The following is a 123511-nucleotide window of genomic DNA, read 5'->3' as shown; positions in this document are numbered from 1 at the left end:
CCTCACCGGGACAGCCCTGCGGGGAGCGGGTCGGGCTCCCCTTGCGAGGAGGAAGGGGGAAGCGAGTGCGCCCTGCACAGAACCAGAGGACCCTACGGTTGGCGGAGACCTGCGGGATTGGTCCTTCGGGGCGGGAGCCCACGTGTAGCCCCCAGAGAGGAGGGGCCGTGGAGGCCGGGGGCCAGCACCTCCCGCAGTCTGCAGCCCGAGGGGGAGGGGAGGAGAGGGGCGGGCGCCGTGCCCGGAGAGGCTGTGGCTGTGCAGTGAGAAGCGGCTTTGACCCCAGAGACGTCCCCCACCAGAATGACTCCCCGACCAAGAGTCTCCCCTGCAAGGGAGAGGACCCCTGATCCACAAAGTTCTGTGGGCATCTCCTGCCTCGGGGGATGGGAGGGCAGGCCGGTAGTGAGAGGGTCCAGTCTCCAGAGCCTCACCACCTGGGGGGAAGTAAGTGAGCAAGCAGAGGGGCACAGAGGATGGTGGGGGCCTCCGGGGCAGCTGTCCCACTTGCAGGGCAGAGAGTGCGTTGGCTTCGGAGAGAGCCGCCTTGGGGAGAGGTGATGCGGGTAGTGATGGACCCTCCAGAGCCTGCTCAGGGCTGCACCCTGTCCTATGCCAGAAGCCACATCTCTGCCTTCTCTCAGAGCCTGTCGGTTGTCCCAAAGCGGTCAGGTAAACGGAAACCCAGCATCCCCACAAGAAGCGTTGTCCCCAGGAGGATGGCAACAGCCCCACTTCAGGGGAAGGACTGCAGAGAAACTTGCCTTCAGCCTTGAGGTCCCAGTGCCCTGTCGTTAATAAAGGCCCTTCTGCCTGGGGCCAGGCCGTGTGCCAGCCCTCGTGCAGGGCAGGCCGCAATGGTGATGGCCAGGCTCCAGGCTGTCGGGTGCTGGGGTCCACAGACTGCTAAGACTGCCCCTCCCGGTTCTCACACCTTGTGTAGTCCCCTCCCCCTGACTGTGGGCTGTCCCTGGTGGCCTGCTTCTAAGTTCTTGCTGATGAGAGGTAAGCAGAAATGATGTGTGTTAGTTCTAAAAGTCTCCTTATAACGGAAGAGAGACACTGTCTTCTTCCTGCTGCCTGGAATGGGGATGTAGAGGTTGGCACTCGAGCAGTCATTTTGGGTCATGAGGATGTAAGCCACATCCTAGGATAATGGAGCTGGAAGGAGCCAGGGCCCAGATGACTGGGGGGAGATGCCATTCCAGCCTGGCCTGTCTGCCTCTGAACTTCTCACAGATGAAAATCTGTGAGAGAGAAATATAATTCTATGTTGTTTAAGCCACTGTTACTTTGGATTATTCTGTTTGTATGCTCCTAAATCAAGTTCTGACCAGTCCAAAGAGGTTATGAATCCTTGAGAATTTATATGACCACAATAGGTCATGGCTGCTTCAGCCATGGCAGGAAGAAAGTCATGGGCCTGGAATAATCCTGATGAGAAGTCTTATAAGAAAGCCTTATAGAAAAGGGACTGTCAAGAAGGCAGATTTTTAAATTCAGAGAAAAGCTTAGCATAATCCAAAACAGAGTAAAGATTTACACAGCTGGGTGGGCAGTTTGGCCTGGTTTCTCCAAAGCCGTAGAAATGGGCACAGTCCCTGAACAGCAAAGACACTTCCAGTAACTTACCCTAGGAAGACAATCATGTGTGTGTGAGGGTGGTCATTCATCACAGCAACATGTAGGACAAAAAATGGGAACAACATAAATGCTGGACGGAAGGAAAGAGATGGCTAAATGAATAATGACATATCCACATGACAGAAAACTGTGCAGTCATTAAAATCCTATTTTGAAGAGCAGTCACGACACGGGAACGGTGGGCAGTGCATTAGAGATGACACTGTGTATACCATGATCCCCCTCTTTTATTTTAAAGAAAGAAAACCACACATATACATAGAAAAGAGACCTGTCACCAGGTCTATAACAGGGACTGTCTCTGGGCAGGGCAATTACAGGGAATTTATATCTTAATCTGTGTGCTTATCTGTCATTTTCAAGTCTTCAGCAATGAACATGTACTATTCAGGGGGAAAAATATTGTAGAAAAGGTTTGGGTGGGGAGCTAAAAATGAAGGCCTAGCAATAGACTTGTGAGTGGTCCTGCTCAGGACGAGAGGGAGATATTTAAAGCAGCCTGATGCCCCCCCACAAACGGGGTACACTCCAGCTAGGGGGCTGGCACTGCCCTGAATCCAAAACCAGGTGGGAGTCCACAGCAGGTGAGGCCCGGGCAGGGGAAAGAAGGGAACGTGAAGCAGAGCCAGGGAACAAGATGAGTGGACAGGCAGCTCCTGAGGGGGATTTGGTGGTCCCCTGCCGGTCATCCCTGAGGGTTCCTCCCAATTTAGAGGGTATTATTGCCACGTATTGTAGTTCTACATAAATACACATATTGCAAAAGATAGTAATTGTTGTTTTGAACAAAGTTTAAATTGACTCCCATATTTACCATTTTTATTACTCTTCATTCTTTCCTACATCTCTGATTTTCCACCTAGGATCATTTTCTTCTGCCTGGAAAACACCCTTTAGAATTTCTTTTTATTGGATCTTCTGTTGCTGAAATCTCTCAGTTTCAGTTTATCTAAAAATGTCTTGGGTGGCACAAGCGGCTAAGTGCGCGCGCTCCACTGCAGCGGCCCAGGGTTCGCCAGTTTGGATCCTGGGCACGCACCGACGCACTGCTTGTCAAGCTGTGCTGTGGCAGTGTCCCATATAAAGTAGAGGAAGATGGGCACGGATGTTAGCCCAGGGCCGGTCTTCTTCAGCAAAACAAGGAGGATTGGCAGGTGTTAGCTCAGGGCCAATCTTCCTTACAAAATAAAATAAAAATGTCTTTATTTTGCCTTCATTCTTACTGGATTTTCAGTTGGGTGTAGAATTCTAGGTTGGCAGATGCTTGCTGTCAGCAGAGTAAAGATCTGGACATCACTGTCCTCCGCTTTTCATTCCTGCGGTTGAGAAGTCACTTGTTGATTTAATGGTTGCTCCTTTGTTTGAAGGCAATGTGTCTTTTTTTTCCTCTGGCTGCTTTTAAGATTTTCCCTTTGTCTTTGGCTGACTGGAGTTCCACTGTGCCATGTCTGGGTGTGTAGAGAGAGACCAATCAGCTTTTCAGAGGATGACCTTGGGGATCCTGTTCAGTGATCTAGCAGCAGGCTGCCCAGCAGGAAGGGCTCAAAGGGCTGGCAGACAGCAGTCCTGGAAGTTCTGGACCACGTTTCCCTGGTGACAGACGTCTGCCATCAGGATGTTCTTTTCACAAGCAGAGCCATTCCACACAGCCTCAAATCTACCATTGCTGCACATTGGCCAGGTGCTACCTGTCCCCTTCCAGTCCCGCTGTAAATGCACAGAGTGACAGGGAGCAAGGTCCCTCTCCTGGGTACTGCCTGTGGTGTGACCAGCTGGGCCTGGAGCTAACACAACTCTCCATGGGGTGATGGGAGCTTGGGAGACAAGTGCTGCTTCTGATGACCCTCTGCCTCTAAGCTTCTCGTTAACTCCAGTTCATGCCTGTACCGTGAGTGGTTCAGGGTTTCCTGGCTTGGTTTAACAGTAGGATTTCTTTTCATTTAATCTGCTTGGAATTAATTGGGTTTTGAATTTGTGGATTGATGGCTTTCATGTTTTGGAAACCTCTCAGTCATTATCTCACAACAGTGCTGCTGTCCCACTCACCCTCTCTCTTCCTAGTGTTCCAGATAAACCTAGATTAGATATTCTCACCATATCCTATCTTCTATTTTCCTTTTTTTTTGCCTCTCAGTGCTTTATTCTGGATTGTTTCATCTGACTTATTTTACTAGTTCTCTTTTTGGCTGATTCAACTGTTGTTAAACTCTTGTTTAACCATTAAGCCCTGAAATTTTGTAGTTTTCACTACAAGAATTTATACTTAACTCTTTCTAAAGTATGCTGTGTCATTTTTTATATTTTGTAGTTCCCTGCCAAAATTATCAGGCTTTACAAGTTTTCTCCCTGAACATAATAAACATAGTTGTTTAAGAGTCCGTTTTTCATATATTTCCATTATCTAGAGTCTCTGAGGATATGTTTCTCATGTCTGAAGTTTCTGCCAATTCTCATTCATATTGCCTCATCTCATGTGCCTGGTTATCTTCAACTGTATACTGGACATTGTATTTGAAAATTATTATAGAAGTAATTTGAAGCTTAAGGTATTATCTTCCTCCAGGGGAGACGTTTGTTTGCAATGCTAGGCTCCTTGGGACACTAAAAGTCCTAGGTCATCTTAATCCAAGTTCCAGTTTTGGAGTGTTCTGGGCCACCCACAAGAGCTGATTTACTTCCAGGTCACCTTTATTCTTGGGTGGGCTGGACCCCAAAGTGGAGAGGAAAGTGCCTTGGACCCCAATCTTGGTTGGCATGCCCTGGATTTGATTTTTGTTCCTCTAGCCTCAAGAGGTGTAGCTCAGCCTCTCAAGTGTCTTAGGACCCCCAAAGCTCCCCTAAAGCAGGAGCAGCCCTAGAGTTTGGCTCATCTCTCTGAGTTCCCACCCTCTCCTGGCTTTCAGCCCTGAAAGTTGCTTCTTCTCTTGATATTTATATTTGTCTAGCTTTATTAGTTATTTTCCTCGGGAAGGTAGATGTGTATTCTCTAGTCCATCCTTACTGTGTGTCTAAATTCCTCCTATAAATATTAAATAGGATGTTACTGAGAATGGTCCTCCTTCTCATATTCCTGATTTTAATGCCTCCAGGGTACACCCTCATCAGGTAAGATGCTGCCTTCTGGCCTGATAAATATATTTTATCATGCTAAAGAAGTATTTATTGATTTATTTTATTGAGTGTTTAAAAAAATGGGTGTTGAGGGGCCGGCCCGGTGGCGCAAGCGGTTAAGTGCGCGTGCTCCGCTGCGGCGGCCCGGGGTTCGCTGGTTCGGATCCCGGGCGCGCACCGACGCACTGCTTGGTAAGCCATGCTGTGGCGGCGTCCCATATAAAGTGGAGGAAGATGGGCACCGATGTTAGCCCAGGGCCGTATTCCTCAGCAAAAAAAAAAAAAAAGAGGAGGATTGGCGGATGTTAGCTCAGGGCTGATCTCCTCACAAAAAAAAAAGAAAAAAAAAAATGGGTGTTGAATTTGGTCAAATGCCCTTATAGCATCTATGAAAATGATCTTTTATTTTTCCTTTGGACCTGTTAACATGATTTATGTTACTGGATTTCCTAATATTGAACCATCCATACATTATTGAAACAAATGCTCTAGATTATGATGAAATATTTTTAATGTGTTGGATTCTGTTTGGTAATATTTTATTAAGAGTTTTTGTATTAATATTCATAAAATAAATTAACACAGAGTTTTTATATAAGGTCTTTATATGATTTTGGTATCAATTTATACTTGCTTTATAAAAAGAGTTGGGAAGTTTTCTTCTTTTTCTAAACTCTGGAACATTTAAATCACATTAGAATTATCTGCTCTTGAAAAGTTTGCTAACATTCCCTGTCGAATCATCTGGTCCTGCTGCTTTCTGAAGGGTACCTCTTTGACAACTTTCTTTCTTCTCTTGAAATTAGTCTGTTTAGATTTTCTATTTTACCTGTGGCCAGTTTTGGTAAATTATGTTTTTCTAGAAATGCATTTCATGTAAGTTTTATGTTTATCTTTATAAAGTTGTGCAAAGTATTCTTTATCTTTAATTGCCTTTTTATGTGATTTTTCCGCTTGTAATTTCTTTTGTGTATTTGTATTTTCTCCCTTTATTTTTCTTGATTAGGGTAGATATTGATTTATTTATTGATTTTGTGTATGTGTGTGAGGAAGATTGGCCCTGAACTAACACGTGCTGCCAATCTTCCTCTTTTTGCTTGAGGAAGATTGGCCCTGAACTAACATCTGCGCCCATCTTCCTCTATTTTGTATGTGGGACACCACCACAGCATGGCTTGATGAGCGGTGTGTAGGTCCATGCCCAGGATCTGAAGCCAGGATCTGAACCTGTGAACCCTGGGCCACCGAAGCAGAGTGTGCAAACTTAACCACTGGGCCACCAGGCCAGCCCCTATTGATTTTTTTTTAGGAACAAACTTCTTTATTATTTGTGTTATAGTTTTTCTATTTTATAGCCATTAATTTCTGCTTTCGTCCTTATTAATTTCTTCCTTCTTTTCTTTAATGTTTTATTTCTATCCTTTTCAGTTAGAGGCTCAATTAATTTATTTTCAGGTACTTATTTTTGTTGATATAATTAAAAGCTATAAGTTTTCTCTGTGAACACTATTTTAGTTGTATCCCATACATCCAGATATATAGGTGGTGCTGTTATCATTTTCTAGAAGTTCTGCAATTCTGGTTTATATATCCTCTTTGACCCAAGAGAATTTTAGTTGAGGCTATTAAATTTCCAGGTGCCAGGGCCTTTTTGTTTTCTGATTTTGTTATTGATTCATAGGTTTATTGCATTTGTAATCACATACTCTCGACTATATATCTTTTTAAATTTTTTATTAGAATTTTCTTTGTGACCTAATGTAGTCACTTTTCATGAATGTTCCATGGGCATTTGAAAAGGTGGTGCATTCTCTATTATCAATATAGAATATATTATATGGGGCCAGCCTGGTGGCATAGTGTTTAAGTTCGCATGCTCCGCTTTGGCAGCCCAGGGTTCACAGGCTCGGATCCTGGGCACGGACCTACATGCTGCTCATCAAGCCATGCTCTGGCAGTGTCCCACACACAAAATAGGGGAAGATTGGCATAGATGTTAGCTCAGGGCCAATCTCCCTCACCAAAAAAAAAAAAAAAAAGAATATATTATCTATTTATTTACCTATCTATCTGTCCACACACACATTTATAAGATGCACCTTACCATGCTCTTTAGGTCTGATCTATCTGGGACTGGGAGGTAGATTAAACCTCTCAGCTCTGCTTTATGAAAGGTATGGCTTGTTACTTGGTGAATAGTTATTTCTGACCATTTTATCTTGTTTGAGAATTGTCCGTTTAACATTACAAATTGCCCTTTCTGTTTGGCTTAATGCTTTTTGGCACAGATTCTATCTTGTCTAATATTAGGATTGTGACTGCTGCTTTATTTTTGTTTGCATTTCCCTGGTATACATTCACACTGGTTAAATTTTAACCTTTTTCACTTAATTTGTTTTAGGTGTGTCTCTCGGATACAGCACAGAGTTGGGTTTTGCCTTGTGACTCTGTCAATTTAAAAAGCAAATTCACCAGTTATTTTACCCTCAAAACAATTTACTCAGGAATAGCCAAAAGAATTGCAATTCAGGGTGGTTTGCCATAAGCAAATCTGGAAGACAAAGGAGGGGACCTACTTTCATAAAGCAGAAGGGGGAGCAGGGAGGGGCTGTTCTAAAGGAAAGTCCATTGGAGAAAACACGGTTCAGCGTGGCAACAGCTTCTCATTGGCTGAGCTGGGGCGTTTCTCATTGGCTGAGCTGGGGCGTTTCTCATTGGCTGAGCTGGGGCGTTTCTCATTGGCTGAGCTGGGGCATTTCTCATTGGCTGAGCTGGGGCGTTTCTCATTGGCTGAGCTGTGACATTTCTCATTGGCTGAGCTGTGGCGTTTCTCATTGGCTGAGCTGCAGCATTTCTCATTGGCTGGGCTGTTTGCATGGGGAGAGAAATCTTCCCTCAGTTGTAAAGTAGTTGCACTTCCTGTCTGAGGTGCAAGTGTGCATCTCTTCCTGTTTGAGGTAATTGATGTGTGATGGGCGCTGAGAGCTCCCCCTGCAGGCCTTCCTGACTCCAGTTTACTTAAGGTTTCTTTTATTAATTTCCACAACCCAATCTGAAAATCTTTCCCTTTAATAAGTGAGTTAAGACAATTTACATAATTGTATGATATGTTTAGTCTTAGTTGTGTCAAATTATTTTACATTATGACTACACATACATACCTCCCCGCACTATAGCTCGTTTTCTTTCCGTAATGCAATTTGACAATGTCTCTCGAGGAAAGGGGGAGAAATGCATCCAGTTAGTTGGAGCTGGAGTTGGAGTTGGTACCTAATGGAGCAGCTGTACTCAGGGAGGACCAGCTGAATGGCCAGCGTTGGCCGCTGGGGGCTCCGTGGGGGTGTCCTGGGGCTCTGTCTTTGCTCCTATCCTCAACATCTTTCAAGGCAACATTCGTACAACACAGAAGGCACAAGAATCACATTTTTAAATGACAGAACCCCCACCCCACACACGTCCTCACACGCCCCACAACACAGAACCACTGTGCTCCTGAGCCTCCTCTCCTAGAGGTACCCCGGGCCTCTACTAGAACACTCGTGCACAAGGCTGGGACCTTGTCTCTTTTCTCACAAGTAGGAGCACAGTAAAAGTCCAATGAGGGAATCAGTTTAAAGCTCTGTGGTAACTGTTCTCAGTCGAATCCCCAGGAATGGTTAGCTCTTTCTCTGTACAATTTTATAACTTTCAAATCTAATTGTCCCATGGTTTCAGAGTTTCTTTTTCTTAACAGCCTTCCTGAGATACAATTGATATACAATAAGCTGCACATATTTAATGTATACAGTTTCATGAGTTTGGACATATGCAAAAACACGTGAAACATCACTGCAGTTGAGGTAATAGATCCATCACCTCTAAAAGCTTCCTTGGGCCTCTCCGGTTTTTGGTTGTTGTTGTTGTTAACATGGTTTCAGTTCTATTGCTAGTGGCCTCGTTACTTTTTAGAAGGAAGTAAAGTTTACATTATAAACAAATGCTAGATGTGGATGGAGAATAAAGTATTTATCAATATAATAAAATAAAGCACTTTTCCTTTTGGTCATCTTCTATCCTTTAGTTCTCACTTTAAATACTGGTTAGCAGTTTAGTTAAATTCCACAACCATTTGCGGTTACTTACTATGTTGCAGGTGCTAGGAATATATTAAAAATCAGATGAACCCCCATCCCTATGGAGCTCACAGCCCAGTGGATGAGGCAGAGCTACAATTAATTGTTGCTTGTACCACCAAATTATAGCACAAACCTGCCCACTTCTTCCGTCTCAAGGAAGGAAGTGTCCAGCCTGCCTGAGCCACTGTTTGCTCCTACTTGGCTCCCGACTTCCACTCCTGCTGCCTCCAATCCATTCTCCATGCAGCACACTGGGTGCACTTTTATTTCTCTCCCACACATACAAAAAGTTAAAAGAATAGTACAGTGACCACCCAGCGTACCTTCGTCTAGATTCAACAATTGTTAACACGTTGTCATTTTGCTTTCTCTCCATATGGATACCCTCCCCCAGTCATTTGAAAGTAAGTTGAGGAAACTGTCAGACTCTACCCCTCAGCACTTCAGCAGATGTCTCCAAAACTTAAGAGTCACATTAGCACTTTCACATAACTATCTAATATCACCTAAAATCCAGTCCTGCCTGAGTCAAATTCCCAAATGGCCCCAAACATATCTTTTAAGTTTTTTTAAACAAGGATCCAATCAAGCTTCACTCATTGCACTTGGTTGTTATATCTTCTTACGGATATTTCCCCTATGTCATTGCTGTTAGTGTTTTTTATATGATTTTGACTTTCTAAAGAGTCCAGGCCAGTTGTTGTAGAACCCCTTCTGTTGTGGATTTGATTGCCTTCTCATGGTGTAGTTTAACATGTTCCTATGTCCCTCGTGTTTTCTGTAACCTGGAAGGTAGGCGTGCAGCTGCACTACCCGAGACTTTAGCCACTAGCCACGTGGGGCTATTGAGCACATGAAATGTAATGAGTCTGAATTGAGTTGTGCTGTGTGAAACACACACCAGATTTTGGATACTTAGTGCAAAATAAAGAAAATATTAAAATTACATAAAAATGTAAAATATCTCATTAATAATGTTTATACTGATTACATGTAGAAATAATATATTGGGTTAAATAAAAAATTATTAAAAGCAGTTTCTTTTTACTTTTTAAAAATTACATATGTGACTCACATATTTTATTGGACAGCTCTGGTCTAGAGGTCCGACTAGATTCCATCAAACTCTTTGGGAAGAAAGCTTCGCAGGCAGGGCTTGACCAAGGTCAGGTTTCCCTCATCAGCGGGGCTAAATTTGGTCACTTAGTTAAGGTGGTGACTGGCGGATCTCTCCAATGTAAAAGTACATTTTTCTCTTTGTAAATAGTAAATCATTTGGGGTAGTTCTCTGGACCTGTGAGAATTTCCCGTTCCCCTAAAGCCTTCCACCAGTGAGTCTGGCATCCCTTGATGATCCTGGCCTGAATCAGCTTTCACACTGGGAGTTGCAAAATGGTGACTATTATAACTCCCTCGTTCTTCTGCCCTAACTGCCTGGCACTCTTCTCTGAGGAAGAGCTTTCCTTTCCATATGCATCCATTTCCTCTCTTCCTTTTCTTCTTTGATTCTTACTGTAGATGCATTTTAAAAATTATATATGTCATAATCAATTTCACCATTATTCTTTTATTGGTGCTCAAATTGTCCCTGCTATAAGCTCCCACCCTGGGAGGGGTCCTTCATCCGGCCTGGGGAAGAGGGTCAGGAAAACATCTTGAAAGAGATGCCTGGCCAGCATTCACTGCAGTATTAATGAATGAGGTCTAACTGGGGTGTACATTCCTCCCAGTAGGAGAGCTATGTTCTTTCCTAAGCAAAAACTCTAAAGCCCAGTTGTTTCCTTAATAGAAGATCAAGACTGGAAAAGCTCCTTCCTAGTTAAAACGATGACCTGTAGTGCTGCTTGGCCCTCAAAGTAACGGACATGACACACAACAAGCAGAAGCACAGACCCCCCCGCACAATGCAGGCTCTACCCTGGGCTCATATGCCAAATGAGAAGGGAAAGAAAGGTGATGGAAACTGTGAGAATTTGTTCTAATGATAAAGCAGAGTGTTCGAAGAATTTCACTTACACTCAGCTTGGAACAGCTAAGAGGAACAACACAGCGAAACAGAAGAGAATGGGGCCAGACACTGCCAGAGCAGAGGGCCTCTGAGATGGGCTGAATTCAAAGTCAGGGCATCACAGAAGGGAAGTTTGGGACTTCAGAGAATGAGCCAAAGGGAAGACTTTCTCATTCCACCTTCCTCACTTGAGATGATAAAGCACAGACCCAGAAGGAGAGATGTTTGACCACAGATGACATTTAAGTATATGCTGTGCCCAGAATCTACAAAGTCTTGGTTCTAATGATCCAGGGTGAGGCTTGTACTACAGGGAAATCTGAGTTAGCAGCTTATAAGAATAGTAGACTCAGGGGCCAGCCTGGTGGCATAGCAGTTAAGTTCGTGTGCTCCACTTCAGCGGGCTGGGGTTTGTGGATTCAGATCCCAGAGGCGGACTGATGCACCACTTATCAAGCCATGCTGTGGCGGCGTCCCATATAAAGTGGAGGAAGATGGGCATGGACGTTAGCCCAGGGCCAATCTTCCTCTGCAAAAAGAGGAGGATTGGCAACAGATGTTAGCTCAGGGCTGATCTTCCTCACAAAAAAAGAGTAGACTCATGATTCAGTAAGAACCCAAGAAAGGGTGAGTAAAGATTAAGGGAGTACTAAACAGGAGTGACACGGACACATGGAAACAAGGACTTCCAAAAATGGCCAACTATAATAAATTCTTAACACTTTTCTGAAGAGTAATTTGGCAATATCCATCAAAAGATTTAAGTATGTGACCCATCTGACTTAGCATATACTTACGGAGCCTCACTCTAAGGACATTATTAGATAAGCATTCAAAGTTGGAGGTACAAAGAGGTTAATTAAAGTGATAATAATATAAAAAAGATGCAACAACATAAATGTTCAACAATAGGGAATTGATAGAAACATTAATATTTTTAAACATTGGAATACCAAAAAGCCATTAAAAATGACATGTTCAGGAGGATGTGGAGAAATTGGAAACCTTGTGCACTGCTGGTAGGAATGTAAAATGGTGCAGCTGCTGTGGAAAACAGTATGGCAGTTCCTCAAAAAATTAAAAACAGAATTACCATTTTTTTTGGTAATTAATTTTTTTGGTTGTTAGTGCCATCAACTGGATTTGAACTCCAAGTGACTGTGCACAGCACAGCAGAACCCTGCCCAGTCTTTTTGCACCATCCTCTCGCCTTCCAGCACTATATCAGACAATGCTCTGCTGCTATTCATAGGGTTTGCATAGACAATTTTTTCGGAGGTCTGTGGCCAGGTCCTTCTTCCTAGTCTGTCTTAGTCTGGAAGCCCTGCTGAAACCTGCCCACCAGGGGTGACCCTGCTGGTGCTTGAAATACCGGTCACATAGCTTTCAGCATCACAGCAACGTGCAGCTGCCACAGCGTGACAACAGACAGGTGGTGTGGTTCCCTGACTGGGACATGAACCCAGGCCGTGGCAGTGAGAGCGCCAAATCTTAACCACTAGACCACAGGGCTGGCTTATATCACCACATGACCCAGCAATTCCACTTCTGGGGATAGACGCAAAAGAGCTGAAAGCAGGGCCTCAACGAGATATTGTGCACCCGTGTCCACAGTGGCATCACTCACAATAGCTAAAGTGTGCAAGCAACCCAAGTGTCCATCAACGGATGAACGGATAAGCAAAATGTGGTCATCCATACAGTAGAATATTATTCAGTCTTAAAAGGGAAGGAAATTCTGCAATATGCTACACCATGGATGAACACTGAGGATATTATGCTAAGTGATATAAGCCAGTCACAAAAGGAAAAATACTGTATGAATCCACTTATATGAGGTCCCTAGAGCAGTCAAATCCATAGAGACAGACAGTAGAATGGTGCTTGCCAGGGGCTGGAGGGAGGGGGAATGCAGAGTTATTGTTTAATAGGACAAGGTTTCAGTTTTACAAGATGAAAAGAGTTATGGGGATGGATGGCAGTGATGGCTGCACAACAGTGTGAATGTATTTAATACCACTGAACTGTACATGTAAAAATGGTTAACATGGCAAATTGTATGTTTATTTTACCACAGAAAAAGAAAGAAAAAGACATACCTAGTTTCTAGTGAAACTGTTCACCAAAAGAAAAACCTAGTTTTTGGTGAAACTTTTAACAGGGAACTGTTATTTTTGGTGAGAGGGGAAAACTGTTAAAAATTTTCAGAAGGGCAATTTGTTCATATAGGCCTATAATACATATTCTTTAAAAATGTTCATACATCTTTATTTTTGTTTTTTTTTGTTTTTTTATTGTTTTTTTCTTTTTGTTTTTGGTGAGGAAGATTAGCCCTGAGCTAACATCCGTTGCTAACATCCATGCCCATCTTCCTCTACTTGTATATGTGGGACACCTGCCACAGCATGGCTTGATTAGTGGTGCATAGGTCCATGCCCAGAATCCAAACCTGTGGACCCCGGGCCACTGAAGCAGAGCATGCAAACTTAACCACTACACCACCAGGCCGGCCCGTTTGTTTATCGTTAAATATTTTTCTTTTTTTTTTTTTTCTGAGGAAGATTCACCCTGAGCTAACATCTGTGCCAATCTTCCTCTGTTTTGTATGTGGGATGCCACCACAGCATGGCCGCCAATGACTGGTGTAAGTCCGCGCCTGGGAACTGAACCCTTGCTGCTGAAGTGGAGTGGGCCGAACTTAACCACTAGGCTGTACATCTTTTTTAGTGCATAACTGTGCTTTATTTGGGGAAAAAAGCAAATAATTTTTACAAAGTGATGTTTATTTTTATCTTAAACGTGGTCAACACAGAAAGTCAAATGCAGTGCTTATAAGAAAACCTCATTCCTCTGCCTCATTTCTGCCCATCCCAGTGGAACTGCTTTCTAGACATAACCACTTTTAACCATTTTAGCTTTTCTTGTAGTATTTTTGTCAATTTTTCATTCACTTTTACCAAGGGATCCCCTGCTAAGAATCCACCCTAGAAATATTATCAGGTATGTGCACAAAGATGTAGGTACAGGGATGTCCATTGGTATTTTTAAAAACAAGAAAACCAGAAGCACTATTTGTTTGGATTGTTTGAATAAATGATGGCCTAAATGTGCAACAAAAGATTAAGCAGCCAGATATATTTAAATGACGTGGCAAGAAACAAATAACTATAAGTTATATAAATATGTAATAAAATGTTGATAGGGATTATCTTTGGACAGTGGCTGATATATTTTTTGTGTGTGTGAGAGGAAGATCAGCCCTGAGCTAACATCCATGCTAATCCTCCTCTTTTTGCTGAGGAAGACCGGCTCTGAGCTAACATCTATTGCCAATCCTCCTCCATTTTTTTCCCCCAAAGCCCCAGTAGATAGTTGTATGTCATAGTTGCACATCCTTCTAGTTGCTGTATGTGGGACGTGGCTTCAGCATGGCTGGAGAAGCGGTGCGTCGGTGCGTGCCCGGGATCTGAACACAGGCTGCCAGTAGCGGAGCGTGCACTTAACCGCTAAGCCACGGGGCTGGCCCGGACAGTGGCTGATATTAAAGATGAATTTTTCATTGTATATTCTTCTTAATTTCAAAATTCTCTTTAATAAATATATGCTTGCTTATAATCAGAAAGAAAAAAATATGTTCAATATGTTAATTTACCAAATAGTCTGTAAAAGTCCTCACTGAGATATGTCGTCTCAGTCAAGGCTCTCTCACTTGCGCATGGAGACACTCAACTCAGATAGCTTAAGAAAAAGAAAAAATAATAAAAAGGAAAAACAGGACTTTATTGGTTGCTATAGCTGTGCCCCAGAGGCGTGGATGACCCCTCAGGCTCTGGCCCTCTCTGCAGCCCCTGGTGTCTGCATTCCCAGCCTCCACACCCTGTGACTGGCTGAGGGAAATCCAGTCCTCAGCCCAGCCCTGCCCTTGCCTGCCCCACCAGATAATCTACAGCAGAAGGCAGGAGGGTCCCCCAGAAAGGATGCGGGGCAAACATACGCATCCCAGCCCGTGTCTACACTGATAGAGAACATCTGGAGGACTTGGAATGTAAACAGGTGGTGCCAATAAAGGTGATTTTTATTTTCTTTATGTTTTCCTGTATTTTTTACAATAAGCACATTTTTCCACAATTAGTAACACATTTACTGAGCAGGTACCATGTACCAAACACTCTGCTCTTAAATCTTTTATGGAGACCGCACTTTCCTCTCAGGTTCCCCACGAGGCAGGCACTCCTGCCACCCTGATTCTAGAGATGATTCTAGAGATGAGGATGAGGCAGAGGAGATGGGCCGGGGTCTCACTGTGGCCACCGACCTCAGAAAGCCCCAATCAGAAGAAACACAAAGCTATTTTCATCCCCCCTAAAATAAGGGCCCCAGACCCCAAGATAACATCCTCATCCCCTTACACCAGTACAAAGAAGTCTCCAGAAGGACGTCTGTTGACTCACTGGACATCAACCTAGGAGGTTGTAGGGGAGGAAGACACTCCTCTTCTACCCTCTCTAGGTCCTTCTGGCCGGGCTATGAGTTAAATTGACATGAGACAGAATAACAGGAGGAAATCAAAGGAAGCTTTATAACATGTATGCATAGGAGAGACCCAGGAAAACTGAGCAACTCAACCAGAATGTCCAAACCCACCACCTTAAATAGCATCTTTAGCTAAAGACAAAGGAGGATGTTGGGGGTAGTGGTTTGGGACTTCAAAGGGGAGGAAGGCAATTCACAAGGAGATGGAAAAAGAAATATTTGGTAAACAGAACTTTGATAAGAATGGGCTTAGCAAGGACCCTTACAGTCTACCAATATCCAGAGTTATCTATGGTGGTGGCCTGTCCTGGGGACAGGCCTTTTATCTTAAATTCGTTTAGGTAGTTAGGAGGGAGGTCAAAGTTTGAGAGTCTTGTGTTCTTAAAAATACTCAAGGCAGAGGAGTGACATCAGTATCATAGCAGAGTGAGCTCTCCCCTTAAACTCTTGCCCCTAAGATACAACAATAAGGACATCCATATACCAACAGAGGACGTTCACACCACACAAAAGAAGTCTGAGAGACCCACACAGCCATACGTCTGAAGGTGGAGGTGCTGCACCCCCTGGAAGAAGTGGAAGGAGTTAAGGAGCACTCTTCATCCCCAATGGCAGCGATTCTGGGTCCACATGGCTCTCACAGGGGAGAGGGAGGGGTGGCCCTCAGTGGGAAAACTTTCACTCTCCAAGTTCCCTCACAGCCTGTGGGAAACTCCCACACAGAGGTGAATGAGCTGCTGTGGGGGTGCCTTCATCAAGCTAGCACCCCAGGAGAGCAGATAGCGAGGGAAGAGAAAGAAGCCCCCAGGATCAGGCAGGCAAAAGAAAGCACCCCTCCCCTTGCCATGCACTCCAGCACAGCCAGTTGGCCAGAATGCCCATGGATCACAGCGGGCTCAGAATACACAGCTCTTGACCCCCACACAGTGACGGGAGGTGAAAGCTGTGACCAGATATTATCACTATGAGGAGAAATAAATCCACACCATCAAACAGTATGCAAAAATATATTAAATCTCCAGATCAGGAGAAAAATGACAAGCACCCAGAAATCAATCCTGAAAGCACAGACATTTATAAATGACAGAGAATTTAAAATAGCTATCATAAAAAAGCTCAATGAGTTATAAGAAAATACACATAGACAATTTAATGAAATCAGGAAATTCTTCACAAAAGAGATTGAAACTATAAAGAAAAACCAATCAGAAATATTGGAGATGAAAAATACAATGGAAGAGATAAAGCAAAATCTGGAATCTTTAAAGAACAGAGTTGACAATATGGAGGAAAGAATTAGGATCCTAGAGGATAGGAATGCAGAAATGCTCCAGATGGAGGAGGAGAGAGAACTAAGACTAAAAAGAAATGAAGAAATTCTCCGAGAAATATCCTACTTAGTTAGGAAATGTGACATAAGGATTATAGGTATTCCAGAGGGAGAAGGGTGGGGGGGGGGCGAAGGAGCAGAGAGCTTGTTCAAAGAAATAATAGCTGAGAACTTCCCAAACCTGGGGAAGGAGCTGGAATTACAAGTGAAAGAAGTCAAAAGATTTCCTAACTATATCAACATAAAAAAGACCCTCTCCAAGACATATAGTAGTAAAGCTGGCAAAAGTCAATGACAAAGAAAAAATATCAAGGGCAGCAAGACAAAAAAAAAAAATGTACAAAATACTCTTATCAGGCTCTCAGTGGATTTCTTAGCAGCAACCCTACAGTCTAGGAGAGAGTGGAATGATATATTCAGAATTCTGAAAGACAAAAACTTTCAGCCAAGAATACTCTATCCAGTGATAATACCCTTCAGAAATGATGGAGAAATAAAAACTTTCCCAGATAAACAAAAGCTAAAGGGAGTTCATTGCCACAAGACCCCCACTATAAGAAATGCTCAAGAAGGCCCTCATACCTGAAAAAAAAAAAAAGAGTGAGAGAAAGGGGATACAAAGCCTTGAGCAAGGAGAAAAATATGTAGACAAAATCACAAAAATTGCAGCTTTCTATCAGAAAAGGTTAGCAAACACTTAATTATAACTTCAAAGATAAAGGGAAGGAAAACACCAAAAATAAATATAACCTTGCCATTTAAACACAAACTCACAACACAAGATGAAATCAGTTGTGACAATAATAACTTAGAAGGAGAAGAGGAAAGGGATGGAATTGATTTAGTCTAAGGAAATAAGAGGCTATCAGAAAATGGACTATCTCACCTAGGAGATTTTTTTATACAAACCTCATGATAACCACTAAACAAGTAATCAGAACAGAAACACATATGATAAATAAAGAGAAAAGTAAGAAAACCATCATAAAGAACTACCAAACTGAATTGGTAGTTTGAAATACATGGGATGAGAAACAAAGGAAATGTAGAAGAACCGGAAAATGTGTGATAAAATAGCAGCAATAAGCCCTCATATATCAATAATCACTCTAAATGTAAATGGATTGAATTCTCCAATCAAAAGACACAGAGTGGGGAGATGGATTAAAAAACAAGACCCAACGATATGCTGCCTCCAGGAAACACATCTCAGCTCTAAAGACAAACACAGGCTCAGAGTGAAGGGATGGAAGAAAATACTCCAAGCTAATGGCAAACAAAAGAAAGCAGGTGTTGCCATACTTATATCAGACAAAGTAGACTTTAAGATAAAACAGGTAATGAGAGAGAAAGTGGGGCAATATATAATGATAAAAAGAACACTCCACCAAGAAGACATATCACTTATAAATATATATGCACCCAACACAGGAGCACCAAAGTACCTAAAGCAACTATTAACAAACTTAAAAGGAGATATTAACAACAACACAATAATGGTAGGGGACCTTAACACCCACTTACATCAATAGCTAGATCATCCAGACAGAAAGTCAACAAGGAAATAGTGGAATTAAACAAAAAACTAGACCAGATGAACTTAATAGATATATATAGAACACTCCATCAAAAAACAGCAGAATACACATTCTTCTCAAGTGCGCATGGAACATTCTCAAGGATAGACCATATGTTGGGAAACAAGACAAGCCTCTATAAACTTAAGAAGATTGAAACCATAACAAGCATCTTTTCTGACCATAATGCTATGAAACTAGAGATGAACTACAAGAAAAGAACTGGGAAAGTGACAAAGATGTGGAGACTAAACAACATGCTACTGACTAACCAACGGATCACTGAAGAAACTAAAGGAGAAATCAAAAAATATCTGGAGACAAATTAGAATGAAAAGACACCATACCAACTCATATGGGATGCAGCAAAAATAGTCTTGAGAGAGAAATTCATAGCAATACAGGCTCAACTTAACAAACAAGAAAAATCCCAAATAAGCAATCATAAACTACACATAACAGAATTAGAAAAAGAAGAACAAACAAAGCCGAAAGTCAGCAGAAGGAGGGAAATAAAAATTAGAGCAGAAATAAATGAAATTGAAACCAAAAAAACAGTAGAAAGGATCAATGAAACAAAGAGCTGGTTCTTTGAGAAGATAAACAAAATTGACAAACCCTTAGCTAGAACACTAAGAAAAAAAGAGAGAAGGTAAAATTAGAAATGAAAGAAGAGAAATTACAACAGATCCCACAGAAATACAATGGATTAGAAGAGAATACTGTGAAAAACTATATGCCAACAAATTGGACAACCTAGAGGAAATGGATAAATTCTTGAACTCATACAACCTCCCAAAACTGAATCAAGCACAAATAGAGAATCTGAATAGACCAATCACAAGTAAACAGATTGAAACAGTAATCAAAAAAACTTCCCCCAAAATAAAAGTGCAGGTCCAGGTGGCTTCTCTGGAGAATTCTACCAAACATTCAAATTAGATTTAATACCTATCCTTCTCAAACTATTCCAGAAAATAAAGGAAGATGGAACACTTCCTAACACATTCTGAGGCCAACATCACCCTGATACCAAAGCCAGACAATGACAAAACAAAGAAGGAAAATTACAGGCCAATATCGCTGATGAACATGGATGCAAAAATCCTCAACAAAATATTGGCAAACCAAATACAGCAATACATTAAAAAGATCATATACCACGATCAAGTGGGATTTAGACCAGGGACACAGGGATGGTTCAACATCTGCAGATCAATCAATGTGATACACCACATTAACAAAATGAGGAATAAAAACCACACGATCATCTCAACAGATGCAGAGAAAGCATCTGACAAGATCCAACATCGATTTATGATAAAAACTCTCAACAAAATGGGTATAGAAGGAAAGTACCTCAACATGATAAAGGCCATATATGACAAACACACAGCCAACATCATACTCAAAGGGGAAAAACAGAAAGCCATCCCTCTCAGAACAGGAACAAGACAAGAGTGCCCACTCTCACCACTCTTATTCAACGTAGTACTGCAGGTTTTGGCTACAGCAATTGGGTAAGAAAAAGGAATAAAAGGAATCCAAATAGGCAAGGAAGAAGTGAAACTCTCGCTGTTTGCAGATGACATGATTTTATATATAGAAAACCCTAAAGAATCCATCAGAAAACTAATAGAAATAATCAACAACTACAGCAAAGTTGCAGGGTACAAAATCAACTAACAAAAATCAGTTGCATTTCTATACTCTAATAGCAAACTAACAGAAAGAGAACTCAAGAAGACAATCCCAGGGCCGGCCCTGTGGCTTAGCGGTTAAGTGCACACGCTCCGCTGCTGGCAGCCCGGGTTCGGATCCCGGGCACGCACCGACGCACCGCTTCTCCGGCCATGCTGAGGCTGCGTCCCACATACAGTAACTAGAAGGATGTGCAGCTATGACATACAACTATCCACTGGGGCTTTGGGGGAAAAATAAATAAATAAATAAAATTATATTAAAAAAAAAAAAAGAAGACAATCCCATTTACAATCGCAACAAAAAGAATAACACATCCAGGAATAAATTTAACCAAGGAGGTGAAAGCCCTATACCATGAAAACTATAAGACATTATTGAAAGAAATCAATGATGACAAAGAAATGGAAAAATATTCCATGCATATTGATTGGAAAAATAAACATAGTTAAAATGTCCATACAACCTAAAGCAATCTAAAGATTCAATGCACTCCCAATCAGAATCCCAATGACATTCTTCACGGAAATAGAACAAATACCAAAATTCATATGCGGCAACAAAAGAGGCCAAACAGGTAACGCAATCCTGAGAAAAAAGAACAAAGCCAGAGGCATCACAATCCCTGACTCCAAAATACACTACAAAGCTATAATAATCGAAACTGCATGGTACCAGTACAAAAACAGATACACAGATCAATGGAACAGAATTGAAAGCCCAGAAATAAAACCACACATCTACAGACAGCTAATCTTTGACAAAGGAGCTAAGAACATACAATGGAAAAAGGAAAGTCTCTTCAATAAAAGGTGCTGGGAAAACTGGACAGCCACATGCAAAAGAATGAAAGTAGAACGTTATCTTTTGCCATACAGAAAAATTAACTCAAAATGGATTAAAGACTTGAAGGTAAGATCTGAAACTATAAAACTCCTAGAAGAAAATATAGGCAGAACACTCTTTGACATCGGTCTTAGAGGGATCTTTTCAAATTCCATGTCCACTCAGACACGGGAAACAAAAGAAAAAATAAACAAGTGGGACTTCATCAGACTAAATAGCTTCTGCAAGGTAAAGAAAACCAGGATCAAAATGAAAAGCCAACCCACCAGCTGGGAGAAAATATTTGCAGATCATATATCTGACAAGCGGTTAATCTCCATTATATATAAAGAACTCACACATCTAAACAACAAAAAAACAAACAACCCGATCAAAAAATGGGCAGAGGATATGAACAGACATTTTTCCAAGGAATATATACGGATGGCCAATAGGCACATGAAAAGATGTTCAACATCACTAATCATTTGGAAAATGCAAATCAAAACTACACTAAGATATCACCTTACACCCATGAGAATGGCTATAATCACCAAGACAAAAAATAACAAATGTTGGAGAGGTTGTGGAGAAAAGGGAACCCTCATTCACTGCTGGTGGGAATGCAAACTGGTGCAGCCTCTATGGAAAACAGTATGGAGATTCCTCAAAAAATTAAAAATAGAAATACCCTATGATCCAGCTATCCCACTACTGGGTATTTATCCAAAGAACCTGAAATCAACAATCCAAAGCAGCTTATGCACCCCTATGTTCATTGCAGCATTATTCAATACAGCCGAGAAGTGGAAGCAACCCAAGTGTCTATCGACTGATGATTGGATAAAGAAGATGTGGGATATATACACAATGGAATACTACTCAGCCATAAAAAAAGACAAAATTGTCCCATTTGCAACAACATGGATGGACCTGGAGGGTATAATGCTAAGTGAAATAAGCCAGACAAAGACAAACACAGTTTGAGTTCACTCATATGTGGAAGATAACCTAACACACGTACAGAGAGTACAGTTTGGTGGTTACCAGGGGGAAGAGGGTTGGGGGGTGGGCACAAGGTGACGGGGTGCATTTAAATGGTGACTGACAAACAATAATGCACAACAGAAATTTCAAAATGTTCTAAACTATTATGACATCAATAAAAAAATACTCAAGGGCCAGCCCCGTGGCGCAGTGGTTAAGTGTACGCACTCCGCTGCTGGTGGTCCGGGATCAGATCCTGGGCACGCACCGATGCACTGCTTGTCAGGCCATGCTGTGGTGGCGTCCCATATAAAGTGGAGGAAGATGGGCATGGATGTTAGCCTGGGGCCCATCTTCCTCAGCAAAAAGAGGAGGATTGGCATGGATGTTAGCTCGGAGCTGATCTTCCTCACAAAAAAAAATAAAAATACTCAAGGCAAAGAGACACATTTTGGGGTGGCTAATTCTGATCCCTCACAAGGTATTTTCCTCTAGAACACTGGCCTTGAGGCTACTGTGCTCAGAATGCAGTGACCACATATGGAAAACCAATTTCATAAATACCCTGTGGCAAACTGCACCTCAGGAAGCACCTTTCGGGTGCAATGACTGCGAGGGCACAGCTGTCTGCATGGGGACACATTTCCCACAGGAGAGCAACACTGAGTCCGGGCACCCATGGGGAGTTCTCAGCACCGCCCTGGCACATTCTCCTCCACAGCGTGTGACGGTGTCATGGCATCCAGACCACGGCATCCTTACTGTTTGGTTAAAGTCACTGAGGTCTGGCCCCTGGCTTCTCATACACCAGGTAGCAAGAAGACCCCAGCAAGCTAAAGGACACCGGCCGTGGAGGCATCTGCCAGTGGTGGTTCCTGCCTCTTCCCTCAACCAGCCTTCACCTTGTCAAATGCTGCTGTGGTCCGAGAAGCCCCTGCTGGAGGCCACGTCTGCATGGGGACACAGAAGAAAGCCCAAATCTGCCCCTTGGCCCCACTCTCCAGTCACCCAGCTTTAGGCCATCACCAACTGAGAGGTGACCTCCAGCATGTCCAGCTCTGGGAGACTCTGGGCTCGCTGTTCCTTCCTTCTCACATTTCCTTCTCACGGTCTCCTCCCTGGAGAAATCTTGATGCCCTTCCACAAGCAGAACACATGGTGCCCCTCCTTGGTCTTTACTACTCATCCACACACTTCCTGCGGTAGCCCCTCACTCGGGAGTGCAAGTGTCCCTCCCCAGGTAACAAAACCCACGTGTCCACCCCAGGTTAGGGGCTCCACCTTCCTCTTTTGGTAGCAATAGCTGAAGGAGAGTGAACTCTGGAACTCAGGCATTCCTTAATCTTTGTCGGGAGCTCCTAAACCCCTAAGGGCCAGCTAGGACCTTGAAGGGCGGGCTCCTCATCCACAACCTGAACCCAGGTCTTCTCGGATCCAGCCTTTAACCTTTGACTCAAGTCACCTGATACCAATTCAAACAATGTGAGGCTCGCACACAGTCCCTGAGAATCCCAGGCCGCTGTGATAGAAATCCTTCCAACACACTTCAGAGTTGGGGTGAGTAGCCCATGACAGCCAAGCCCTGACCTCAACGTCCTGAACACCATCTTTCAGAGGGTAGATTGGAGTGCCCAGGTAAAAACTTAGCCACAAAGCCACACACACAGGAAGAGCGCACCTCAGGAAGGTAGAATTCTTGGTAAGTGAGGCATGGTAGACATCCACGTGAATGTAAGCGGGCAAAGACTTTCTAACCCCACGGCTCTGGAGAGAAAGGAGGCCCGACCTGCCTCCCTCCTCGAAGAGCACTGGAGGACACTCCCGGTTGAGGAACAGGAGCCTTGGCTCCGGACACTGCTGGGCTGATGCCCACGCCCACTCTCCTCCTCTCTCCATGGGCACCCGTGGAGCTCAAGTCCCTGCGGCAAGGTGTCCACCCCTGGGGGTTTCTGGGCGTCACAGTGGTCCTTTTTCTTCAATCCAGCTTTAGTGAAAAGACAATTCAGGTACTAACGTAGAAAAATCTGCAGACTCAAAAGGCACGTTTTAAGATGTGTCACACTATTTATTGCAATTCACAGATAGGATGAAACTCTGAGCACGTGCTTCTGGGCACCGGGGTCCAGCTTCGCGCGGTGAGCGGTCACAGTCTCGTGGGCAGCTCTTCCTTCTCGCCCTTAATGCAGCCCTGCGACAGACAGCAGAATGGTCAGGTCGGTCACTTTTCTAATGCACGCTGCCTTAACTTTCCTGAAGTGCATACGACAGTTTAAAAACTTTGGGAGTGCTAACTTTAAGGCAGGCAAAACTCTTAAATATTTTCTCTTATTTACTTCACAATGTGGAGGATGCTCAATTCACACACATGGAAAATGTCTCAGATTCGCTCTGCTCCTCACACTTGGTTGCACACTCAATTAACTTACACAGTCCAGAGCAGAGTGCTTCAAGGGAGTGAGGCCCCCTGGCTCCTTCTCTAAGCAGTGCTGTGGCGAGGAACGGCTTCATCCTGCACAGTTATGTTCCAACAGCTGTAGGTTTCCCTGAACAGCTCCACCTCCTAGGTTGGAACTGAGTGAGGAGCGTTTCCAAGCAGGACTGACTGCACACTGAGAGACAGGCTGTCCGGGAGAGCAACCGGGCAATTCACGCCTAACCCCCAGTTCTCAGAGAAACGTGGTCATGGTAAGTGCACTCTGAGAGTCGTTTACCACCTAAGGCTTGTTTTTTATACTGAAAAAAATGGATTAGAATGTTAGTGGACAACCTCTGAATAAAGTCCTTGAGAACGGACAGGGTACAAAGCAGGATAATCCACTAGTCCAAGGAGAAAAACTTCACTTGGAAAAAAAGAATTTTCTAAATTTAATGCTACTACAAAAAAGTCTCTTCAAGCCACTCTTCCATTTTCAAAAGAGAATCAGCTTTCCCTGTGCAAGTGGGCCAATGAGATAACAGCTGTAAGAATCAGAACATGTAAGGTACAAATTTAAATAATATGTATTGTTTTATGGTTGTTTTACAAGTCACTGCATTCTGATCCTAGCTTAGAATGCTTTGTCATTGACAGAGGAATCTGTTATTGAGTGTTGGTAAGCCATTTCTTCTTTTGGGATCAGAACAAGAGTCTTCACACCAACAGCAAACACCATTGTGAGGATTCTTCCGGCTGGGCTCAAATAGCACCACATGGCTGGCTCTTAAACTATGGGAAATGTCTTATGTAACAGGCATTGAAAAAAGAAAAGAAAGTTTTTACCTTGGTGAAATACTTAACACATCACATTGAAAAAGAACAAAAGAACAAACCGTCTTATCACCCTCACCCCGCTTCTGAAGAGTCTGTAGAAGAAGCCTCTCTTTGGTCTGGGAACTGTCTGACGTGCTTTCTCTTCTACATCTAATGCCATCTTTTCCTCATTCGCACTTTCGTTGATGTCCTTGAAGCATTCCGATTCAATCATCTGCATCCACAGAGGAGCAGGATGGAGTGTGGGAGATGACACCACGAGGTCAGTTGGCCGCCTCCCACCTGGCACCCGTGCTCAGCACTCCAGGGCCACTCCAGTTCCCGCCCTCGATTCCTGCTTCCCCTGCTTCCTGACCTCTTCTTGGGGGAGGTAACAGGGCCACCTCTTTTGAGCATGCCCCTAAAGCAGTTAACTACCATGGGAACCACGGTGCCAGCCAGCTCTGCTTCGGGCACGGGACTCAGGGCTGGCAAGACCCCATGGGATTCCACCTCCTGTCGAGGGACAAGGGGCAGCGGCCATGCAAAATATCACCTCCAACCACAGTCTCAAACACACACACACACACACGCAAATGTGTGTGTATGTAAAAATAGCTAAAAAGATATTTTAAAGAGGAAATTGTTTATTATGCACACATATACACATAATTTTTTCTTTTGTCATTGTTATGACTAGTATAAACCTGCTATGCTGAAAAGGGCAGTACCTCATTCTGCCAGGGGATGGAGACACACCCCGTAACAAACTGACTGTAGAAGGTGTCATCTGTGGTGTCCAGGTAGACTCCTCTCACCGTGGAGAACTGCTCAATATCCAGGACGTCCTTGCAATAAACTGCATGTGGCTGTGCACCAACAACAAAAAGGCATCGACCATCAGATGACTGCAATCTTTCTTAGTTTCCTTAATTACTACGAATACAATGCACGTGAAGTCGATGCACCAACACCCTACTATTCCTGTTTCTTTGCCGAGTTCCTCATTGGCGGTATTTTCTAATCCTTCCTCCAGGGAACTTGCAGAGTCACAGACCCTGTGGACACCAGCCCACAAAGGCTCCCACCCTCCTCTCCTGCAGTGGAAGATGGATTACAGATAGGGGCCGGGGATCAGGAAGGGAGACGATGGGTGCTCTTGTTGGAATACTGTGGAGAAGGATGGAGACCATCAGCCGGGGACTCTCGCCCCTGCCTCCAGCCCTCGGCTTCCTTCACGCACAGCACCCTGCGTAAAGTCTAAGTAAAAAACGACAGGTCCCGCTTCTCACTATCCCTGTCAGAGGTCATCTAGTGGTCTTCAGCCGATCAGGGAGTCACAGGCAGCAGGTGCCTGACCCCTCCCGCTCCACTCTGTGGATTGGCAGACCCCCTTCGCTGGGACAGGAGCCCAGGCCTGCAGCCCCTACCCTGGCACTGCTGTCCTCAGGTACAAGGAGTCAGGCAAGCAGGCAGAGCATGTCCAGGCCCAGGCTGCTGCCTCCCCCAGTGCGGCTGCCTGCGATTCTGGGAATAAGGAACAAAAGGCACAGGAGTCTGCAGCTCCGGGCCAGGCCCTGCTAATGCAAGAGGCACCCTGCAGTTCTGAGAAATGTTCTACCTGCGTGCCTGAACTTGCACACGACAATGAGTGTGATAATCAAAGAAGTCATGTTCCGTTGGTCACTGGTCAGAACTTCTCTGAAAGTGGTTGTCATTCTTTCAGTCAGTTACCGCAAGGTGGGGAAATGCAAGCCACATGGCAGGCCCCGCCCTCAGGAGACAGTCCAGGCACGGCTGGTGAGGACTGAGCCCAGGCTGAAGGTCCGGAACCCCATACTGCCTGCCCAACTCAAACAAAACTGCCTGACACATTACGCTCAGACTCTACTGTGCACTGGCCCCCACGGGTTCCTCTGCTTCAATTCAGTGCAACACCCAGAACAGCCCCAGAGCCTCTGCCTGGCAGGCTCTGCCCCACACTTCTCAGTACCGTGCTTGGTGTCATCTCCCCCTCCTCAGAGAAGACTGTCTTCAGCCTGCCTTCCCTGCTCCAGACCCCAAGCAGCCCCAGGGCCTGGTGGAAAGAAGACTCTTGAGGCCAGATGGCTCATGTGAAGTGCCTGTGGCGCACTATCACCGTCCAGTGTTTTTCCGCATCTTGTAATTTGTTTTACTGCCTATCGCTGCAGGATGGAGCGAGCTCCACAGCAGCAGAGACCTTGCTCTCTCCCTCTCCCCGTGGCCCTAATACCTAGAGCTGTGTCTGGCAGGTGGTAGGCATTCAATAAACATGTAATGTGTGAACTAATCCAGAGGAAGAAGTTACTACTATAACATATATGAATATAAAATAAACATAAGTCCTGAATTATACAACTAAAAATATTTTAATTGTACATCCTACTCCCATCTTATCCCACAGAACTATCTTCACATTTCTATAGCACGCCTGTAGTGGACTGTTAAGGACAGAGTCCAGGATGTTGTTGTCATTCATTTATGCTTTCATCAACAGGTAGTCCCACCAAGCACTGACACGTGCCGGGCCCTGTGCTAAGCACTTGGAGACATGACTTCATTTGGGGCCCACAACACGCTCATGAGGAGGCTCAAGGGACCGCTCCAGGACCCTCAGTGTGGAGCCAGGACCTCGTGAGACGCGGAGTGGGGAAGCGTATCCCAGACTAAAGAAGCAAGTGTGTCAGCACCGACAGCAGAAAGGGGACCCTGGTAGCACGGAGGGCCCTGTAGGGCACACCAGGGAGGTCGTGAGCTGGTCCTGAGGTTTCTGAGCAGGGCAGTGACACAGGCTCGGCTCTACCAGCAATGACGGCCCACGCCAGACACCAGGCCTTGGGAGCCTGAGGGCTGCTGGGAAGGCCCGTGAGGACAGGTCTGGGGAGTGGTCTGGGGGGCTAAGTGGGGAGTGGGGGAGGGAGGAAGAACCAGATCAAGAGGCACCACCAGGCTGAAGCCACACCCAGGCTGTACCACCAGGTGGTTCTGTAACTGCTTGAAAACCACTGTGTTCCATGGACCCACTCTCTTGGACCCCCTCTTGCTCTCTTGGCAGTGTACTCACATCAGGACAGAAAGGGGGGTCTAACATGTTTGCTTCCAGTCTCTTGAAGTTAATGTCCTTGAATACAGGGTGTCCTTTTACTCCAGCTGCTCCGTCACCCTTGCAGCCCAGGCGTTGCTTGGGGTTCTTGGTGAGTAACTGTGTAAGAGGCAGACATGGAGTCAATTTAAGCTCCCATGATAAAAAAGAAAACGCAGAAAATCCCCATAATAATAACCAAAGAATTAGGCAGAGAGCACCTCCATCTAAACAAAAAAGGTCACTCAAATTTCAAAGTATCAAATAAACCTCATTAATTCTGATTTTACTAATCTAGACTATGTGATGCTTCAAAAAGCAGTTGAAACTCAAGTTTTGCCTTTGAGATACCATTTCAATGCTAAGTTATATTTATAATTAGAAACCATTTAATGTATTCATTAAATAGATCACCAAGGACCTCAGACGAGGCAAAAATTTAGCAAGCCTAGTTCTAGAAATTGTATACCCTTAAAATTAATAGAAAGTGTCTCTTTCAGAAGTATTCCTTGGGCCGGCCCCGTGGCTTAGTGGTTAAGTACGCGCGCTCCGCTGCTGGCGGCCTGGGTTTGGATCCCGGGCACGCACCGACGCACCGCTTCTCCGGCCATGCTGGGGCCGCGTCCCACATACAGCAACTAGAAGGATGTGCAACTATGACATACAACTATCTGCTGGGGCTTTGGGGGAAAAATAAAGAAATAAATAGAATAAAATAAAAAGTATTCCTTTTTATTTGACATTTATTTGACATATATTTATAATTGTCACAAATTCAAATAGGCCTTCCTCCACAATTATTATCAATCAAAAAGGTTTGGCTGTGCTCAAAACACAGGAAAGATCTGGACCTCTAAAATACAGCCTAGGGGGCCGGCCCCGTGGCTTAGCGGCTAAGTGCACGCGCTCTGCTACTGGCGGCCCAGGTTCGGATCCGGGCACGCACCAACGTACAACTTCTCCGGCCATGCTGAGGCCGTGTCCCACATACAGTAACTAGAAGGATGTGCAACTATGACATACAACTATCTACTGGGGCTTTGGGGAAAAAAAAAAGGAGGAGGATTGGCAATAGATGTTAGCTCAGAGCCAGTCTTCCTCAGCAAAAAGAGGAGGATTAGCATGGATGTTAGCTAAGGGCTGATCTTCCTCACAAAAAATAAATAAATAAATAAAATAATAATAAAATACAGCCTAGACCAGGGGCTGGGAGGCTGCAGCCACGGGCCACATCTCATCAGCTGCCTGATTTTGTACGTAAGGTTTCATGGGAACACAGCCGGGCTCGTTAGTTCAGTCACGTCTGTGGCTGCTCTTGCACTACAATGGCAGAGCTGAAGAGCTGTGACAGAGACCTGCAAACCCTGAGAAATATTTACATCCGGCCCTTCACAGAAGAGTTTGCTGACCCCTGGCCTAGACTCACAGCCAGCACCCGTGGCTTTTGTGAATATAAATCAAAGTCCCAGGCAAAGACCAGAGCACACTCTGGTTCCAGCTTATCTGCGGCGCCCCCGCACACACACCTATAGCCTCACCAGCTGAGCTCCAGCAGCAGCGCACACTCACTTCTGCCTCCTCAGACTTGCCGTGCTGTGCCTGCCCTGGGACCTGCACACACACTGTCATGAAACTCTTAGCCTGGCTGACTCCTACTAAACCACAGGTTCCAGCTGCCTGCCTCAGAGAATCCTCGACCTGTCCCTTAGGATACCCGTCACCACTGACATGAATACATCACTTGGGTAACTGCTTAGTGCCAGTCTGTCCTGCGGGACTCGAAGCTTCTAAAGGCAGGGTCTGTGGGAAGTCCTGCTGTATCCCCAGCACGTACCCAGGGCAGGGGCTCGATAAGATCTGCTCGATGGAGTTATTCTTTGCATGCTTTGTTAATTAAAAACATATCTGAAAATTAAGTGTAATGCCAAATACAATTCTGAAATCTCAGGGACTCCATGACTCCATCATCAAGCCTGTGCCAGCACACACCGTCCAATGGCCTTACCAGGCAGCAGAGGGCAGAGGAAAGCCTTGGACCCATAGTCAGAAAGCCTGGGCTCCAATTCGCCCACTGCCATGGACTATGGGACGTCATGAAAATCAAACTTAATTTTTCAACCATGAAGGCTATGAGAACATCTTAGAAATCCACTGTGAGGACTGGATGACATAGTTATGTCAAAGAGCTCTGAAAATTACAAAAAGGTATCCAAATGTCAAGTGTCACTATGACCTCCCATTTGGATTTCTGTAAAAAGCCAACTTTGTCTCTTCCCTTCCTTTCTTCTTTCCGTCCTACACAAGCCCAACACTCTGACCTTAAACCCTGCTCAGGCCACTTACGCAGCACATGAGCACAGAGCGCTGGGAGCAGGTGCCAGGCAGAGGAACAGGCAGAGAGGGTGCAGAGCCTTGCACAAGCCTGTAGCGCCCCCCTTTAAGTGCACTGGGTGCTGGGGCCCAGCCCACTGTCCTGTTCCTGCAGATCCTCACTCTCCCCTCTGCTCTGCTGTTTAAATCAACCTGCATCTTGAGATGCCCTCTCCTCCAATCCCTGTTTGTTAGAATTTAACCCACTCTTCAAGATCTCATTGTTCCTCCTCTTAGCGATTACTGAGGATTTCTGTGTTACTAAACACTTCACACGCGTCTTCCATTGTATCCTCCCAGCACCATCCATACCCTATAGACAAGAAACCTGAGGCCTGGAAAGGAAGCTTGTTGTGGGAGGCCGAGACTCGACCCTGGGCCCTGCCTCAAAGCCTGTTCTCTGAGTCACAACACTGACCCTCACTCAGACACCATCATCTTCCCCGAGCACCTCCAACAGAACGGCATTTCCTCACCCTGAGAGCCCTTAACCCCTTGTTTCTATCTTGTTTATGGCACTCATCAAATTCTGCTTTTTTATTACAGTTATTTTTGTTTGTTTTAGGCCTGCCATTAGGCCTTACATTAAACTGTGAGCTCCTTAGGGGTAGGCTCTATTTCTAATTTATATTTTCACATTCCTGCAGCCCAGTCAATGTCTCGTATGTAGCAAGGGCTCAGTCAATATTTATCAACTGAACATAAACAGTAACTCGAGCAGAATGGTATAAAATATGCAGCAGCTGACTAAACACTGTCAGCTCCAAGCAGAATGAGCTGGCTGGAAGAAAGGCCAGCCTGAGCCCACTGCTCAGTGACAGGCCACTAAGACACATCACTTCTTATAAAGACACAAGGAAAGGGAAACCGAAACAACTCTTCTCCAGCCACATCAACTCCCGTGGTTATTGATATCCTTGAGTATGAGGCATAACTGCTGGTGGTTCCAACACGCTCTTGGGGACCCAGGCTCCGCCTCTCTGTGGCTTCCTCTCCAACGACCTGATCCTCCGTCCCCGCCCCTGCCACTCTCTCCCTGGGTCACATCCTAGACTCTTCATGACCAGAAAGCCCTCAGTCTGCTGCATTTCAAGCAGCTGCCTCTCTGTGTGGCCCCCGTCTTTCTAGCTCTGGCAAGGAGGAGCCCTGACTCCAACAAGCTGTGGCTCACTCCTCCCTGTAATCTACTGAATCTGCGCTCTCCTCATTCTCCTCTGTAACCCACTGAGATTCCAGGGCCCATCATTCAACCACTCCTCTGCATGCATATCCCAGCCCCACTGCCTTTCTCCAGCTCCTTCACACCTACTTAAGCAAACCACAGCACCAGCCAAGTCCAACACCCCAACTGTTCCAAGCCTGCACCGTCCCGCCGAGTGTGGCAGGAGCACAACACACAATCAGGGCCACCATCTCCCTTTAAATCCACATGGGCCCTTGATGCTGCCGAGGAATCACCCCCAACTCCCTTCAGTCTCATCTCCTCCCTCACACCTCCAATGGCTCCCTCCTACCCTCGTGCAGCTGATGACCCGAGAGGACAGAAGCCACAAAAGAACATTCACAAGCCCCACCCGCCCCACACCTCCTGCTCACATGCTCCACTGGGTGCCAGGTCCTGTCCTCCCACCCACCACCAGGGCTTTGCCCCAGCCCTTCTCCCCTTCCTTGCAGTGGTGTGGACCTTCCCCACACATCCACCACATCACAAATCCTACAGGGTGCTACCTTCCCATGCAGCTGGACTCTGACCATTTCTCACTCGGCTCTGCCACCACCCAGGTCTGAGCCCCACCAACTTTCACCTGAATAGCTGCAAAGCCCCGGCTGGCCTCCCTCCAACCTGTCTAGTCTCTTCCCAGCACCTGGCGATCGCGAGTCCAAGCACGTGACCCCCTCAGAACTCTGTGATGGCTTCCCAAGGTCGGTGGCACGTCTCCTTGCTTCCTGCCCCATTCCATCCCTCCCTTGCCCCCCACTCCCGACCCCTCCATGCTTCCCTGTCCTGCAGAGTCCACACATCTTCCTCATTTGTTTTGTTTCCTGTTGATTCCCACCACCCTGCAGTAGAATGAGAGCACTGGAGGGCGGAATTCTTGTCTGTTTTACTCAGGATCCCCAATGCCTAGGACAGTGCTTGTCCCATAGAAGATGCTCAACAAATCCTCGCTGAATGAAAAAAATGTGCTTGGAAAATCACAAGTACTGGCTTAAGATAAGTAAGAGACAGAGAGAGCTTCTCTCATTCACTTAGTGTCTGGGCAGCATGGAGGAGGGAAACCGGCCCAGCCCCAAGGGCACATAGAGACCAAGCTGACGGTGCCTCAGGGGCCTTGTCTCCCTGCTGTGACACTCAGCCTTGTGGAGCCCTTACCACATCAAGGAAGGTGGCAGGCACCAGGCCTGCCGTCAAGTCAGGGTGTCTATTATGACTAGAGTCCCTGGCAGCTAGTTAAAGGGAAGAGAAAAACCTCACCGTTTCAAATACCCTGAAGGTTCTGCTATCTGTTTAGTTTCATTTGAAATTGGTGAGTGAAACAAAGCTCAGCTGTGTTCTGAAAGGATAGTACCTTGGCATGCTCTTCCCTTCAGCAGCATCTTTTGAGAAAGCAAACAATGAACTCCACTCTGCTTCACTCTGATTGATCAGAAACCCAATTATGTCATTTCCCAGATGATGTCTGGAACTTTTCCCTACTGTCCTGTCTGACTGGAGAGGAAGCCTGACTGGCATTCGCATCAGGAAGCCACCTCTGGGTGCCTCTCCTGAGCCCGAGTGCTGTCGGCAGCAGCACTGCAGACCCACAGGAGGACTGCTGGGTCTTCCCAGCTGCCAGGGAAAACGACTAGAGCGAGCCAGACGTGTAATTCCCAGCCTCCCCGGAGCCCGACCCACCATCCTGCAGATGGATTTGGCGTCCTCTGAAAACTTCTCCGAATACTCCTCAGTGTCCTTCTTCACTCTTCGTTCCACCTCCTCCCGTCTGACTTTCTCTTTGAATTTTCTGAATGGAGAATGTCCCTGAATCATTTCATATATCAGACAGCCAAGTCCCCACCAATCAGGACTAAATGTATAGTTTTCATTATTGATAACTTCAGGAGCTACATAACAAATACAGGAAATTTAAATTAAATTAAATTTGGGGTTTAAAACTTCTTATAACTAATTCCAAATAACACATTATAAATTTAATATTTGTTACAACATGGATGAACCTTGAAAACATGTTAAGCCAAAGAAGCCAGACACAAAAGGTGAAATAGTGCATGATTCTATTTACAGGAAATAGGCAGAATAGACAAGTCCATGGAGACAGAAGGTAGGGCTAGGGTGGGAGGTGAGGGACGGGGAGTGACTGTTGATGGGTACTGGGTTTCTTTTTTGAGGTGATGAAATTAGACAGTGGTGACAGTTGCACAACTGCAAATAGACTGAAATCCACTGAACTCTACACTTCAGACTTTGGTGGACTTTATGGTACAAGAATTGTATTTCAATAAAGCTGTTAATAGAAACAGTTTGTACTATTCACAGAGCATGAAATGAATCGTCACAGAGTAACGTCTGGCTGGCTCTAACACGGGAAAACGGTGCCCTAGGGAAGACCCCGCCTCCTGAGGAGGAGGCTCCCTCCAAACATGCAGAGCCACACAGATGGGCGCCCCAAGGGCATTGGCCATCTATTCCCAACATAGTCAAGACCCCCAGCAGCAGGTGACAGCAGAAACAGAGGGACACGGGGTGTCACTGCAGAACTCTGCAGAGGCCCTCAGGTGCCTGCATGTCAGAGGCCAGCCCTGGGTCTAGCTGGCACTGTTGGGCTGGGAGCTGTGAGGTTATTCCTCGGGAGCTGACCCAAGGCCAGGGCCTCCTGTTCACAGAGGCTTCAGAATAACCAAGGAACAACGATTTCCCGAGGGGTCTGCGGGGCATGTGCACAGAGGGTGGCAGCATCAGAGTGAGGAGACCTGCTGTCCTGTCCCGACTGCCTGCACTCAGCTGCGTGACCTCCACGGGCCTCACACCCATCTAGAAGAGGAGGGTGGACGGCAGGACTCCTCTGCAGTTCCAACACTGGCTGGGCACAGATTTCAAACGCCCCAGGCTACCTACCAGTGGGTTAGAACTGACCTCCAGGTGCATTCGCATTTTCATTTCTCTCTGTTGGGAGGAAACAAGGAGCGCTGCAGTGGTCTTTCACATACCCATGTAGCCGACTGTTCCAACTCTGCCGCGGATCGTCTCCCCTTCTGGGATCTCGACGGCTAAACCAAGATCTGAAATGCGGATGTGCCCTGTGTGTGTTCAAATACATTACACAAATCATAGGGGGCGTGCTGTCACTTTGACAACAATAAAAAATGGAAAAAAAATCTAAAAACCCATGGATGGAAATTATAGCATTTCATACTCGAAAACATTTAAATCTAAAATTACATTTAACTTTTCCACATTTAGTAAAATACTATACAATTCATTCAGTTCCATTAACAGCAAGAAATTAGATTTACACCTGGCTATTGGTAAGGAAGCTCTTTAACCATATACAACCACTTGATAAAACAGAAGCATTGCATTTATTTTATTTCAATGTAACTACCAGATACATAAAAAAAACTATAATGAATACTACATCAACTACGAAACAGCAAATAAACACTATCAGAATACCAGTAGGCTTATATATAGGGACAATAGACAAATAATATGATGTTTTTCTCTGAAGAACAAATGGTAATGGAGGCAAGGAAATAAAAAACAAAATTAAGGAACTTCACTTAAACACTACGTTATGTGGGGCCGGCCCCGTGGCTTAGCGGTTAAGTGCGTGCCCTCCGCTACTGGCGGCCCGGGTTCAGATCCTGGGCGCGCACCGACGCACCGCTTCTCCGGCCATGCTGAGGCCGTGTCCCACATACAGCAACTAGAAGGATGTGCAACTATGACATACAACTATCTACTGGGGCTTTGGGGAAAAAAAGGAGGAGGATTGGCAATAGATGTTAGGGTCTTCCTCAGCAAAAAGAGGAGGATTGGCATGGATGTTAGCTCAGGTCTGATCTGCCTCACAAAAAAAAAAAAAAAACCTACGTTATGTGTTAATGCCGTTATATAGGAAGACTTAAATAGTTATTAAATTCCTTATTAAAATAACAAATTATGGAAAACATTCTTTTGAGACTCTAAAAAGATAAACCAGCCCGGGAGACAGACACCTTGCTCAGCTTATTCACCACTGTGTCCCCAGCTTCTAATACAGTACCCGCATACAGCAGGTGCTCAATAAGTATTTATCAAAGAAATGAATGAATCAACAGTAAATATTTCCTGAAGATGAAAAATAGGCAACATGTCCTTCAAGGCACTGAAATCATTTTAAAACAGTCTGCATTATGCTTCAGACAGAAAAATGGACCTCTGACTTAGCCTGCACCGCATTAAGAATCACATTATGCCCTTGTCACACGTCCACCCTTGGGGAGGCAGGAGGGCAGAGGGGTTAGAGCAGATTCTGGGGCCACGTGGCCTTGTGTTGAGTCCCAGGTCTGCCATTTATTAGTGTGGCTCAGTTTCCATTCAAACAAAAAGATTCTCTCAATAATGCAGCTTTTATGTATTTTATGTTTAAGTAGAGTACTGGCATGTTGTGAAATTTTAAGTATCTCTGTCTTTTTTTTCTTTTAAAAAGTGATGTTTTAAACTGAGAAATGAAAAGTAAAACCACTGACAAACTGACAAAAACTCAAAGTTTGAGAGCACAGTCGGTTGTCAGGGCTATGGGGAAGCAGGGACACTCACTGTGCTGGTGGGGATACAAACTAGCACAGCGCCCCCAAGAGGAATCTGGCAACACCTGGCAAAACTTGAGCTTAGCGCTCCCACTTCTAGGAATCATCCCAAGGATCCACTAGAAAAACAAGAAATGACGTGCACAGGGCTATGCATTGCAGCACTAACTGAAACAGCAAAAGACGGGGATAGCCTGTGATCTATCAGGGGGGACTGAGCAAACCAAGCCAGTTCATCTGTAGGCAGCCAGACAAAGGAATAAGGAAGATCTCCATTTTGTATTGTAGAGTGATCTCTGTTATAGATTAAAAAAGCAAAGTAGAAGGGCTGGCCCGGTGGAGTAGTGGTTAAGTTCCCACACTCCACTGTAGCAGCCCGGGGTTCGCGAGTTCAGATCCAGGGCGTGGACCTACACACCGCTCATCAAGCCATGCTGTGGCGGCGTCCCATATACAAAAGTGGAGGAAGATGGGCACAGATGTTAGCTCAGTGACTATCTTCCTCACCAAAAAAAAAAGCAAAGTGGAGAAAAATACTGTAATTATGTTAACGTCAATAGGAACTAATATTTTCAGCATGAGGAGAAAAAAACACAAACGTGAAATGAAGAAGTTAAATGAGAATTGGAAATATCAATATGAATCCATGATGAATATTTTCTTCAAACAAACAGTTTTTTCTCTGTACACTGAAAAGGCCAAGGATGAACGACCAATGCAACAGTAATGAGCATCGTGGTACCCAGACTGTGGTCTCACGATGCTGCTTTCCACAGAGAGGACCAGGTCCCTTTGGAGAAATGGTTGATCTCAAGTCTCGGTCAGCACGTGTGCACGATAATCCTGGAACATCTGATTCTAGCATAAAACAAGGCAGTTCTTAAAGACGAATGGACATCCCCTGGCCAAAGATGGGACAATCCAAACAGCAAAAGGAATAATGACTCCAATAGATTAAAATATACCAAAGTGTTAAAATCCACAAGTTCATAATGATACCAAAACAGAAAAAAACAAAAACCTCATTGGTCATCTTGGAGAACTAACACGATATTCTGAAAAGTGGAAATAAAGGGAAGTATTCAAGTATTTTACCTGCTTTTCCTGAACAAACAGGTAAATAAATGTTGATGAAGCAAAGTTCTTTTTGCACAAATAAGTGCAAAAGAAATGACAGAATTAGAATATCATCATTTTATAATCCCGGTGAAATGATGGATCTCAATATTGATCATTAAGTCATCAAGTGAAAGGCTGGCAGGAACTGAATAATGGATGGATCAGGCTGACAACATTTGCAACCACTGATCAATCTGAACACCATAACAAGAGACACTCAGCCATCATATGCCGCCTGATGTAATATAACAGGAAGTACACATGAAGTATGCGCACCAACAATCAAACCTGGACCTATTCCAGCCTCCAGATCTAACCACCGGCTTACAGGAAAAACAGGGGAGAGCCAAAATCTACAGCATGGGAAATTCTATAGGACAAATGTCTGTGTACTCGTCTGCCAGGCTGCCACAACAAAGTGCCACAGGCTGCGGGGCTTAAACAACAGTAATTTACTCTCTCATGGTCCTGGAGGCTGGAGGTCCAAGATCAAGGTGTCGGAAGGGTTGGCCTATCCTTCTGGCATGTAGAAGATCACCCTCTCCCTGTGTCTTCACATCCGTCTTTGTTCTAATCTCCTCTTATAAGGACACCAGTCATATTGGATTAGGGCCCACTCCAATGACCTCATTTAACCTTAGTTACATCTTTAAGGACCTTATCTCCAAATACATCACATTATGAGGTACTGGGAGTTAGGGCTTCACATCAATTTCGGAGGGGCAGAACTTGGCCCATAACACCTGGTTTCACAAACAAATGACAAAAAGAAGCAGGGAGGAAGAACCTATGAAGCTAAAAAAGACTCAACAAGATATCAACCAAATGTAATGTGGACTTCATTGAATATTCCAATATGCAACTATAAAAATGTTTATTAAATAATTAAGGAAGATTTAAAGCCAATGGGATATAGGTGATTTTAAGGAATTATTAAATACTTCAGGATGTAATAATAGCATTGTGTTTATGTTAAAAAATAATATCTTTATTTTATAGACAGAAGAATATGATGTACAGGATTTGCTTTAAAATCACTGTCAATTATAAAATGCTACTGGTTTTTACAAAAACTATTTATCTCATTTTTAAGGAATATATCTATTCCATAAAACTGAGGCCTCTTCTTTAGAAAATACAAGCATGATACCGTTTTCTTTGTTATCTCAACCCCCAGCTGCATTTCAGAAACCAAGTCCTCCTTAATTTATAAGTTTGCAAAGAAGAGTGCTGCCATATTTAGGACAAAGAGTAAATGCACCTCACAACCTAGAACAGATGATTCTCAGGTTTTTTTTTTTTACCTAATTCCACCACAAATGTCAAGTTCTGCTTTAAGAAAACAGAAAACCTAACAAGTTGTCAAGAAGGGAAATGGAGAAGTATTTACACAGACAATCATGTTACTCTGATGTACTGGTGGAAATTAGTTCTTAGGAATTTTAGTTGCATGATAGTAAAAATCCTAGAATCAATTGTGTTGTTTAAGTCATAGAAACTAAAGTAGAGCTACGATTACATTTTTAAAAACTAAGAGTAGGAAAACTAGAAGAAAAGAAAGTTAAAAGTCCCCCGAAATCAAGCAAAGCAAAACAAAGTTTTGTCATTCCTTTCTATTCTTCACTGGAATGTGACCAACTCCATGGGGTATAAGCACAACTAACACAGTAATTACCACAGAAATGATGCTGGGCTCCTGCTTCTGGGTGAGATGGAGAAGGTCGCCGTGCGCCCACGCTACTACTGACCACAACGAGGAGAGCAAATCACAAAAGTCACAAATTACAGGCACCAGCGCACCACGGCAGTGACTAGACTCGATGGACTAAATCTTTCGAGCGGAGAACCACACTAAGGTGAACTGATGAAGGGCAGCAGGTGTTTTCCTCAGAAGCAATTGCAAACCCTGGGGAAACCAGAGGCTGCTGACCTGGAGTGGGGGACTCTCATGGAGACCCTCCAGGTGCTGCCACCTGGACTCTAACCGAGGCTGGGAGCAGCTGGAGGCTGAGTCAAGATTTGGACCCCTGGAGACGGCTGCTGGGGCAGAGACACCAGCACGGACTCTGGCATTCAGGTGCACTGGAGAGGCAAACTTGGAGATCAAGGGCCTCAAGAACGGAACCAGCTTCCTCCTCCAAACATCAGGACACAGAGTCTAGCAATCTATGTAAAGGATAGCACATTATGCCCACGTTGGATTTATTTCAGGAATGGAAGGTTAGTTTAATGTTCGAAAATTAACTGGTGAATTAACTATATTAACAGAAAAAAAGAGTATCATATAATCATCTTGATAAAAAAAGCACTGACAAAATTCAACAGCATTCATTATTTTTTAAAAAAGGAAAATTCTTAAATCTGATAAAGAATTTCTACCAAGATACTACAGCAAATTTCATACTTACTGGTGATATATTGAAAGGCTGCCCCTGAGATCCAAAACAAGAAAAGAATGCCCACTATTACCACTTCTAGTCAACATTGTACTGAAAGTCCCACCTAGTGTCACAAGGCAAGAAAAAGAAACAAAAGGCTTCAGAATTGGGAAGGCAGACATGAAACAGTCATCTGCAGGTGGCAGGATGGTCTGTGTAGAAAATCCAAAAGAATCTACAAACTTTTAGAATTAAGTGAATTTAAGAAGGTCACTAGATGTAAAGTCAATTGCAATTGTAACCAAAAGCACAATCCATGAAAAAAAAGTTGATAAGATGGACTTCATTAAAATTAAAAACATCAAGGGCCGGCCCTGTGGCATAGTGGTTAAGTGCGCGTGCTCCGTTGCTGGCGGCCCGGGGTTCGGATCCCGGGCGCACACCGATGCACCACTTGTCAGGCCATGCCGTGGCAGCGTCCCCATATAAAGTGGAGGAAGATGGGCACGGATGTTAGCTCAGAGCCGGTCTTCCTCAGCAAAAAGAGGAGGATTGGCATGGATGTTAGCTCAGGGCTGATCTTCCTCACAAAAAAATAAAAAAATAAAAACATCTGCTCTGTGAAAGATACTACTAAGAGAATGAAAGACAAGCCATGGACTGGGAGAAAATCTTTGTAAAACATCTATCTGATAAAAGACTGATATCAAAAATATACAAAGAACTCTTAAAACTCAACAATAAGAAATGACAACCCAATTAAAAAATGGTCCAAAGACCTGAACAGATACCTCACAATGAAGATATACAGATGACAAGTAAGCCTATGAAGAGATGCTCCACATCATATGTCATTAGCGAACTGCAAATTAAAACAACAGTGAGATACCACTCCACACCTACATTCTAAAATGGGTAAGATTCAAAACACTGACAACAGCAAATGCTGACGAGAATGTGGAGCAGCAGGAACTCTCACCGTTGCTGGTGGGAACGCAAAGTGGTACAACCACATTGGAAGACAGTTTGGTGGTTTCTTACAAAACTAACCATACTCTTACCATATGATCCAGCAATCCAGCTGCTTGGTATATACTCAAAGGAGTTGAAAACTTATGTTTATACAAAAACCTGCACATGAATGTTTATATAGCAGCTTTATTCATAATTGCTAAAACTTAAAAGCAACCAAGATGTTCTTTAGAAGGCGAATGGATAAACAAACTGTAGATCATCCAGACAATGGAATATTACTCAATGCTAAAAAGAAATGGGCTATCAAGCCATGAAAAGACATGGAGGAAACTTAAATGCATATTACTAAGTGAAAGAAGCCAATCTGAAAAGACTATACACTGTATGATTCCAATTAGATGACATTCTGGAAAAGGCAAAACTATGAAGACAGTAAAAAGATCAATGGTTGCCAGGGCTTGGGGGGGAGGGAAGGAAGGACAAATAAGTGGTGCACAGGGGACTCTGAGGGCAGTGAAACTATTCTGTATGATACATATATCATTAGTATACATTTGTCAAGACCCACAGAATGCACAACACAAAGAGTGAGTCCTAAGGTAAACTATGGACTCTAGTTAATAATAATGTACCAATGTTGGTTCATCAATCGTAACAATGTATCAGACACTATTACAAAATATAAATAATAGAAGAAATTGTATTTCTAAATATCAGCAATAGGCAAATAGAAAGTGAAGTTTTTTTTTTTTTAAAGATTTTTAGTTATTTATTTTTTCCCCCCAAAGCCCCAGTAGATAGTTGTATGTCATAGCTGCACATCCTTCTAGTTGCTGTATGTGGGACGCAGCCTCAGCATGGCCGGAGAAGCGGTGCGTTGGTGCGCACCCGGGATCCGAACCTGGGCAGCCAGTAGCGGAGCGCACACACTTAACCGCTAAGCCACGGGGCCGGCCCGAAAGTGAAGTTTTAAAAACAATACCATTAAAAAACATCAAATAACAAAAATGTGTTACCTTTTGTAAAAAAGACCATTACAATGAAAACTACCAAGTGACATTGAGAGAAATTAAAGGAGACCCAAATATATAGAACTATAACTATGTTCATAAATCGAACTATTCTGGCTAAGAGCCAGAAGCTATGGACACGCCTTTGGGCAAGATACTTACAGATCTTGGTATTACTCTAGATAAAATGAGAATTCATCGCCTTCCTCCCAAGGTGGCTGTTTCATGCATCAATTAGATAACAAGCAGGAAAGCTTGGCAGAGTCTGTATAAAAGGGGTCTTTGCATTAAAAGTACCCCACATTTGCCTTCAGGAGGCTTTGTCTTAAATACGGCCCTCTTCTCCTTTATATGAGTCATCTTAGCCTGGTCTCATGCTCTCCACTAGACTGTAAGACTTCTCAGACAGCCAAAAAAATCTCCTGAAAAAAGTTCCCTCCCAATATTGCTTATGTGGTTACTTGTTAATACATCAGCTATAGTAGGTGTGGCAACAGGTCTTACATTCTCTGGTGCAGTCGGCACCCAGAGAACCGAAGTCTGAGTGGGCACCAGTGCTGCTGACAAAGATCCAGCCCCAAAGGGCCATCTTTACAGGGTGCCCAGCTGCCAGTCAAAGAGAGCTCATGCAGCTATCTGAGCTCCTGCTCTGTGAAGAGGCTAGCACCAAGAGCAGCATGGTATGGTTTAGGAAGGCATGAAAATACATATCTAAGGAATACAACAAGATGTGGGTCAACAGCAAGAAATAGGAGAGAGAAAAATGTTCTTATGAGTTTACTTTAATACGCTTCTTTTTTTTTTTTAATACGATGACTTTTTTTTTTATAATTTTATTTATTTATTTTTTTCCCCCAAAGCCCCAGTAGATACTTGTATGTCATAGCTGCACATCCTGCCAGTCGCTGTATGTGGGACGCGGCCTCAGCATGGCCGGAGAAGCGGTGTGTCGGTGCGCCCGGGATCCGAACCTAGGCCATCAGCAGCGGAGCGCACGCACCTAACCGCTAAGCCACAGGGCCGGCCCTTAATACGCTTCTAAACCTCAACTATTAACTGAAAATTATGACCATCTGCTTCTTGCCTAAATAGAGGGGAATGACAATGTTATCTGTACTATATTTTTTAATGAACGCGTACCAAAGAGTTTCTCTTTTTGTTGTTGTTTCTATCCTGCATTAACTGGCTAAGTTCACATTAATTTTCTGTATCCAAGTCCCTCTTAACAAAATCTATGCTTCACAACCCAAGTGTCCCTCGACTGATGATTGGATAAAGACGACGTGGTATATATATACAATGGAACACTACTCAGCCATAAAAAAGACAAAATCGTCCCATTTGCAACAACAAGGATGGACCTGGAGGTTATTATGTTAAGCGAAATAAGCCAGAAAGAGAAAGACAAACAGGGCATGATTTCACTCGTATGTGGAAGATAAACCAACACGCAGACAGATAGAAGTGTTTTTTGGTTACCAGGGGCTAGGGCGGTGGGCGGTGGGCACAAAGGGTGGAGGGATGCACTTATATGGTGACTGACAAACAATAATGTACAAGAAAAATTTCACAATAAATAAAAAATCTATGCTTCAGACGTGAAAGGCTCAGTCACTTACCACGATCATCGAGGAGAATATTCTCAGGCTTTAAGTCTCTACAAAGGAAGAAACAATAAAAAAAGCTCAATTATTCAGAAGTTGACACTGTGATTCACCAGCACCCAGCAGAAATAACCACAGATGTGACGTCTCTATGCTATGAGCAATAGCACAGACAGCAGATGGCAAAGCCACCCTTTGTGGATCAAGTTACAAGCCATTCATGTTGTCTCAAGGCTTCAGCCATCACACAGAAGGACAAGGATCCTACAAAGGACTCACTTCAACAGACAACGTGCACTACGACGACAGTGTGAAATCAACTGCTTCGCGTGGGTATACAGATTAAATGAAGACATTTCAGTGATGAAACGTGCAGCCCAGTAGCAAGGAATTAGTCCTTAATAAACTTGGTTCAATTTCTCTTATTATTAATATACTTTTAAAAATGTCAGGGGCCGGCCCCACGGCTTAGCGGTTAAGTGCGCACGCTCCGCTGCTGGCGGCCCGGGTTCGGATCCCGGGCGTGCACCGACGCACCGCTTCTCCGGCCATGCTGAGGCCGCGTCCCACATACAGCAACTAGAAGGATGTCCAGCTATGACATACAACTATCTATGGGGACTTTGGGGGGATAAATAAATAAATAAATAAAATTATAAAAAATAAAAAAAATAAAAATGTCAGCAACTGAAAATTTCCCATACTAGAATAACTCAATTTTGGGGGTGAGACAGACATGGATCCAAATCCTGGCTCTGCCGCTTTTCAGCGGTGTGACCGTAACCTCTCTAAGCCTTAGTGTCCTCGTCTGTAAAACAGAGTGACAACAACACCCGCCCCGCTTCCTGCCTGGGCAGGTTTGGGTGAGCTCAGGCCTCACGCAAGGCAGCGTGTAGAAAACGTTAGTGACTGTCATTCGTAGTTCATTGTGAACGTAGAGGGGTACCACAAACTTCGAATAAATGTAAATCACTACAGACGAAAACATTTCAATGTAACATCTCAAACTACTTATTTGTTTTTTTCCCTTAGAGAGAAAAACAATTATTTTTCAAAGGATTTATATTTAACTTTGATTTCAAGTGTGGTCCTATCACAACAATCCATCTCCCCTGAGCATCGCCCCTTAATCTGTGGTCACATCACTAGAACCTACAGAAGGAACTGAAGCCAGATAACCACTGAAACAAACGATGTGGAAGTGACAACGAATGGAAGGAGGATGGTCTCAGGAAAGGTCTGTAAAGAGACAGCTCTCGCAGAACCAAGAACAAGCTAAAGCGAGCACTCCTCAGCACACCACAGGCTGCAGTTAGTGTAAAACCACACTCCCAGGAAGAGATGAGAGATGATCCTGCTCGGTAGCTCAGAGAGAGGTGAACGCATGCATGGGTAGCTGTGTAGAAATGTTTTCTGGAAAGATGCCCATGCCACTGTGTTAAAGGTCTCCTCGGAGAGAGGGACTGGGGGTGGAGGGCTTGGAATGGGTGCCTTCTGTATTTGCATTTTCTGGCCATTTGCACAGGCTCCTGCATTACCTAGATGGGATGATGGGCATTTTTGTGTTTTCCTTTATTCTTTTCTGTATTAAAAAGAATTCTAATAAACGTTATTAAAAACAAAGCAACCTGGGGCTGGCCCAGTGGCATAGCAGTTAAGTTCAGCGCGCTCCACTTAGGCAGCCCAGGTTCGGATCCTGGGAGTGGACTTACACCACTTGCGGATGGCCATGCTATGGAGGCGACCCACATACAAAATACAGGAAGATTGGGACAGTTGTTAGCTCAGTGACAATCTTCCTCAAGCAAAAAGAGGAAGATTGGCAACAGGTACTAGCTCAGGGCTGATCTTCCTCAAAAAAAGAAAAAACAAAACAAAACAAAAGCAACCCTCCTTGACATGGAACTTCCATAGCCTCCTCAATTACGCAGTCTTACACTGAACATCAACAGAACACCTGCCCAACCATCTTTAAATTCGTCTCATGAGACTTCCTAAAGCCTTGCTGCTTGAAGTGTGGGCCAGTATTGCTACAGGGCTGGACAGAATGCAGATCTTGGGCCCAGCCCGAGACCTATGGACTCAGAGCCTACATTTTCACCTGGTCCTCGGGATTCACTACTCTTTAAAGTGTGAGAAGCCCTGCTCTAAACCACTCCCTCCAGCTCTACACTCAGCTGTCACCATCCACAGCCGATCACTGTGCTCTGAAAGGAAGCGCGTTGGATATATTCCACAAGATAATGACAGTAGCACAGTGATAACGTCACTGACGTCTACCGATGCTCACCCTAGGCCGAGACTTGTGCTTAGGCACTTCACGTACACCGTCTCCTGTAACTGTCACAAAACCTCTGTGGAGCAGCTATAGACAAAGTGCTGCTCTTGAGCTGTAGCAAAATGAAGTGGGTCACACAGAAGCTAAATGAGCAGATGGGACAAAGGCCAAAGCCACCCTTGCTTACACCCCACCCCACATCCGCTCACTGGATATGTAGGAGTAAACGAGCATCACAGCTCTAGGCTACAAAGTGCTGTCATCTCTTGGAGCTTCCATCAAAAACTCTCTCTCCAGGCTGTTAATCAACCAGCAGTTCTCTTCACCCCATCTCCAAATCTGGGGCTGCCTCATCACCAGGCAGGTCACTCAGCCCCCAGGGCTTGGTTTCCTCAACTGTGAAGTGAAGGGGTTTCCTAGGTGATCTTTTCAGCTCCTTTTGGGTTGAAAAGGGATGATCTAATCTTAATCTTAAACCAGGAAGACAAACAAAGTTCAGCACACACACGAGGGTCTGACCAAAGCTGAGGATAGAAGGAAGTAGGGGTGTCTTCTGGCTTTTTGGTAACCCCTGCCCGAGCGAACCTACTGACCTGGGTGTAACCTGGATGTGATCTGTTGTGTTCTCAGGCCAGTTAAGTCATCTTGTACCTCCACGTTCTGGTTTGCCAGAAGCTCATTGCCGGGCTTCATGCCCCTCCTCTTCTTGATAAAAAAGTACTTTCCCATCCGGATCCCATTTCCTGACCTGCTCTAGGTCGTGAATTATCCTGAGACGGCAAAACTGAAGATGACTTCTGGAGACTAAGGCTTGAACCACTGCCTGCTCCTCCCGTGTCCCAGCGAGCCTGCTCTCTCCTGCTGCCCCTGTTTTCCATTATCAGCCTCTCCTGAGGAGTGAGACTGTGCACAGACAGAGAAGACAGCGGGGACAGCCTGCTGGGCACATTTCTGGAGTAAGGTGAAGAGAACAGCATGGACTGGCACAGCCATAGTTGAAGGTTCCAGAACTCTGGCTTAACTGGAACTTCAGTATGGCCTAAATATTTAGACCGTGGTCTTGAAAAATAGCTCTGCTCCAACCAAAGGGCATTAGCAGCAATGTTCTTGATGTGCGGGTGTGATAAGAAAACAGCCATTCTGAGTTGCTGCCTAGGCATTTTACAAAATGATGACCTGCTCGCACGGGGAGTGTGGATGTTCAGAGAAGGACCTGAGCTTAGGACGCCCGCCCCAGGTTCCCTTTTACCAGTTACAGTTGAGCCCACAAAAAGTTACCAACCTCCGCCTCAACCACCTTGTAAGTAATAGGTGCTTGCTATCCTGCTTTCTGTCTCCCGCTGGCTCCTCACCTGGGATGGAGGACTGCTCTTCCCCCCGTCATTGTCCCCCGACCCCATGTTCTGGGATCTGTAAGTAATAAATCTTGTGACTCTGCTTCCTCTGTGTGCGTGTACTGAAACTGCACCTTCAACCAAAATGACCTCATGGGTGTCACTTCCCCAAAGTGGGAGCTCATCTACCTGCCGACCCCGTGTGGATGGCTTGTGCACCTCATTCATCAGGTCATAATCTGCATGTTCTTCATTCAATCCACCAGCTCCAGGCCCCCCCTCACAGGGGGAGGGGCAGGGCAAGGGAACAAAGGCAAAACCACTTTGGCTCACTCCCAAGTGTTCCCTTAGACATTTTCCAAGAAAATATGGCTCACCAGCCTCAGGGCAAGACTCTAAGGTCCCAGTCAGTCAGTGGCCCCATCCAGAAAGGCTGACCTGCCTAAGAGAATTGCCAGGAAACGGGCTTGTTAGCTACCATTATTTTTCGAGAACTAGCTACTAAGAGGCAGAAATTTCCAATCTGGAAGAATGTGGGTCATATACAGATTAATAGTTCTTATAAACAGTAAACTTGCCATTCTTACTTTAAATAAATTAACTTCCATGTTTCAAAAAGGGTAGAAAACAAAAGAGATTATCTTTCAAAGCACTATCGTAAACAGTAATTATTATCTCCATTTATGTGTTCACTTGCACACGGCCCTTCTAGTCTCTAGGTTATAAACTTCCTGAGAACAAGAACCACAAAATCTGATTTGTTCCCCAGAGTGTGATTCTAGCATGCAGCTCAGGGGCGTATATATATCTGGGACTCAATACATATTTCTGGAGTGAATGAATGGACCTTTTAGCTACCGATAAATCTAATATGATAACAATAATCTATACTACCTAATGGCCTGTATGACCCAATTCACTACCGAAAAATTATAGGTACAAACCGCTTCCCTCTCACCATTACTCTCCTACATACCAACCCCTTCTCCTTTTTACAGTGGGGAGGATGTCATCTGCCTTTCAATCCACAATTCATCCCCTAGAAAAAGATCCAATGCACAGCTAAACATTCATTTCCCCTAGGAAATTTCTAATGATATTTTCTCTTAATTATTTCCAACTATAGCATTCCAGATGGGTGGAAATTTCATGATTCACATCACGTCAATAAAGAGTCAGGTTTCTTCGGAAATGGAACAACCCAACAAAACTGCCAAGAAAAGGTTCAGGTTTCCCTTTTTGTTATGGAAAAGAGCGAGGCATGAAGACAGAACACAAGACCTTGAGACCTTGTTCGGATCCATCACTCACTAGGAAGGTGACGAGAGACAATCTCTCTCATCTGTAAATGGATGTGATACTTACCTCACAAGACTGCTGGAAAGATGAAATTGATGACGGCCCTGATACCAGTTCCTCTACGTTAACCCAGCATACATGGAGTTAAAACCAAAAGCACCCATCCCCTTTCCCTGCTTCTTCAGTTACATTCATATGTAAATAGCGGTTTCTCGAAGCTTTCTGTCCCTGAGCTTCACGTAGGCATGAAACTAGTGTTGAGATTACAGCACTGACCTCCCCCTGCACAAGGCACATACAAGCTACAAATCGTTAAAACCTAGGGGGCCTCACACCCAACTCTTGGCTAACTATGGGTCCTTGAAGTTTATTGCAGGAAAACAGACATCCAGAGAATGTTTTATCTGAACAGCAGAAGACTATAGAGAAAAGAAATAAAATACTCCAGCAAAATCATATCTGGAATAAAAGTCCCTCTAGGATGCTATGGCTTTTTACTAACTTCTTAATCTTTTCTCCAAATAAATAACAGATGCAAAAAGGCAGAGCCTAGGGCCTCGCAGGTAACAGAAAGCCAACACACACTCGCTCCTCCCTTCCCACTCTCTTTGCCAACGCTCTGGTTTAGTCGACTCCTCTGCTCCCTTTCACTCGCATGCAAACACAATGCACGTCTCCTCTGGAAGAATCACTCCTTCTTCCCCCACTGTTCGGATCTTAGCCATCTTTCCAAGCTGCAATCTAAGTTCCACCTCCTCCAGGAAGCCTTCCCTGACAAGGCCTGGGCCTACTTTTAAGCACTAATCCTAGAAAGAATTCTAGGAGTCCGTTATGTTTAACTGCTCACGAAACACAGGCACCTCTTTGGCAGACTCCTGAACCATGTTGCAGCATCTGCCTCGATGCTTTTACGGGAGGCCCGCACTTGAGGGTCATGCCCTCTTCACTCTCCTGGCACTCTCGAGGCAGCTCTCCGGGCGGAAGGCAAGGCAGCCCCCAGGCTTTCAATTCTGACTGGTAACATGCTGCTCCTGAAGGACTGCTTAAAGCCCAACCTGAATGCCTCCTCTTTTCTGACCTTTAGACTGTGAAACAGTAAAGCGTTTTTATTTGTACTGTCTCTGCGGAAAAAAAGATCATTTTTCTGGCATTTGATCTGATAAAAGTTGTCAAGTGGCAATCTCTGAAAACAAAAAAGAGGACACAAAACCTTTCCTTTGAGGAATGTAAGCAGTGCTTTAACAAGTCCTTAGATTAAAGGGGGAGGGGCTGCACCATTAGAGGCTGAAAACCGTCAGTCATTCATTCAACAAACACTTAGTGGGCACCTCTTGATGGTAGGTGTTGTGGACACAGCAGTGGACGAGACACTCTTGGTCCAGTTCTCACTGCGTGCAGGACAACCCATGCCTCTCACCTGCTGGGCCTGAAGGCAAGTGGGAGCCTGAAGTGGAAGAATGAGGGAAATGAGAATCTTCTAACCAGTAATCCAGTAGCACATCCTAACACCAGAAGCAAGTAGAGAGGGTTGCCTGTCCTTAACTGCGCTACACTGCAACTTCCTCAAGGAGTCAAATAGGAATCAGCGCTCCCACAGGCTGTCCCATGCTTCAGCGCCACCAGTCTCTCCCTATAAGTACGGTGACAAGGCAGTCTCCATTCAGACAACCACCTCTGTCTCTAAAGGAACTGCTCCCAGGGCAGCAGTCCACCCCTTGCTCAACAACTCCAGGTGGGGCCATGTCAGCCCACGGACGACTGGGTGGGGAGGATGAGGACAAGGGATGTGGACCTCGTGGAATTCAGGGAAAAGAGCACGGCTAGAAACGCCTGGTAGGGAACGGTTCGCATAGAGCCGGTAGATGGCGGCACAGAGGTGAACAAATAAGCGGCCCAGGGAGCAGTGGAGACGAGCACCAGAGCCCAGGAAAGCCTGCATCGACAGGACGCTGTCCCTAAACCAAAGACACTGCTCACAGCAAACTCATCCCAACTATCAAATTAAATTAGCTTTCCTTTACTGAATTCTAAGATGCAAAAAAATTAATTTTATTATTTAAGACATTTGATTATTATGCTATTTTGTTGGGACACAGTCCATAGTCCTCAGCAGAACTGTCAAAATGTCTAAGAATTTTAGAAACGGGCTCTTCTCATGCTTATGTGTGTAGCACTACCTATATTTGATCAACTTAACAAATAAAAACTACTTACTATAGACTAAAGAGAACTAAAATGAAAACCAAGTGTCTTAACATGAGTACAGCCATGTTTGGCCGCTCCATTGACCTACAGCCACCAACACAAAAAGAAATATAAAAGCTGCTTTCTGCGTGGTGGGAACTGGCCCTTCTCCCACGGAGATAGTTGCAATGTGTAAAAATTTCACGGCCCTTCGGGCGCCACAGCCTGGGGCAGACTGGCCATCTGTGCTGGGCTGGGACGATAAGCAGGGTAAACAATGCACGTACACAACTACTGGGCTGGGACGATAGCTCAGTGCACATACGCCACTGATAACCATTTGTGCATGGGAACACTAGATGCTTGCTCTGAAAAAGCTCTGTAACTGCTTACTCTGGAAATTACTGATGGTATAAAAACTGCTGGAAACTGAGCCCGAGTGAGAGTTCCACCTGTGGAAGGGACGCCTTGCCCAGGACGTGTGATTCCCGCCCAGCCGCGTCGATTGACAGGACTCTCCCGGGAGTGGGGCGTGGATGTTGTGAGTAATTGATTTATTGTGAAGTAATTGATCTTATGTGTTCTCTTTTCCGTCAACCTGGTGTTTCTCTTTCCGGTTATTTGTGTCATTTCCCTTCAGTCGATCTGGTGTTTCCCTTTCCGATTAATCTGATGTTTTTCCCTCTTATTATATGACCTATTCAAATCTGCTGCTATCTCAGCCGATGTGGACGTTGCTATCTCAGCCAATGTGGATGTTTTCCCTTTCCAGTTGAGCTGGTGTTTTTTCCCTCTTATTATTTGACCTATTCGGATCTGTTTGCGGACTATCGCCTTTACTATCCTCTATATAATAAAATATACCTTCAGTCCATTTGTTTGGAGTGGAAGGTTTCTTTTACGTCTCCGATTGAATCCCCAACCTCTCATAACATAATTGGCGCTGTGAGCAGGATTCGATTAAGGAGATGCCTTTCCTATTCAAACGAAAGGTAACTGAAGCCAAGGTGGAGGAGAACCCAGGATGGGAGGACCCTCCCTTTTGCACTCTGGCTGGGGAGTGGGCTCGTAGGTCAGGGCTATGTGAAGCTTGGGATGCTCGTCTGCGGCAATTTGAACCGTTGGATGTGACCAAAGCTTTGCAGACGGTGGAAAGGAAAAAGAAAGATGGTGTTTCTTTTTTGGCACAACGAGGTTGGTGTTTGTTGACTGTTTATCATCGGGCTATAGAAGATAGGGATAAGATACAGAGAGAGAAGGTACTCTTGGAGAAAGAAGTTTCAGATTTGCAGTCTCGATTGGCTATGATTCAATGTCAATATCATACACTGGGAGATGAGGCTCGCAACCACCAAGCTATAGCAGAAAAGGCTGCTGTAAGAGTGGCCAAATATAAATATAGAAAGAGGAGAGGAAAGGTAAATGAACGAAAAGTTCATATGGCCATAGCATCGGCCGGCCCTAAATGGGACCCTGACACATGGGATGGTGATATCTGGGATGATGATTCTGAAGAAACTGATTATGAGCAAGAGAAAAAACCACCCAAATGCACAGAGGCACGTCCTCTTCACCGTCGGCGGATGGAAATGGATGGTGATCATCCTGTAAGGAAGGATGTGATTGAGGATTTTACCCAATAAGAAATTTCTGATATCTTAGCCCGGGCTACACAAAAGCCTGGAGAAGCCATTATAACCTGGCTTGTTTGCCTATATGATATGGGCGCTACAGGAATTAATCTGGATGCAGGAGATGCTTTTAAATTTGTAATTTTGTCCCATGATCCAGTAATACGGGGAGCTTTCAGAGATTGGAGCGTGAATGCTCACCCCCCAAATGATCGTGGACAAGACACTGATGGTACAACTTTATTGGCTCTTGCAGTAAAAGGAGCTCAAGATAAATACCCCACGGATGATATGTGGCTGGACACTAATAGACCGTGGTATACTTTAAAAGATTGTGTCCAAAAGATGAGAGAAGAAACCATGAAACGGGCTCTGTTTTTGGGGTGTGGTGAAGCTTTAAATGAAATGACTTTAAGTGTCCAGGTGCAAAACAAGTTGATAAAAACTGCACCTCCGGCATATAAACAAATAATTACAACCCTTCTCATGAATGAAACTGAAAACCCTATATCAATACTTGCAGACACGATTATGCAGCTGGGAGACTTAGGAGACTGGCAGGCAACTGAAAACTCTCCAGGAAGGGAAAAAAGAGAAACATTCTCTAAGAAGGATAAAATTACTCGAGGTGATATGTTTTTGGCAGGAGTACCCAAAGATCAGATTGATGGAGTTGACACTAAAGAATTATGGAAACTATACAAAGAAAAAGGGCTGAATGTAAAACAAGTAAATAAAAGGGACAGGATAGAGAATGCTTCCAATCCAGTGCCTACTGCACCTAGTGCACTGCCTCCTCCCTCGGATCCTCTTCTTGCTGACTTACGTGATTGAAGGGAAGGCCAAACCTCTGTATCGATTAATGCCACTATAAAAAAAGATATTAGACCACATGTACAAATTAAAATATTTTGGAAGAATGGATCTACAACTAGTGTGCAGGCACTTGTAGATACAGGGGCAGAGGTCACCCTTATTGACGGGAATCCAACTAAGTTTCAAGGTACATCAATTCTGATAACTGGATTGGGAGGAAAAGAAATCCAGGCAGTCACCACTAATCTTTCTATCCAAATTGAGCAACTACCCCGGCACACATATCTAGTCATGATTGTGCCCATACCAGAATATATAATTGGGATTGATATTCTAAAAGGATTGACATTAAATTTGACTGATGGACGATACCAATTTGCTGTCAGAGCTTTGTCTTTTCATATTAATGCTGTAATTGTGGGATGTCTGCATCATGAAGTAGAAATTCCACCTGCCACGCAAGTGGTCAATCAAAGACAATATTGCATCCCTGGAGGACAGCAAGAAATATCTGAGACCATAGAAGATTATTTGGCTGTAAAAGTCCTTCGCAGAGTAACGACAGCCTGGAATAACCCTATCTGGCCTGTTAAAAAAGGTGATGGGACATGGAGAATGACTGCAGATTACAGAGAGCTAAACAAAATGACTCCGGCTATTCAAGCTGCCGTCCCTGATTTGATTACTCTTATAGAAAAAGTGCAATGTTATCCAGGCACTTGGTATCCAGGCACTGTTATAGACTTGGCTAATGCTTTCTTCACTATACCTATACCTAAAAGTGTCCAAAAACAGTTTGCTTTCACGTGGCTGGGACAACAATATACCTTTACTAGACTTCCTCAGGGATATGTGAATAGTCCCACTATCTGCCATCAACAGGTTGCTGAAACCTTGGCAAATGTACCTGCTCCCAATGATGTCCAAATACTACATTATATAGATGATATTATGATCCAAGAAAATTTAAAAAAAAGGGTACAACAACAGTTAGAAAAAGTAATAGACACACTTGAGGAGGATGGATGGAAAACTAATCCAGATAAAATTCAGGGCCCAAGTTCAAGTGTTAAATTTTTGGAAATACTTTGGAATAATGAAAAACAAGAAATTTTACCCAAAGCTAGACAAAAAATATTGGATTTTGTAGCACCTTGTAGCAAAAAGAAAGCAAAAAAATTTATTAGATTATTTAGATTTTGGAGGGCACATATTCCACATTTAAGTCGGCTCCTTACACCTTTATACAAAGTTACCAGGAAAAAATATGAATTTAAATGGAGAATAAAACAAAAAGAAGCTTTTGAAGCAGCCAAGCATGCTATTCAGACTGCTTTAGATCTATGGCCAATTAAACCGGGACCCATTGAATTACAGGTAGATATCATTGATCAATATGCCAGCTGGAGTTTATGACAAAAACAAGGTGTCCGATGTTATCCTCTGGGATTTTGGAGTCGCAAGCTTCCTTGTTCCAGTAAAAGATATAGTCCTTTTGAAAAATAGTTGTTAGCCTGCTATTGGGCTCTAATAGACTCAAAAAGCCTTACCCTGGGACATGAGGTAATTATGCGACCCCAAATATCCATTATGCAATGGATTCATAGCACGCCTGTTACTCATAAAATTGGACATACACAAGAATTTAACATCATCAAATGGAAATGGTATATCCAGGATTGGGCCAAACCTGGCCCAAAGGGGTTATCTCTATTACATAAACAAGTATCTCAATATAGCAGTCACCTAAGACTGATATAACAGAATCTCCTGTTAAATAGGGTGTCTCATATGATCAGTTGACTGAAAAACAGCAAAAACATACCTGGTTTACAGATGGTTCTGCCAAAATGATATCGGGCTCACGGAAATGGAAAGCAGTTGCCTATAACCCATCCACCCAACAAACAATTGTCACCACCGGAGATAACATGGGTAGCCAATATGCTAAACTCTATGCGGTGTATCAGGCACTTCAACAAAAACAGGGGCAACAATGTCATATATATACTGATTCATGGACAGTGGCACAAGGTCTGGCAACGTGGATGCCACAATAAAAAAAACATGACTAAAAAATTAATGATAAAAAAATATAAAAAAAAAGTTATGGAAAGACATGGTTATGGTATCAAAACACAATTGTTACTGTATTTCATGTTGATGCTCACAGTTCTTTAATTTCTGCAAAACAAAAGCATAATTCTCATGCTGATCAGCTGGTGCAGATTCGTGCAACGTACAATCCAGGTTTAGCACGATGGGTCCACGAGAAGAGTGGACACTTGGGAAAACAAGCTTCATACAGGTGGGCACAACAAAGGGGAATCCTCGTCACCCATGATGATATTGCCACTGCAGTACAACAGTATCAGTTATGCCAACAGTTAAACAAACGGGGAGTTCCACACCCCAACCAAGGTCATATCCAAAAGGGATTATTTCCCGCCCATACCTGGCAAATAGATTTTATTGGACCCTTGCCAAATTCTTGTGGATATACTTATGCCTGCACTGCTGTTGATACATATTCTGGTTATTTATTGGCTATGCCAGCTAAAGTAGCCACTCAACAAAATGCCATAAAATTATTAGATACAATTAAGTTATATTATGAAACACCAAGGCAGATTCAGAGTGACAACGGTTCCCACTTTACAGGTAAGTTGATTTAAACTTATACAAAAAAAATCATATAAAATGGATTTATCATATACCTTATTACCCCCAAGCTGCAGGCCTCATAGAACGAATGAATGGATTGCTTAAACAACAATTGAGAAAACTCGGTCATGGCTCATTAAGGGGTGGCACAACCATCTAAGTACTGCTCTAAATATGTTAAATAACAGGCCACTAGGCCCTAATGAGACTCCTTTGTCAAGACTATTACCAGCAAAGATTACAGAAGTGGCAGCCGCCACCCATGAGTTTATGACCTTAATGTATTGGCCATTGAGTCAATCTGCTAAACCACCTTTTCGTGCAAAGGCCGAAGCGGTTGGATCGGATTTATCTACTGTTCATTCTATTCAATTGCCCCCTAAGAAGCAGTCTATAGTCCCTACTGGGATAGGGGTACAATTTCCCAAAAATACTTTTGGTTTGTTAAAAGGATGCTCTGGACTAGCAGCAAAGGATATTGATGTACTAGGAGGGGTCATTGATCCAGATTACCAAAAAAAAATAAAATTTATATTATATAATGGTAGTGACACAGTACTAACTAGAGAGTCTGAGAAACGAGTGGGACAATTATTGGTGCTTCCCCTCCTGACTCCAAGTGTGTCACAAGGACAACCTCCAAGTAAATTAACTAAAAGAAAAATACAAAGATTTGGGTCTACAAATGGATAAAAACCTGGAGCAAAAGTGTGGGTGACACACCCACCCAATGCGGCTCCCCGTGCCACAGAAGTAGTGGCCCAAGGGCCCACTGCAACACTCATAGTCATGTATCCAGGAAATGAACAATTATATCATGTTCCTAAAAATTCTGTTTCTTTACGTGAATAGATATTCCTGTTGTGTTCACTATGCTATGCTACACTTCCATGTCTGCTACAGACCTCCATACCAACTAATATCTCCGTAGGACAACCTTTGACCCTGCACTGCTGGACCAACTGCTCTACACTAGTGGGACCTATAACCTGAACTACGAATGGCCGAGAAATTTGGTCTCAGAAACATCAAGCAACTTCTCGGTATAAGCCTATATCTGATCAATCACACAAAACTAGTTATAATTTCTCTATTGCCCTGCCTTCTGCTACCCTCCGTGATAGCGGCTGGTATTGTATCAAACGGAAAAAGGGGAATCCAGATTCCCCGTTTCTTAAAGAAACTTGATTTGTTAGCATCCTTCCTAATGCCACTACTCCTCTTAAAAACACTAATCTGTGGTTACATTTAGCTCATACAGTTCTAAATGAAACTGCTTTTTGTCTTAAAAACAGTAATAATCCTTCCGGACTTCTGCAAGCTAATTTGTTAGGCCTAGGTGTTACTTTATCTAATGTGTCACATGTTAAAGTCACTGTTTCTTCCTCTTTAATATCTATGCTATATCAGGAGTGACTTCTACCACGTGTTATTGTATTAATTATACATATATTCCATTCTATTGTAATAAGACTATCCCTGTTAATATTCCTACTCCCTCACGACTACCTGTTGGATATTTCTGGTTATGTGATAATACTGCATACTCACACATTCCAACTGACACATCTGTTGCATGTGGTATTGGCCCCATAGTTCCTCTTATAGCTGCCTTCCCTACCAAAAATTCCCAAGTAAGATGAACACTTGCTACAGATTGTGACCCTCATGTTAACCTTCTTCCCATCTCTACTGTGGCAACGCTTGCCGCCCTCCTACTACCTGATCCTGGCTTGATTGTAGACAACCATCGTCAAATTAAACACCTTTCCTGCTTATTGACACATGTAATTAATGATACTGTTAGAGCCTTCTTAGCTGTATCTCGGGAATTACTAGAACTGTGTAGAGAGACTCTTATACAACGAGCCGCTTTAGACTATTTGTTTCTTCTTCATCAAACACCTTGTACTAAAATACCGGGTATGTGCTGTTTCAACGTATCAGATCAAACTAATGTTATCTTTGATGCTGTACATGATTTGCAAGCTCAAGTTAATAATATTTCATATTCTAAGGGGTTGTTTGATTGGTTACCTTGGGATTTGGGTCCTTTATTGTGAGATATTCTTATAATTATTGTAGTCATTAAATTTTGGGTTCTTGGATGTGCCTTGTATACTTACGTACTAAGTTCATTGTCTGTACATATGGTGTCTTATGGTTAATGGAGCCGGCCACAGCCAAAATGTCTTGACATGAGTACAGCCATGTTTGGCCGCTCCATTGACCTACAGCCACCAACACAAAAAAAAAATATAAAAGCTGCTTTCTGTGTGGTGGAAACTGGCCCTTCTCCCACGGAGATAGTTACAATGTATAAAAATTTCAAGGCCCTTCGGGCACCACAGCCTGGGGCTGACTGGCCATCTGTGCTGGGCTGGGACGATAAGCAGGGTAGACAATGCACGTACACAACTACTGGGCTGGGACGATAGCTCAGTGCACGTACGCCACTGATAACCATTTGTGCATGGGAACACTAGATGCTTGCTCTGAAAAAGCTCTGTAACTGCTTACTCTGGAAATTACTGATGGTATAAAAACTGCTGGAAACTGAGCCCGAGTGCGAGTTCCACCTGTGGAAGGGACGCCTTGCCCAGGACGTGTGATCCTTGCCCAGCTGCGTCGATTGACAGGACTCTCCCGGGAGTGGGGCGTGGATGTTGTGAGTAATTGATTTATTGTAAAGTAATTAATCTATGCTCTCTTTTCAGTCAACCTGGTGTTTCTCTTTCCGGTTAATTTGTGTCATTTCCATTCAGTAGATCTGGTGTTTCCCTTTCCGATCGATCTGATGTTTTTCCCTCTTATTATATGACCTATTCGAATCTGCTGCTATCTCAGCCAATGTGGATGTATTCCCTTTCCAGTCGAGCTGGTGTTTTTTCCCTCTTATTATTTGACCTATTCGGATCTGTTTGCGGATTATCGCCTTTACTATCCTCTATATAATAAAATATACCTTCAGTCCATTTGTTTGGAGTGAAAATTTTCTTTTACATCTCCAATCAAATCTCCAAACCTCTCGTAACACCAAGGTCCACCTCTGATCAGGCACATTTCTAATAGCGTGAGTGACCAGCCCCTAGGAATCGCCAGCAAGGGGCTCCCCAGCTGCCCTTGTGCCCAACTCCTATGTGGCCAGTGGGAGCCATGCAGGAGCCCAAGCTCAGGAGGAACAGGCTTTGCAACCCCAGGGTTCATGCCTTCTTACCTGTACACAATTCTTTCCCTCTGTAAGTCCTCCAAGCCACAGCACAGCTCTGCAGCATAGAACACAGCTCTCTGCTCTTCAAAGCCAGGGTTGCCCAGGTTGTAAATGTGAAACTTCAAGTCCCCTCCATTCATAATGGTTAGCACCAAGCACAAGGCATCTTTGGTTTCGTAAGTATAGGATAAACTAACCTGAAGACAACAGCATCATAAAAAACAAAACACAAAAGCCTGCTCATTCACTGGCCATTTACTTAATTTGCTAACAATATTCAAATAATTCATGTCAGATTTATCATTAGAACACCCAAATACTGTTTGCTTCAGGGAAATACATACCATGCGTCCAGTGCTTCTCAGACCTCTACCTATCGGAGAGCTTACAGCAGCTCCGTACTGAAAGGAGAGAACTTTCTATGTCTACGTGGGTAGGTGGCAAAACTTCACAAAGACACTTGGGATCAAGATCTCTCAAAGCTTTGCTCTAACCATTGAGCACCGATATCCATAGTTCCAGAACACCTACATTTAGCATACAAGTTAAACGCACCCCCCAGCAGTGCAAGAGAGGTCTTGCTGCTGCACATCCTTCCAACAGTTTATGTTGTCAATCAATGCTGGTGGGGTCTTATTGTGGTTTTAATTTGCATTTCTCTGTATATGCAAATATAGGGGACATTTCTCATACTTTTTCATATATTTATTATCCATTTGGAACCTCTTTTGTGAAATGCCTGTTCAAGTTTTTTGCCCACTTTTCTATTGGTTTATATGTCAGTTTACACACACACATACACACACACATACACCCTGCTGGGATTTTGATTAGGACAGCATTTAATTAATTTAATCTATGCATCAATTTGGGGAGCACCGACATCTTCACAGCATTGAGTCTTTGAATCTATGGACATGGCATCCCTCCATTTATTTGGTCTTCTTTAATTTCTTGTAATAGCATTTTATAGTTCTCAGTGTAGAACATGTAGCACATTTTCATGCAACTTTTGTCCAGATTTTGATGTTTCTTGATGCTACTATAAATGGTATAAACTAAAAATTTTCATTTTCTAATTGTTTGTGGCTGGTATCATATCTAATAACTTGGCTAAATTCTCAACCAGTTATCTAGAACGTCTTGGACTGTCTATCCACACAATCATGTTGTGGGTCAGGGCGGGCAGTGGGGATGAGGAAGAGGAGATGAACAAGACATAGGTACAGGTCAGGACCCACTGAAAGACCATAAGCAGGGAGGCAAAAACAGAATCAAGGATGAAGGAAAATATTTCTAGATTCCTTGGGAGAAGCAAAGGAAATAGAAATCAAGATATTTAAATAGAATAAACCATAACTACTATGTATGTCCCTTTCATAAAGCTAGATTGTGGATTTCTATGTTTCAAGGTAGTTACACAAATATGTTTAAAGCAACTCCAAGATGAGCCTATTTTATTAAAGACCTTCCTGGAATGCACGTAAGACTGACACATCATCCACATAAACTATGAAACTTAGATGACAGTTGTGAAGGCCACTGTTTTGGAACGTCTGTCTCCCAGCACAAAGCAGCTGACCTCATACTGAGAAATCAGTGACTTGGAGGAGGTAACTCTAACACTCCAAATAATTTCATAAGTCATCTTTCACCTTCTCCCTTAACAAGACCTTCATACTGCAGTAGATGCTACAGGAAACATGGAATCAGGTGGAGAGAAACTGGGTCTGGAGATGAAAACCACACTACTTAGTATGCAGCCTAGGGCCTGGAATGGGTCCTGAACTCATCCCAGACTCCCAGACATCAATCCTTACCTGAAACAGTGAAGGTGGGATTTGAGGTTTATATCATAATTGGGATATGCTAATTTAGGGCCGAGGAGTAAATTTGCTGGGTGTCAGAAAGAGGACAAAGAGGAAAACACACTGAGGCCCGCGTGAGGAGACAGGCTGGAGAAGGGTCTTCAAGCACATCAGTCAGAGGCCCCCGCCAGCCAGAGCCCTCGACTGGAGGCTGATGGCAAACTGAACAATAAGCTCTGGCTGCCCCCAGAGAGGACAGGGCACCCAGCCAGGGAACCCCACACGCGTAGGGGCGAAGAGAAACTGACAGATAGGGCATCGCGGACAGCAACAGATTTGTAACAAACCACAAGTCTGAAGCAGGATTACCATGTTTTACGTTGAAGTTGAAGAGGAAAGAAGATGGCTGTTACTAAAACAAAACTGTTCCCAGCACCCATCTCTGCTAACAGTACAAGACAGTAAATAACCCCCACACCAAACTGCGAAACACACCAACTCCCAAACTCCCCCGGCTGGAAGCAAGGTGAGCTCAGCAGCAGGTCTGCTGAGAAAGCACCGCGAGCAGGCGACCCAACGAGGACTGAAAGAAGACACTTACTACAAACCTACTGTGCACTTTTTCTAGGAGTCTTTTTTCATTTAGAGCCATAGCTTCACCTTTCCTCCTCTTTATTCTTTTTTTTTCTAGCTTTTTACATGCATACATTTTTCCTGTAGCTCGCACTTGACAGGCACAAACCTAGTTTAAAAAAAGAAAAAAAAGTTTACGCATACGTGACATTTCTTAGGCTACAAAAAGAAAACTGTTTTCTCTGGGCCGGTCCCGTGGCTTAGCGGTTGAGTGTGCGCGCTCCGCTGCCGGCGGCCCGGGGTTCGGATCCCGGGCGCGCACCGACGCACTGCTTCTCTGGCCATGCTGAGGCCGCGTCCCACATACAGCAACTAGAAAGATGTGCAGCTATGACATACAGCTGTCTACTGGGGCTTTGGGGGGAAAATAAATAAATAAATAAAATCTTTAAAAAAAAAAAAAAAGAAAAGAAAACTGTTTTCTCCATGACAATTCCTCTGGTAAAAACCAGCACAGACTCTTGACGGGCCAAGACCATTTCAGTCACGGACACGTCAGAGCTTGAGTCAGCGCTTCTCTCTCCCCTCAGCTGCTTTGTCCAGGAGGGGAGTGGAGAAAATCAAGTGAATACAGCATTGTGCTTTTTACCTAAGACAGCAGTGGACAAATGGAACGTGTTCATACGCGCTTATGTTGCCTCTGTTTAATTTAAATGTCTTTTTACTTTTGTACAAGATCAAAAGTTTTTGAAACTAAATAGATTCTTGATTTTTTTTTAAAAGTTCAAGAGTATAAGGAAATATATTTCATAGAACTCATAGACCTTTATTGTACTTAGTCAGTTCTTTTTTCTCTCTCTCTCTCTTTTTTTTTTTTTTTTGCTGAGGAAGATTAGCCCTGAGCTAACATCTGTGCCAATCTTCCTCCACGTATATGTGGGTCACTGCCTCAGCACAGCTGATGAGTGATTTGGGTCCACGCCCTGGATCTGAACCACTGAACCCCAGCGGCCGAAGCAGAGCACACGGAACTTAACACTTAACTTAACGCACTGCCATGGGGCCAGCCCCTACTCAGTCAGTTCTTAAAGGAATATTTATATATTACTTAACTTTACACTATGAAAATTTTCAAACATACAAAAGTGGAAAGAATAGTATAATGAGCCCCCAGCTACCAGTCCCCCAGCTTCTGGGCTATCATACACACACACACACACACACACACACACACACACACACATACACATTCCACAGACACCCTACACACACCTACTCCACACCACAGACACAGACACACACCACACACACACACATCCCATACACACCTACTCTGTAACCACAGACACACATACCACATACACACATGCACACACCATACATACACAGAGGATTACTTTAAAAGCGAATATAAGACATGATATAATTTTATCAATAAAATAATTTTGATGGTAAAATATAAAGTTCATTGTGGGAACTACTGAAAGTATTAATAAGGACAATGATAAAACTTATCTGATAACTATCATTAATATTTTGCTGCATAGACTTGTAAGTCTCCTTTGTACCTATATATGCAAGAATATACTCCTTGTTCCCCCCCCAACCCTTGGCTTTTAGGGAAATATTGGGCTTATATTATAGAATAGATAATATTTTATAACCTCCTTTTTTTCATCTTACAGTGTGAGTATTTTCTCATCATTAAACGTTCTCCCAATATATGACTACTCCACAATTTATTTAATCATTTTGCTACTATTCAGTCTTGGCCCATAAATCTTTGCATATCTCTTTCATTAACTTAAGATACATTCTTTTAGGTGGAACTGCCAAGTCAAAGGAAGGGGAAGGAAAAGAGGCAAGGGCGTCAGGCATGGCATTCTCAGCTGGATACAAACACTCCTTCGCTCCTCACGACCACCCAGTGAAGCAGGGTTATCATCCCCCTCCCAAGGATGAGATCAAGATGGTGAACCCAAGATCACACAGCTGGAAGGGAGGGAATAGGAACTTGACCTCAGTTCTGCCCCACTCCTAAGTTTATGCTCCTTCCAGTACACTGCCTCCTTCCACATGCTGCCTCTAGAACCACACAAGCAGAGATGCCTGCCCAACTCCCTTTCTGCTGCACTTGCCTCGGGACCCTACAACTCTATTTTGGAGGACTTAAAGCATAAATGAAAGCATTATTGTTGACAAAATAAGACCAAAATACTTTCCCTTTCAAATCTACTAGAAGAGGTGTTAGCATTTGGAAAAAGTAAAAGCACTATTGGAATTTGGATTTAAAGGGCACCGAGGCTGTCTGCATTAGGGTCACAGGACTCCTTCTGATAGGCATTCAGAATAGAAATGGATTATTCGCTCCCCTCTGGGTCTTGATATAGTGTATAGCACATCCAGAACAAGTCTGTGAAAAACCACAACGGTTTATTCATCCATACAACCATTTGTCTAGAAACATAAGTAAATGGGTTTAAAAGTAATCTACAGGGGGCCGGCGCCTTGGCCTAGTGGTTAAGTGCATGCACTCTGCTACTGGCGGCCCGGGTTCAGATCCCGGGCGCGCACCGACGCACCTCTTGTCTGGCCATGCTGAGGCAGCGTCCCACATACAGCAACTAGCAGGATGTGGAACTACGACATACAACTAACTACTGGGGCTTTGGGGACAAAAAGGGGAAAAAAATAAAGGAGGAAGATTGGCCATAGATGTTAGCTCAGGGCTGATCTTCCTCACAAAAAAATAAATAAATAAATAAAATTAAAAGAAAAGAAAAGTAATCTACAAGGGCCGGCCCAGTGGCGCAAGAGGTTAAGTGCACGTGCTCAGCTGCGGCGGCCCAGGGTTTGCCGATTCGGATCCCGGGCGCGCACCGACGCATCACTTGGCAGGCCATGCTGTGGCGGTGTCCCATATAAAGTGGAGGAAGATGGGCATGGATGTTAGCCCAGGGCCAGTCTTCCTCAGCAAAAAAAAAAGAGGAGGATTGGCAGATGTTAGCACAGGGCTGATCTCCTCACAAAAAATAAAAATAAAAATAAAAGTAATCTACAGTCCATCACCAAAAAGACAAAGAGATAACAAATGCTGGTGTGGGTGCGGAGAAGAGGGAACCCTTGTGCACTCCTGATAGGACTATAAACTGGTGTAGCCACTATGGAAAACAGTATGAAGGATGCTCAAAGAATTAAAAATAGAACTGCCATATGATCCAGCAATTCCACTTCTGGGAATATATCCAAAGGAAACGAGAACATTAATTCAAAAAGATATCTGCACCCCCATGTTCATAGCAGCATTATTTGCAATAGCCAAGACACAGAAACAACCTAAGTGTCCATCAATGGATGAATGGGTAAAATAGCCAAGACACAGAAACAACCTAAGTGTCCATCAATGGATGAATGGGTAAAGAAGATGTGGTGTATATACAATGGAATGTTATTCAGCCATGAGAGAGAAGCAAATCTTGCCATTTGTGACAACATGGATGGACCTTGAGGGCATTATGCTAAGTGAAATACGTCAGACCGAGAAAGACAAATACTATATGATCTCATTTGTATTTGAAATCCAAAAAAACCCAAAAAAACACACCACATCCATAGAAAAAGAGATCTGACTTGTGGTTACCAGAGGCAGAGGGTGGCAGGAGGGAGAAACGGGTGGAAGGGGACAAAAGGCACAAACTTCCAGTTACAAGATAAATAGGTGCTAGAGATGTAATGTACAACATGATGACTACAGCTAACACTGCTGTGTGATATACAGGAGAGTTAAGAGAGTAAATCCTAGGAGTTCTCATCACAAGGAGAAATGTTTTTCCTTTCTTTTCTTTTTGTTATATGTATATGAGAACAAGATGTTAGCTGAACCTATTACAGTAATCATTTAAAAATATATGTAAATCAAGCCATCATACTGTATGCCTTACTTATAGAGTGATGTATGTCAATTATTTCTCAATAAAACTGGAAAAAAGTAATCTATAAAATCATAAGTATACCAGGTCTTTTACAACAGTTAAAATTTGCTAATGTTCCTACTGATTCCATTTTTAAAACTTATATGTGGCTGTAACTAGAACTTCATTCTTTTGTCAACACAAGACCCATGTGCTTGAAACTTCTTTGCCTCTGTTTTTTGACAAAATCTGAGTTTCGTACTGGAGATCACAAAAGGCAGAGAGCAAATAACTTTCCTGCTCTAGGAGGTGTTCAAACAGAGGATGGATTTCTTACAGAAATATCTATTATGAAGCAGTTACAACAAGAATTTGGTTGGATTATGCAAAGATTCTAAAAGGTCTCCAGAATTGTATCAGAGGTGCGACACTGCTAATTCTCCTGAAGTAACGGTTATGTGGACCATTTCTCACCATGTCAAACTCAGATGCATAACAGATCTCACTTGTAGTGTGCCACCTCTCGGGTCACCTTTCTAACTCACAGTAAGGGAATTCTGGTGGCCTTGGCCTTGGCTTTCACTGGAGTTTGAGAGCATGCATGATTTAAATCACGTGCAGTGTAACCCACTTCCGACTAAGCACACAGTTTCAGTTCCCCTATGGCTCTCTGGGCTCTGGGGACTTACAAATGCTTGAATGAGATATGATCACTCCAGATAATCAATGAGGCAATTAACATCTCTTTAATCACCTAAAGAGAACTGCATTTGATTCTCTGTCCACCTACCACAGTGGTCTCTATCTAGGACAGCCATCATATTTAAAGACCATCTCTTATGAATTTGTGGGTAGTTTCCTTAGGATTTTCCCAAATTTACACATTTTCTAACACCTTTGATGTAGGTGTGAGGTACATATATGTCCAAACAGAGTTGAGTTAAATAAACATATTTAATAATACACTCTGTACTACACGAACTTTTAGGCTAGTCCTAAATTATGGAAAGAGAGTAACAGAAATTCTACAATATAAAAACAGAATACTCCTTTCAATCAGGACAAACTGACTGAGCTTGAACATAGAACATGGGAAAACAACTTCTTTAAGAAATATGAAGTGAAAGGTAAAATCACAACACAGTGATTTTTTTTTTCTGGATCTCTGAATTTTTTTAAAAGCTTGTAGCAAAGTACCTTTGGCTCAAAGTTCAATCTTAACTCTCATGGTTGGCTAAAATTATTCACAAAATACACAGTAAGGAAATAAATGTATTGGTAAAGTTAATACATTACCTGAAAATCATGTCTTTCAATCACCTTGCTGTCTATTTTTCTAGAAGTACTGCTCATAACTGGGTCACATATTACTTACCTCTCCAAATCCGCCTTTTCCTAGAACTCTGTAATATCTAAACGTGTTCTTTGTTACAGGTCGCCTAATTAATTAAGAAAAAAAGAGTTTCAGGTCTCATATTACATTGTTATTTTAAAACAGAAGAGCTACCTAGCTCTTGTCCTCGCCTTATTTATGGTACCACTTTGCTGAAGGGGCGTGCCCAGGGCAAAGGTGGCTGTGTGCTCAGGAACTGTGGCTCCCTCTAGTGGGACAGCTCTCAACTGCACGTAGAGAAACAAGCACTTGTTAACATTGAAGATTTATTGAAAACACTGAAGACAGATGCAGAACCGTCCAATTACCCTTACTAACTAAAGACAGGTCTGTAACTAGCCCACATGATGAAATATTTATGTATTCTTAGGAATACCTCTTTGGGCCTGTCAGAAAGCTGTTGAGGAAAATGACATATCCACAGCATGCTGTCCTTGATAAAAGAACCCCAAAGGAGACATTAGTACCCAACGACTCAAAAGAAACATGTGAACTAGAACTGGAAATTTAATTAACCAATAATAATTGTAATAATAATAATAACAACAACAATAACAATAACAACAACAACACTAGTGGCAGCTAACACTTTTTGGGTACTTGATTTCGTACACCAAGCACTGTGCTAAGCATTTTGCACACATTTCTCAGGTGACCCTAGCAGTCTACTAGGGCTGATTCTATAATCACCTCTATTTTAAATAACAAGGATCTGAAGCTCAGAGAGGCTAAGTCACTAGCCTGAGGCCACACAGCTAGCATGAGGCTAAGCAGGGCTGAGGCCCCAAAGACTCAACCACCGCACTGGATCGTATTTCTGTGAATCTAGGATGCTTTATTTTCTAACTACAGCACCAACAGTGCTAACAGACATTTTAGAAAGAGAGAACAGAGTCAACTGAATCAGAAGAAACTGTATAATACATATTAATAATTTCTGTACAAAAATACCATATACGACTCTAGATTTCCAATAGTATTTTGACAGATGAAAAAGTATACATCAATCAGTGTGCATTATGAGAAGTTACTACTTGTTTTCATTGAATTTTAAATTAGAACATACCTTTCCAGCCATTTCCACTGTAAAAATCGAGAAAAATATGAGCTTTCTTGATATTCTTCAAATGGTTCTCCACTTAAATAGTTATGGACAATTCTAGAAAAAGATTTTATGCAATTATACAATTTTGTTACAGTATAATATGAAAACAACGGTGTTTTAGTGCATGAATGAGCAGTGGATATGGGAAAGTCTATCATTATACACAATTCAAATTGAATTTTGCAATTACAGAATTCTACACTAGTTTCTAATGCTATCAGTGAAAACATAAAGGCAAGAATTCAAAAGGTATGAAATTGATTTACCCTCCCAAAGTCAGAGGTTCTTTTTATGTACATGGACTTCACAGAAATAATTACTTGATAAAAATAATTTACCAGTAGAAAGACAATAGTTTAAGATGTATTCAAGGTGTGCATGTTTATGCATAAGCTTCACGAGGGAATGTAAACATTTTGTAAATAACATTAGATTAAATGTCTAAATGATCATAGTCATATGGTAGAGAATGTTAATATGCGACACAACATTTCTTTAACTTGAAAATAAAGCACCCAATAAATCATTTTATGCTACACATTTCTTGAAGAAATTTTATGCAATTAGCCATGCCTCTCAGGTTTTATTTATAATTTTATTATAGAAGTAATAAAATTCTTACTTGGGGAGTAGATGAGGGACAGAACATGGCCTGTCGTTTAAAATAGCTCATTAGTCAATAAATAACTACTGAGTAGACTACAAGCACCACGCTGGACGCTGGGGGAAAATGTCAACTTAGGCCTATCTTGACGAACCTGACAGCTCAGTCAAGGAGCTGGGTCAGACAGAGCACAAGTGGGAGGAGTGTGCCAGCGTTGCCGCACCTAGGCCTGGTGCCTGCAGGACACCCACCCTGGGAAAGGAGACAGGACAGAGACTTTCTGAAGAAAGCGACATCTGAGCTGAAGTAGAAGTCACGCAGATGAAGAACAAAGGAAAGGGTCTCCCCAGCACGGCAAGAGTCCAAATGGGAAGCAGCATAGTTTGCATGAGGAACTGCTAGTAGGTAGGTAACTGAAGAGGCATTGGGAGTCATCCCAGGACTTTCACTGATGTTTAGAATTCTGAGCATGTCACTTGATTTGTTTCACTTTATTCTGTAAAAAGAGGTTATTCAGATCTTCTTGGATTGACTAATGTTATAGCACAGTGATTCCCAAAATGTGTTCTGAGGGTCCCTATGTGTTCCCAGATCCTTTCAGGGGGTGATGAATAATGAAACTATATTTATAATAATATTAAGACATTATGTGCCTTTTGAAAACCTCATTCTCACAGAGAGGTTTTCCAGAGGCCACAAAACATTTGACAACATCTTGCTCTGATGGAGAGTGGAATGTGTGTGTCTTCTGATTTTTTAAAAACATAACCCATGTAAACATAAGCCCTTTGGGTCCTCAATAATTTTTAAGAGCCTAACAGGGTCCTGAGATAAAGGTTTGAAATTGCTGCTACACAGGGCCGGCCCCCTGGCTTAGCAGTTAAGTGCGCGCGCTCCGCTGCTGGCGGCCCGGGGTTCGGATCCTGGGCACGCACCGACGCACCGCTTCTCCAGCCACGCTGAGGCTGCGTCCCACATACAGCAACTAGAAGGATGTGCAGCTGTGACACACAACTATCTACTGGGGCTTTGGGGGAAAAAAAATAAATAAATAAAATTATAAAAAAAAAAAAAAAAGAAATTGCTGCTACACAGAGCCTTAGAACTGAACACTGTTCCAGAAGCGACCTAGACTGACTCCTTGTTTCCTAGTGGAGTGAGAGGAGAGCCTGCTCCCTGACCCAAAAGGCACCTTTCCCTCGTGAGCATGCGGTCAGCTGAGCTCCACACTTTTCTGAACCAGTTTAAGAATTCTTTTTTTTTTTTTATAATTTTATTTATTAATTTTTCCCCCAAAGCCCCAGTAGATAGTTGTATGTCATAGCTGCACATCCTTCTAGTTGCTGTATGTGGTACGCGGCCTCAGCATGGCCAGACAAGCGGTGCGTTGGTGCGCGCCCGGGATCCGAACCTGGGTCGCCAGCAGCGGAGCGCACGCACTTAACCACTAAACCACGGGGCCGGCCCAAGAATTCTGATACTGTCAGCTTAGTTAAATCACTTATATAAAGATATTTAAGTATTTCCATGAAAAGAACACCACAAATACCAACTTGTTTAATATATTTGTATATTTCACACTCTGTATAAATTGATAAGGTTAAGACTATAACCAACTTGCCAGTGCTTCTCAATTTCACTTCCCAATATTCCTCACTTCAAAAACAACAGACTCTGTTCCACTGCTCTAGTCTGGGAAACAAACCTACTGCACACATTTTTTTAAATTATGACATTTAAAACTGTGCATCAGTTCCACACCGGTGTTTTTACATTCATCTTGGCGATCCCCACTAACCATCACGTTGTGCTGATTCTCACTATAGCTTCATACGGAAACAACAGGGAGCACCAATTACGTTCATTATGGAAAAGGGAATCAGTTATGTTCATTCTGCAGCCTCAGGATTCTGGGACCCAAAATGGTTGTAATGATACAGAAACGAGACAGAGTAATAGAAAACACTAAAGCTCCTAGTTTCTACACTAGGAGTCTTACGTTAAAGTCTCCGATTAGCCAGTGCCTGGCACAGCTGAGGGCAAACGACAGACACTTAATGAATATGCAGGGAGTGAACAGTCGTTGGCCAAATGCAGTAATCGAAACACACAGACACCTGAGCACCAACACTCATTTAAAGATTAGCGACTTTTAAGTCCATATCTTATTTATGAACAGAGAAGGAGGCAGAATTTTTAATCAGTCTAATACTGTCATGTACATAGCCCACGTTTTTCAACAACAGAAGAGAATTTGAAAAGTCTGCTTAATCAGAGGGTTAAAAATGCAAACAAATTTAGTGAACAGACATATCAATGAAGAATCCTAAGGCTGAAATGGGGAAACATACAGTAACTGTAGAAAAATAAAAGACATTCTTAGAGATAAAAAGAGAAACTATTTTAAAAATTGCAATTATTAGTGAAGGTAAATGACATCAACTGCAAAACACCTGAATTCCAAACCACAGGGTAAACTAAACCCTGGGAACAAGCAGCAGCACAGAGCAATCAACAAGTAAAGACCCTCGTTACTCATGAACCAGATAGTCCTGCTAACCAGTGTGATGTTTTCCGACATAGCCTCATGAGCATGCTGAGATCTGTCTTCTTCACTCACAATGCATACTTTCTCCTCAATTTAAGGATGAAGACTTCGGTATTCCCTGGCATATTTGTTTTTGGTTTTTGAAAAAGATATTAATGAGATGTGTGCTATAGACCGAATGTTTGTGTCTCCCCAAAAATCACATGTTGAAATCTAATCCCCACAGTGTAGGTGTTTGGAGGTGGGGTCTTTGGGAGGTGATTAGGTCACGAGGGTGGAGGCCCCAAGGGATTAGTGCCCTTATAAGAAGAGACCAGAGAACTCCCTCACTGTCTTTCCACCAAGTAAGGGCATAGAGAGAAGGTGGCCATCTGTAACCCAGAAGAGGGCCCTCACCAGAACCCAACTGTGCAGGCACCCTGATCTCGGGCTCCTAGCCTCCAGAACTAAGAGAAATAAATGTCTGCTGTTTATAAGCCACCCAGTGTGTGGGAGACTTTGCTATAGCTGCTTGAATGCATTAAGAAACTGTGCTTCTGGGAGTGTCACTGAAAAGGTCAATGAGAGACTGCCTGGCCTTGCCCAAGGTGAAGCTCGTCCTAGAGTACCTGGTCTGCTGTCTGTAAGTCTGTCACACAGAGGACTGTCTCCAGCCTGAGGCTGTCCCCTTCTCTGTCTCTGTGACGTCATTTGGCCAGGCTGTGAGTGAAGCCGTCAATCCTGCTTTTGTCTCTTATGTCTCTCCTACAGGCTGGACCAGACCGTCAGTCCAGGACATCCTCACTGAGGTTCTGTCCTGTCCCTCATCATTCTCAGGAAACACCGACAGTGCAGTGCTGCTGCATGCTGCATAAGGAAGAACTGGCTGGCTGGAGGCACAGCCGTGCAGAAACTACTAGCACCTCCCGTGAGGGGAAGGGTTGGGTCAGGCCTGGCTGCCGGCATACAGTCTCACAGAAAGGGAGACACGCACTCCTGCTCCACCGAGTTGCTAATCTGTACACCAGTGAACAACATGTTTACCTCAGAAGAAAGTTTATTCTTTTCGAATGCTAAATTACAAAGGAATGCTTTAGGCTGCACAAAGTGACTGACTAGAATAACCATTTTTCTTCAAGTTGCAAATACCCACCATGGTAGGTGAGAGAATGACTGAGTAAGGCCCCAGTGTCTGACAGACCCAAACCCACACTGTGGACATGGTCATCACACACAGTCAGGAGAAGCTAACCACTTGGATCTAACAGGATTTAGTGCTCTGATTTGTATCTACGAGTTAACATAAAAATCAGAGACAGGAAAAATACCGTATCTAAAGTGATAACTTAGGAATTAATTTTCAGATTTTCCTAGTAAAAAAAACTGCATGCAAACCAGGTTTTACTGTCCTTCTTGGGGAATGCATCCATGTGAGGGTGCTGGCTGCTCTGTCATCAAGCAACATGCCTCCCATATGCAAGATGCAGAAGGAGGGTCACCCAGAGAAAAGGTCTCGAGCCCTGGAACGCAGCAGAGAGGTCAAGGGCATGGACCCCACTCACTGGCTGAGGGATCTAGGCAAGTTACCAAACCTCTCTGGTCTCAGTTTCCACATGTGTAAAATAAGGATAATAATCACGCCTATCTCATAGGGTTACTATGAGGAGTAAATGCATTAATACTTCCAAAGCACTTATTATTGTTGTTATTATCACTATTACAAGTGTCTTAGTGTACATGCACAAGAAAGAGTTTGGGACATGTATGCACCCAGAAGAGGAAAGTGAAGAACAAAAACATAGACTGAAAGATTGGCCCCTCCCACTTTCTTAAATGTCTCAGATGAAGGGAAGAAGAATTTTAATTCTTACTATACTGTCCCAGAACTATAGAAATCAGAGAGCCAAGACCAGGCCTGTCCTGTTTGCCATACCAGAGAAGCAATCAAATACGGTCAACATCTTTTTGCAAAGGAAGTTCACAGCACAGACACTAGTATTCATTTGTGTGAATATCCAACAAGAATAAGTAAAAGATGACTTAAAATTACAAATCTTAGAGAAGACCTAGTCTAATTCATTGTCAGAGGAGGAGGCCGAAGGACAGAGAAGAGAGTTCTAGTCCAATGGCATATGCCTGGCTAGTAGAAAGATGAGATGAAAACCATTTATCTGTGGGGTGTTGAGCTGGTCATCTGAATTTCTCACTAAAGGGAATGAGCATCTAAACCACTGAGATCCTTAGAGTGCAGAACACCTACACCTCAAGAGGAAGCCAGGGGTGGATAAAGAGTCTTTTTAAAAAAAATGCAGCCACGTTATTCAAGTACACCTAGCCCTGCCACACTCCAGCTGCACAGGCCTGGGTGAGCTGTTCCCTGCCACACGAAATCCTGTCTGCGTGTTTGCTGACACATCCCAAGTGCCTAGGACAGTGCTTTACACATAATAGGCCCTCAATAAATTATTTGTTGACTGCATGAACGAATTCAACTCTCTGTGGTCTAGTGTCACACTTAAAACATCAAAATCAGACCACCTGTTTTAAAACCTCCTCAGGCATGAAAAAAACATAGGAAAGAGCTTTAAAAGTAATAGCACACGAAAATACAATTCCTGCTCTTGTTTCCTGACAGGGCCCTCTCTTCCAGTCTCTACGGCAGCTACTGCAAATGTTTCCGTTCTCCTGAAACCTCCCACTCCCAACCTCCGGTCTGCTCCCAGCACACAGCCTCTCTTCAGGACTGGGATGTGGCCTCTTTATCTTGCATCACTCTTTAATTCATACAGTGTGGCATCTGTCCCCTCCTTCTACCAACACAGTTCTAGCTAAGGGCCCCAAGGATGGAGGAAGGAGACAGAAGCCAGACTTAGGAGACAGAGTGATGTGGATATGAAGAGTGGAGGTGGGTCTGCAGGCCGTCTTCACTCATCTCCCCCGTCTCTTCAATTCCCACTCTGCCCTCACTCCCTGGGCCTGGCCTCCACTCCCACAGCCTCAGTCACGTCTACACCTAGGCTATGACCCCCAAATCTAGTCTATCGTGCCTCTCAGGTGAACACTCCAGATTCAGCTGGATACCCCTCAGCTCTGCTTGATGACCAAAATGCACCTCACAGTCAACATGTACCCAGATAGACTGTAGAGCCTCCCCTTGCCCACCAGACTCCTAAATTCCTCTAAAATCCATTCATCTATCTCCATTATCACCATCACGACCCTAGTCCAGGCTGCCATCATCAGGCTGAACAACTGCCACAGCCTCCAAGCTGGTCTCCTGGATCCAATCTTTCCTCCCTCAAACCATCCTCTAAATTGTGGCCAGAGCAATCTTTTAGAAACACAATGAATATGTCACTCTAATTGTTAGAGCAAAAGACAAACTACCTGGCTCCTTGGGTCTCAGATTCCTCTTCTGTGAAATGAGTGCTGACCTCCAGAAGGTCATTGTGAGGACTCATAAGTTAATTCATGGAAAGTGACGGAAACCGCACCTGATACGTATAACGATCAAGGAGTGGGAGCTGTGATCACCATGCTGCTGTCACCTCTCCCTGGCCCTCCTCAGACGAAGCAGCAGTAATCCTCAACCCCACCAGGCTCTCTCTCCCTGTAGGTCTTTGCACTCGCTCTACCTTCTGCCTGAGCTCTCTTCTCCCTCTTCCTCATCAGGTCAACTCTTGTTCAGCCTTTAGGCCTCAGCCTGCATGTAACAGTCTTTGTAAGACTCTTCTCATCTCCCCAGACTAGGTGAAGTAGTATTGAGTCCCCACAGTTCCCTGAATGTCCCCTCCCTGTCAAATTACTTGTGGTAGGCTGAATAGTGATGCAAAGACATCTAGGTCCTAATCCCTAGAACCTGTGAATGTTACCCTACGGGTAACAACAGGGGCTTTGCAGATGTGACTGAATTAAGATGGGAAGATTATCCTGGATTATCCAGGCAGGCCCTAAATGTGATCACAATCGTCCTTATAAAAGGGAGACTGAGGGTGATTTGGACACATACAGAATAAGAAAAGACTACGTAAAGACAGAAGCAGAGAGAGATCTGAAGATGTTACACTGCTGGTTTTGAAGATGGAGGAAGGGACCATGAGCCAAGGAATGCGGCTCTAGAAGTGGGAAAAGGCAAAGAAATGGATTTTCCCCTAGAGCCTCAAAGGGAGTGTGGCCCTGCTGACACCTTGATTTCTGTCCAGTGAGATTACTTCCAGACTTCTGACCTCTAGAACTATAAGAGAATATATGTGTGCAGTTTTAGGCCACTAAGTCTGTGCAATTTGTTACAGCAGATGTAGGAAACTAATACAGATTTCTGTCATTCCACTTGGTTACAAGCTCCCTAAGGGTAATGGACCAAGTCATTCTTGCTTATCTCTTTATTCCCAGAATGTAGATCACTGACAGGCACATAGCAGATGCTTAATAAATGTTTTCCAAAAGACTAACTAATACACAAAGGCTCTGGGATGTATATTTTCTTAAGGCGTGTAAGAAAGTAAACTCAAGTCAGCAGGGTTTATTTTGTTTTGTTCTCTGCTACAACCTCAACCCAAGAAGGAAACTATTATGGGTTGAAATGCATCCCCCAAAAAGATATGTTGAAGTCCTAACCCTGGTACCTGTTATTGTGACCTTACTTGGAAATAGGCTCATTGTAGCTACAATTAGTTAAGATGCAGTCATACTGGAGTGGGGTGGGCCCTAATTCAATATGACTGGTGTCCTTATACGAAGAGAAAACACAGAGACAGAGACATACAGAGAAAAAGGCCATGCGATGACAGAGGCAGATTGAAATGCTGCAGCTGTAAGCCAAGGAACGCCAGGGATTACTGGCAACCCCTAGAAGCTAGAAGAGGCAAGAAAGGATCCTCTCCTAGTTTTCAGAGACATGACCTGCTGACACTTCGACTTCAGACTTCCAGCTTCCAGAACTGTAAGACAATAAATTTCCGTGGTTTTAAGCCAATTAGTTTGTGGTACTTTATTCTGGCAGCCCTAGGAAACAACACAGGAGCTGACGTAGAGTCGGCAGTCAACAAATTTCTGTGGAATGAATGAAGAAGCGATACCCGAATGTCTGCACAAATATCCAAAAGACTACACGTCTCAGGCCAGATCACCTCAGAAACCACTCTTTCTTTTTGTGTACATGAAGAAGCTGAATTTAGCCAAAGTGCTCTGACTTAGAATTTTCCTGCCCATATCGCAAAGATCTGGAGAAAAGAAATTTTCCGCAAGTGCCTAGGTCTAAAAAAACATTTTATGGAATGTTTATGGGAATCTTTTCATTCTAGACACAAGCATTTTAGAAGACTAAGCAGAAAGGGCCGGGAGCCAGCAAAGCGATGCTAGCGGACTGGCTCTCCACAGTGTGACCCGTGTCAGTGTGTCATTCATGTATGTGTAATTATTACTCTTCATTTACCTCTTTCTAATGAAACTGACCATGTTAATTGGGAAAGCACCCTGATAAGAACTTGTCTCCTGCAGAGAAACCTCCTATAAGCCCCCGTCTCAGGTTTAGCCATAGGTAATCTGTGCAGGGTTGGGCACAAACCACTTACCTAGTGCACTCCTCAAAGACTTCTTTGGAAGGATTCTCCCTCAGTCTCAATCTACATTCTTTCACAACACGTGGAGGTATTTCTGGTAAAGGGGCTTCTGACTTCTTAATACAGTGCAAACCAAATGCATAACAATTAGTGATTTCATAATTTACCAATCGTAAACAGAACCTAATGCATATTATAAAACAATTACAACATAAAGTGTATGAAATAACAAGTCAAAGTGCTGCCTTCACCCTCCACCCCAGTCTCAGTTTCCAGAGTTCAGTGTGTCCTCTAGCTCTTCAGACCTTTTCCTGTGCACATTAAAACAGAGTGGAAAGCAGAGTCTCCAAAAGATACCTGTACACCCACGTTCACAGAAGCATTATTCACAATATCCAGAAGGTGGGGGCAACCCAGTGTCCATCAGTGGATGAATGGATTACCAAAATGTGGTCCATCCACACGACAGAATACTATTCAGCCTTAAGAAAGAAGGAAATTCTGGCACTGGATACAACATGGATGAACCTTGAGAATATTATGCTGACTGAGATAAACCTGTCACAAAAGGACAAATACTGTATGATTCCACTTATATGAAGTCCCTAGAGTAGTCAAATTTATAGAGACACAAAGTAGAATGGTGGCTGCCAGTTGCTGGGGGAGGAGGAAGTGAGGAGTTGTTGTTTAATGGGGACAGAGTTTCAGTTTTGTCAGATAAAAAAAGTTTAGGATATGGATGGTAGAGATGATTGCACATCAGTGTGAATATACTACTGAACTGGGTACTTAGAAATAGTTAAGATGGTAAATTTTATGTTTTTTTTTTACCATAATTAGAAATGTAAACATACACACAAGGAAACCCTCAGAAATACACCCCCTTTTTCCTCACACAAATGGGATAAAAATGTATGTATAGTTTTATAAGTATGTGCTGACACCTATAGAGCCACCATATTTTCTTTAATGACTGCATGGTTTTCCAGAGTATGGGTTTATCTGCCTCTCTTAAACATTCTAGTTGCCAGTTTTCTCCACTGTGAACACCACTGCCATGAACATATTCATACAATTGTGTTTTTATAGGATAGGTTCCTAGAAGTAGAATTACTTGCTTAAAGGATACACCTTTTAAACGCTGATTTTTATCGCAAAACTGCCCTCCAAAAAGGCTCTACCACTTTCCGTTCTCACTCATGTGTCCCTACATGCCAGTTTCCCATTCTCCTAACCCTCATACAAAGGATTCTGGAAAAAGAAAACACATAACACAAGTACTATCCAGATTTATTGAAAAAAATACCCAGATCTTGTTCAACTGTACATTTAACTTGTCATTAGAAATGAGAAATGCATTCTAGACTGATTTCTTTCTTTTGTGTGTGTGTGTGTGTGAGGAAGATCAGCCCTGAGCTACCATCTGCCAATCCTCCTCTTCCTTTGCTGAGGAAGAATGGCCCTGGGCTAACATCCGTGCCCATCTTCCTCTACTTTATATGGGACGCCGCCACAGCATGGCTTGACAAGCAGTGCGTCGGTGTGCACCCGGGATCCAAACCAGCAAACCCCAGGCTGCTGCAGCAGAGCGCGCACACTTAACCACTTGCCCCACCCGGCTGGCCTCCTCTAGACTGATTTCTGACTGTGGTATAGCTGAGTTACCACAGCAAAAGTGTGTTGTCTATAGACCAAAGCAGCTATTTCTTCAAAGAAGTTGAACTACTGATAGAAATATACAATGAGAAAACTCACATTTTTCAAAAAAAATCAATAATATTGTTATAATTAATAATAATTAATAGCTATCATTTAAATTATCTAATACAAATGAGGAATTTTCATATATATATATTATGTCATTTAGCCTCACAAGAACCCCGATAGATGAGGCTTAAGAAGCTACAGAGTGTTCTGGTGCACCCACAGCAAAAAGGGGGAGAACCAAGATTGAACCATGCTCTCAGGACTCCCAAGCCCAGCTTCTTTCCATGTGGCAAGGCCATGATAAGGATAAGATGGGTCTATTCATTTTATTATTTCAGGAAAGAAGTTTGTTCATTCACTTACTCAACAAGTACCCATTGTTACAGGCATAGGAGACGACAGAAAACAAGATAAAGTTTTCACGGAAGACAAAGCCATTAAATTCCAAAAGTTTCTCAAAGATACATATTTTTAAGAAACAGCTCTCAATATTTCCCACATTCTTACTTCCCCTCCAAAGGTCTCAATTTTCTGAAGCTAAATAGCAGGTTAATTCTATTACGATTATTTAATGATAACTCCAAATAGAGATTTTCAGTATCTTAGAAAATTTTTATATTAATAGAAATTTATTCCCACAGAAAAGAAGAGCAATGCTTCTAATCCTCCATGAGCAGAGAAGTAAGGTAGGCTAAGGGAAGCCAAATTGAGGCTCAGTACTACTGGCCTGATGTTAAACATGACGTAAGTGGAAAGAAGACTTCTTCTGGGGCTTTAAATTAAGAACAAGACTTATTTTCAGAATAGGTAGTTACCAGGGCAAATTTACCAAATGACTTAGTGCCTTGCTTTTTACCATTTTGGACATTGAAAACTCTGATAGGAAGGAGGGTGGGGAGGGAGAGATGGGTGGATTTTGCAGAAATATGATTATTTTTCTGTGTTAAAAATATACATATTTTACTATTTTTTAAAAATTGGGAGGTCTTTTTATTGTTGAATTGTAAGAGTTCTTTATATATTCTGGATACCATACCCTAACCAGATACTGGATTTCCAGATATTTTCTCCCATTCTATAGGTTGTCTTTTCACTTTCTTTATAGTGCTCTTTGAAGCACAAACTTTCTAATTCTGATGAAGTCCAATTTACCTATTTTTTCTTTTGTTGCTGTCCTTTCACCGTCACATCTAAGAAACCACTGTCTAAACCAAGGTCACAAAGATTTACACTTAAGAGTTTTACACCTAAGATTTATACCTTAGAGATTTCCTCTAAGAGTTTTGTAGTTTTAGCTCTTACATTTAGGTGTTTGATCCATTTGAAGTTAATTTTTGTATATGGTGTGAGGTAGGGGTCCAACTTCATTCTTTTGCATGTGGATATCCAGTTGTCCCAGCATCATTTATTGAAAAAACTATTATTTTCCCCACTGAATTGTCCTGGCACTCTTTTGAAAGTCAACTGATTGTAAATGTATGAATTTATTTCTGGAATCTCAATTCTATTCCATTGATCTGCACGTCTGTCCTTACACCAGTACCTTATGTCTTGATTACTGTGGCTTTGTACTAAGTTTTGAAATTGAGAAGTATAAGTCCTCCAACTTTCTTCTTCTTTTTCAAGATTGTTATGACTATTCTGGGTCCTTTGAGTATGCATATGAATTCTAAGATCAACTTGTTAATTTCTACAAAGAAGAGAGCTAGGATTTTGATATGTATTATACTGAGTCAATAAATAAATTTGGGGAGTACTGGCATCTTACCAATATTAAGTCTCCTAATCCATGAATATGGGACATCTTTCCATTTATTTAAGTTCTTCTTTAATTTCTTTCAATGATGTTTTGAAGTTTTCAGTGTATAAATCTTGCACTTCTTTTGTTATATTCACTCCTAACTATTTTATTCTTTTTGATGCTATTGTTAATGGAATTGCTTTCTTAATTTCATTTTTGGATTTTAATTGCTAGTGTATAGAAATGCAATTGAATTTTGTATAGCGATCTAGTATCCCACAACCTCGCTGAACTCATTTATTAGTTCTAGTAGTTTTTTTTTTCCCCCTAATGTGTGTGTAGATACCTTAGGATTTTTTATATACAAGTGCTGTGGTCTGAATGTGTCCCCCCCAAATTCATATGTTGAAATCCTAACCCCCAAAGTGACGATATTAGGAGGTAGGGCCTTTGGAAGGTGCTTAGAACATGAGGATAGAGCCCTCATGACTGGGATTAGTGCCCTTATAGAAGAGGCTCCAGAGAGAGCCCTAGCCTCTTCCACTATGTGAGGATACAGTGAGAAGGCACAGGCTTTGAACCAGGAAGAGGGCCAGAAGGCGACCATGTTGGCACCTTGATCTTGGACTTCCCAGACTCCAGAACTGTAAGCAATAAATTTCTGTTTATAAGCTACCTAGTCTGTGGTATTTTGTTATGGCATCCTGAATAGACTATGACAACAAGATCGTGTCATCTGCAAACAGAGTTTTACCTCTTCCTTTTCAATCTGGCTACCTTTTGTTTATTTTTAGTAACTAGTTGCCCTGCTAGAACTTACAGTACAACGTCAAATAAAGTGATGAGAGCAAACATCTTTGTCTTGTTCCTAACCTTAGGGGGAAAGCATCCGACCTTTCACATTTAAGTAAGATGTTAGTTGTGTTTCATATATGTCCTGTATCAGGTTGAGTAAGTTCCATATCATTCCTAACTTGTTGAGTGCTTTTATTACGAAGGAGTCTGGATTTTCTCAAAAGCTTCTTCTGCCTCTAGTATGATGATTACGGGGGGGGGGGTTTTGTCCTTTATTAATATGATGTATTATATCAGTTGATTATTGGGTATTGAACAAACTTCACATTCCTGGGATAAATCCCACTTGGCTTTGGTCATAATTTTTTTTTAATTATAAATCAAACTTGGCTGAATTTTAAAATTTGGGGATCCTGAAAAGAAAACCAGAAAACTAAGAAAAACTAAGAATGACTGAGTGAAAGGATAAAGAAATGCAAGGATGAACACACACAGTCTTCCCTTACTTTTAGGTGCTTTCGGTATTCTAGATTGTTGAAATCTGAGTAGAGGAGTTCCCTTTTTGGTGTGCAAAAGAGAGATTTTTGTTGTTGTTGTTTTTAAAGAAAAGACAAGAAAAAGAAAAACTACAATGATGATGTGACCTATTGTTATTTTTTTTAAGTAAAGCATAAGGCTAGTTTCCCCAGTTGATGGTAGGGAAAAAAAGAGCTTTCAAGTTACAGCATCTTCAGGCAACCCATAAACATCTTTCACTATTACTGGGCCACAGATGGATGTCCCTTCTGCCCCTTCCTTCCTCTTCTACATTTGCCATATCCACTATGATTAATTTTTAAATTATGTCATTCTTCTTGACAATCTCCCTTGCTATGTGAGTATTTCTTCAGGAAAGAAGAAGAACGAAAAAAGAGTTCATAAAAAAGATAAAAGAACTAGATAAATGAAACTTCTCTTCTACTCCTCCCAATTAATGTCTTGGTGGTATCTACAAATATGTAGATACTGTAACAGCTGCATTTGAAAAGAACGATCCATAAGCCAAGGTACTGAGGCTGAAGGCTGCGGTAGACACAAGCTTTGGAGTCAAAAGCTGTTTGGGTCTGAATCACATCTCTGCCACCCACTGGCTGTGAGCACATCTTTGTGCCTGCAGGACAGTCCACTGGCCTTTCCCTCTGGCACCCTATTTTTGCACCACTGAGTTTCCCCTACTTAATGGCCCTATCATCTTCAGTTAGCTAGGCTCAAAATCTGCATATTTTAGACTCATTCTCACCACACTATTCTTCATCTCCAGTCTACATATGTTTGATTCCCAGCTCCAGTATTTACTAGCCATGTAACCTTCAGTAAGTCACTTAACCACTCTGATTTTCAGTCTTATCATATGAAAATAAACATAACAACTTACCTACCTCATAGGTTTGTTGTGAGTATTAAATAACTTATTACATGCACAAGGCTTAGAGCAGTATTCACTAAATGTGAGCTCTCACTGTGGTCACTGTTCCTTCAACCCTACAACACACGGACCTGCCTGGAGTTTATGACTTCTAATGGCCTACAAAAAGGAAGTCACATGAAGGCAAGCAGGTTACAGCTCTAATTTCAGGGAATTACTAAACTGCAAGAACCTAGTGATTTCAAAAAGCATAAAAACTAATACCCGTTAAAGCTGTGAAGAGAAAAATGGTATTTTCAGTCCAAGAGAAGCAAATAAAACTCTCTAACTCTATATACTGTTTGAGGAAACATAGACACTTTTAAATTATTTGAATCAATTTTCTAAGAGATTTAATTGTTAATTTCCTCACTAAATCAAAAGAAAATGCAGAAGAGGAACATTTATAAGAAATTAAAGATTTTAACACACTTGTTATATCTTATCCAACTAAGCAAAAATGGCTATGCACTCTAATTATTTAAGAAAGTTATTTACAAATCTTTATACCTAGTAAAGAAAACACACCTTATTACTGAAGAATGTTTCTAAGACTAACAGTCCACAATCTCTTCGGTTCTCATCAGCAGCCACTTCATACTCTGTCTGATTGTAGGGACGAGAGAAAAGGAAAATGTTAGTTAAGCTTCTTCACTGACTTCATAATGTTTCAAATTCTCTGACTTATGGAACTGACTTTGTACCCTAAGCACCAGAGAACAGCTTTACTGATCAAGCATCTGCAGTTCTTCTTTGGGAAACTAATGGCTCATAGGGGCAAAAACAGTCAGTTCTGGAGCCGGCCCCGTGGCTTAGTGGTTAAGTGCGCGCGCTCCGCTACTGGCGGCCAGGGTTCGGATCCCGGGCGCGCACCGATGCATCGCTTGTCCAGCCATGCTGAGGCCACGTCCCACATACAGCAACTAGAAGTATGTGCAACTATGACATACAACTATCTACTGGGGCTTTGGGGAGAAAAAGGGGGAAAAAAGGAGGAGGATTGGCAATAGATGTTAGCTCAGGGCCAGTCTACCTCAGCAAAAAAAGAAAAAGGGGAGGATTGGCAGGGATGTTAGCTCAAGGCTGATCTTCCTCACACACAAAAAAAAACTGTCAGTTCTGTTAAGGGGTTAATTAGTAGAGCAACATATTCCATAATGTTCTCTATGTCATATTATATTTTCAGCCATTAAATATGGCCAAATAAAATGGAACAAAATAAACAGCTTGGGCTGTTCTAGGCAACAGTATTTTAGAAATGGCCAAGAGGCACTTGGAAACCTGAATGCAGAGCTCCCAGAGAAGTCAGAGTTGGTGATACCAAAATAGGAGTCATCCACACAAGTGTCAGGTGAGAGGATATAAGAGTGGACAGTATCACACAGGCCAGAAAACAGAGAAAGGATCAAAAGCAGAACCTGACCAATAGCTAAACATCTATAAAGGACAAGAAAGAAAAAAGAAATGGAAAAGAAAGATAAGAGAAAAAGAAAACCAGAGGCAAGATCACAAAAGCCTAGAGAAGAGAATTTCAAGGGGCTACTCAACAATGTCAGTAAACCCGGAGACTCAAGCACGAGGAGGCCTCCAGGAAGCCACTAGATTCTGCAAGCAGGGGGCCTTAGAAGAGCAGTCAAGCTAAAACCAAATGGAGTTGAAGAGAGAAATGGGGAAATGAAGCCCAAAGGAAGCTGATCTACTGAACACATTAAAAAGTACTCAAAGATCAAGTCCCTGTGAGTAGGAACCCAACCTCATACTTCATTTTGCATTTTTCACAGGCCCAGCACAGGGGCCATGACCATCAGCCTGATGACCTGGTCAGAGCCAGCTTCATGTTCTGTGTTCAAGGGCACTGTACTCACCATGACTAGTAACTACCACACTACTTACTTAAAGAAACTTTAAACTTAAGTTCTAGGAGTTCTGGAAACTATATGGCATGCAATTAATGGAAAAGAAAGCATTGTGAGTCTGTGATGGTCTTATGACGTGCCAACTTGGCAAGCAACAATCTCCAGTTACTCAAACACTGATCTACTTGTTGCTGTGATGGTATTTGTGGATGTGACTAAAGTCTATATCAGTTGACTTTAAATAAGGGACATTACCCTTCATAATACGGGTGGACCTGATTCAATCAGTTGAAAGACTTTAAAAGCAGAGCCAAGGCTTCCTCAAAGAAATTCTCCCTGAGGACAGCAGCTTTACCCCATTTCTGGAGAGTTCCATCCTGTCCATCCTGATTGTCTACCCTACAGATTTCAGACTTTCCTAGCCAGACCTCACAATCATGTGAGCCAATTCCTTGCAGTAAGTCTCTAAATATATATCTCCTACTGGTTTTATTCTCTCATTGAATCCTGACTGATACAGACGTCATTAATTCATTCAACAAACACTAAGCAGGGAACAGAGCAAACAACCATGCCAGGTGCCACGAGGAGGAAACAGATAAGATGCAGTCTCTCCACTCAAGAAGCTCGAAGAACCTGTATTGCCTCCCACAAGTATAGTCAGAGCAGTAAGAGCTGCCTCATCAGACCTTATTAACCCACACAGCCACCACCAAACACAAAACCTGTCACTGCACTCAATTGGCTGTCACCTAATAACTAACAGGTATCATGACAATATCGGAAGATTCAAACCTAAAAGAGTTTTGACAATGTAGTTTAGCCATTTCAAAATAAAGAAGAATTGCAGGTCCCTAAATTCTTAAAATATAGCAGCTTGGCAAATATAACTCAATACATTAAAGCATACCTACACTATACCCCATGGAACTGAGCAGGCACGCCCCATTGCATCAGAGTCTATCTTTTAAAAAAAGAATTGCCTCCTTTCAAAGCCTTGTCTTCTTCTAGTAAAGCTACCAGGAAGGAAAGGGCTGGGGGAGGTCCAGGGAGTAGGAAGCGAACAACAAAACAGGTGAGAGCCTCAAATGTTTTTCTGAAAAAATACATTATAAATACATACTTTTAAAAAGCTACGTCAGAGGAAAAAAGTGAAAAAAAACTCAATGATATAAGATAGTACTTTGCATATAATAAGTAGTCAATACATATTTGCTGATAGAACCAGGAGAGGCTAAAGCAGAGAGAAGAAGTGTCAAATCTTGGTACAAATAACTAAAAGCAAAAGAGCTTTTCTGTAAAATCTACCAATTTTCTACTATTAAGTTGCTTCTGAATTTCATAGTTTTGAAACTTCTAGGCTTGCCAGTGGTCTCTAAAGATTTAGAAACACAAAATTTTTTTACCCATAAGGAAATCACAATAAATATCAAACAGGATACATGAGTATGTTGGAAAACTTATAAATCATAGTAAATTCCATTCAATGTGATCATCCTTCTTACACTAACTTTATTCCTTCTATATGCTTCTGGGTTACAGCATTTTAAGTATATATTATGTGCTAGATGAAGGCAGGAAGGATACTTTCTAGGCGGCTGAACAGGTGTATTGTCTTAATTAGCTGTTCAACCTTCTTACAAATTCAAGCAGCATGTTTCAAAGTTATTCAGTAAGTACATGTGATTCTTCAACACTTGAGATGTCATTCTACATGAACTACCACCTTATACTACAGGGATTTCCGTACCAAGAAGATAACATGACACAAAGACAACTAGTTTATCCACCCTTACATCATCACCGAGGTCCAACTAAGAGAGATCTCATTTTAGTTTTAAATTTTAAAAAGCACAAGATTGGGTGGTTCAACCCTGAGATAAATCGCTTACCACTGCATCCAGGAATTCAATGCACCTCTTTAGATCACGTTTTGTATCACAGAATTGCCTGAAGAGAAGTCTTCCTATTGGCTGCCTGTCACAAAGACTACCATAATCCTTTTCTGGGTGAAGAAAGGGGATAAGAAACACACATATAATGGTTACAACTCAGAAAGTGCTTTTCCGAACCTTCCTGTTTTCACTTGATACAACAAAAGTCAAAAATGGTATTTGTAGTATTATTTTTTAAACCTCTTTTGTTTGCTAATTTAGACTGGGTCATCATGAATATTTAAAATACTCAGGCAGAGCCAAAGGTGGCTGGAAGAACTGATAAATACAGGTGGGTGCAGCCTGCCTGGAAATGTCCCTGCTCCCCTCCGAAAGGAAATCCTCAGGGCAGCAGCATTCCCTGGGAACTGAGTAGTCAGGATCACAGCAGAGGAGAAGGGGCAGGAAGAGAGCGAGTCTGTCCTCCCACTGCCCCACTCACCCCATGTGTTTGGTACAAATTACATGTATGTGAAATACACCACAGGAATAAACTAAATTAGATTTTCAAAAACTCTTTTTCATTTTGCTACATTTCTATACTTTCACAAGTTACAAATATTATATATGCTTAATGATTTTTTAACTGCTTTTTTTTTCTTTTCAGTGAAATAATATGTTGTATACCTTAACTTACCTTATCCCAAACCCTGATATTGTTTTGAGAACAAGGCACTAATATTTGGTCAAAGTGTCAAAAGGGATATAAAACAAAAATCTTATGTTCAAAATAGGTTAATTCAACTTCAGCAAGAAAATCAGTTGCTCCTTTAGCAGTGGCTCTGAACTTGAAATGAACTTTATGTTCAGGTACTCCTGAAGTGCTCTAAAGCTGAAGAATAAATGAAATTCATGAAAAGTAAGCAAGCCATAATAAATTCCTCAATTAAAAGGTTTATTAATGCCAAGTGATTCTAGGAATGTCAACAGTCCTGTTTTGGATCACTGAGTCTGCACATGGAAAGTAGAGGCGAGGACAGAAACATCTGGACTGCCAGTACACAACTGCTCGTACAACAAACACCAGCAACAGTTTTGCAAATATTCTACTACCCACTTTGTCCAATTTTGCTAGCACGTTTTATTTTAGGGATACTCATTAACTACATTTAAAAAATAAAAGACACAAAGCCGTCAAAAACTGATGTCTTTAAGAAGTTGAGAGTTTTTAATACTTTTCTCCCAAATTCAAAAGTTCAGAAATGTTTCCAGTTTCCAGCTGACAATAACAGATGGAGCATACAGGTCTGTCTCCCTTCTCTCCCAGATTCCCACTGAAATGACCAAAAGTTAAAACAAAAACAAAAGCACAACAAAAAGAATAAAACCCTAACATGGAAAAAGAATACAGGGCACCCTTAGGAGTCAGAAATTTGAAGATTACCTGGAACAGAGAAAGGTGATGGGGTTGGTTGTTAAAGGAACCATCAGCTGAAACCCCAGAGATATGCTGGGCCTCCTAAAGAAGCCCCTCCCACATATCTAGATCATGGGAGAATACAAGTGCAGAGTATGAAGGAAGAGACCAGCTCTGTGGTGACAAATGAATTTCAGCAACTCATTCAAATTCTGTCAAGTCCCTCCTTAGTGGTGAGGATACAACAATAGGACGTGAGCCCCATTCTCAGGGAACTCCCCTGAGGGGACAATGTGGAAGGAGGTAGCTAAGTGCAGCTGATGAGATAAACAGGTAGAAGGCAGTGCCATTCATGGAGACGAGAACCCATGAGCAGAGCCGGTGAGAGGAGTGGGGAGCAGGACAGTCCGGGCTAGGGCTTGAACTGTGGGCAACAAGGTCTGTATTGTGTAGGCAGCACTGGGGAAATCGATGTCCTCCGCTGATGGAGGAACAGAGAAGGGGCAGGCGGGGCCCCCATGAGCAGAGGAAGGGGCTGCCAAGCAGATGGCCAGAGTTAAATGTGTGCGGTGGGAGGCCCCTTTGGGACATACAGGGTTTACAAAGTGCTCTAGAGCTCAGGAGATCTGGGGAGGATGGCAGCACAAGTAAGGAGGAAGCCAGTGCAGTGGGTTAGGAGTGAACAGCCTGTCCAGGAAGCAAACATTACACTCTAAGTTAATCTGGCTTATCTGGTAAAGCCAAACATCTGAGCTTTGGAGGGGGAGGGAGGGGTATGTATTTCAGTTTGTTTTGCATTTTACATTTCTACCATTGATAAATAAATGGCAAGCAATAGGACATATTGGAGCACATGAGGAAGCCATTTGGGGTAAAACTAATTCGGCCTGAGTTTGCTTTTCCAACAGGGCCTGTTGCTTTTAAACATGCATTGTGGGGGCCAGCCCGGTGGCACAAGCAGTTAAGGGCGTGCGCTCTGCTGTGGCCGGTTCGGATCCCGGGCGCGCACTGATGCACCGCTTGTTAAGCCATGCTGTGGCGGTGTACCATATAAAGTAGAGGAGGATGGGCATGGGTGTTAGCTCAGGGCTAGTCTTCCTCACAAAAAAAAAATAATTAAAAAAATAAATAAACATGCATCGTGTATCTGCTTTGCTATGTCCCAAAGAGAAGAGTAAATGCCCTTAAGATAAGGATGCAAATTCCCCCACATTGGCATTTCCTTAAGGATAAGCATTTCTCCCTAGGCTAGGATTTGATTGCTACACTCATCCTGTAACCACCCAGCTGGAGACAACAGACCTGACACCAGCCACGTCCATCGAGACAGCAGACCTGCTCCCTGCTGTGTCCATCAATAGCTATTCTGGCAGGGCAATCTGGCAGGGCGATCTTGTGGCTATTGTAAAAGGGACATTACAATCCTATGTGATACATGCTCTTTGACGGTATAGAACCGCTCCGTACACCCCACTTCTTTGGTGCCCTTCCTTCCTTAGGGAATGAAGGCCCCAGGCTATGGTCCTCAAAAGTTGGCTCATAATAAACTCACCCCAATTTTTTTTTTTTTTGTGAGGAAGATCAGCCTTGAGCTAACATCCATGCTAATCCTCCTCTTTTTGCTGAGGAAGACCAGCTCTGAGCTAACATCTATTGCCAATCCTCCTCCTTTTTTTTTCCCCAAAGCCCCAGTGGATAGTTGTATGTCATAGTTGCACATCCTTCTAGTTGCTATATGTGGGACGTGGCCTCAGCATGGCCAGAGAAGCGGTGTGTCAGTGCGCGCCTGGGGTTCCGAACCCGGGTCGCCAGTAGCGGAGCACGCGCACTTAACCAAGCCACAGGGCCGGCCCCAAACTCACCCCAATTTTGATTTATAGATTGATTATGGGTTATTTACGTCAACACCATCCTCAGACACTTAAAAATACTTGCCTATTAGAGATAGAATCCATTCATGCTTTCCAAATTTATTTCTTGATTACCCTTAATTTCATCCAGAGCTCTAACTGATGGATCTGAGTCCTTACTTGTAAAGTCCTTACTTGTACAGGTTCTACAAGTCTTAACTTAGGTACAGCAGGAAGAATGTAAGATTATTTGTATTTTTTTAAGTTTATGTCCCAAGGCTCAGATATTATATAAATTTCTATCATAACTATAAAATCTTTGAGTAAATAATCACATGATGCAGGCCACATTTTCTGAAAGATCTTTAAAAACATAAAGACAGGGTAAGAGCTCTTTGGGTTTTTCTGGAAGGAAGCAGGGCAAAATCGAAGAGTATGAGGAGGTCTGAGATGTGGCCAGGTTATGTGCCGTGAGCCTCACACTCCTCTGGAAGATGAGCACACTGCACTCCGCCTCAGAGGGTTAGGTAAATGAAGAACTGAAGGGTCTCAGAGCACCATCTGGCAGAGCAGGTCGGTGATCAAGGTGAGTTTCAGATGTGTGGACAGGACAGTCCTGAAACATGACATGGAGCTACCAGGAATGTTCAGACTCAACAGCATTTATGTGGGCACCTCACAGGAGAATCTCTAATTTTACCCAGTCCACATGTTTTATATTGGCTCAGGGACAATAGCAAAAATGATGCATGGTTCCAAAAAGCCTTAATTCTAAAGTCTCCCACTTACATTTGGGTGGTAGGAACATAGGTGATTATTACTTTATTCAGTAAAGTTCTTTTTCTATTTCAAAATATTTCATCATGCACACAATCTCCTCCATCCAAAAAAAAAATCTGGCATATATAAACACAAATACTTTAAATTTGTTCTTTCTACCTTATCTGGCTCACAATTCTATTAATGATTTCACTTTTCCATGCATTATATTTCACATGTTACTAAAACTAAATACCATAAACCACAGAAATGTGTCACAAAATATGACATCTCAGAAGCAGCAGACAGCCTCTTCTGTCTCCTCATCAGAGGCCCTAGTCCTGAAGGAACCAAAAGATGCAGTCTCTTTTCTTTCGACCTCAGGGGCTACTCTGCAAACCATTCTCTGTTCCAGCCATGAACAACCGCCATGGCCCACAGGGAAGACAGGTTCACAGGGAGGGGACAAGCCCTGCTGCAGTGGACAGGGAGAACCAGAACCGAAGGCTTCTGGGTCCCAGCCCGCAAGTCAAAGAGTCAAAGGCCAGTCCCCAGAAGTGCTTTCCTGATCAGCAGTGTTGGAAAGGGAACCAGCTAACCGAGAGACTGTTTTTTTTAAGTGTACCAAACTCTGAGACAAGGATGAGTCACTTATCAGAAGCTATCTCTTAACAGTGATGCACCACGTAACAATGTTCGGTCTGCATAACATTAGTACCATAGAGCCTAGGTGTGTAGTGGGCTATACAATGATGAAATCGCCTAGAGACGCATTTCTCAGAACATATCCCTGTTGTTAAGCGACGCATGGCTGTGTTTTCAAAGTAATCTTCCTACAGAAAGAACACTAACTCAAAGTTTTATAGCTTGCTGATTCTCTATCATCCACAAACTCAGAACAACCAAAGGATGAAAATTTAAAAAACCCAAAATATGCTTACTATCACACTAAATACAATATATTGTAAACTAATACAGAAAATAAATGAAGAGCTCCATACAAAGTAAAGAGGATCTGAGTGGAAACATTGTTTTATTCAGTGAGAAAGTTCGGCCTATACATCTTTACTGAAACAACTCCTTCCAAGGTCATCAATTCATTCATTCATTCACTCACTCACTCACTTAACAAAACTGTGGCCAAGTACTGTTCTAGGGATGGACACAAACAAAGATTCTGAACTTATAGCCAAATCCAGTGGCTGCTCAACCTCTCTGATGTTGCTGACCATGCCCACCTGCCTGGAACCATCCTAGTCCCCAGTTCTCTTGACTCCTCCACTCTCCAGACTCAAGAGACCTGTCTGGCTGCTCCTTCTTGCTCTTCACTGAGCCATAACAGGAAGTGAGGTCCTCCAACGGCCAAGGGCCCTTCCCCTCTTCACTCTTTCTTTCGTCCCTAGGGAGATGTTATCCACTTCCAGTCTCGTGACTTCTAAATGCCATCTATACACAGATATCCCCCAGATTCCTATCCACAGCCCAGACTTCTCTGGGCTCTAAACATGAATGTACAGCTTCCATCCAAACAGGTTCCTACTGCTATGAGCCCTATCTCAGTGAATGGACAAGACCTGGAAGTCTTGTTAACACATTCCCCCTTCCTCACTCCCACATCGAGTTCTACTTCCTGAATATCTCCCGTAGTCATTCAATTCCATCACCACTATCCCAAACCAAGCTACAGTCATCTCTTGCCTGGACAACGGTAACAGTCTCCCACATGACCTTCCTGTCCCCACTCGTGACCCTCTCAATCTCATTCTTCACGCTGAAGCCTGGGAGACCCTTTGAAATGCAAATCTGATTACATTATTCCTCTGCTAAAAATCTGACCATGTCAACTTTCATAACTCTACTGAGACAAAAACCTTTACCAGGCCTACAAACCCCTGCCTCTCTGCTTTCATCTGATCCACTCTCTTCCTTCATCTTCGCTCCAGGAAAACTGGCCTTCATTAAGCCCCTGGAAACTGCCATGCTCCATCCCACTTTGGGGCCCTTGTACTTACCCAGCAGTCTGTACCTTTTTCTCCAAAGCCCTTACTACAATTTGTAATTATGTTTATTTCTGCAATTATTTATTTTATAACTATCTCTGCCAAGAAAATACAAGCTCCATGAGGGCAGAGATCATGTCTGTTTCTTAACCACTGTATTTCTAGTATCATACCCAGTCTTGGTATAAGCATGTAAATAAATGGTGACGTTTAAAAGTAAATTAATGGTGTTGTATACCTTAAACTTATACAATGTTATATCTCAAAATAAATAAATAAAAAGCATGAACTGGGAAAAAAAGTTAACTAATGGCACAGTCAATGTAATTTACTTCATTCTATGTACTAAAAAACTACCCCAAAGAATCAGAAGTATACTTAATTTATACGCAAATATAACAAAAATATAATTCTATGACCCTATGAATATATTTGATAGCATAAATAGTCCCAAAGAAAAGTTTACAATATCTTAAATATAATGCAAATATCAAATGATGGAATCAACTTCCATACTAATCACTTGGTGCTATATTCAGAAAAAATTACTATTTACACTATGGATCAAATATCAATTGGTCCAAAGAAACATGGCAAGTAAGCACATAAAAAGATGTTCAATATCATTAGTCACTGGGAAATACAAATCAAAACACAGTGAGATACCACTTCACACCCACTAGGATGACTATAATTAAAAAAAAAAAAGAAGAAAGAAAGAAAAAAAGTCTTGGCAAGGCTGTGAAAAAACTGGAATCCTCATACATTGCTGGTGACAATGTAAAATGGTGTATCCACTTTGGGAAACATTCTGACAGTTCCTCAAAAAGTTAAATAAAGAATTAGCATATTATCCAGCAATTCCAATTCTGGGTATATACACAAAAATTTGAAAGCAGGGACTCAAACAAATATTTATACACCAATGTTCCTAGCAGCATTATTCACAATAGCCAAAAGGTGGAAACAACCCAAATGTCCCTCAACAGATGAATGGATAAACAAAATGTAGGATATACATATAATATCCAAATTAATGCCACTGAACTTTACACTTAAAAATCGTAATTTTGGGGGCCAGCCCGGTGGTGTAGCGGTTAAGTGTGCACGCTCTGCTTCGGCAGCCCAGGGTTCGCCGGTTCAATCCTGGGCGTGGACCTATTTACCACTCATCAAGCCATGCTGAGGCGGTGTCCCACACAGAAGAGCTGCAACTCTACAGCTATGATACACAACTATGTACTGGGGCTTTGGGGAGGAAAAAAAGAAAAAGAGGAAGATTGGCAACAGATGTTAGTGCAGGGCCAATCTTCCTCAAAAAAAAAAATCGTAATTTTTGTTATGTATATTTTACCACAATAAAAAAAAAACTTGCACATGAATGTTCACAGCAGCATTATTCATAAAGTGTGATATATCCATACAGTGGAATATTATTTGCCAACAAAAAGGAATTAAGTACTGATTCATGCTACAGCATGGATAAATCTTGAAAACACTGTGTTAAGTGAAAGAAGCCAGTCACAGAAGAACACATAGTGTATGATTCCCATTTATATGAAATGTCCAGAACAGGCAAATCTACAGAGACAGAATGTAGATTAGTGGTTACCTACGGCTGGAGGTTGGGGAAGGGAATGAGGAGTGACTGCCAATTGGTATGGGGTTTCTTTTTGGGGTGACGAAAATGTAAAATTGATTGTGGTGATGGCTGCACAACTCCGTGAATGTAAATTAAATTGAATTGTACACTTTAAATAGGTGAATTGTGTGGCATGTTAATTATATCTCAATAAAGCTGCTATATTAAAAACATAATGTGGTTAAAACAACTGGATATGTCTTTGGGGGGAAAAATGCTACCTCCCACTTTATACTATCTGAAGTTTGTTTGTTTGTTTGTTTGTTTGTTTGTTTATTTTGCTGAGGAAGATTTGCCCTGAGCTAACATGTGCTGCCAATCTTCCTCTATTTTGTATGTGGGTTGTTGCCACAGCATGGCTGACGAGCAGAGTAGGTCCGCACCCGGGATCCAAACCTGCAAACCCGAAGCAAAGTGCGTGGAACTTAATCACTACACCACAGGGCCAGCCCTGAAATTAATTTTGATAGTTCAAAGATTTAAGCCTTCTTAAAAAGGATCTATAATAGTACTAAAGAAAAGATGGATTGATTCTGTAAAATAATATTTCAGTAAAGGTGTCTTCCCTAAGTATAACAAAGTTCAGAAGCTAAGAAGAAAATGATTGATATATTTGTCTATATAAAAATTGAAACCTCTGTGTGGAAAAAAATATTTTAAGCCAAAAGGCAAAAAGCAGAAATATAAAATATACTCACATTGAATATAAAAGGATAACTTCTTTCACATATAATATAAAGAGCTTTTACAAATGAATTAAAAAAAATTGAAAAAACCCAACGAAAATGCTCTTCATCCATAACTAAAAGGAGACCATTTTTCAAATTACAGTTTAGTAAAGATTAAAAATATTGATAACAACCAGTGTTAGCAAGGTTATAGGAAAAGAGAATTTGTCATATACTGTTGGCAGGAAGGTAAATTGATACAACCTTTTTGAAAGGTAATTTGACAACATTAAAATTTTGAACACACATATCTTTTGAACTGAAAATCATATCTTTAAAATAATACAATTATGATTGCCCTATAGACATGGTTCGACATCTGACCTCCTGTGCTCACCTCAGGACTTGTAGCTAGCTCTCATTCTTTATAGCTGCAGAGTATTCCATTACACTGAGCTATCATATTTTTATTTGACTAATCCTTTCCTGAAGTTATCAATAATTCTTGTCCATATGCATAGAGAACTGTCTGGAAGGAGACTGAGAAATGGTTAACAGTGTTCACTTCCAGAGAGGATGATTGGCTGGGTCATGGGTGGAGGAAATTTTACTATATTACTCTTCTGTTCTATATAGAACAATGAGTATATATTACTTCCTAAAAAATGTTTTTAATGGAAAAGTCAATAGCCATATACTTTATAACTACAGATTAGAAAAGCTACAGAGTTTTTTTCCTGGGAAGAATCATGAAGATATAAGGAGAATCTATTATATAATTTTTGAAACAAATAAGGAAGTCAAGAAAGAATAACATCTAACCAATGGTACAATGCCAGACGTGACCTCCAGGCACCGTTTACTCACCAATGGAATGTCTAAGCTCGCTGCACTGGCTGACAGGGGGCAGCTTCAGCATCTCCCTCCATTTTTTACTACGACCACTTTTTTTGCCATATCCTCCTAAACTTGAAAAAAAAAAGGCATTTATTTAATGGTCAGAAATCTCTAAATTATAACAACTACTTCCACTAATGTATTCTATTTGAGTAGTTTGGGTACCTATGATGAATGAAAATACAAACTTATAATAATTTTTCTTGTCTGAAAGGCAGCTTGATGAAGAGAAAACTCCCAAGTGATGCAATCTGTCACTGGCTCTGTCATTTAGAAACCATGTGACCCTGACTTTCTGTAAGTAGCTCTCCTGAGCCTAAGTTTCCAAACTTGTAAACAAGACCTAATATAACCTATCACACAGGGCTGCTTACAAATATCTGTTCAGTAAGTATTTATTGAGCACCTATTATGCACCAAACACCTTCAAAGTGCAGGAAGCACAATGGTAAAAGAGACAAAGTCCCTCCCCTCCATTCTAGTGAGGGAAAGAGATTAAAAATCAGTTAGTGATAAGTGATAAGAAAAAAACTAGCCAATAATAATGTGATAAACGGTATGAAACAGAATCCAGCAAGGCAAAGCTGGAGGGTGCTATTTAGGCCAAGGTGGGATCAGAGAAGGCCTCTCTGCAGGGTCTCGCTTAGGCAGAACCTGAAGGATGTGAGGGAGCCAGCGTGAGACAAAATGGTGGAAAAAGCTATTACATAATATTTTAGAAAGATCTTTTTAAATAAGCGCCTTTTTTAAAAAAATTTAACTCAGAGAAATTAAAACCTTCAGTTTTAAGCATTCCAAGGAGCCAAAATTTTACTGAATTTTATCCAAGAAAAAACATCACAGTTTTGGCTGATGACTAAAAGACTCCAGGACTATTGGGAAGAATAGGGAAATCAGGAGTAAGGTCATGTCCCACTGGGAAATAATGAACTCTGTCTTAAATATGGTGAGTTTGGAAAATTGTGGGAGGAAGACATCTGGAAGATGGACAGACTGTCACGGGCTCAGGAGAGAAGGCTTGGCTAGAGGTATGGATTTGACAGTAGTCTGCCAAACAGATAATGATTGAAGATCCAAGGGCTTCTTCCTTAGCTTTCTTTTTGCTCCTCTACTCCCCCCATTTCAGCTGAGATTAGGAGCTCTAGACTTATATCCCACTGCCCAGATGTCCCAGAGCACCTCAAGGTCAACATGTTTAATAAGACTCATCACCTTCCCCCTCAAGTCTAGTCCTTTCTCCATACTAGGAATCCTGCCAACAAATTACCATCTGCCAGGCAAATGAAGCAGGAAACTGGGGCATTATCTAATTCTATCTCCTAAGTGCCTCATTCATTTATTCAGAAGGCATTTGCTGCTGAAGTCCCGTGTGCTTGGCACCGTCCAGACACCAGGAACACAGTGGAGAGTCAAGGTGGCCGGCCCTGCCTTCAGAGGCATTCCCATCCCTCCTCTCCTTGCCTGCTCTACTGTCCTCTTTCACTCCAGGGTCATCACTCTCTTCAATCTCTCTTCTAATTGGCTTTCCCTTCCAGACCCTTCTCCACACCACCTCCCAGGGTCACCTTCCTAAAATGCAAATACAAGCTCACTTCTCCGCTGCTTACAGCTCTTGAAGGTCTCCCGGAGTCTAAGGATGAGGTGAGAATAAAGTGCAGCTCTGCCTAACATCGTCCTACAGGTACACCATGCTCAAGCCACACTATTTACAAAAGTCCAACAGAAGGAAGGGCAGGTTCCAGGAATCACAATTGCCTGGACTGTCGCTCTGGCATTGTTAATACAGGTAAATCTCTACTCAGCTCAAGGAAAACCACTTCCACGAGGCCTGCCCTGCCTTTCGTACGGAGATGCGGCACTCTTTCGTCTTCACGCCCTCTGCATCTTGAAAACATCTTTATTAAATCTCAATGGGGGCAGGTTCTAGGCTCACGGTCTTATTCCCATTGTATCTCTAGCACACAAACAAATGATTGAGGGGATGGATAAATGCACCTCCAGGTGCCCAGTGCACCAAGAGCACACAGCAGACACTAAAGGAATGTTCACTAACTTTGAGTAGACCTGAAAAAACTGGAGATGCTGACTATAGGGAATGGGTCAGAGACAGAGATGAAATTATTAAGGGCCAGGAGGAGGAGAGGATTTATTGAGCACATAGTATGTGCCAGGCACCATCCTAGGAGCTCCACATGTGTTGACTCATTTAATCATCCCTACCTGGTGATGTACATACTACTACTGCTCCCTTTCCTCAGATAAGGGACTGAAACAAAGAGGTTAAACAACTGTTCAATGCCACACAACTAGTGAGAGTAGAACCAAGATAGAAACTCAAGTCTGCCTTGAAGCAATAAGGTATAAACAAAGTGTTTTTAAAAAGTGCAAAAACATTTAAAATAAATATTTGTCATAAACACATTTAGAAATTAAAGAATGTTGTGAAATAAAAATAATAGTAAACTAAACTCCCAAAATGTCAGAAATAGTTATCGTGATAGCTAAAAAAACAAGTAGCCCTCATTAGCATTTACGACAAGCCAGTCTACTCTCACTAAATCCTTCCATCAACCCTACAAGGTGAGTGCTATTGCTCTGCTCTTGTCACAATATCAGTTTTACAGGTGAGGAAACTAAGACACATGTATGTGTCATAATTTTCCCAAAGCGTTATAGCCAGTAAACAGAAAAGCTGGAATCTGAACCCAAATAATCACACTGGACAAATAGGGACATCACCTTTGTCACAACAGCTCAGTTTTTCTATCAATAATCAGGACCACCAAGATAAATGTATAATATGAGAAGGAACTGGACTGAGTGACTCTCTGGTCTACAAATTCTGCTGGATGTTAAAGGGCTTGTGACTTAGTTTTCTACTATGAATGCCACAATTATTTTTATAACATATTTTGTGATATTATACATCATCCCCAGTCCTAGACCCACCAGAAGCAACCACAATCATGAATTTAGTGTGTATTATTCCAATCTATTTATAAATATTTGTGTTGTGTAGCCATGAACAATACGTTATTGTTTTAGAACGATATTCTTAATCTGGGATCCAGGGGCAGATATCAAGGTGTCCCTGAATTTGGATGGCAAAAGAAAATCACCTTTATTTTCACTAACTTCTAAGTAAAATTCATCATTTCCTTCAGCCATAAATGTAGGCAAGAGTGCAATATTATTAGCAGTACCTGTGACTTTATCACCTGGAGAATTCAAATTTTCATGTCCCATCGAAGATGTTGGAGATAACTCAAAATATCATTTACGCTCACACTACCTTGAAATCACAAACAGGTGCCATACAGACGCAGCACAGCAGCCAGACCGTGTACAAGTGCTCGTTTGATGCGGCCAACCAGCTCCCAGCCAATCTGTGCCTGGTAGTTAATTGTTCCGACCCTGAACAGCCAGGTCCTGCACTCTCACGTGGGTGATCTGGCTATTTTATTCTCTACGAATCCCCACAACTGTGTTGATGGACACATGGAAGCAGGTGTGTCAAAGGCCACCCCACAGTTTACAATTCCCATCAAACTGAGCAACGAGAGCCTTCACTCTGATAGATCTTTAAAAGATAACGTAACTTTGAATTGTCTGTATTTTAAATGTGTTTTCTTGTTATAATGCCCTAGTAACAAAGCACTTATAAGACAAATCCATTAAAATTTTTTTATAATTATTTCAATATAATTGGCTTCCTTTATAGTAATATGTATTTTATTTTATTTAGATTAAGAAACCCTATTCTAAAGGTTGTTGAATTAACAGGAATGGTGTGTTACTGTATACATCACTCCACAATTTGATTTTTATCACACAGCTCAGTCCATTTTGACAGACTGTGCACTCTCCCAGTCAGGTTCCCTGCTGCTCCTCCCCTTCCCCCAGCCTCATGACCTTTTGCCCTCCTTGATCCATGATCCAGAAAGCTCTTCCTCAGCAAAGTCAGATCTCTCACTTCCTCAGGTCTTTATTTCTGGTCACCCACTCTAAACTTTCATGTCTCCCCACTCTGTGTCCAACCCTTAGTATCTGCCTTCTCTGCTTTATTATTTCTTCTTGGCCCTTATCACTATCTACCATGCAATCTATTTTACATATCTTGTGGACGGCCTGTCTCCCCACTTAAACTCCTGGAAGAGAGGGGTTTTATCTGTGTTATTCATAGCTGTATCCCTGATAACTAGATGAGTGCCTGTCATAAAATAGGCATTCAATCAATATTTGTTGAATGAGTGAATGAATGAATTTGTTTTAATTGTTTTTGTTACGTGCCATCAAGTCAGCTCTGATTCCTGGCGACCCTGTGAACGAGTGACCTCCACAGTGTCCCGTCCCCTGTGAACGGGGCATGTCCACAGCGTCCCGTCCCCGGCAAACGAGTGATGTCCACAGCGTCCCGTCCCCTGTGAATGAGTGATATGCCCAGTGTCCTGTCCTCAACAGCCCTTCTCAGCTCCTGTAGACTCCTGCCTATGGCTTCCTTTATGGAGTCACTCCATCTCATATTTGGTCTTCCTCTTTTCCTGCTGCCTTCTACTTTTCCCAGCATTACTGTCTTTTCCAAAGAATCCTGCCTTCTCATGATGTGCCCAAAGTAGGACAGCTTCAGTTTTATTATTTTTGCCTCCAGCAATAATCCTGGCTTAATTTGCTCTAGGACCCACTTATTTGTCTTGCTGGCAGTCCAGTTGGAGCTCTCCTCCAACACTGTATTTCAAATGAATCAATTCTTTTCCTGTTAGCCTTCTTCACTGTCCAGCTTTCGCATCCACACAAAGTAACTGGTAATACGATGGAGAAGATAATCTTTGCCTTAGTCTCTAATGACGCTTTCTTACACTTAATCTTTCTTAATTCTTTCATTGCTGCCCTTCTGAATCTCAGTCTTCTCTTGATTTCTCGGCTGTCGTCTCCATTTAAGTTGATGACTGAACCAACGTAAACAAAATATTTAACAATTTCAAAGTCTTCATTGTCTACATTAAAGTTGTGTAGTTCTTCTGTTGTCATGATTTTTCTCTTTTTGATGTTCAAATGCAGTCCTGCTTTGGCACTTTCTTCTTTCACTTTCGTCAGAAGTGGTTTCAAGTCATTGCTGCTTTCTGCCAGCAAGATGGTGCCAGGTGCATATCTTAGACTGCTGATATTTCTTCCACCAGTTTTCACTCCTCCTTAATCTGAGTCTAGCACAGCTTTTTGTATGATATGTTCTGCATACAAATTAAACACATGAGGAGATAAAATGCACCCTTGTCTGACACCTTTGCCTATAGAAAAGCATTCTGTCTCTCCATACTCTGTCCTAACAGTGGCTTCTTGTCCACAATACAGGTTACACATTAGGACGATCAAGTGCTGAGGCACGCCCATTTCTTTCAGAGCAGCCCGTAGCTTTTCAGGATCCATGCAAAGGCTTTACTGTAGCCTGTAAAACACAGACTAACCTTCTTCTGAAATTCTTTGGAGCACTCCAGCAGCCACCAAATAATCACAATTACATCTTGTGTGCCTCTCCCTTTTCGAGATCCAGCTTGGACATCAGGCATTTCTTGCCCCACACAAGGTACAAGCCTTTGCTGCAGCACCTTGAGCTTCACTTTGCTGGCCTGGGAAATTAGAGCAGTGGCCCTGTAGCTACCACACTCCTTGGCATCTCCTTTCTTGGGAGATGCGGATGTATAGTGAATGTTTCCAGTCTGTATGCCATTGTTTTGTTTTCCAGATTTGCTGGCATATTCTTGTTAGGATTTTGACAAATTCGGTCTCTGTGGCTTGAAGTAATTTTATCAATATCCCATCTACTCCTGGTGACTTACTTCTTCCCAGTACTTTCAGGGCAGCTCTCACTCCACTTTCTAGAATTATAGATTCTTCCTCATAGGAATCTCCTTCAAAGGAATCTGTCATCCTTTGATATCCTCTGTATAGGTCTTCACCTTCCCTTTATTTTCTCCTGATCAGATAGTGTGCTTCCCTGTTGGTCATTTGGCATTCCTAATCTAGATTTAAATTTCCCTTTGATTTCTCAAATCTTCTGCAAGAGACCTCTCATTCCTTCTTTCTTGTTGTTCAATTCTTTTTTTTGAGGAAGAGTTGCCCTGAGCTAACATCTGTTGCCAACCTTCCTCTTTTTTGCTGAAGATTGGCCCTGGGCTAACATCCGTTCCCATCTTCCTCTACTTTGTATGGGATGCTGCCACAACATGGCTTGACAAGCGGTGTGTCAGTCTGAGCCCGGGATCTGAAACTGCAAACCCTGGGCTGCTGAAGAAGAGCGCGTGAACTTAACTGCTACGCCACCGGGCTGGCCCCTCTTTTTTGCAAGGGCCATTACAGTAGTTCTCTTTATCTCTACGTGGTAGCCGTGTTCAGGATTCTAAGCCTATTTTTGTCACCTTTTACTTTTGCTTCTCACCTGTCCTGAACAATTTTTAGTGTTTCTTACGTATTCCATCTTGATTTTTCTTTTCTTTTACTTCAGTCATTGTCTTTTTGCATCTTCCTTAATATCATTGCTGGTTTCAGTCCATACTTCTTCTGGTGGTCAGTCAATTAAGTTCAACAACGCAAATCTGATTTTATATGGACTTTTAATTAATTGGGAATGTTGTTTATGTTATATTTTGGCACTAAGATTCTTTCAGTGCTCTTCTTCTGCTTTACCCTGATATTTGATGTTGTGTTAATTACTCTTTAGCAATTTACTGTATAAATATTCTATTTATCCATTTCCTATTGATGGACATTTAATCTTTCTAGTTTCCACCATTACAAAGAATGTTATAGCAAACATTCTGATAAATGTCTCCTTTACCACGATTTCTGCAGGGTACAGGCCCAGAAGTGGAGTTCTTGAGTCTTGGGTATGTGATTTTTCAACGTTAATAGATACTATTTAATTGTTCTCCAAAGTGGTTGTAATTTACTATGATTACTTAAAACATACCATACATACTGGGTGTAATTCCCTTGACAGGAGCAACTCAGAATTACTTTTCACATGTAACATAAGTCTGTAGAGTCAAAATGAGACATATTCTCTTCCGTCAGAATATGGCTTGAAGAAGAGCTCCATGGAGAGCAGAGGCTGTGACTTAGCCAAGCAGGCTTAGTTCACTTTCTTCCTAAAGTCAGCTACAACTACGGGGCCAACCACAGGGTTCCGGGTAGTCTTTAATCTTCCCAACTTCTTATCATATCCAGAGAGTTGCAGATACAAACATGATGGCGAGAATCAGGCCATTAGGACGTTAGGGTTCATGTTCAGCAGAAGGCCTCTCAAAGGCATGCCGTGGTCACTGAATTCACATCTGCAGCCCATCCCACTGCAGGTTCAATCAGGGATGTTAAGAGTCAGAAGAAGAGGAAGGAGCAGTACAGAGCTATGTGTGGCAGAGACCATTCTTGTCTGCCACAATCTACACTTCACTTCTTCCAGAGTAGCTGAGTATGGCTGGCCCGCCACACTGCATTCACAGTCTCCCCCGCAGGTATGGCTGTGTGACTAGGTCCTTGCCAAGTGAATGTGTGTAGAAGGGACACATGAGCCTCCCAGGCCTGGTGGAAAAATCTTCCTACAGGCATGACTCCCTGTGCTCTTTCCCCATAAGCAGGCTAGAAAAACGATAATAAGCACGGCAGCCCTGGAAGCCACCTGCTGAAGCTGGCAGAGCTGCCATCAGCCTCAGTTCCACATGGCTGAACCAAAAGCACTGCTGCCAAACTGTACCATCTGCCTGGACTTTAGAGAAAAGAACTTCTACTTGGTTGGAGATTACACTTGGGGTCTACATGTTACATCAGTTTAGCCTACCCTAAAGTAACAGGCTATGCTTTGATGATGAACAGGATAGCTCTAGCATGGGACGTGGAGTCTTATAAGATAAAAATGAATATGGCTTGATTTATCAGGAAATAAGGTTTTGACCAACACATTCCCCACCAACTTACCTACAGTAGCAATATCACTTTTCAACTCAAAAGACAGTTAAGAACTAGGAAGAAAAAGAACCTCTGCAAAGCACAAAGTGAGTGGTAAAGTCAACACACTAAAACTCATTCACTTTAAATATTTCTCTCTACTCTCTTCTTGCTTGCATGGCTTCTGAGAAGTCAGATGTAATTCCTATCTTTGCTCCTCTAGAGATAAGTTGTTTTTTTCCTCTGGCTTCTTTTACAATTTTTTCTTCATCTTTGATTTCCTGAACTTTGAATATGATATGCCTAATTTTTTTTTTTTTTTTGTATTTATCCTGTTTGGTGTTTTCTGAGCTTCACAGATCTGTGGTTTGGCATCTGACATTAATTTGGGGAAAGTCTCAGTCATTATTGCTTCAAATATTTCTTCTGCTCCTTTCTTTCTTCTCCTTCTGGTATTGCAATTGCACTTATACCTCGCTTTATTGAACTTCACTTTATTGCACTTCTCAGATATTGCATTTTTTACAAGACCCTCCACCAGCAAAAAGATTACAACTTGCTGAAGGCTCAGATGATGGTTAGCTTATTTTTTTCAGCTTTAAAAGTTTTATTAATTCACTTAAAAAATAAATCCATTACATGTTAGCATAAATACCCATAACAATATAACCAGGTTTTCCAAAACAAAAGCCATTTTAGCAAGGAGAGTGGCATTGTTTTACTTTTTTATTTTTCCAGAAACCTATAAACCAGTTTGCTTTTTATTGTTTTTCATTAAAATTTTTTGCTTTTTAATTTTGTTGAGGTCAAAATAGTTTATAACACTGTGAAATTTCAGTTGTGCATTATTATTTGTCAGTACCATATAAATGTGCCCCTTGACCCCTTATGACCACCCCCAACTCCCTTGCCATCTCGTAAACACTAATCTGTTCTCTTTGTCCATTTGTTAATTTTCTACATATGAGGGAAATCATATGCTATTTGTCTTTCTCTCTCTGGCTTATTTCACTTAACATAAAACCCTCAAGGTCCACCCATGTTGTTGTGAATGGGACAGTTTTTTTTTTAATTTTTATTTATTTATTTATTTCCCCCCCCCAAAGCCCCAGTAGATAGTTGTATGTCATAGCTGCACATCCTTCCAGTTGCTGTACGTGGGACGTGGCCTCAGCATGGCCGGAGAAGCGGCGCGTCAGTGCGCGCCTGGGATCCGAACCCGGGCCGCCAGCAGCGGAGCATGCGCACTTAACTGCTAAGCCAATTTTTTCATTTTTATGGCTGAATAGTATTCCTTTGTATATATATATACCACATCTTCTTTATCCATTCATCAGTTGATGGGCACTTGGGTTGCTTCCACATCTTGGCTATGGTGAATAATGCTGCAATGAACATAGGGATGCATAAGTCTCTTTCAATTGTTGATTTCAATTTCCATCGATAAATACCCAGTAGTGGGATAGCTGGGTCATATGGTAGTTCTATTTTTAATTTTTTGAGGAATCTCCATCCTGTTTTCCATAGTGGTTGCACCAGTTTGCATTCCACCAGCACAGTGTATGAGGGTTCCCTTTTCTCCACATCCTCTCCAACATTTGTTATTTTTTGTCTTGGCAATTATAGCCATTCTAACAGGTGTGAGGTGATATCTCAGTGTAGTTTTGATTTGCATTTCCCTGATGATTAGTGATATTGAACATCTTTTCATGTGCCTATTGCCCATCTGCGTATCTTCCTTGGAAAAATGTCTGTTCATATCCTCTGCCCATTTTTTGATCAGGTAGTTTTTTGTTGTTGTTGAGTGGTGTGAATTCTTTATATAGTGTGGAGATTAACCCTTTGTTGGATATATGATTTGCAAATATTTTCTCCCAGTTGGTGGATTGTCTTTTATTTTTGTTCCTCATTTCCTTTGCTGTGCAGAAGCTCTTTAGTCTGATGAAGTCCCACTTGTCTATTTTTTCTTTTGTTTCCCTTGTCTGAGTACACATGGTATTCGAAAAGATAATTCTAAGACCGATGTCCAAGAGGGTGCTGCCTATATTTTCTTCTAGGAGTTTTATGATTTCACGTCTTACCTTCACGTCTTTAAACCATTTTGAGTTAATTTTTGTGTATGGTGAAAGAAAATACTCTACTTTCATTCTTTTGCATGTGGCTGTGCAGTTTTCCCAACACTATTTATTTATTTATTTATTTATTTATTTATTTATTTTTGGTGAGGAAGATTGGTCCTGAGCTAACATCCGTTGCCAATCCTCCTCTTTTTGCTGAGGAAGATTAGCCCTGAGATAACATCAGTGCCCCTCTTCCTCTATTTTGTATATGGGATGAAACAACAGCATGGCTTGATGAGCGGTACATACGTCTGCACCCGGGATCCAAACCCACAAACCTCAGGCTGCCAAAGTAGAGCGTGCGAATTCAACCGCTATGCCACTGGGCCATCCCCCCAACACAATTTATTGAAGTGACTTTCCTTTCTCCATTTTATGTTCTTAGCTCCTTTGTCAAAGATTAGCTGTCCATAAATGTGTGGTTTTATTTCTGGGCTTTGAATTCTGTTCCATTGATCTGTGTGTCTGGCTTTGTACCAGTACCATGCTGTTTTCATTACTATAGCTTTGTAGTATATTTTGAAGTCAGGGATTATGATGCCTCCAGCTGTGTTCTTTTTTCTCAGGATTCTGTTAGCTATTCGGGGTCTTTTGTTGCCCCATATGAATTTTAGGATTCTATTTCTGTGAAGAATGTCATTGGGATTCTGATTGGGATTGCACTGAATCTGTAGATTGCTTTAGGTTGTATGGACATTTTAACTATGTTTATTCTTCCAATCCATGTGCATGGAATATCTTTCCATTTCTTTATGTCATTGTCAATTTATTTCAATAATGTCTTATAGTTTTCATTGTGTAGGTCTTTCACCTCTTTGGTTAAATTTCTTCCTAGATATTTTATTCTTTTTGTTGTAGTTGTAAGTGGGATTGTATTCTTGACTCCTCTTTCTGTTAGTTTGTTATTAGAGTAAGAAATGCCACTGATTTTTCTAAGTTGATTTTGTACCCTGCAAATCTGCTGTAGTTGTTGATGATTTCTAATAGTTTCCAGATGGATTCTTTAGGGTTTTCTATATTTAACATCATGTTGTCTGCAAAGAGGAGGAGCTTCACTTCTTCATTGCCAATTTGGATACCGTTTATTTCTTTTTCTTGCCTAATTGCTCTGGCCAAAACCTCCAGTACTATGTTGAATAATAGTGGCGAGAGTGGGCACTCTTGTCTTTTTCCTGTTCTCAGAGGGATGGCTTTCAGTTTTTCCCCTTTGAGTGTGATGTTGGCTGTGGGTTTGTCATATATGGCCTTTGCTATGTTGAGGTACTTTCCTTCTATACCCATTTTATTGAGAGTTTTTATCATAAATCGATGTTGGATCTTGTCAAATGCTTTCTATGCATCTATTGAGATGATCGTGTGGTTTTTATTCCTCATTTTGTTAATTTGGTGTATCACACTGATTGCTCTGTGGATGTTGAATCACCTGTGTCCCTGGTCTAAATCCCACTTGATCGTGGTGTATGATCTTTTTAATGTATTGTCATATTCAGTTTGCCAATATTTTGTTGAGGATTTTTGCATCTATGTTCATCAGTGATGTTGTCCTGTAATTTTCCTTCTTTGTTTTGTCATTGTCTGGCTTTGGGATCAGGGTGATGTTGGCCTCGTAAAATGTGTTAGGAAGTGTTCCATCTTCTTCAATTTTTTGAAATAGTTTGAGAAGGGTAGGTATTAAATCTTTGAATGTTTGGTAGAATTCTCCAGAGAAGCCATCTGGTCCTGGACTTTTATTCTGGAGGAGGTATTTGATTATTGTTTCAGTCTCTTTACTTGTGATTGATCTATTCAGATTCTCTATTTCTTCTTGATTCAGTTTTGGGAGGTTGTATGAGTCTAAGAATTTATCCATTTCTTCTAGATTGTCCAATTTGTTGGCATATAGTTTTTCATAGTATTCTCTTACAATCCTTTGTATTTCTGTGGTATCCATTGTAATTTCTCCTCTTTCATTTCTAATTTTATTTATTTGAAATTTCTCTCTTTTTGTCCTAGTGAGTCTGGCTAAGTGTTTGTCAATTTTGTTTATCTTCTCAAAGAACCAGCTTTTTGTTTCATTGATCCTTTCTACTGTTTTTTTGGTTTCAATTTCATTTATTTGTGCTCTAATTTTTATTATTTCCCTCCTTCTGCTGACTTTGGGCTTTATTTGTTCTTCTTTTTCTAGCTCTGTTGGTGTAGTTCAAGATGGCTTGAGATTTTTCTTGTTTGTTAAGTTGGGCCTGTATTGCTATGAATTTCCCTCTTAGGACCAATTTTGCTGCATCCCACATGAGTTGGTATGGTGTCTTTTCATATTTATTTGTCTCCAGCTATTTTTTTATTTCTCCTTTAATTTCTTCAATGATCCATTGGCTGTTCAATAGCATGCTGTTTAGTCTCCACCTATTTATGACTTTCTCAACTTTTTTCTTGTAGTTGATTTCTAGTTTCATAGCATTATGGTTGGAAAAGATGATTGATATGGTTTCAATCTTCTTAAATTTATTGAGGCTTGCCTTGTTTCCCCACATATGGTCTATCCTTGAGAATGTTCCATGTGCACTTCAGAAGAATGTGTAATCTGTTGTGTTTGGATGGAGTATTCTATATATATCTATTAAAGTCCATCTGGTCTAGTTTTTCATTTAATTCCACTATTTCCTTACTGAACTTCTGTCTGGATGATCTATCCATTGATGTAAGTGGTGTGCCAAGGTCCCCTACTATTATTGTATTGTTGTTAATATCTCCTTTTACATCTGTTAATAGTTGCTTTATGTACTTCGGTGCTGCTGCATTGGGTGCACACACATTTATAAGTGTTACGTCTTCTTGGTGGAGTGTCACTTTTATCATTATATACTGCCCCTCTGTCTCTTATTGCCTGTTTTATCATGAAATCTACTTTGTCTGATATAAGTATGGCAGTACCTGCTTTCTTTTGTTTGCCATTAGCTTGGAGTATTTTCTTCCATCCCTTCACTCTGAGCCTGTGTTTGTCTTTAGAGCTGTGTTTCCTGGAGGCAGCATATTGTTGGGTATTGTTTTTTAATCCATCTAGCCACTTGTCTTTTGATTGGAGAATTCAATCCATTTACAGTTAGAGTGATTATTGATATATAAGGGCTTAATGCTGCCATTTTATCACTTGTTTTCCCATTATTCTGTATTTCCCGTTTCTCATCCCATGTATTTCGGACTGCCAATTCAGTTTGATAGTTCTCTATGATGGTTTTCTCATTGTTTATCATGTGTCTCTGTTCTGATTGTTTGTTTAGTGGTTACCACGAGGTTTGTACAAAAAATCTTATAGATAAGATAGTCCATTTTTTGATAGCCTCTTAGTTCCTTAGTCTAAGGTGGTTTCATCCCTTTCCTCTTCCCCTTCTAAGTTATTGTTGTCACGACTTATTCCATTTTGTGTTGTGAGTTTGTGGTTAAAATAAGAGATTATAGTTATTTTTGATGTTTTCTTTCCCTTTGTCTTTAATGTTAAAATTGTTTGCTAGCCTGTTCTGATAGAGAGTTGCAATTTTCTGATTTTGTCTGCCTATTTATCTCCTTGCTCAAGGCTTTGTAAACTCCTTTTCTTTTTCAGGTATGAGGGCCTTCTTGGTCATTTCTTGGGGGTGGGGGGTCTTGTGGCCATGAACTCCCTCAGCTTTTGTCTATCTGGGAAAGTTTTTATTTCTCCATCATATCTGAAGGATATTTTTCCTGGCTAGAGTATTCTTGACTGAAAGTTTTTGTCTTTCAGAATTTTGAATATGTCATTCCACTCTCTCCTAACCTGTAAGCTTTCTGGTGAGAAATTCGATGAAACCCTGATAGGAGTTCCTTTGTATGTTATTTTCTTCTGACTTGCTGCCGTTAATATTTTTTCTTTGCCATTGACACTTTGCCAGTTTTACTAATATGTGCCTTGGAGAAGTCTTTTTACATTGATGTAATTAGGAGTTCTATTAGCTTCTTTTACTGACAATTCCAGCTCCTTCCCCAGGTTTGGGAAGTTCTCAGCTATTATTTCTTTGAACACACTTTCTGCTCCTTTCTCACTCTTTACTCCCTCTGGAATAACTATAATCCTTATGTTGCATTTCCTAATTTAGTCGGATACTTCTTGGAGAATTTCTTCATTTCTTTTTAGTGTTAGTTCTGTCTCCTCCTCCATCTGAAGCATTTCTATATTTCTGTCCTCCAAGTTGCTAATTCTGTCCTCCATAATATCAGCTGTTATTCAAGGACTCCAGACTTTTCTTTATCTCATTCATTGTGTGTTTCATCTCTAACGTTTCTGATTGGTTTTTCTTTACGGTTTCAGTTTCTTTTGTGAAGAATCCTCTCTGTTCATTAATTTTGTTTTTTATTTCGTTCAACTGCCTTTCTGAATTCTCTTGTAACTCACTGAGTTTTTTTATGATAGCTATTTTGAATTCTCTGTCATTTAGACTTAAATTTCTGTGGCTTCAGGATTGATTTCTGGGTGCCAGTCATTTTCCTTGTGGTCTGGAGTATTAATATATTTCTTCATAGTACTTGATGGGGTGGATTTATGCCTTCGCAAAGTGGTAGTTTCTGGTCGCAGATTCCACCTGCCGCCACTGGGGAAGAGGGGGCAGGAGCTGTGTATTCTGACCCTGCCGCAATCCCTGGCATCTGTGCCTGTCCTTTGGAATCTATGTTGACAGGGCCTGTCATTGCCCACCCACCGCTGCTGCTTTACAAACATATGCACATGTGCTCTGGTGAAGGTCCCTTGCTCTGACCAACTGGCTGAGCTGGTGTGCCGGGTGGGGTAGGGGCGCTTTCACTCACGTGCACAATCCTGGGGGCATTCCTGCTCCGCCCTCCCTATCTGCTCTCCTGGGGTACTGGCCTGATGAAGACACTCTTGCAATTGCTTGGCCTCCTCTGTGTGAGGCTTTCCCACAGCTGGGAGGCAACTCGGAGAGCAAAGGCGTTCCTGCAGAGAGCTGCCCCCTTCCCCTTCTCCTTGCAGAGCCACTCGCAGACCTGTGCCCTAGATTGCTGCTGGGGAGGGAGAGGAGATCCCCTTACCTCCTTCCACTTCCTGATGGGGGTCCAGCATCTCCACCTTCAGACATATGGCTGTGTGGGTCTCTCAGATGTCTATTGTGTTGTGTGAATGTCCTCTGTTGGCTTATGAATGTTCTTTTTACTGTATCTTAGGGGGCAGAGTCTAAGGGAAGGCTCACTCCACCATGATGCTGACGTCACTCTCCTCTGGTTAGCAATTTTGGCAATAAAATATTTTTAATTAAGGTATGTACATTGTTTTGTTAGACATAATGCTATTGTACAATTAACAGACTACAGTATAGTGCAAACATAACTTTTACATGCACTGGTAAACAAAAACAATTCATGTTACTCGCTCCATTGTGATATTCGCTTTATTGTTGTGGCCCAGAACCAAAGCTGCAATATCTCCAAGGTACACCTGGACCTGTACATTATACCTGTTATAGTTGTCCCACAGTTCTTGAATATTCTATTCTGATTTTTTTCAGTCTTTTTTCTCTTTACTTGTCAATTTTACAAGTTTATTGTCATATTCTCAAACTCAGAGTCTTTCCTCAGCCCTGTCCAGTCTAATAATGAGCCTATCAAAGGCATTCTTCATCTCTGTTAGTCTTTCTCTACCTCTAGCATTTCTCTTGATTTCTTCTTGGAACTTCCATCACTCTGCTTACCTTATCCATCTGTTTTTGCACATTGTCTACTTTTTCATTAAAGCCCTTAAAATATTTTTTTTTTTGAGGAAGATTGGCCCCGTGCTAACATCTGTTGCCAATCTTCCTCTTTTTCTTTTTTCTCCCCAAAGCCCCAGTACATAGTTGTATATCATAGTTGTAGAGTTGTAGCTCTTCTATGTGGGACACCATCTCAGCATGGCTTGATGAGCAGTGAGCAGGTCCACGCCCAGGATCCAAACTGGTGAACTCTGGCCCACGAAGCGGAACATGCAAACTTAACTGCTGCACCACCAGGCCGGCCCAAGCCCTTAAAATATTAATCACAGTTTTTTAGAATTCCTGGTCTGATAATTCCAACATTCCTTCTTTTACTCTGAATGGTCTGGGAAGCCACAAAGACGGTTTCAAGGATAGGGTTGACACATCCGACCTAAACTTTAACAGGATCACACTGGTTGGTGTGTTAAGAACAGACTGCAGGGTCAGAAAGGTAGAAGCTGAGACCAAGTAGCAGCCAACTGCAGTCTTCCATGTGAGAGACGTTGATGGCTTGAGTCATGCTGACAGCAGTGGAGGTGGTGAGAGATCAGATTATGTTATATTTTGAAGGGAGATCTGAAAATATTTGTCCAAGGATTGGAAGTAGGGTATAAGAAATTAAAAGGCAATACAAGATTTTTGGCATGAGCATTAACTGAGATGCAGAAGAAAAAAACAGGGCAGGTGTTAAGAGTTTAGTTTTGACTCTTTTTGGTGCTGATGAGGTTTCCAAGCAGTGATGTAAAGTAGGCAGGTGGAGAATGAGCTGCAGTTCAACAGAGAGGTCCAGTCTACAGATCTAAATTTGAAAGACAGTAGCTTGTTTCAATCTATGTTACTAGAAGAGAATACAAGGGAGTAAGTGTAGACAGAGAAAGTGAGATTCCATAGACTCAGCCTTGGGAGCATGTCAATATGAAGAGGTCTAGATAACAAGAGGGGAACAGTCAAGCAGTCTGAGAAGGACAAGCAGTGAAAAAGTAGAGAACCAGGGAGGATGGTGGTCTAGAACGACATATTCACTCGTATATCGAGGGCAACCCACAGGTACAGTAAGTAGAGGACTAAGAACTGACCCTGGTGACTTTGACAAGGGTGGGTTTGGTGTAGTGGTAGAGGTGAGAGCTCAGCACCCAGCACATAATTCACTCAAAACTTCCTTGTTTAAAGAGTAAATGACAAACACTCAGTAGTGCTCATACCATGCACCTCTAAACATGGCTTCACCCATGTATCACTAAACACAGTAGCGCACATGCATGCACGCACACACACACACACCACGTACCACCCGGGTAAGCTATCACTACAAAAGACCCCTTCTCCCCAGACAAGGTTGCCCGGCTTGGTCTAAGGAAGAGTGTCCCAAGGTGAAGGAGAGAGAGAAGAATGGGGTCCTCTCTGCAGGTGTCTTAGTCAGCTCGGGCTGCTATAACAAAATACCATACACTGGGGGTTTAAACAAACACTTAGTTCTAGAGTCCTGGAGGCTGGGCAATCCAAGATCAACGTGTCAGCAGATCTGGTGACTGGTGAGTGCCCTCTTCCTGGTTTGTAGATGGCTGTCTTCTCATTACGTCTTCACATGGCCTTTCCTTGGAGCATGCACTTGGAGAGAGAGAGCATTTATGTCTTTCCCTCTTTTCATAAGGGCATTGATTCCATCATAAGGGCCTCACCCTTATGACCTAACCTAACCATAATTACCTCCCAAAGACCCTACCTCAAAATACTGTCACATTGGGGATGAGAGCTTCAACAGATGAATTTGGGGGGACACAAACATTCAGTCCACAGCAGCAGGCTTGGGGCACACATGCTGGTGAACTCGAGCAGCCACTCTGCCCCTCATTCAGCTGTCCTTGGTTCCAAAAGCCTCCACTGACACATCACAGCAAAGTCTAGCTCCAATTTTCCAAGCCCTTTCTCCCAGGCCCAGTCAGACTCGAGGTGGGCTGGGTAGCTCTGTGTATACCATGTCAAGACAGGCAGGCCAGAAGGTAAAGAAACAAGGTGAGAAAAGAGAACTCACATTTAGTCATGGGACTGCAGCCAATATCAACGGTGACTGCCATGGCCCAGGCTATTTACTAAAGTCTGAGTGGGGCAAAAATGAGAGGCACAATTCACTAGGGCAGCATACTGTGTCCCAAAAATCAGACAGTGAGGTGGGGCCAGAGCATTTGAAGGCCCAAAGGTTTGAAGGTTCCCCTCTATGGGCTGCCTTCATCTGTTTTAAAGGTACGTGTTATGGGTTGAATTTTTACCTTTCCAAAAAAGATATGTTAGAATCCTAACCCCCAGTTAACCCCTAATCCTCAGAATGTGATCTTATTTGGAGAGAGGGTCTTCATAGAGGTGATCACATTAAAATGAGGTCACTCAGGCGGGCCCTAACCCAACATCACTGGTGTCCTTATAAAAAGGGGACATTTGGACACATAGACATGCCTACAGGAAGAATGTCATAGAAGATGAAGACAGAGACCAAGGTGATGAATCTACAAGTCAAGGAATACCAGAGATTTCCAGCAAACCACCGGGAGCTGGGAGAGAGGCTGGAACAGATTCTCCCTCACAGCCTCAAAAGGAACCAACCCCACCAACATCTTGATCTTGGACTTGTGGCCTCCAGAACTGGGAGAGAATAAGCTTCTGTTGTTTAAGCCCCTAGTCTGTGGTCCTTTGATACCGCCCTCGCAGACTAATACAGTACCATTTCCTCCCTTTCTCCTTCCTGCTCTTCCTTCCACGTTTCTCTTCCTTGCATTTTGGGCTACCTCTGCTTCCAATCCAGACATACCCAGAGCACCCATCTCCTCACCCTTATTCATTCATTAATTTCGCAAATATTACTGAGGACTACTATAGACCACAACATTATGCAAATAACCTCAGAGAGGCATATAAAGGGCTCAAGGAGGTGCTGACAGTCCTACAGCAAATGAAGCGGGCCAAGCTGGGCAACAAGTGCTGAAACAAGTTTGAAGCACCATACAAATTATTCTGTTTTGAGGTCAAATGTATCAAAGCATAACCTGTAATGAGAGTATTAATTTGCATTTTGCAAGTAATTTGCATAGCAATTAATTATATATCTATTGGAAATTGAATACTTTCACCAAATTAGTCTTTATAGCCATGACATAAATTGTAATAAATGACTTTGCAAATATATGTACAAAACACCTCATGTTTTTGCTGAAGAATAACTTAAGAAAGACCTAATTCAAGTGTTTTTCTATGTCTCAGAATAGAGCCAAAATTATGGTCACTGTCACCACTTTTCTTCAAGCTAACTATTACCTGATTTGGTATTATACAAAATGTGGCACAGGAATATTACTTTAGAGTACTGGTTGTACAGATAATTGTCATCCTACAAATTAGTATAATGTCACTAAACCCCATATTTGGTTCACTGAGCAAGAAAAAAAAAACGATTAGAGCCATCATAATCTAGACACACAAAGTAGAAAATGTAAGAAAACCAAACCAAACTGGTTGCTAATAACCTGGCTGGATTATAACAACTCAAATTAGCAGGAACACAACTACAGTAACACAAGTTAGACACCATTATGTGAGAACGGGCTAACCCTTTGTCGGCAGAAAAATAATTTTGCTGTTACACAAATTACTCCAAATGTCTAACCCGTAAGAAGAAATACAGTAAAAAGAAATACTTCATAACTCTTTCCAGAAAACTTGATCTTACATGCTATTTAAAACTCTAAGTAATATTTAAGTGCAAAAGAGTTCCTGGACCCAAGTCCAACGAGTGCGTGGAGGCCTCCCCACACCAACAAGCAGTCCTCAGATGCCAGCAGCATGTCTTGAGAACTTACCTCAATTCTGACACTATCTACCTGGAGACAGAATCAGATCCCACAGGTAAACGGCTCAGTCCCACAACCACCCTCCATTTTAGACACCAATCACAAGTCCAGGTTGTACTGTACTTCTGACCAACTGGCTATAAATCAGAGGTTACCGTCCTCGGATTCGATTAGTTTGCTAGAATGACTCACAGAAATCAAGAAAACCAGTTTACTCACTAGATTATCAATTTATTACAAAGGATATTAAAGGATACAACTCAACAGCCAGATGAAGAGATACACAGGGCAAGGTCTAGAACAAAGTTGCTTCTGTCCTCCTGGAGCCTGTGGCCTGGTGTGTGGAAGCATTCTGGCTCCCCAGTATGAAAGCTCTCGAAAAAGGGCAAAAGAGTTGTCCTTTTCAGTTTTTATGGAGGCTTCATCATGGAGTCATGATTGACTAAGTCATTGGCCACTGGCAATTGATTCAGCCTCAACCCCTGCCCTCCCCTAAATCAGGAAATGGGACTCAAAAGTTCCAATCCTTTGATCACATGGCTGGTTCTCCTGGCAAACAGCCCTCACCCACGGGTGAGGTCCAAAAATTCACCTCATTAACATAAACAAGACACTTTTATCACTCTCAACACTTAGGAAATTCCAAGGGTTTTGGGAGCTGTGAGCCAGGAACTCTGGATGAAGACGAAATATATCTGAGAAATATATATTTCAGTCACCCGAATGACCAAATATATATTTCTTATAAATCACAATATCACACTAAGTCTACTCTCTACATTCATTCAATTGTTTTTTATAAAAAATGTTACATTTAAAATACTGTGAAAGGTGACATGAGTGGAGCCATATTAAAATAGAGCCAGAACAGCCATTTCAAAGGAACTGCCTTGCACGTCTTGTTTTCTATATCTTCCAAACCGGACCAAACCTCCAACATTCCAAGAACTCAGTAAGGACAAGAATATCCTGTTTGTAAGGACTGATGAAACTGGGCTTTGCTGATGACCAGATCACTAACCAGTCTATGAAGCACAAGCCTAGCCCGGCCTCATCCAGCACCAATGAATTCTTCTTTAATACAACTTACCTCATCTCCTCCCTTTTTCCCATAAAAACCCTGAACCTCTCTCCTTAATTTGGACACTATTTGTGTTTCTACTTGAATCTGTGCTCCCAGAATTGCAATTCTTTGATTCCAAATAAACTCTTTGCCTCTTACTGGTTTCTGTTTCTGTAGGTTGACAATATTAACCAATGGAACTATTACGATTATAATTTATCTTCCTTTCTGTATTTATGTTACTATAATATTCAAATTAATGAATGGATAACGCAAAATGAAGAAATTGAATGCTCTTTGTACACAACCTCAACTACCTAACATTTCTATGAGGTAAGCAACCATTAAAAATAATTTTACAAACCAGAGAAATGAAGTCTTGAAGGATCCAGTGTCCTTCAGGTGACAGAGTGAATGCCCTGGAAAACAGCACATCTTGGAGACTGGCTAAGACAGTTGGACAACTCTTTGCCCCTCCCCAAAGGTATCATGGTTCATCTCTAATCTTTTAAATCCAAGTTTAGCAAAGAAAAGATTCCTTTGAACTAATTTAATTTTGAAAATGCTTCTGCACTGATGATAAGATATAAACGAAGCACAAGCCTACCTGCTTCAAATCATTTTGTTTCAAATCATTTCTACCTGCATTCAAAAATGAATATAAATTACCAATGTTGCAGTTTTCCCCAATCTTTCTTGCTCATGTTCAGTTGGCATTATTATAGTTAGCGGTAAGCACAGTTCTAGAAACCTTTATATAATATACACATCTTATAGGTATACAGCTTCTCGGACAATAAAGGCATTTGAAAAGGCACAATATGATTAGAGCAGAGGACCTGAAGCTAGGCTTGGGTTTAATCTGCACCCAATCATTTACTTGCTACGTGAACTAGGGCAAGCTGTTAACTTCTCTGTGCCTTTGTTTTTTTTAATCTGCAAATAGAACTGCTAAAACTACCTTTTCAGAGGGTTATCAGGATTAAATGAATTATTACATAAAAACACTTAACACAGTGCTTTGTACATTTCAAATACTCAAATATTAGCTATTATGATTATATAAGACTATGGAGCCAAGAGAAAGAATGAGAGAAAAATTAAGGAAAAAAAAATGAAAAGCAGAAGTAGCAAAATACATACCAAAAAAAAAAAAAATCAAATTAAATGTAAATACGGACTAAAACTTAAACTCTAGAAGAATGAGATCATTAGACCGGATAAACTACCAAAATCCAGCTGTGGGGCCGGCCCGGTGGCGCAAGCGGTTAAGTGCGCGCGCTCCGCTGCGGCGGCCCGGGGTTCGCTGGTTCGGATCCCGGGCGCGCACCGACGCACTGCTTGGTAAGCCATGCTGTGGCGGCGTCCCATATAAAGTGGAGGAAGATAGGCACCGATGTTAGCCCAGGGCCGTCTTCCTCAGCAAAAAAAGAGGAGGATTGGCGGATGTTAGCTCAGGGCTGATCTCCTCACAAAAAAAAAAAAAAAAAAAAAAAATCCAGCTGTATGCTGTTTACAAGACACTTGAAACATTCAAAAAAACACACCCAAAAGCTGGGGAAAAGACACAAATTAGCAAAGAGAAAGTAAATCTAGTAACAGACATATCAGATGAAAATACAATTTAAAGCAAGTGCATTGGTAGAGATAGAGATGTACTTTACATAACAATTTATAAAATAATAACCCCCAAGAAGATACCAAAATCATTAACTTGTAAACACTTAACATTGCCTTGAAATAAACAAAAATCGACCAAATTGGGAAAAGCAAATTTGAAAAATCTACAGCCTTAGGGGGACATTTTATCAAGCCTTTATCAGAAACTGATAGATCAAGCAGACAAAAGGCAGTAAAGAATACAGACTATTTATATAATAAAACCAACAAGCTTGAACTAATAGATAATTGTACAAGATCTTACCCAGCACATAGAAAACATATAATCTTCTTAAGAACAGGTAAAACATCTACAAAAATTGACCATATACCAGGTCACAAAGTATATTTCAACAAATATCAAAATACTGATATCATTAAAACCATGTCATCTGACCACAGATAATTACATTACCAAAAATAAAAAAGATCTTTTTTTTTTTTTTTTTGGTGAGGAAGATCAGCCCTGAGCTAACATTCGTGCTAATCCTCCTCTTTTTGCTGAGGAAGACCGGCTCTGAGCTAACATCTATTGCCAATCCTCCTCCTTTTTTTCCCCCCCCGAAGCCCCAGTAGATAGTTGTATGTCATAGTTGCACATCCTTCTAGTTGCTGTATGTGGGACACGGCCTCAGCATGGCCAGAGAAGTGGTGCGTCGGTGCGTACCCGGGATCCGAACCCGGGCCGCCAGCAGCAGAGCGCATGCACTTAACCGCTAAGCCATGGGGCCGGCCCAAAAAGATCGTTTTAAAAGGGGCCATATGTTTGGAATTTTTTAAAAATCACACTCAAATAATCAAGGCTTGAAAAAGAAATCCCAATGAAAATTACTAAATATAACTGAAACGAAAGAACTACATTAAAAAATTTGTAGGCTGCTACTAAGCAATACTTCAAGGTTAATTTGTAGTCTTAAATTTGTGTGTTATAAAACAAGAAAGTTGGGCCCAGCCTGGTGGCCGAGTGCTTCCAGTTCCATGCCTTCCACTTCGGTGGCCCGGGTTCATGGGTTCGGATCCCAGGTGCAGACCTACTCCACTCAACAGTCATGCTGTGGCGGTGTCTCACATACAAATAGAGGAAGACTGGCATGGATGTTCGCTCAGGGACAATCTTCTTCAAGCAAAAAAAGAGGAGGATTGGAAACAGATGTTAGCTTAGGGTGAATCTTCCTTGGGAAAAAAAAAAAAAAAAACAAGAAAGTTTAGGGGCTGGCCCTGGTTAAGTTCGGCAGCCCAGGTTTGGTTCCCAGGTATAGACCTACACCACTTGTCAGAAGTCATGCTGTGGTGGCAACCCACATACAGAAGAGAGGAAGATTGGCACAGATGTTAGCTCAGGGCGAATCTTCCTCAGCAAAAAACAAAAAAAAAACAAGAAAGTTTAAAAAGGAATGCGTTGGGCCGGTCCCGTGGCTTAGCGGTTAAGTGCGCACGCTCCACTACTGGCGGCCCAGGTTCGGATCCTGGGCGCGCACCGACGCACCGCTTGTCCGGCCATGCTGAGGCCGCGTCCCACACACAGCAACTAGAAGGCTGTACAGCTATGACATACAACTATCTACTGGGGCTTTGGGGGAAAAAAATAAATAAATAAAAATTAAAAAAAAAAAAAAAGGAATGCGTTAAGCATTCAACTCAAGAAGCTAGAAGCAAATTAAAATAAAATAATAATATAAGCAGAAATTAATAAAACAGAAGACAAATATACAATAGAGAAGAGCGTATGAAACCAAAACCTAGTTCACTGAAAAGATTAATAAATAGAAAAATCTTTTGCAAGTCTAATAAAAGTCACCCACAAATAATATTGCAAATGAAAAAGATCACAACTCTAATTGTAAAAATAGTAATGTTATAAATAACATTTATGCCAAATAAATTTGAAAACTTAGATGAAAATAATTTTCTCAAGAAACAGAAATTACCAAACTTGACTCAAGAAAAAACAGGAATCTTGACTATCACATTAAGTATTAAAGAAACTAAACTGATGATAAAAAGAACCATCCCCATCCCTGCTTCTAAGGGGGGGAAAAAGACACCAAGCCCAGGCAGTTTCAAAGGCAAGGTTCACCAATCTTTAAGGAACAGAGAGCACTATCTTATAAAAAAGTTTCCTTAAAAAAAATACTTTTGGAGCCAGCCCCGTGGCTTAGCAGTTAAGTCTCGCACTCCATTACTGGTAGCCCGGGTTAGGATCCTGGGCGCACACAGACGCACCGCTTGGGCCATGCTGAGGCCGCGTCCCACATACAACAACTAGAAGGATGTGCAACTATGACATACAACTATCTACTGGGGCTTTGGGGAGAAAAAGGGGAAAAAAGGAGGAGGATTGGCAATAGATGTTATCAGGGCCGGTCTTCCTCAGCAAAAAGAGGAGGATTGGCAGGGATGTTAGCTCAAGGCTGATCTTCCTCACAAAAAAAAAAAAAAAAAAAGAACAGGTCGACACAAACACAAAAGTTCTTCATTTATACAACAAAAATTCATTACATAGCTCTTGAGTATGGGAACAAATTAAGTGCAATGAAGGAAACAAAAACGTTGGCTACTATACCTCCGGAATCAAAGGGTTTATAAGCTACTTCTAGAAACTCCTTGCAACCAAAAATCCCGGAGAGGAAGCCTCAGCAAGAGAGCACTGATGATAACTGGAATATTAACTCTGCTTCAGGTGCTAAACAAACTGGTAAGTAACCCGATAGCCTGAAATCAGAATGGAATTCCTATATAAGACCAAATCCACATGAAATCATATACATATGATTTACATATATATGTATACGTACATATCATATATTCCTTCCTCTGCATTTATGCCACCAACTTCTCCAAGAGATAAAATGGGGTTTAAGTCTCCTCAGAAGTATGATGTGAAACAACTTATGCTTATTATTTAAAGTGATTAAAAGTATAAATTGCTTAACAAATGCATTACACAGAGGGAAAAAATCCTAAATTTAAAAAAAAGTAGTGGTTTTTGTGTTTTATTTCATTAACAATATGATCATTTCATGCTTCCTTCAAGTGTGCCTGGCATAGTGACACACAAACTTGTTCAATGCAGCATCATCTGCCAACATTCCTGAAAAGGAGGAAGGTTCTAACAATCTTCTGTTTGAGATCAAAAAGAGAGAGATTGATTTTATTTATCCACTCAAATAAATCTGGAAAATGACTGGACTCACTTACTAAACCAACATTGCAATTGCCCGGACAAACATATAACTATTGTGATATGTCCACTCATTTCAAAATTTAATTTTCTAAAACATGAGCCAGAGAGACTAGGTGAGGAGCTAGCCATGAACAGACATGCGTCCAAGAAGACATTTCTGGGAAATACTCTACAAGCTTCTAAAGCAAATAAACACAGTTTTCAACTTGGGAAAATAGCTCTAAATTGTAACCAACACTCAGCATATACTCACATCTCTCTGATATTTCATATTCAACTTCTCTAAGCATTAACCACACTGATATAGCAACGCTCTTTGAATACAGGAGTAAAACACTCTCTGCTGACCGGGGGCACACGTTGTAAGAGTCATACACCAGGAGTTAACACCTTAGAGGAACAAAAAATAAAACTCCTTTGAAACTATCACGCAGTCCTAGGCTTTAGGGTAGAAAATACTGGTTTCATGTTATTTAGCACTTACAGAGCACTTATGTTTACATCGTTATCTCATCTCTACGGCATTATAAGGCAGTCTGCTTGATACACTATTCCTCTTGAACATTATACCCAGATTGAAGGTAGAGTGGAATGAACACAGGTTTACCCTTGGTCAGACCTGATTTCCATGGAGGATGATTCACTTCTATGACCAATCTGGACTTCAGAGTAAGGGACACTAGGCACCACCAGCGCTGCACTGAAACAGATGTGAAGAGGGCATACTGCTCTGAGGACTCCCTACTGCCTTAACAGAAAATAAGACCCAGTTCTCTTCCCACCCATCCTCAGTTCTTCCATTCAAAATAACTTGAGTAGTGCACAAAAATATTGAGAAGATGAGATCTCTATTTTTAACTTTTAATATAAGAAACATTTTCACAAAATAAAAGTTCATTACTACTTAATTTCAGATCCTCCCATTTAAACCCTAACGTCAATTCTCTGCACCACTCACTGTTCCTTCAAGAACTACTATACAATGTTTCTGACTCAGGGTCTCCAAGGTGTTGAGAAACCAGTACTTCTAATCAAGACCTTTCCTCCAGAGGCACTTAGGACACAAATGGGAAGGAGGGAAGCTTAAAAAGGAAATGAAAACCAAACATCTAAAATATGTGTGTTCCAGATCAATTTCTCTCACAGAACATTATTCACTATTCCAATCACAAGAAGAATTTATTGATGCTTTTCAACAGCATCCCACATCACCCAGGAGCACCACTTTGTCGACATCTGTGCCCAGGATGGACCCCTGAAGCCCTGGTGGACTGGGCATAAAATACTCCTTCTAGATTGTCTTTAACCACGCTGCGCTGGCCAGTTTGGCCCCTACAGCCGGAATTTACCCTGTTCCAAGCACAAAAACGAAGCAGCTGCTCCATCACCGACTCCTAAGAAAGAAGGGGCTAAAAGAACTATGGGTGGGCAGCTCTGTGTCAGCTCTATGATCTCTTGGGAGGCAAGAGAGGGACACGCAGTCTGAGACAGAGGACTCTACTTAGGGGTCTCTGAGCAGAAGGACTGGGCCAACTGCTGCTTTTACACTGATATAAGGGTGAATTGTTACTAGTTTAATCCGTCACTGGGTCGTGCTAAAACCCACCCTACACACCATAAAGCTTCAGATCAAACCTCAAAACCAAGAAGCTATGTTAAAATAACAGCCTGAAAACACGAATGGAAGGTTGTCGCCCAGGGTAGTTTACAGAATTCTCTTCTTCCTCCTTTAAAGACCACAAAGGCATGGTTCCTTTTTGCTGGCTTCACTCAGTGGTCCGGCTTCCGCCCTCTCTGGACAGGACACTGCTCGGCTGGTGCTGAAGCGACACTGTGACTCGAGGTTGCCGGGACAGAGCAGGACTCGAAACCAGGCTCAAACTAACAAGTGCAGAGCGCAAACTACCTTCACTTGGGTCCGGAGGTGCTGAAGGGGGTGCAGAGAGGGGACAGAACAGCCCACGCCTTAGGGCGGCCTAAGCTGACCACTCGCTGACCGACCACTCCCAAGAGTGAGGCAGCGCGGACCCTGGGTCGGGGTTCCGCGGGGGATCGGGATTCCGGTCAGGGTTGCGGTTCCTGGGAGATTCTGGGTTTTGCAGGGGGTAGGGATTCCGCTGGGGATCAGGGTTCCAGTCAGGGTCGGGGCTCCTCGGAGGTTCTGGGTCATGCAAGGGGCCGGGGTTCCGCGGGGGATAGGGTTCCGGTCAGGGTCGGGGATCCTCGGAGGTTCTGGGTCCGCAGGGGGCCGGGGTTCCGCGGGGGATCAGGGTTCCGGTCAGGGTCGTGGTTCCTCGGGGGTTCTGGGTTTTGCAGGGGGCCGGGGTTCCGCGGGGCATCGGGGTTTTGGTGAAGGTCACGGTTCCTCGGAGGTTCTGGGTCATCCACGGGGTCGGAGTTTCCCGGTAGGGTCGGGAGGCGCGATAGACTCACCCTGGCGCGCTTTCAGCAGCATCGAGTTGGCCAACAGGTTCTCAAGCTCCATGGATCGCCGACGCCGCCGCCGCGACCGCGCTCGGCGGGCACGAGGTGCCGGGGGACGGGGAAGAGCCGCCGCCTCCGCGCATCGCCCGCCCGGCGCCACCCGCCCGTCGAGCCCCACGCTGGGCCCGGAGGAGCCGCCCCGCCGCCGCTGCCGCCGCCGCCACGGCCACCACCAGCGCTGCCGCCTCCGGGCCCGCCGCCGCCGCCGCCGCCGCCGCCGCCGCGGACGCTGTTGGCGCCGGCGCCGGTCGGGGGAGAGCTCGCCCTCGCCGCCGGGGGACTCCAGCGGGGGTGTAGGCAGGGCGAGGGGCGCCGGCAGCCGGGCCGCCGCGGGTCTCCGCGGTCACCGCCGCCGCGCCGTGGCCCGGGCTCGTGGCCCCATGGGCCACGCCTCGCGCGCGCAACTCGCTCCTCAGCGTCCGGCTCCCGGCTGCCCGAGTGTCCGCCAGGCCCTACTCCAGGGAATGGCTCACGGGCAGGGCCGCCGCCGCCGCCCACGGCACACTGCCGGCTGCCCGCCAACGGCTC

The 123511-nt window shown here is 42.5% G+C and overlaps 1 protein-coding gene across 3 annotated transcripts; it reads right to left on the bottom strand.

Annotated features, from left to right (window-relative positions):
* Nucleotides 1-21870: 21870 nt before the first annotated feature.
* GRK4 (G protein-coupled receptor kinase 4) lies at nt 21871-123306 on the bottom strand. Of its 3 annotated transcripts, none has more exons than XM_058546619.1 (16): nt 122933-123306; nt 94932-95027; nt 85747-85859; nt 82527-82604; nt 76324-76427; nt 67581-67673; nt 66497-66560; nt 61239-61379; nt 58836-59026; nt 43428-43465; nt 34743-34832; nt 33430-33638; nt 28146-28283; nt 25792-25929; nt 25158-25295; nt 21871-24019 (listed from the first exon to the last, which is right to left on the bottom strand). In XM_058546619.1, exons 1-16 carry the CDS (start codon nt 122982-122984, stop codon nt 23975-23977), a joined length of 1728 nt encoding a protein of 575 aa, XP_058402602.1. In that variant the 5' UTR covers nt 122985-123306; the 3' UTR covers nt 21871-23974. The 3 variants fall into 3 exon arrangements, with proteins under 3 accessions (XP_058402602.1, XP_058402599.1, XP_058402600.1); XM_058546616.1 differs by lacking the exon at nt 122933-123306 and adding an exon at nt 110057-116868; XM_058546617.1 differs by lacking the exon at nt 94932-95027 and having other exon boundaries at nt 122933-123006.
* Between the last annotated feature and the right edge of the window lie 205 nt (nt 123307-123511).

The sequence above is a fragment of the Diceros bicornis genome, chromosome 8 (genome assembly GCF_020826845.1).
Source record: "Diceros bicornis minor isolate mBicDic1 chromosome 8, mDicBic1.mat.cur, whole genome shotgun sequence".
Lineage (NCBI taxonomy): Eukaryota > Metazoa > Chordata > Mammalia > Perissodactyla > Rhinocerotidae > Diceros > Diceros bicornis.
The sequence above is the reverse complement of the archived record's forward strand: the minus strand, read 5'-3'. Positions and strand labels throughout refer to the sequence as shown.

What these genes read in the sequence shown, in the direction of transcription:
- GRK4 (XM_058546619.1), bottom strand. Translation starts at nt 122,984, where the DNA reads ATGGAGCTTGAGAACCTGTTGGCCAACTCGATGCTGCTGAAAGCGCGC. An exon ending in GAAAAGGCGGATTTGGAGAG is followed by an intron (nt 61,380 to 66,496) that starts GTAAGTAATATG and finishes TTTTTAAACTAG; the next exon opens with GTTTGTGCCTGTCAAGTGCG. An exon ending in AAGTGCACAGTAGGTTTGTA is followed by an intron (nt 59,027 to 61,238) that starts GTAAGTGTCTTC and finishes TGTTGTCTTCAG; the next exon opens with GTTAGTTTATCCTATACTTA.